At 40.2% G+C, this 144,179-nt stretch overlaps 1 protein-coding gene across 1 annotated transcript; it reads left to right on the top strand.

Annotated features, from left to right (window-relative positions):
• The first annotated feature begins 29,576 nt into the window (after positions 1 to 29,576).
• On the top strand, positions 29,577 to 86,248 carry ADAMTS5 (ADAM metallopeptidase with thrombospondin type 1 motif 5). Its single transcript, XM_027543191.1, has 8 exons — positions 29,577 to 31,275; positions 43,784 to 43,916; positions 56,308 to 56,475; positions 66,302 to 66,585; positions 68,407 to 68,590; positions 69,165 to 69,340; positions 71,489 to 71,664; positions 79,210 to 86,248. The coding sequence occupies exons 1-8, from the start codon at positions 30,160 to 30,162 to the stop codon at positions 79,775 to 79,777; spliced, it is 2,805 nt and encodes a 934-aa protein (XP_027398992.1). The 5' UTR covers positions 29,577 to 30,159; the 3' UTR covers positions 79,778 to 86,248.
• Positions 86,249 to 144,179: the final 57,931 nt, after the last annotated feature.

Consider the following 144,179-nt stretch of genomic DNA (forward strand, 5'->3'; position numbering starts at 1 on the left):
CTTGCTTGGAGAATCCCGTGGACAGAAGATCCTGGTGGGCTATGGTCCATAGAGTCACAAAGAGTTGGGCACAACTGAAGCAATATCATGCATGCCTGTACCCAGACTTAGCTTTTGGGGAAAAATACAATTATTCTATTATATCAAACTTTAGCATATTTAGTCTACTTTTTGCTAGTTTAAAGGATAAGTAAAGGCAAACATGTTTACTTCAACTGGAAATGCCACAACTTTGGAATCCAAAAATCTTTTGTTTATTTTTAGCCAAGCTTACAATTTACTATAAAATTTAAGCTAAATAAAAACTCATTTTAGATACATTTTTAATTTAGAAATGATTTTTGTGGTTCTTTAAGTACGCTAAATAGGCTCCATGTATTTACATTCACTCCTATACCTTCACAAGAATATACTGAAATAAAATGACTAACTAATGTATTCTCCTGCTTTTATAGGTCTCCTGTTTTCATCTCTCCTCAAACCTACAACATTTTTCTTCTTTTCTTCACTCTCAGTCAACAATCTTGCTTCCTACTTTGAGTATTTTCACAAACTACTGAGTTCATTTAAAAATTTTCTTTAACTCTATTGTGTAGGTAGGAGAAATGGATAGGAGCACTAAAGGGAAAGTCATTCAGTCGTGTCCGACTCTTTGTGACTCCATGGACTATAAGGAAGAGATCAGATTTTAGCTACTGCAAGAAGATATTTGATGACGATTCAAACCACAATGGAAAAGAAAATGAAAAAGAACATATGCATACATACATACAAACATATATTGGAGAAGGAAAGGGCTGCTGCTGCTGCTGCCAAGTCGCTTCAGTTGTGTCCAACTCTGTGTGACCCCATAGACGTCTGGCAACCCACTCCAATATCCTCGCCTGGAGAATTCCATAGACAGAGGAGCCTGGGGGCTACAGTCCGTGGGATTGCCAAGAGTCAGACATGACTGAGCAACTAGCTCTGTGTGTTATGAGCTTCCCAGGTGGTGATAGTGGTAAAGAACCCACCTACCAATGCAAGAGACACAAGAGACACAGGTTCAATCCCTGGGTCAAGAAGATCCCCTGGAGGAGGAAATGACAACCCATTCCAGTATTCTTATCTAGAAAATATCATGGACAGAGGAGCCTGGAGGACCACAGTCCAAGGGGCCACAAAGAGTTAGACACAACCGAGCAACTAACATATACATATGTATGTGTATATGTATACATACATATATATATACACGCATATATACAACTAAATCACTCTGTGGTACACCTGAAACTAGCAAAACATTGTAAATCAACTATACGTCAATAAAAACAATTAAGAAAGAAAATTTATTAACATACCACCTAGAAATACAGAAGGAAATACCTAAAGAAACAGCTAAATATTTTGTAACAGTTGCTTCTGGGGAGTAGGACTATTTGATCTAAAGGCTTGAGAATACTAATTTTTAACTCTAAGGTTTTTAGCATTTAAAAAATCGATATGACCAAATACAATTTGATAGAATTGTAAAATTAAAGGCTGGAATAAAATACACAAAATTATAAATTCTTTGCTATTAAGATGTTCTAAGTGATAATTTTATCATTTTTCTCAACAATTTTAAATGTTACATAATTTATATAGATTACCAATAAATCATCATGAAGAATAATTTTTCATATTTTTACTCTATTTTAGAAAACATTGTACGTGTTCTTCAAAAGAAATAACTTGGTAGTATGGAGAAGGGAGGGGCTTTCCAGGTGAGCTAGTGGTCAAAAACCTGCCAGTAAAGCAGGAGGCATAAGAGATGCAGGGTTGATCCCCCGGCCCAGGAAGATCCCCTGGAGGAAGGCATGACAATTCACTTCCAGTATTCTTGCCTAGAGAATTCCATAGACAGAGAAGCCTAGCTGGCTATAGTTCATGGGGTCTCAAAGAGATAGACACAAATGATGTGAACTTAGCATGCATGCGGCCATGGAGAAGGGAAAGTACATTAATACATTTCCATGTTTGTACATCTTAAATCTTACTACCGTATACAGGACAAGAGATGACACTCTACTGGGTCCATCAACACATGAAGAGAGGGGGAAAAGTGTTTTCCAAGACTAAAGGAGCTGCTAGTTTTATCAGTAAATTTAAAACCCCAAGGAAAGTATGTCTCAAAGAGGATTGTCAGTACTGAAAAGTAGGTGGGCTAGGGAAATGAAAGGCCCAGTTTCTTATCTGCAGATTTAATTATCCAATCTTAGACTACGAAAATTCACCAGGTTTGTTTTCTCTGAGGCTCTTTTGTTAGACAGCAAGCAGACCTCAGCAGACAGTCCATTTACACCTCTGAATAATTAACCATCAGAATCCCAACAAGAGTTGTCCTTGATTGAGACAACTTCAAGGTACAAGTAAATGGCTAGATTTCTGAATCTCTGATCTTAGGTTAACTTTATACTAACTATACTCAGGAATCAAAAATGAAAATGAAATTTCTCTTTCAAAGACTTGTCTTCTACTCTATTCTTTCCTAGACCAATATAAGACAGTCCTTAAATTTACAGCTCATTACTTGGGCTGTTAATTAAATGATGCCAGTTGACTTAGAAAAATATCAATAACTTCAGATATGCAGATGACACCACCCTTATGGCAGAAAGCAAAGAAGAACTAAAGAGCCTCTTGATGAAAGTGAAACGGAGAGTGAAAAAGTTGGCTAAAAACTCAACATTCAAAAAACTAAGATCATGGCATCTGGTCCCACCATTTGATGGCAAATAGATGGGAAAACAACGGAAACAGTGACAGACTTTATTTTGGGGGGCTCCGAAATCACTGCACATGGTGACTACAGTCATGAAAGTAAGACTCTTGCTCCTTGAAAAAAGTTATAACCAACTTATGACAGCATATTAAAAGGCCAACAAAGATCCGTATAGTCAAAGCTATGGTTTTTCTAGTAGTCATGTATGGATGTGAGGGTTGGACTGTAAAGAAAGCTGAGCACCGAAGATGCTTTTGAACTGCAGTGTTGGAGAAGACTCTTGAGAGTCCCTTGGAGAGCAAGGAGATCCAACCAGTCCATCCTAAAGGAAATCAGTCCTGAATATTCATTGGAAGGACTGATGCTGAAGCTGAAACCCCAATACTTTAAGAGCTGACTTATTTGAAAAGACCCTGATGCTGGGAAAGATTGAAGGCGGGAGGAGAAGGGGATGACAGAGGATGAGATGGTTGGATGGCATCACCAACTCAATGGATATGAGTTTGAGTAAACTCCAGGAGTTAGTGATGGACAGGGAGGCCTGGCATGTTGCAGTCCATGCATTCATGAAGAGTCAGACACGACTGAGTGACTGAACTGAACTGAACCAGTTGACTTTGGTTTTCTCTCAGATAAAATATTAAAACGGGGATGTTTCCTAATCAACAATCTAATTTTCTTAAAAAGTGGCCATTTCTATTTAAAAAAATAATTACTTGTCACTAACTCATAAAGGCATACAGTTCATAGTATAAAATTTTAACAGTGTATAGAGTCAGTATATGTGAAAAATATGGTTAACTAGACACATAAGAATACTTGGTCTTTACTGAAATTATAATTGGTAGAAATATTTTAAGGATAAAAGTGAAAAATTAAGGCCTCCTAAGGAGGGAAAATATATGTATGTGCTGTGCTTCATTGCTCAGATAGCATATTAAAAAGCAGAGACATTACTTTGCCAAAAAAAGTCCGTCTAGTCAAGGCTATGGTTTTTCCAGTGGTGATGTATGGATGTAAGAGTTGGACTGTGAAGAAAGCTGAGCACCAAAGAATTGATGCTTTTGAACTGTGGTGTTGGAGAAGACTCTTGAGAGTCCCTTGGACTGCAAGGAGATCCAACCAGTCCATTCTAAAGGAGATCAGTCCTGGGTATTCATTGGAAGGGCTAATGCTAAAGCTGAAACTCCAATACTTTGGCCACCTCATGCAAAGAGTTGACTCATTGGAAAAGACTCTGATGTTGGGAGGAATTGGGGGTAGGAGGAGAAGGGGACGACAGAGGTTGAGATGGCTGGATGGCATCACCGACTCAATGGACGTGAGTTTGAGTATACTCCGGGAGTTGGTGATGGACAGGGAGGCCTGGTGTGCTGCAATTCATCGGGTCACAAAGAGTCAGACACGACTGAGTGACTGAACTGAACTGAACTGAACTGTGCTTCATTGCTCAGTCATGTCCGGCTCTTTGCGACCCCATGGACTATAGCCCACCAGGCTCTTCTGTCCATGGGGATTCTCCAGGCAAGAATACTGGAGTGGGTTGTTATGCCATCCTCCAGAGGATCTTCCCAACCCTGGGATTGAACCCAGGTCTCCCTCATTTCAGGTTGATTCTTTACCATCTGAGCTATCAGGGAAGCCCAAAATATATGTATAATAAGGAATAAGGAAATAAGGCTTAAGAGTCAGGAAACTTGGATTAGTTCTGGCTCTGCCATGGACCAGCTCTGGCTTTGTCCAAGTTACACATTGATTTAAAATCTTAATATATCTCTAAGCAACATACAATTTGTAGCTTCTTTGTCATAGATTTCTTAAAGGGTTAATACACTCATCCATCCAAGTGACTACTACAGTGACTGTCACTTCGTAAGTGCTCAGTAAATATTTGATTATTGGTACCAATTGGGGAAAGGAAAAAAGGAAAGGAAGGAATTGGAGAAGTGGAAGCAGTGGCAGATTTCTCTTCTTGGTCTTCAAAATCACTGCAGATGTGACTGCAGCCATGAAATAGGAATACACTTATTTCTTGGAAAGAAGGCTATGACAAACCTAGACAGCGTGTTAAAAAGCAAAGACATCACTTTGCCAATAAAGTCCATATAGTCAAAGCTATGGTTTTTTCCAGTAGTCATATAGGTATGTGAGTATTAGACTGTAAATAAGGCTGAACACTGAAGAATTGATGCTTTCAAATTGTGGTACCAGAGAAGACTCTTGAGAGTCTCTTGGACAGCAAGATCAAACCAGTCAATCCTAAAGGAAACCAACTCTGCATACTCACTGATGCTGAAACTGAAGCTACAATACTTTGGCCACCGATTCAATGGACATGAAATTGGGCAAACTCCAGGGGATGATTTGCCATCTCCCAGAGTTTGGGAAGCCTGGCATGCTGCAGTCCATGGAGTCACAAAGAGTCAGACACAACTTAGAGACTGAACAGCAACAACTAAGTTAACAAATGGAAGAACATGTACACGAAGGTAGAGAACAAAGTATTATGAACTTGATCCTACATTATTGTTATTAATTATTGACAGAGAGTTTTTGAGATCAAGAGCCAAAATGAACCCAGGCAGATGGTCCTGCAGAGGCTCTCAGAAAGCCATCTGAGGTCGACAACCCAGGCCACAGGGTCTTACGTATTGATGCAGGTCAGAAAGCAGACACTGCCAGTGATGTAGCTCTGTGTAGCCTTCTGCCAGGGCTCTGGGTGCTGAGCATGTGACTCATTATACGTCAAATTGCTGTAAGTGACAAACCACCTGTCGTTAAAACTAGTGCCTCACTGAATGTTTCAGAGCAAGAGAAAACTTGAGAAAAGATTGATTTCTTTGATGCAGAAGAGCCCTCAGCTCTGACCTGCAGTTCTTTCTAGGAATTCTCTCTTGCCACATCTCTACAGTCAAAGTTTCTCTTCTAAGTTTCCTCTTTGAAAGAAACTGAACTCTGGACCTGGGGCTGTCTATGGTGACTCTATACCCAGGCTCATCCTTCTTTATAACATTGTGGGTTACTCTAAAAAATCAAAAAGGGAGTTATTTCCCTTTAGCTTCATATATAAACCATACTAAAAAGTCCTATCTTACCAATTTAGTCTAAGCTCTGTTCCATGGACAGGCACTCTAATTCAATTTCCTCAACCAAAACACTATCACCATTCACAAAATCTGTTTATTTTCACTATCCCTTCAGCTTGGCCAAGGTAATTTTTTCTTTTTAATATTAAAGTTAAATCCAGTTTGGATATTGCCACACATTGCTTGGCCATTTTCTGACTCTTCCCTCTTCACTGTTAAAGCTTTACAAGCTCACTAGTTCCATCTGTACCTCCAAATGGGCCAGGATCACTTTCACCTTCCCTCTCTAATTTTTATTCTATAGTTATATTTATGTTTCACTGAAAAGCTTTTCTCTGCTTTTTATTACACCCCTTCCTTTCTTCTTCTTTCTATGCTCTTAGCAATATCAGTACCTCCCCTTTTCTCAGTATATTTTCCTCATGACCACACAGGTTATAGATTTTTGGAAGAAAGATTATAGAGATAAAAGATAAAATGTCATTTTCATCACATCCCACCAAGGATACTTACTATCAGTGTTACTTATCACTGGCATTGTTGACCCAGATCACTTGGTATGGCAGAGTTTGCAGAATTTCTCCACTGTAAAGATATATTTCCCCATATCCATCCTCCATTCATCGGATGCTGGTCAACTAAGTCGTAACGCATACTCAAGGGATGGAAAACTAAGTTCTATCAACTTAAGGGGCACTGTATTCATATATTGTGTAGGAAATTTGTCTCTTTTCTTTTTATTTATTCAATAGCATATTTGTATCAGGAATCTCTGGTGGATTAGCAGTAAAGAATCAAGTTGGGCTGATGGGCTACAATCCATTGGGTCACAAGAGTTGGAAATGACAGCAAATAAAATTCCACCACCACATTTGTATCAATATTAACTCATGTATATTAATTATACACTTTGGGCTATAATCAAATAATACTTAATTTTTTTTTTTTTTTTTTTTGCTGAAATTGCCCCGTGTTTAGCCGCTGAGAGCACTTTCAGCTTAGCTCCTGTATTAAAGCTCATAGTAATTTCCCCATTTTTATTATTTATTTCCCCATTTTATTAATTATTTTTATTATTTAAGAAAAATGTACAAAATGTATTATTTTTGTATTTATGTCAAAAATTCAATATATTAATCAATGCATGCTAAGTCCCTTCAGTCGTGTCTGACTCTTTGTGACCCTGGGACTATAGCCTGCCAGGCTCCTCTGTCCATGGGATTCTTCAGGCAAGAATACTGGAGTGGATTGCTATCTCCTCCAGATATTAATCAATATATTATATCAATTTTGTGTTTAGCATTTTGCCTTGTATTCTATGCCTTCTTTCTGTGCTGACCTTTCTTCCTGCTAGTTTTTCTATTTTAACATTGCTACATAAGGGCTTATTGGTTAATGGAAAAATTTCATAGTCTTGGGGAAAAAAAAATTATCTCTATTTTGCTCCCATTCTTGGAAAATATGGCTGGGTATAAAATTCTAGGCTTACAATGTTTTCCCTTTAGTCTTTTTAAGATCTTAATCCACTGTTTTCTGTTACCTACTTTTTGCTGACCAAAAGTTTGGTAAATATTTATTTGAGTTTCCCTTCACTTTAGGGTTTCTCTTGTGGCTCAGTGGTAAAGAATCTGCCTGCCAATGCAGGAGATGAGGGTTCAATCCCTGGGTCAGGAAGATCCCCTAGAGAAGAAAATGGCAACCCACTCCAGTATTCTAACCTGGCAAATCCCCTGGACAGAGGAGGCTGGAGGACTATAGTCCATGGGGCTGCAAGAGAGTGGGACAGGACTTAGCGACTTAGTGGCCCCTCTGGTAACCATTAATATATAATCCTTTGTGTTAGGAAGATTCAGTATAATAAGTCAAGCAAATTATTTTTATTAATTCATTTTGATACTTGGAATAAAATTTAAACCTAATGAATTCTGGAAACATCAAATATTTTCTCTTCATATGCTTCTTCTCTACTATTCTCTCTGTTCCCTGAGCTTGTTGGATCCTTCCTGATTAATACATCTTTTACATGTTCTTTTACTCTTATACCATGCTACTGTGGTCTGCTGCTGCTAAGTCGCTTCAGTCGTGTCCGACTCTGATTTCCCTTAAATTCATATGCTGATGTTTTAATACCCAGTGTGATGGTATTAGGGGGTGAGGTTTTTGGAAATGGGTTAGGTCATTAGGGTGGAATCCTAATGAACAGGTTTGTGTTCTTATAAAAGAAGCCATAGAACTCCCTAGACACTTCCACACGACAGTGCAACAAGAAGCCTGTGGCCCATTTGACCACAGACTGAATAGTGAAAAGAAAGAAAAAAAATCAGGGTATGGTGTTGCACAGAGTCGGACACGACTGAAGCGACTTAGCCGCAGCAGCAGCAGCAGCATTATTAAAATCTAACATTTAGAAATATATTTAACAAGCTTCTATCTATAGCCTAATAAGGAAAGGGATTTTCTTTCATCTTTATTTTTAACATATTACACATTATACAGTATAGCGCAGTGGTTAGAACCGCAAGATTTGGAATAAAATAAATTCTGTTCAAAAAACAACTCTGCCACTTTACTAGCTGTATGTGACCTTTGCTGCTGCTGCTAAGTCCCTTCAGTCATGTCCAACTCTGTGGGACCCCAGAGACGGCAGCCCACCAGGCTCCCCCGTCCCTGGGATTCTCCAGGCGAGAACACTGGAGTAGGTTGCCATTTCCTTCTCCAATGCATGAAAGTGAAAAGTGAAAGTGAAGTCTCTCAGTCGTGTCCTACTCCTAGGACCCCATGGACTGCAGCCCGCCAGGCTCCTCCATCCATGGGATTTTCCAGGCAAGAGTATTGGAGTGGGGTGCCTGACCTTTAGAATGTTATTTAATGTGACTCAGTCTTTCTTTTCATTTGATCATGACAGCATGTTGATCTTAAACATCCAGCCTCCAGAACTGTGAAAAATAAATGTTTGTTGTTTATAAGCCACTCAGTTTATGGTATTGTTTCCTATATAGCCACCTTAACAGACTAAGATAGATGCACTCTGATGAATTCTTTAATACTGTCTTCCAAATTACTATCTTCAACTGCATGAAGAGCTTACAGATGTATTGTGTGTGTGACTATGTATGTGTGTGTGTATATGTGTGTGTATACATATATATACATAATGATATTTTAAAATCTTAAAAAACCTTTCTGGTTAGGCAGAGATTATACCTCACAGGGTTAGCCAACTCTTTTTTTTTTTTTTTTCCTCCATTTTACACAGGAGTTTTTATTGGGAACAAAATAAAACATGTAGGCAAACACCAAAAGATTACTGCTAGTCGTAAAATGAAAACAGACATCTCAAATTAATAATGATTTCTCTGATATGCATCTTAACTATGTAAGACCAGTATCCTGTTTTTCTCCACCCTGAATTCCCCTCAGAATGCATCATTGCTGGCTGCAGTGGCTGATGCCAACTCTTAGAGGTAGAAGGAGATGCAGGGATTCAGCTAGGGAACATACCTTTGATATGCAAACCAACCAATGCAAAGTTGCACCATCTCTATACAGTGATGCTAGTACCACAGGGTACTAGGGATAGAAGTTCCTCTACTTGGCCTTTTTACTCACTTCAGTTCAGTTCAGTTCAGTCACTCAGTCCTGTTCAACTCTTGCAACCCCATGGACTGCAGCACACCAGGCTTCCCTGTTTATCACCAACACTCAGAGCTTGTGCAAACTCATGTCCATTGAGTCAGTGATGCCATCCAGTCATTTCATCCTCTGTCATCCCCTTTTCCTCCTGCCTTAAATTTTGGCCAGAATCAGGGTTTTTTCCAAAGAGTCAGATAATTCTTCACATCAGGTGACCAAAGTATTGGAGCTTCAGCTTCAGCATCAGTCCTTCCAGTGAATATTCAAGACCGATTTCCTTTAGAATTGACTGGTTTGATCTCTCTGCTGTCTGAGGGACTCTCAAGAGTCTTCTCTAACACCATACTTCAAAGGCCTCAATTATTCGGCCCTCAGTTTTCTTTATAGTCCAACTCTTACATCCACACATGACTACTGGAAAAACCATAGCTTTGACTAGATGGACCTTTGTTGATAAAGTAATGTCTCTGCTTCTTAATATGCTGTCTAGGTTGGTCATAACTTTTCTTCCAAGGAGCAAGTGTCTTTTTAATTTCATTGCTACAGTCTCCATCTGCAGTGATTTTGGAGCCCCCAGAAATAAAGTCTATCACTGTTTCCATTGTTTCCCCATCTATTTGCCATAAAGTGAGGGGACCAGATGCCATGATCTTCATTTTTTGAATGTTGAATTTTAAGCCAACTTTTTCACTCTCCTCTTTCACTTTCATTAAGAGGCTCTTTAGTTCTTCTTCACTTTCTTCCATAAGGGTGGTGTCATCTGCATATCTGTGGTTGTTCATATTTCTCCCAGCAATATTAATTCCAGTTTGTGCTTCACCCAGCCTGGCATTTCTCATGATATACTCTGCATATACATTAAATAAGTGGAGTGATAATATACAGCCTGGGCATACTCCTTTCCCAATTTGGAACCAGTCCATTGTTCTATGGACTGGTTTCAAATTGGGAAAGGAGTATGAACAGTTAGAAACAATTCTAACTGTTGCTTCTTGACCTGCATACAGATTTCTCAGGAGGCAGGTAAAGTGATCTGGTATTCCCATCTCTTTAAGAATTTTCTATAGTTTGTCATGATCCACACAGTCAAAGGCTTTGGCATAGTCAATAAAGCAGAAGTAGATGTTTTTCTGGAACTTTCTTGGCTTTTTTATGATCCAAGAAATGATGACAATTTGGTCTCTGGTTCCTCTGCCTTTTCTACATCCAGCTTGAACAGTATGAAAAGACCTTCTTACTACAGATGACAATTTCCTTCTGCTTTAATCATACCAGGGCCAAATATCAGACAAGTGAAGCCACGGAAGTTATGCAAACTAGATAAGGTGCTATGCTCAGTCATTTCAGACATGTCTAACACTTTGCAGCCCCATGGACTGTAGCCCACTAGGCTCTTATGTCCATGGGATTTTCCAGGAAAGAATACTAGAGTGGGTTGTCATGTTCTTTCTTCAGGGAATCTTCTGAACCCAGAGATTGAACTGCGGTCTCCTGTGGTTTCTTTACCACTGAGCCACCTGGGAAGCCCATGGAAACTAGCAGAGACAATGGTGCCCATTGACACAGCACTGTCTTTCCCCCTTCCCATGAAAATCCCACAATGGGTCATAGCTTAGGCACTTCCCAGCTCCTGCTTCTGCTTCCCGACTAAAGCCTGGTGTTTCTCCAGTGGCCTTATGATACAAGTTGTGCTTGTCATTTCTAAGAAATAATGAGTAATTTAAACTTTTTTTTGTTTTCAATGACATTGCCTTTCTGTGTTGTCTCCAGTCATATGTGTAAATGAAGACCTGGGCCTAGAACAATAAAATTAATTTAAATATTTTCATATTTTAAAGCTACATTTTTATTTTCAATATTTATAATTTCTAAAAAATATAATTTCTTTAAAAATCTTGCCTATATTAGCATAAAATAGGTTTGTTATTATAAATGAATCAATAAATATCTATTTTTTTCAATTCTATTTTATATTATGGTAACTATGAAATATAATAACATACTGAAAACCCCGTACAAACCAAAGTTTGGGGAATCCTCAATCATTTTTAAAGGGACTCTAAAACATTTGAGATTCACTGCTTTCTAGAGAATGGAAGCTTTTTCCTTGTCTCAAGAGAAACATGAAGGGAAAAAAGTATAGACATAGTATTCTACTCTCTAGATATGCCAAGAAAATACTGAGAACCCACCCATTTTAAAATTCCATCTTAACACAGGTACTTGTGGACATTTTTGAAAGAAAAAATAAGATTTGGCCATGCTTCATACTGTTTTTAATGGGTTGTCAGTAAACATTAAGGCAGTTCTTATTCGAGTCCCTTAATGTTGGGAAATGACAGAACAGGAAAACAAGTGAGTCGTAATCCCAAAATATGCCACACTGCCACAAAAGTAGATGAGTCAGTTTGCCCTTCGCCTCCTTAAATCCTTGTGTTTTCTTACCCATCTCACGGATGAATGAATCTTTGGGAAGAAATTTTCTTTATTGAACATGTTATTTCTCCACTATGAGCTTCTCCACTTCAAGAGAACATTTCTGGGGCAATGAGTCAAGGAAACGTATTTGTTGATTTCACATTTGTCAAAAAATAAAATGCTTTGGGAAGCTTCAAACCAACATTCACTCAGTCCAATTGCTACTGTCTTGCCTTCACCATCTGTAGCTCTGTTTGCACGCTTGACTTCTTCTTCAGCTTTATTTTAATGGAGATCCTCAAATTGTGTGCTTTTTGTATATAACACATGTTGCCATCTTGCAACTTTTTCCACATGTTTATCTCACTGGTGAGTAAACTCTGCAATGCATGAGACACATGGAGTCACTGTCCCATCTATTTCCTTTTCTTATACCTCTGAACAGCCCAAGTGAAACTGTTTACACAGTAATCTGAGCCTTTACTGAATTCCCTTTTCAAATCTATCCATTTATTTTCTAACTTAGAGAACAGCTGCTTTACTCTTATTTGTATTCACTTCTACCACCAATAAAAATAGTGACCTCCTTTGAAGAAATGTCCATTTAAACAAAACAGGAAGTTTTAATCTCAGTTTTCTGGGATTTTTTTGGCCTATAACACTTGGCTCAGAAATTAATTTTCTCACATCCTGGAGGATAGAAGTCCAAAGTTAGTGTCAGCTGGGTCACATGCTCTGTGAAGGCGCTAGGGCAGAAACCTTTCTTGTATCTTCCTGACTCCTGGTAGGTGCCCGCAAACCTGGGCATTCTTCGGCTTATAGCTGCTGAATCAGTTCAATCTTTGCTCCATCTTCTCATAACCATCTTCCCTCTGTTTGTCTATTCTGTATCTGTGTCTTATAAGGACACCGGTTTTTGAATTTGGGACCCACCCTAATCCCCTATGACCTCATCATAACTAATTACATCTGCAACAATCCTCATTCCAAATAAGGTCACATTCTGTGGTTTAGGGTGGCTTCTTTTAAAGAAACAAATACTTGGGGTTTTCATTTTTTGCTTAATCTCTTTACCTTTTTATTGTGTGTCAAATACTTTACAAAACAAAACAAACTAACAAAACCCAGAACCAAAAGTGTCAAGCAAGTGCCTAGGCTGACCACATTCCAAACTATGAATTTCTGTGTACTATGTATCTAAGTTCTTCCAGGAACCACTGAGAAACTAAAAATGTGAATATGATGTCCACTAATCCTAAGGCTCCCATATATTATATCATGTGATGAGAAAGATAACGGTCAATAAGTCTTCCCTCAACTATCAACAACCCACACTGTATTGTTACCATCTCTACTCTCAACATTGGAGTCTAGAAGGCAAATGTTACTATTAAACAGAGTTACAGATGGTCAGGATTACTTTCATAAGCTGTAATCATTTCCATTTTCCTTAAACTCAGATCAACATCGAAAAAAAAAAGGAACAGGAATTAAATAGTTTGTGCTTTATCTCTCACTTAAACCCTGTGGGATTAAAGGAGATGAACTTAATTGAAATAAATTAAAGCCAATGTTTGTTAAGAGTTTATGAGGTCTGATGCTGTATGCACTGGAGGTGTGTGGAGATGGGTGTGACTGTGCTCATACTCTGGGATGGCACTCTAGAATGTGGCAGAAGGAATAGAAAAAGAAGCACATAAATGACTTCAACATTATCAGGGAGTATACACACAAGAAGACACGAACAGAAAAAGTAAAATGCTTTTTTAAAATTCCTTTTTACAACTTTAATCAGACATCAAAGGTAATTACCATGAGAAGAAGCATCTCTCTAGGCCCTTTTGGGGTTTCCACTTTGCATTGGGCTATTCTCCAAATTTATCACCTGGAATGCTTTAAATATTTTATTCTTCACAGCCTTAGTGATGTTCTTTCAAAACCTTCTATAACGACAAAGTTAGAGAGACTCTGAACCAACATACAAATGGACATGAAAGAGTTAAGGTAAAATCCACAACTGCTGTACTGGGATGAGAATCATTATAATTATATGTATGTGCTCAGTCGTGTTCGACTCTTTGTTGCCCCATGGACGGCAGCCCGCCAGGCTCCTCTGCCCATGGAATTTTCCAGGCAAGAATAATGGGGTGGGTTGCCATTTCTTTCTCCAGGGGATCTTCGAGACCCAGGGATTGAACTCTCATCTTTTCGTGTCTTCTGCATTGGTGGGCAGATTTTTCACCGCTATCGTCACCTGGGAAGTCCAATTACAACTACAATATAATAATACAATAATAATTATAATAATTATTACTGTTATTATTTATTTGCTGTTTACCAGGCACTTCATATATATTTAAACCCTTAAACTTTCTAAGAACCCAGGAAGATATGTGTTACTATTGTCACTTTTTTTGCAAATGAAGGAATAGGTGCAACAAAGGGTCTAAATGATTTCTAAGTTACAAGGATCACAGACAGTTCCTGGCCTGAGATAGAAATATGGGCTTTTGTCACGTTGCTGCTGTTTGGAGGGACTGGCTGAACCGGAGAGCCAGTTGGCACAGAGTAGACTTTCTGCCACTCCTGTGCCTCACAATTTGGTAGAAGAATTTTCTTATGATGTTCAACTCTGGAGGTTTTCTCTCATTACCAAGACCTAATCATGGAGAAAAAAGTTAGATGGCTAATGATCTGGGCAAATGTCCCAAGTGGGAATCCAGAGGGCAGAGCTCTTTCTGGAACCCACCAATTTCTGTGGGCAGGTCAATGGGGTGTTCTGAGCTTCCAGGTTTGGTATCAAATGCCAACACCTATGGGAAAGGAGTAGTAATGGGATCAGTTTTACACAAAGCATCAATTGGGTTTCCCTGAAAAGATGTGGTTTTATTGTTAGAGAAAGAATGGCTAAGAAAGATGACACCAATATCAAAAAAACACATGCACAAATACTTAAAAAAAAATAACATAGATGTTTTGTATAGTTAGCATAAACCTACTCATGTCTCCCATTTGCCAACTACCAAGATTGAAACTGCAGTTATGAGGTGATAAAGATGGGCATGCTTCCTGTCTTCATGGTACATGCATTCTAGTGGAGAAGACATACATAAAGAAATAGGGAGGGGACTTCTCTGGTTGAACAGTGGTTAAGAGTCCCCCTGCCACTGCAGGGGACACCAGTTTGATCGCTGGTCCAGACAGAGTCCACATGCAACAGAACAACTAAAGCCCATGCACCAGAACTACTGAGCCCACATTCTAGGGCTGGCCAGCCACAACTACTGAAGCCTGAGCACCCGAGAGTCTGTGCTCCAGGAAACAGAAGACGCCACTGCAATGAGAAGCCCGGGCACCACAACTAGAGAAAAGCCCTCACACAGCAGCGAAGACCCAGTGCAACCAAAAGGAAATAAATAAACTGTAAAAAGGAAGGAAGGGAGAAAGAGGGAGGGAAAAGGCGGAAGAAGGAAGAGAAAAAGGCCAAGAGTAATTCTGAGACATGGAGTTATCTTCAGCTTGCATAAAGTTGACTTGTGTAGGAGGAACCCAACCATTAGACTCGTCAATGATCCAAGGCAAAAACAAAACAAGGGTCATGATAAAGAGGGAGGGGGAGGGAAACGAAGACAAAAATGCCTCATAGGCTCAAGACACTGTTTTGCATTTTTAGGGAATAAATGGTTTGGCTCAAAGCTAGCAGAGAATCAGTCCGGATAGTTTCCCTTTTAATCCTCTGAATACCAGTATTTTAAGAAACTATACTCAGATTTTCTGAAAATTCTGTAGAGTTTAGCTATGGAATATACGTGAAAGACTTTCTTTTTAAATTTAATTTTAAATTGAAGGACAATTGCTTTACAGAATGTTGTTGTTTTTTTGTCAAACATCAACATGAATCAGCCACAGGTATACATATGTCCCTTCCCTCCGAAAACTCCCTCCCATTTCCCTCCCCATCCCACCCCTCTAGGCTGATTCAGAGCCCTGGTTTGAGTTCCCTGAGTCATAAAGCAAATTCCCATTGGCTATCTATTTTACATACCATATTAGAGAAACCCAAGTAAGACGGTAGGTGTTGCAAGAGGGCATCAGAGAGCAGACACACTGAAACCATACTCACAGAAAACTAATCAATCTAATCATACAGACCACAGCCTTGTTTAACTCAATGAAACTAAGCCATGCCCGTGGGGCCACCCAAGATGGGCGGGTCATGGTGAAGAGGTCTGACTGATTGTTGTCCATTGGAGAAGGGAATGGCAAACTACTTCAGTATTCTTGCCTTGAGAACCCCATGAGCAGTATGAAAAGGCAAAATAAGAGGAACTCCCCAGGTCAGTAGGTGCCCAATATGCTACTGGAGATCAGCAGAGAAATAACTCCAGAAAGAATGAAGGGATGGAGCCAAAGCAAAAACAATACCCAGTTGTGGATGTGACTGGTGATAGAAGCAAGGTCCGATGCTGTAAAGAGCAATATTGCATAGGAATCTGGAATGTCAGGTCCATAAATCAAGGCAAATTGGAAGTGGTCAAACAGGAGATCACAAGAGTGAACGTCGACATTCTAGGAGTCAGCGAACTAAAATGGACTGGAATGGGTGAATTTAACTCAGATGACCATTATATCTACTACTGTGGGCAGGAATCCCTCAGAAGAAATGGAGTAGCCATCATGGTCAACAAAAGAGTCTGAAATGCAGTACTTGGATGCAATCTCAAAAACGACAGAATAATCTCTGTTCATTTCCAAGGCAAACCACTCAATATCACAGTAATCCAAGTCTATGCCCCAACCAACAATGCTGAAGAAGCTGAAGTTGAACAGTTCTATGAAGACCTACAAGACCTTTTAGAACTAACACCCCAAAAAAATGCCCTTTTCATTATAGGGGACTGGAATGCAAAAGTAGGAAGTCAAGAAACACCTAGAATAACAGGCAAATTTGGCCTTGGAATATGGAATGAACCAGGGCAAAGGCTAATAGAGTTTTGCCAAGAGAACATACTGGTCATAGCAAACACCCTCTTCCAACAACACAAGATAAGACTCTACACATGGACATCACCAGATGGTCAACACCAAAATCAGATTGATTATATTCTTTGCAGCCAAAGATGGAGAAGCTCTATACAGTCAGCAAAAACAAGACCAGGAGCTGACTGTGGCTCAGAATATGAACGTCTTATTGCCAAATTCAGACTGAAATTGAAGAAAGTAGGGAAAACCACTACACCATTCAGATATGACCTAAATCAAATCCCTTATGATTATACATTGGAAGTGAGAAATAGATTTAAGGGACAAGATCTGATAGATAGAGTGCCTGATGAACTGTGGACTGAGGTTCGTGACATTGTACAGGAGACAGGGATCAAGACCATCCCCATGGAAAAGAAATGCAAAAAAGCAAAATGGCTGTCTGGGGAGGCCTTACAAATAGCTGTGAAAAGAAGAGAAGCAAAAAGCAAAGGAGAAAAGGAAAGATATAAGCATCTGAATGCAGAGTTCCAAAGAATAGCAAGGAGAGATAAGAAAGCTTTCCTCAGCAATCATTGCAAAGAAATAGAGGAAAACAACAGAATGGGAAAGACTAGAGATCTCTTCAAGTAAATTAGAGATACCAAGGGAATATTTCATGCAAAGATGGGCTTGATAAAGGACAGAAATGGTATGGATCTAACAGAAGCAGAAGATATTAAGAAGAGGTGGCAAGAATACACAGAAGAACTGTACAAAAAAGATCTTCATGACCACGATAATCATGATGGTGTGATCACTCACCTAGAGCCAGACATCCTGGAATGTGAAGTCAAGTGGGCCTTAGAAAGCATCACTACGAACAAAGCTAGTGGAGGTGATGGAATTCCAGTTGAGCTCTTTCAAATCCTGAAAGATGATGCTGTGAAAGTGCTGCACTCAATATGCCAGCAAATTTGGAAAACTCAGCAGTGGCCACAGGACTGGAAAAGATCAGTTTTCATTCCAATCCCAAAGAAAGGCAAGGCCAAAGAATGCTCAAACTACCACACAATTGCGCTCATCTCACATGCTAGTAAAGTAATGCTCAAAATTCTCCAAGCCAGGCTTCAGCAATATGTGAACCATGAACTTCCAGATGTTCAAGCTGGTTTTAGAAAAGGCAGAGGAACAAGAGATCAAATTGCCAACATCTGCTGGATCATGGAAAAAGCAAGAGAGTTCCAGAAAAAACATCTATTTCTGCTTTATTGACTATGCCAAAGCCTTTGACTGTGTGGATCACAATAAACTGGAAAATTCTGAAAGAGATGGGAATACCAGACCACCTAACCTGCCTCTTGAGAAACCTGTATGCAGGTCAGGAAGCAACAGTTAGAACTGGACATGGAACAACAGATTGGTTCCAAATAGGAAAAGGAGTATGTCAAGGCTGTATATTGTCACCCTGCTTATTTAACTTATATGCAGAGTACATCATGAGAAATGCTGGGCTGGAAGAAGCACAAGCTGGAATCAAGATTGCCAGGAGAAATATCAATAACCTCAGATATGCAGATGACACCACCCTTATGGAAAAAAGTGAAGAGGAACTAAAAAGCCTCTTGATGAAAGTGAAAGAGGATTGTGAAAAAGTTGGCTTAAAGCTCAACATTTAGAAAACGAAGATCATGGCATCTGATCCCATCACTTCATGGGAAATAGATGGGGAAACAGTGTCAGACTTTATTTTTTTGGGCTCCAAAATCACTGCAGATGGTGACTGCAGCCATGAAATTAAAAGACGCTTACTCCTTGGAAGGAAAGTTATGACCAACCTAGATAGCATATTAAAAAGCAGAGACATTACTTTGCCAACAAAGATCCATCTAGTCAAGGTTATGGTTTTTCCAGTGGTCATGTATGGATGTGAGAGTTGGACTATGAAGAAATCTGAGCACCGAAGAATTGATGCTTTTGAACTGTGGTGTTGGAGAAGACTCTTCAGAGTCCCTTGGACTGCTAGAAGATCCAACCAGTCCATTCTAAAAGAGATCAGTCCTGGCTGTTCTTTGGAAGGAATGATGCTAAAGCTGAAACTCCAGTACTTTGGCCACCTCATGTGAAGAGCTGACTCATTGGAAAAGACTCTGATGCTGGGAGGGATTGGGGGCATGAGGATAAGGGGATGACAGAGGATGAGATGGCTGGATGGCATCACAGACTCTTATGGACGTGCGTTTGAGTGAACTCCGGGAGTTGGTGATGGACCCGCAGGCCTGGCGTGCTGCAATTCACGGGGTTGCAGAGTCAGACATGACTGAACGACTGAACTGAACTGAACTGATTGTGAGTTTCCCTGTTACTCTCTCCATGTATCTCACCCTCTTCTTCCCTCTCCCCCGTGTCCATAAGCCTGTTCTCTTATGTCTGTTTCTCCATTGCTGCCCTGCAAATAAATGCATTGGTACCATCATTCTACATTCCATATATATGTGTTGCTGCTGCTACTAAGTCACTTCAGTCGTGTCTGACTCTGTGCGACCCCATAGAGGGCAGCCCACCAGGCTCCCCCGTCCCTGGGATTCTCCAGACAAGAACACTGGAGTGGGTTGCCATTTCCTTCTCCAATGCATGAAAGTGAAAAGTGAAAGTGAAGTCGCTCAGTCGTGTCCGACCCTAGCAACCCCATGGACTGCAGCCCACCAGGCTCCTCTGTCCATGGGATTTTCCAGGCAAAAGTACTGGAATGGGGTGCCATTGCCTGTGTTAGTATATGATATTCATCTTTCTCTTTCTGACTTATGTCACTGTGTATTATAGACTCTAGGTTCATCCACCTCATTAGAACTGACTCAAATACATTCTTTTTTATGACTAATATTTCATTGTGTATGTGTACCACAATTTCTTTACCCGTTTATCTGTCCATGGTCATCTAGGTTGCTCCCATGTACTAGCTATTGTAAATAGTGCTGCAATGAACAATGGGGTTTATACGTCTTTTTCAATTTTTGTTTCCACAGGGTGTATGCCTAAGACTAGGATTGCTGGGTCACGTGGCAGTTTTATTCCTAGTTTTTTAAGGAATCTCCATACCATCTTCCATAGTGGCTGTGTCAATTTACATTCCCACCAACAGTGCAAGAGCATTCCCTTTTCTCCACACCCTCTCCAGCATTCTTTTTTTGTAGACTTTTTGATAATGGCCAGTCTGACCCATGTGAGAAGCTTTCTTTATGTCGTACTTTACAGCTTGTTGCTATGAAGGCCTCTACCTTATTCACGGTCTCTCTGCCTCATTTTTCTCAACCCACTTTTCTAAAAGATATATCAAGCAAAGAGTGAGTAGAATGTTAGTGGCTCAGTAACGTCTGACTCTGCAATCCCATGGACTGTAGCCCACCTGGCTCTGTGTCCATGGCAAATAGATGGATAAAATAATGACCTATATGATTACTGCTTTGGCAGAAATAAGTGAGGATCTGAGATGCAGAAAAATAGGTTAGAGAGATTATATATAGCTCATTGTAAATATGTGTTTAGCAATTCACAACCACCTACTGGTAATTAGTTCTAAAGTCATGAGTCAAAAGAACTGTTTCAGGTATAACTCGAGTCACCTAAAACGCTTGGGCCCAAACTGGGGTGGACCATCAAGACTCTGATAATGTTTGTTTGTGAGCAAATATGGTGAGGACTCTGTTTAGAGGATGATTTGAACATAGGTTTAAGTTTCCTGAAGGACAGCATCACTGCCTCAGTCTTAATCATCCAGTTCTGTTTTCAAGAAAATGTGATGACCCACATGCCTGAAGTTCAGGGGGAATCGTACTTCATCACTAACCTAAACTGAAAAGAGAGTAGATGGATTGGAAGAGAATCCCAAAAAGAAAAAAAAAAAAAAAATAGATGAGCAAAGGGAAGACTCTGACTTTGGGGACAAATACAGGAAAATGTGGGTAAAGAGTGGGTCCCTCAACTGAAACTCAATCAAATTTCACTTCCTCTTCTCATCCTGCTGTCTCAAGCACATCTGCTCTTATTTTCAAAGATGAGCGATTGAACCTTATTGGGACCCTGGGGCATGTCAGTAATGGTGAAAGGGGAATTTCCAACATGTCCAGGATGGGCCAACTGGAAGGAAAAAAGAGGGAGAGTTGATGGTGATTTTCATGTAAAGGCTTCCTTCCTGGAACTTATTGATAGACTAAAATCTTTATTCAGTCAGACAGGCAGCGAATAATGGTGACATTGTTACTTCCTGTTAACTCCATGATTCAGGGCTTGGGAAGAGGAGTATAGGAAGACTGACACATGCAAAATTAGAGAAAATAAGTAAACACTGCAAGCTTTTCACTTGCACTCCCATCCTCATGTAGGGTCATATCCAGGATAACTGCTCCACCCATCTGCTAGTACCTGCCTAGGAACGGTATGTGTTGGACAGGTTTGTGTTAGTCCACGGACAGTCATGAAAAAAATGATACCATGTATCTCTTCTTAAACAATCTAAGCAACTTTCAGTGATCCCAATAGCCTGGGTGTAAGGTACGCTTACTGATTAGATAGCTACTGTGTTCATTTCCTTACTAGCCAGGGGTGAATGAGGCAGGAAAAAATAGCTTTGCTGGACTAACCTCTGCTTCTTACCTGACTGACCAGAATAAGGCAAATAAGCTTAATCAGGCCTGACTTGTTTCTAGGGAGATCACGAAACCGGAGAGCTTGAACAAGGTGTTGTTACCATGTAAGCTTAAAAAAAATAAAAACTAATTGTAGGCTTATGGAAAACAATTCCTAGCTACTACAATTACAATGGCAACTACTACTCATTAAGTAATTTGAAATTTCTGCTTATATTTGTCATCATGAAGGAAAAAGTTAAAACCTCAAATGTTTCAAATTACTCTAGGCTGGAAATTCCTGATTTTCCATGTGTTTCCAGTAATGTTTGACTTTGAGATGATTTCCAGAAAATAAAGAAAAGAAAAAAAAAAGAACTTGAGTAATTCATAAAAGCAAGTAATATGCACATAATTGTGTGAGAAAAGCTAAAACAACATTTCACAGCTGGTCAGTATAAAACTGACTTGTCGGTTTTATTTTACAGATAGCACCTGTATGTCTTAAATAATACACATGTACATTATTCACGTGAAGACTTTCATACTGTATAAAATTTCTGTGTGTGAGAAAGATGAAAATCTAGCTTTCCCCAACATTTTTTTTATCAAATTAAGTAACACTGATTCTGAAGCATATGCTATCCATCACAGCAGATAGACTGTTCTGTAATCTGTCCTAGGCAGAGACAAAAGAAAATGATTTTGACTTTTATCAGGAATGTGGCATATTTCCCTAAAAAAAAAAAAAAAAAATCTGCAATGCAGGTCTCAAGAAGGTTTGTTTTCTCTGCAAGGGGAAAGGAGGAGTTGACATAATACCTCCTCCCATTTTCTCAGGACTTGCTATACTCTCATCACGGCAGTACAGCCCACATGCAAAACTGAGTTCGAGCAGAGGGTGCACAAGCTGATGTGTGTTGTGTGTCTCATTTGTGCAGTTTCGTGCATGTGCACTGGCGTGTCATTGGGGATTGTGGGAGGAAAATGGACAGGGAGGTAAAGAGCTAGGAAAAAAGAGAAGATAGTTTAAGTAATAGTTTCCCCTTTAAAAAAATTAGGGTTAATATCAAAGCTAGCATAATATATACACTCCCTTCCCTATTTCTAAATAGGTTTTCACCTTGTTTCATGTTAAGAATATTTAATGAAATCTACCATCAATAAACTTCAAGAGTACAATGTAGTATTGTTAACTATGTGCTCAGTTGCATCTGACTCTTTGTGACCACATGGACTATAGTCCACCAATCTCTTCTGTCCATGGGATTTCCCAGGGGAGAATACTGGAGTGCATTGCCATTTCCTAATCCAGGGGATCTTCCCAACCCAGGGATGGAACCCATGTCAGATTCTTTACCACTGAGTCACCTGGGAAGCCCCTATTGTTAACTATAAGCACAACGTTTTACAGCAGATCTCTAGATTTTAGTATTCTCTGAAACTTTACACTCTTAAAGAGGAACTCTCCATTTCCCCGTCCTGCCAGACCCTAGCATCATCATTCTTCTCTCCAATTTTAGAAATTTGACTCTTGTGTGTGCACGACACAGTTGAACCTGAAGGACACTGTCTGTGTGTGTTAGTCACTCAGTCATGTCCAACTCTTTGTAACCACGTGGACTGTAACGCAACAAGTTCCTCTGTCCATGGAATTTCCCAGGCAAGAATACTGGAGTGGGTTATCATTGCCTTCTCCAGGGGATCTTCCCAACCCAGAGATTGAACCCGGGTCTCCTGCATTTGCAGGCAGATTCTTTCCCACCTGAGCCACTAGGGAAGCTCTAAAGGACATGAGGTAAAAATGAAGTCACAGTCATAGAACAGACACTGCATGATAGCACTTATATAGACATCTAAAATAATCTTTGCTTTTGAGGCAACGGTGAGGGGCACTTGCAGGGAAGGGTGACCTAGAATCTTTAAAATGTGCATACACCTCAAGAGCAGTGGAGGTGGTCTACTCGCTGCATCTAGCATCCGGCCACTCGGGGACATGACACTTGGGGACCTCAAAATACAGCAAGACCTATAAGGTAGGGGCCATAATAGGGGAAAAACTATTACAGAGTTGAGGGACTGAGATTCTCCAACTTGGGAGGTAAGGAGCAGGTGTTTGGCTGGAGGGGAATATTTTATTGTCCGTTATTTCCTCACTCTTAGCATTAAAATCATAGATGGGGGAAGGGGAGGAAATAACACTTTAGCGAATGGAAATCTGAGAAAATATTACTTACAGGAACATACACATCCTTTGCAGGAAAGCTGTGCTGGAAATACACAGCTGAGAGCACCTGCAGAAGCTGGTCTCTTGCTTCTTTTTCCCCCTCTCTGGTTGCATTTTCCAGTTTGCACTCCAAGTATTCCTTGGTACATTTGGCTATTTCTCTGAATGGTTAGCATCTCTGAATATTAATCATGGCTTACTCATCTTTATATGTCTCCAGAGAACCTCCAGTGGGTGCTTGGCAGGTATTTGTTACACTGGGTGGATTTTAAGAGACGTGGATTGAGCATCAAATTACGAGGGAAGGGATTTTAGCTTCAGGATAGCTGGCCACTAGTGAACTTTTGGCTTACCGGCAGCTCATTTTGGTCTTGACTTTTATAAAATCTCTAGTTTCCAACTGATAACCTTCTGGAGTCGAACATTTGTTTTCCTTTGGGGAAATGTGAAATTACACATCAGGGGTGTTCATGTACTCTATAGAAATGCAGTAGACACCTCCCATTAAATATGCACAAATAAAACTGTTAGAATAATGAAAGAATAAAGAAACAATTAATCCCCCTAAATGTGATGCCTCATATATTTTCTCTTTCTACTTTAAAAAATGAAAATGAAAACCCAGACTACTTCCATCCAGTGCAAATTATTTCCTTGGAGGGACAGACATTAATTTTTCTGGAACATTTCTGGAATTTTCATCCTAATCCACAAGAGTAACATTTAGAAGTGTTATGAGAGGAACTTCCTAAAGTGCCCAAGTTACTTTCACAGAAAAAAAAAATATATCCAAGTAGAAGTTTTCTGAATGTGTAAGAATTTACTCATTGTATTTATAAGCTGAATTAGTTTCTGCCCTTGTAAATATGTGGTTATATTTATATTTATTGCTTGATATTTATGTTTGGAGCTTTATCTGTTTCCATTCTGTTATTCAACATATCTCTAAACATTTAAAGCATCTATCAAACCAGTCAATCCTAAAGGAAATCAACCCTGAATATTCACTGGAAGGACTGTTGCTGAAGGTGAAGCTGCAATACTGTGACCACCTGATATGAAGAGTCGATTGACTGGAAAAGACACTGATGCTGAGAAGGACTGAAAGCAAAAAAAGAAAGGGTTGACTGATGACGAGATGGTTGGATTGCATCACTGACTCAATGGACGTGAGTTTGAGCAAATGCTGAGAGATAGTGAAGGACAGGGAAGCCTGGCGTGCTACAGTCCAGGGGGTTGCAAAGAATCAGACATGACTTAGCAGCTGAACAACAACCTGAGTACAAATATCATTATGTAATTAAAACTGAAGGCCTAAAATTCAGAGACATGATTCATGGGAGAAATGCAGAGCTTTGGAAAGAGGAGAAAAACGTTCACTAAGAAGAAAATTCATTTGGAATTTCCTTAAATGCGAAATAAGAAATCTGTGAATGCAAATCATTATAGTTAATTGAAGTACACCACTGTCATCTAACATGCCTCTCTATCAAAATGATCCTTTGAGATTAACCATGATGAAAAGGTTAAAATTATTGAATCCAAATTGTTTTAGAGATGGTATTTAGTGACATATATTGAACTGTTTTTTACTGAAATTGGTAATAGCAACAGTAATAATAACAAATATTATCTAAAGGCACAAGACAATGACCATTGAAGAGAGAATGGCCAGCACAAACTTGAAGACTATTGGAGGAAGAGGAAAACTGCAAGAAAACTAGGTTGTCCCCTTTATTTCCTGATCTTGAAAGTCTGTAGGTCCTCAAACTATTCAACTGGTAGTATTGGTCTTAGACTGAGAGCCTGAGGGATTGTGGAATTAAAAAGCAATGGCCCAATATAAATTTCCACTAACAGTGTAGGAGGGTTCCCCTTTCTCCACACCCTCTCCAGCATTTAATGTTTGTACACTTCTGATGGTGGCCATTCTGAGTGGAGTGACAGAGGGTGGGGGAGTGGTGAAGGAGCTTCTCTTTTGGTTCAGATGGGAAAGAATCTGCTTGTAATGCAGGAGACCAGAGTTCAGTCCCGAGGTTGGGAAGATCCTCTGGAGAAGGAAATAGCAAGCCAGTCCAGTATTCTTGCCTGGAGAATTCCATGGACAGAGGAGCCTGGTGGGCTACAGTGTATGGGATGGCAAAGAGTTGGACATGACTGAGTGACTAATACTTATTTACTTATTCTGACTGGTGTGAGGTGATATCTCATTGTTGTTTTGATTTGAATTTCACAGCTATTGTGGAGAACAGTATGGAGAGTCCCTAAGAATCTAAAAATAGAGCTATTATATGATCAAGTAATCCCATTGCTGGGCATATATCCACAGAAAAGCAAGATTCTAAAGGACATATGCACCCCAATGTTCCTCATAGCACTATTTAAAACAGTGAAGACATGGAAGAAACCTAATGGTCCATCAACAGATGAATGGATAAAAAGAATGAAATAATGCCATTTGAGGCCACATGGATGAACCCGGAGGTTATCATACTTAACGAAGTAAGTCAGAGAGATAAAGACAAATATCATAGATATCGCTTTCATGCTGCTGCTGCTAAGTCGCTTCAGTCGTGTCTGACTGTGTGACTCCATAGACGGCAGCCCACCAGGCTCCCCTGTCCCTGGGATTCTCCAGGCAAGAACACTGGAGTGGGTTGCCATTTCCTTTTCCAGTGCATGAAAGTGGAAAGTGAAAGTGAAGTCGCTCAGTCATGTCCGGCTCTTAGCAACGCCATGGACTGCAGCCCACCAGGCTCCTCTGTCCATGGGATTTTCCAGGCAAGAGTACTGGAGTGGGGTGCCATTGCCTTCTCCAATCACTTCTATGAAGAACCTTTAAAAAAAAGTCACAAGAACTTATTTACTAGATTCAGACTTAGAGAATGAATTTATGGTTAGTAGGGGATAACAGCTGGAGGAGGGTTAGCCTGGGAGATTGACATGTATACATTGCTACATTTAAAATAGATAACCAACAAAGATACTCTGTAATAACCTAAATAGGAAAATAATTTGAACAAGAATAAATACATGTGTAAGTATAACTGAATCACTTTGCTGTACACCTGAAACTAACACATTTTTAATCAACTATGTATGTGTCTATGTGCGTATGTGTGTGCTCAGTCACATCCTACTCTTTTTGACCCATAGATTGTAGCTTGCCAGGCTTCTCTCTCCATGAAATTTTCTAGGCAAGAATTCTGAGGTGGGTTGTCATTTCCTTCTCCAAGGGATCTTCCCAACCTACATCTCTTTCATCTCCTGTATTAACAGGCAGATTCTTTAGTGCTCACCAGCTGGGATTCAACTATACTCCAATATAAAATTTTAAAAATAAAAATTTAAAGGCAATGACCTTCAGCAATAGTAACTTCTTCCCAGATGTTGTGGTATTTCAGAATCCACTAGGGGTTATAGAGTGGTCCAGAAATCCCAAGGATCATTATAATCATTACAATGATAAGTGAGAGCTAACTCAGGTGTTTCACCCCTCCTCTCCTACGACTCCAGAGGGTGCTCCAGGCGCAAGGCAGTGGGCATCACTGCTGGGCAATTCTGGCATTCTCAGCTTCATTGCTCCTCCGAGGACCTGAATCCAATTCAGGACCCTCCTGATTCCCTGAAAAAGTGATTAAATCTCTTGGCAAGGATACAAGAAACCATCAGCAGCTTGGCCTACACAGAGGTGCCCCTGCTATCCTTGGCATGCATCCCCTGTGAATTTAAGGTAGAAAGTAGATTCATTTTTCACTGATGTATTCATTAATTCGCCTAGGAATAATGGGGAAGGAAGATGCTCTTGTCCCTACAGTAGACCTTTTAATCATTATCAGTAGTGGTTAAAATATTTTTCCAGCAGTCATGTATGGATGTGAGAGTTGGACTGTAAAGAAAGCTGAATGCCGAAGAATAGATAACTTTTGAACTATGGTGTTGGAGAAGACTCTTAAGAGTCCCTTGAACTGCAAGGAGACCCAACCAGTCCAACCTAAAGGAGATCAGTACTGAATGTTCATTGCAACGACTGATGTTGAAGCTGAAACTCCAGTACTTTGGCCACCTGATGTGAAGAACTAACTCATTTGGAAAGACTCTGATGCTGGGAAAGATTGAAGGCAGGAGGAGAAGGGAATGACAGAGGATGAGATGGTTAGATGGCATCACCAACTCAATGGACGTGAGTTTGAGTAAACTCCAGGAGCTGGTGATGACCAGGGAGGCCTGGCGTGCTGCAGTCCATGGGGTGGCAAAGAGTCAGATACGACTGAGTGACTGAACTGAACTGAACTGAGTGGTTAGAAAGTCGTTGGATTTTCCTTTTTTTCTTTTCTTTCTTTTTTCTTTTTTTCTGCTAGATTTTATAATTTGAGGAAAGAAAGAGGAGGGACAAATAAAGTTGCAGTCACAATGCTGCTCACATACTAACACCAATTGGCACCCTTCCTTCCAAAAAACAGTCTTCTTTTTCACCTACAAGGAATTTCTGAGAATGATAGTATGTTAGGACCAAGGATGGTGAGTGGTTGTTTTAAGAGAAATAAATATAAATATGGGTATTTATGGGCTTCCCTGGTGGTTCAGCTGGTAAAGAATCCACCTGCAAGGTGGGAGACCTGGGTTCGATCCCTGGGTTGGAAAGATCCCCTGGAGAAGGGGAAGGCTACCCATTCCAGTATTCTGGCCTGGAGAACTGCATGGAAGAAGTCCCTGGGGTCGCAAAGAGTCGGACACAATTGAGCAACTTTCACTTCACTTCACTCATGGGTATTTATCGTGTAAGTATTATTTTAGCTGAAGGAAGAAGTGAAGTGTGGGGACATTATTTTTTTAATCTTATGGTGGGGGGGGGGGGGTGTGGAATGAGTTAACGCTTTCAACCTGGCAAAGCAAAGAAGTTCCAGTCATCTGGGATTGAGTGACAGATTGCGGGCGCGGATGAAACGCGCGCTGGAGAAAGCGGGGAGCGCGCGGCTCGCACACAAAGGCGAGGAGTTCCCAGGCCTCCCGCGGCCCTGCCCGGGGACACCTCAGCGGCGCGCCAGCTGCCCGGCCCCTCTGCTGGAGGCTGGGAGAAGTTAGTCACCCGAAACCCTAGCCTAGCGGGCATCCGAAAGCGACAGCGAAGAGTCTGGGGAATGTGGAGGGAGGAGATTGGTACCGGGAGCGCAGGGCGAGGGGGTGCACGGGAAGCCGAAAGCCCTTGGCTGGTGGATGCGCTGCTGCAAGGTCTGCGAGGCCGGCGCGCACCGGCCTGCAAAGAGAGAGGGGAAAAAACTTGCGGCAGGAACTTCCTACCGAGGGAAAGAAAAGCAGGCGAGAAGGAGGCAGGGAGAGACTTGAAACGTCTCAGTAACTTGAAAAGCACACCAAAAACACCCCTTCTGGAGATGAGGTAAGCCGAGGTTAGCCAACCCCATTGGTTGTGAAATATCAGACAAACCCCGAGCCGCTGTGGCTTTAAATGCGGCCAAGGAAATCTGTTTTGCTTCCTCAAATACTTTTTTCTCCCCCTTCGCCCTTGCTCTCTCCCTCCTCCCTCCTTCCACCTCGCCGGGTCCCTTCCTCCTCCGCGGTCGCCCTTTCCTCGATCAACCCCCCCACCCCATCCCAGGCCCGCCCTCCCCCATCTGATTAGGCGCGGACCAGGAAGGGTGGGAGTGTTGGGGGAAGCTCTCCCTTTAAGAGGCAGCTTGCAGTGACGAATTGTTGAAATTGCCATTGCAGGATGGCATGCCGCTATAAATTCATTGTTCCACCTCCTCGCATCTTCACAGCGCTCGCGCTGCTCTCGGCGCTCGCAGCGGCAGACTGGGGATGACGGCGGGCAGGAAGACACCGCATCCGAAGGGACCCAGACGCGCCGCTTCGCTGGCTTGCCCCAGGCCGCCCCTGGCATTTTTGTTTTAATTTTTCTGCCTTTTTTCCCTCTTCTTCTTCCCTTCTGACCTGTTCCAGTAGAGTCAAGGAGACCCCCCAAATAAGAAAAGAAGCCGGCTCCGGAGCTGGGAACCCCGCGGCCGGCGGGTCGGGAGCAGCAAGGAGCCTGGAGGAAAGCATGCACCAGTCTCCCGCCTGGTGCGCGGCACCTTCCTGACTTTTCTTGGTGCCCCGATCCTGGCCGTGTTTGGGTTTTCCCCCCTTTTCTAGTACTTGCTGAATATCCGCAACCCGGCTTTTTTTTTTTTTTTTTCTTTTTTCCTTTTCTTTCTTTCCTCTTCTTTCCGGAGCCCGAATCCAAACATTTTCCAAAGCAACAAAGAAAAGTTCGCACGCTGGCATCGCGGCCGGGACAGGCTGGCGCTGCTACCGGGTTCCCCCTCCCTCCGACACTAGACTCAACCTTGCAAGCAAGTGTATGTGTATCCCCACCTCCCGCCCCGGTAACTTCCAGAGCTAATAACAAATAACCCACCAAGTGCCCCCCGGCGCGCAGCCCCTCCCCGCGGGCAGCGCACTATGCTGCTCGGGTGGGCGGCCCTGATGCTGTGCGCGCTCCGCCTGCCCCCGGTGGCCGCCGGCCCCACCGCGGCACCTGCCCAGGATAAAGCCGGGCAGCCTCGGGCTGCTGCTGTGGCTGCGGCCGCCCAGCCCCGCGGGCGGCGGGGGGAGGAGGCGCAGGAGCCGGCCGAGCCTCCGGGCCACCCGCACCCCCTGGCGCCGCAGCGCGGGAGCCGCGGGCTCGTGCAGAACATCGACCAGCTCTACTCCGGCGGCGGCAAGGTGGGCTACCTCGTCTACGCGGGAGGTCGGCGGTTCCTCTTGGACTTGGAAAGGGACGATTCGGTGGGCGCCGCTGGCTTGGTGCCCGCAGGAGGCGGGCCGAACGCGACCCGGCGCCACCGGGGCCACTGCTTCTATCGGGGCACGGTGGACGGCAGCCCGCGCTCGCTGGCAGTCTTTGACCTCTGCGGCGGCCTCGACGGCTTTTTCGCGGTCAAGCGCGCGCGCTACACCCTGCAGCCGCTGCTGCGCGGTCCCTGGGCAGAGGCGGAGGGCGATGCGCGAGTCTACGGGGACGAGTCCGCGCGAATCCTGCACGTCTATACCCGCGAGGGTTTCAGCTTTGAGGCTCTGCCTCCTCGCACCAGCTGCGAGACCCACGCGTCCCCGCCAGGCGCCCGCGAGCGCCCCCCGGCGCCCAGCCGCCCGGACGGACGCTGGGCTCTGGCCCCGCAGCAGCTCCCGGGCCAGTCGGCTCCCTCGTCCGACGGGAGTCAGGGACCACGGACGTGGTGGCGGCGGCGGCGCCGCTCAATCTCCCGGGCCCGCCAGGTGGAGCTGCTCCTAGTGGCCGACGCATCCATGGCGCGGATGTACGGCCGGGGCCTCCAGCATTACCTACTGACCCTGGCCTCCATCGCCAACAAGCTGTACAGCCACGCCAGCATCGAGAACCACATCCGCCTGGTCGTGGTGAAGGTGGTGGTGCTGGGCGATAAGGACAAGAGCCTGGAGGTGAGCAAGAACGCGGCCACCACGCTCAAGAACTTCTGCAAGTGGCAGCACCAGCACAACCAGCTAGGGGATGATCACGAGGAGCACTATGACGCGGCCATCCTGTTTACTCGGGAGGTAGGTCCCGCCTGGGTGAGTGGTTCAAGCCCTGCAGTAAGGAGGTAGGTCAAAGGGATGGCCTTGTTGACAGCCTTCTTTCTCCCACGAACCGCCTGGCCCCATGGGTTTACTGATCTGCTCCTTGCAGGAAACCCATGACAGCCTCCCACTGTGCTCGTGTTTTCAGAGTATAGAGTCAGCAGCAAATCAAACCTTAAATGACCAAGTCGGGCTTAGACATCAATCCATCAGGTTGGATGTCTCCAGTCTGAGATCTGATACCATAGAGGTGCAAATAGGATAAAATGGGCTGGGCTAGCATTCTTGGGGAAATGTGCACGGTTCCGTGGGGAGAAGGGGAAAGCTGAGTCTGTTTTTGGAATCAGGGGTCATCTACTTTCCAATGAACCCAAAGGTAGAACCTTGGCTAACCTGATGTAGAGGGCTGTGATGGGTGATTCACGGTAGTCACCCTTATCTACCATCTTCCTCTGTAAATGCCCAACCTTCTTCCTTGAACCTCTTTCGGGACATAAGTCAAAAGAAGACTTTCTAAAGGAAGGATTCATTTTCTCATCTGGCTTTCTAATGGCGTTCTTACATATCCACCTTGGTGGAAACTTGGTTCCTTGGATGGAAGAGATGCGGGAGGGCCAGCAGGATATAGAAACCAGTCTTGTGAGGTTCCTTAGCAACGCCTTTGCCTGGTTCTTCAGTGCACAGCAAGCACTGCTAGGTTGTCCACAGCTGCCTGTCAAGGGTCACATCCAACTCGCATGTTTGGGTTTTGGATGAATGTTTCTGAAGTCCCAGAGCGGAAAGATCTGGGCAGAGAGTCAAGACATGAAGGAATGTTTTTCCAGGATTTCCCTCTTTTAAGGACGGAGGTAATGGGAGGGGAAAAAATGATCTTTATAGACTCAGAGGTTCTGGGAGTAACCCAGTACCTATGTAGACCACCACCAAAGTATGACATTCGGATACAGAGTCTGAGATGGTTTTGTGCTGGTTTTGCTGGGAGCTCTGAGCCTCGGTTTTCACAGCTGTCCTCTGATTGGCAGTTTTGAGTCATGCTCTCAGATGTCTGGTAAGAATGGACCTTGATAGCACATTCTTTAAGTGCTTGAGATCCATCCAGGATAGAGGAGGGATTAGAAACTTTGGAATATTATGCAAATTCATGGTACAAAAGGGAACGAACAGAAATAGGACAGGAAATTCAATGACGGCTTGCAGGAGGTTTCAGAATCACACAGCTCCACCACCTAATTCTCCTATTTTTACTAAGGCACTCCTGGTATGAAGGAAAAGTGTTGATAAATTTGGAGTGAAGAAACACTTGTGGTTCATGGGGTGGACATAAATGCAAACCACATGTAAATAAAGACGCTGGAGGGCAGCAGTTAGGGAGATGCCGACAGTACAGGGTGCTTTGCAAGATGGAAAATCTTTCTCTTCATTAAATGATCTCCTGGACACCATCCTTTAATTTTTCTGCACAACATTAATCTTTAAAACGGAAGAGCATTCACTTTTGTGGCCTTCCATATGAAGTGAAGTTCTCCTGTAAAACTATCCCTTTCTTATTTGGTTTCCAGGTCTTTTTTTTTTTTTGGTAAGCAACTTTCCGTGTCTGGATTTCTTGCTTTGCTACATCACTAGAGGCTGCCAAGAAGGAGGCTTCAGAGAGTTTATGGAAGGAAGTTCTCCAAAGACAGAAGAAAAAATACTTTTGTAGGCATACTACTCCAAAGTGTTCCCTTTGAACATTGTCATGGTGCACTCTCATTTTTAATACAAATGCAGATTCCATAATTTTTTAAGTAAACATAAATAGAAGACCCCATGACTCTCTAGTTCCCGCCCTATAATTTTCCTAATTGCGTCTTAGAATAAAAAGGAAAAAAGTAAAACTAGTCAGTGAATCTAAATGATTTGCCTGTTGCCTTTTCTGGATTTCATTTGAGTAGTTAACAATTCCTATTTTCCAAGCTTTGGAATATATCAGTACCTTTTATTAGATAAGGAAGGAATAAATTAACATCTATCTTCATTTTAATAAGTACTATAAGGACATTCATTTTTCAAGCTAGTCTACACATGAAAATATTTTACATGGGCCCTCCCTGGCCTCCTTGCCAAGCAGAAGCAGTAAAGTAAATCTCATTTAGCTGGTGGCTGGCTCTCTGGTATATACATCTAACTTGATGAGAACCAAATATTTGAAAAGCATATTATCATGATTATATGCATCTAATTTAAAAAGCACAATTAATTAGGGGCTGAGAAGAATATAGCAAGATTCTCACATAGCATTCACTGGGGAGTACTTTAAAATAGAATGTCAGTCTCTGGTTAATACTTCAGAGTATGGAAACCAAGGGGAACTAAAGGAGAAATGATCTGAGATCTTCAGTTTCATGGAAATCAGATATCTGGGATCTAAAGAAAAACTTTCATGGCTGTTTTTTTTCAATGAGAAATACCCGGAGTTGGCATCAGAATCCCACTTTTACAACTCTGTTTTGAATGTAAGAAGTACGTTGCTTAGCAGCCAGACGCCAAGCCATGAAATCCATGTTTTGATGGGCTCTGAGCACTGTTCAAATTCTGTGTCCAGATGTCTTCTCCTAAATTGCTTGTTTTTCAGGCATGAAGCAAATGTGTGAGGATATGTTTTCCACCCCTGTTGACTAGCCGAGGCCACCTTGATTGCTGTGTGTAGGAGTCAGCAGAATACTGCTGGTAATTCATTTATCAAACTAACAGACTTCACTGTTAGCGCCGTTCCCCAGCACTTGGTGCTGTCCTAACTAGAGAAACTTAGCACCAGTCACTTTTTTTTGCAAGAGGAGCAGTTTTCATCCCGGAGTGGCACTTACACTGGAATTCACACCACTTCTTCCATCAAACAGTAGAAATCCGAGCACCCTAGGATTTATTTTTGCCTTCCAGAATCCTTTTCTGGTTCTTAGCTTCCTCTTTTTTTTTTTTTTCTTTTTAAGATAGTTTCTTTAAAGACAAACTCCTAAACCCACTTTGGGGGCCATGCAATTTTTTTTAGAGGTAAAACACCTGCCTGCTTGAGAACACAGTGGGAAATTGTTTGTTTAATATTTTCTGCCCTCTGCACCACATCAGTGAAAGCTTGACTTTTTCATGGATTGGAAGGGTTGGATCGAAACTGAACCAGCTATCAAACTATACAATAGAAGCAGTTCATTCATTTTCATGAATCATCAGTGTGCCAGTTAACAGGTAATTATCAGTTAACACCTTGCTCCTATAATTGGTCTTATTTTTAAAGTATTTTTTATATTGGTGTTAGTTTCAGGTATACAGCAAAGTGATTCAATTATGCAAATCCATGTATCTATTCTTTTTCAAATTCTTTTCCCATTCAGTCTATTACAGAGTGTTGAACAGAGTTCCCTGTGCTACACAGTGGGTCCTTGTTGGTTATCTGTTTCAAACATAGCAGTATGTACATGTCAATCCCAAATTGCCAATCTACGTTCTGCCTTATAATGCTGTAAGGCATTATAAGGGGAACTCTTACATTGTAACAGGGACTCCACTCAGAATTACTAGCTAGCTATCATGATAGGGCGCCCTAGAAGAAGATTGGGAGCTTGGAAGAGGGAAAAGGATGAGCTCTTTATTATTTGCTTGTAGGCTAGATTAACTGATTCTATCACACATTTGAGTTCAAATCCCATTTAAACTCACAAGGAAAGCCTTCTCAAAGAATCATAGCCAATAGGTCAATTCTAAGTGGTAAAAAGCTAAATAACTCAGAATTGGGAAGACAGGGGGAAGTTTCAGCCGTTCAAGTTGACATTTAAATAATAAGTTATGAATTTAAAATTGCTGAGAGTAGGTCTTAAAAGTTCTACATCACGAGGGTAAAACTTTGTGATGGATGTTAAGTAGACTTACTATGGCGATCAGTTTGCAATATATGTGTCTATTGAATCATTAGTTTGCACACCTGAAACTAACATAATGTTGTAAATAAATTACGTCTAAATTAAGTAGTCATGAAGAATATTCCACAAAATCAAAAGCCATTAGATCAGAGACAATAAACCATGACACAGAGGATATATTTCACTGTCGTCTCTCTTATATTCAGCTCATGCATCTGAGCACCTCCTTTTTGTGAGACACTCATTTAGGGAGTTGAAGGGAGTAAGAAAATATCTCATCCCTGCCCACTCCGGCTTGTCACCAGGGGAGAGGAAGCAGATATATGCATGTTGTTGTCGTTTAGTCACTATGTCCAACTCTTTGTGACCCCATGGACTTCAGCATGCCAGGCTCCCCTGTCCTCCACCATCTCCCATCATCCACCATTTGAGTTTGCTCAAATTCATATCCACTGAATCAGTGATGGTGTCTAACCCTCTCATTCTCTGCTGCCCTCTTTTCCTCCTGCCTTCTATCGTTCCCAACATCAGGGTCTTTTCCAATGAGTCGGCTCTTCGCATTAGGTGGCCAAAGTATTGGAGCTTCAGCTTCAGCATCAGTGCTTCCAATGAATATTCAGGACTGATTTCCTTTAGGATGGACTGGTTGGATCTCCTTGCAGTCCAGGGAACTCTTAAGAGTCTTCTCCAGTACCATAATTCAAAAGCATCAATTCTTCCAGTGCTCAGCCTTCTTCATGGTCCAAATCCCACTTCTGTACATGACTACTGGAAAAACCACTGCTATGACTATACGGACCTTTGTCCACTTACATATGTATATGTGTTGTGCCTGCAAGCTAAGTTGTTTGAGTTGATGCAGTGGATTATAGCCTGTCCATGGGATTCTCCAAGCAAGAGTGTTGGAGTGAGTTACCTCACCCTCCTCCAGGGGATCTTTTCAATCCAGGGATCAAATCCACCTCTCCTACACTGGCAAGCTGGTTGTACTAGTACAAGTACCACTAGTTACTCCCTGGGAGGCTCACATATATGCATATATTACTCTAATATTAGGAAAGCTCTGATAATTGCTGCAACTGAGCTATAAACAAAAGCTGAGAAAGGAAAAAGAAGGGAACAATCAATTCTGCCTCTGGATCTTTATACAGGCTTTATTGTAAATGGAGAATTGAATTGGTCCTCAAAGGATGGATAGATTTTATTTGGATTCAACCAGCTTTTGTTGAGCATTTCATAAGATGCTATTCATAGTCATAAATCATTTAAGAGTTAATTCTTTCAACAATGTGCATGCATCTGATCCTATTATCATTTGACAGATAAGGACATGCATACAAAGAGAAACAGAGATAAACTTCTCCCAGTAACAGCTGACAAATGGCTGAGAGGGAAGCTGTCCTATTAAGTGGTCTCTAAGATAAAAATATTACAATGAATTTATGAAAACATTCAATATATTTCTAATAGGCAAAGAGGGATTCAGAGGTTTGAAAAGTGGCCCTTTTCCTAAGAATCCTAATGTAGGAAACAGAAAAGAAGTAGATGATTGTTCTACAGTGTGATGATGTTTTAAGATATGTGGTCATTAAGTGTCATGGGAGTACATTAGAAGGTAGCCTAACCCATCTGAGTTCAGTTTGGAAGAAAGAGGAGAATTAACCAGATCCATAAGGAGGATATAGGCATTGTAGAAACACCAAATTAATTCTTGGAGTTGCCCAGAGGCAGCATGGCAATCCTGGGAAATAGAATAAGCTTTAGGTATGAAAGGACAGGGGCTTCCCAGGTGGCGCTAGTGGTAAAGACCCTGCCAATTCAAGAGACACAGGAGACACAAGAGACTCAGGTTTGATCCCTGAGTCAGGAAGATGCCTTGGAGGAGGGAGTGGCAACCCACTCCAGTATTCTTGCCTGAAAAATCCCATGGACAGAGGAGCTTGGCTGGCTACAGTCCATAGGATCACAGAGAGTTGGACACGACTGAAGCTACTTAGCACCCAGCACATCAGGATGCTGAAAGGTAACTTACGTAGCATATAGGTAGAGATCTCACAATGGAACCCCACTCCAATACTCTTGCCTGGAAAATCCTATGGACGGAGGAGCCTGGAAGGCTGCAGTCCATGGGGTCGTGAAGAATCGGACACGACTGAGCGACTTCACTTTCACTTTTCACTTTCATGCATTGGAGAAGGAAATGGCAACCCACTCCAGTGTTCTTGCCTGGAGAATCCCAGGGACAGGGGAGCCTGGTGGGCTGCCATCTATGGAGTCACACAGAGTCGGACACGACTGAAGTGACTTAGCAGCAGTAGCAGTAGAGATCTCACAGGAGACAAAGGACCCTTTAAAAGCCTTAAGTGATAGACAGGAAGGAACAATGAAATGAGCGAGAAAGAGAGGACAGCTACCTGAGACATCTGTGACTCACAGTGCCCGATCTGATGTGGCCAGGAGAGGCAGGCAAGTTAATGAGGTCACCAGGTGTCTTATCCATCACTTTCAGCTTCTTTTCTGGAATATCTTTCTCAGTGCATTTCGTATGTATTGTACTGAGCCTGTAGGTTATTGAATTTCACCAGACATACCATAGAGATAAAGATTATGCTTCCCAGGTGGCTCAGTGGTAAAGGATCCACCTGCCAATAAAGGGACTGCAGGAGACATGAGTTGATCCCTGAGTTGGAAAGATCCCCTGGAGGAGGAAATAGTAACCCACTCCAGTATTCTTGCCAGGAAAATTCCAGAACACAGTAGCCTGGTGGGCTATAGTCCATGAGGTCACAAAGAGTCAGACATGACCAAGAGACTAACACTTTCACTTTTTTTTTAACATTGTCAAACATCTTTTCATCCCTTGAGATCCAGTGACCTCCTTTGAGACACCTTTGTTGATTTCCCCAAGGAGCGTGTGTCATCCTCTTCTGAAATCCCTCAATAGCCTGTTCAGTCTGCCTCCCTCTGGACGTGTCTAAATCATGTCATGTCACATTGAGATCAGATCTTGTTTTATTTATTCACTACACTGGCAGCACTTAGTACAGTGTCTGGCAGGTTGTGACCACACAGTAATTGTTTTAGGAGTAAGTGTACCCAGGGCCCTTGGTCCCTAATCCAGCAGGGCTCTCTGTGTTTTGTGTTACCTAGCTGTATCCAGAAGCACAGATGGAGATTGCATAACATGGGACATCGTCTTTTTCGGCTAAACAGACCCAAATAATGTAGTCTCTGCTGAGGCCCACATAAGACCCTCTGTTATTGGGGGGATGCCATTTAGATAGCCAGAGAGGGAAATGACACCTCAAGAATCAGATCCAGGGGAACTTCCCCGGCAGTCTAGTGGTTAAGACCTCACCTTCCAAGGCAGGGGGTGTCCGTTTGATCCCTGGCCAGGGAACTAAGATCCCACATTCACAGAGGCCAAAATACCAAAACATGAAACAGAAGCAGTATTATAACAAATTCAATAAAGACTTTAAAAATGCTCCACACCAAAAAATCTTAATAGGATCCCACAGGAAAAATATGAATTATGATGAATAAGTGTATATCTGAGTTATACTGATGGCCATAATATGTACCACACCCCTTTCTCCTATCAATAATTCTTCTTCATTAAGAACTGGGCAGACAGATAGGCAGACACGCAAGGCTACGTAAACCCTCTTCTCTGCCCTTCCCTTGAGCGCCAGGCTTGTCCTCATGTATGTGCTCAGTGGCTCAGTCGTGTCCAACTCTTTCAACCCCATGGACTACAGCTGGTCAGGCTCCTCTGTCTATGGCATTCTACAGGCAAGAATACTAGAGTGGGTTGCCATTCCCTCCTCCAGAGGATCTTCCTGACCCAGGTATCAAACCCTCATTTCCTGCACTGGCAGGCGGATTCTTTACCACTGAGCTCCCAGGGAAGCCCAAGCTTGTCCTTTTGAGTGGTAATATCTGTATAAATATTTAATAGAAAGTACTGTTACAAACACTGGGAGAAGCAAGGCTGAGCATCACTTTGCCACAACTGTCGAGCACCTCAACAGCAGCGACCAGCCGATCAACAATAGGTAGGGGTCTAGCTGAAAAGCCATGAGAAACCCAGATAGCGCATTACAAAGCAGAGACATAACTCTGCCGATCTTTCCAGTAGTCATGTATGGATGTGAGAGTTGGACTATAAAGAAAGCTGAGTGCTGAAGAATTGATGCTTTTGAACTGTGATGTTGGAGAAGGCTCTTGAAAGTCCCTTGGACAGCAAGGAGATCCAACCAGTCCATCCTAAAGGAAATCAGTCCTGAATATTCATCGGAAGGACTGATGCTGACACTGAAACTTCAATACTTTGGCCACTTTATGTGAAGAACTGACTCATTTGGAAAGACCTTGATGCTGGGAAAGATTGAGGGCAGGAGGAGAAGAGGGTGAGAGGATGAGATGGTTGGATGGCATCACTGACTCGATAGACATGAGTTTTCATAAACTCTGGGAGTTGGTGATGGACAGGGAGGTCTGGTGTGCTGCAGTTCATGGGGTCGCAAAGAGTCGGACAGGACAGAGCGACTGAACTGAACTGAACTGAAGTGTTAGTTAACTCAGATTCCCCCTTACAAAGCACTCTGCCTTCATTCTGGCTGCTGTTCTGCAGATGTGATCAAATCTGCTCTTATCAGCCTCCATGTTTCCTTCCTTCCCCCAGTGCGTTTGTGCTGCCTGAGAGACCAGTCTCCCCTACATCTCTTTCTGTTACTTCCAGTTTGCACATTCATGTCTACTTAGTTCCTTTTCTCCACCCAGTACCAATCACTTTAATTTTCCAAGTTGTATTAGCTTCCAGGCACCTGCATTTCAAGGTAGCATGCTTTGCTGGCTCCCTACTCCCCGCTCCATCTGCAAGAATAGGTCTGGTACACTGTGAGTCCTTCTAAACTCCATGATGAATCACAGATACTGCCATATTCATGACATTGTAAATGGCCACCCCTAGTCACCATGTCAATGACCTCTTTGTCAAGCTTTCCCTGGTCTTGCTGACCATTTCAGCTCTATTTTAGATACAGTGTCCCAGTCCTGTCCTCCAGCCAGGAACACCCCAAAGCCCACTGGTTAAATCTCTGCGTGCTCTCGAAACCCTTACATTGTATTCAATTTTCCATTGCATCATTGTCTATACATATCAATATCATGAAATCAATCCTGCTTAAAAAGAACCATCTTTAACATAACAGATATAAATTAACCTTCAGATTTATACTGACTAAGCAGAAGAATCCTTGTCAGCACTCTTAATTCATTTGACTCTTACGTGGATACCTTTTGTGGTTTTCATTCCTTTAGTACTCCAGTACTTTTGCCTAGAAAATCCCATGGATGGAGGAACCTGGTAGGCTGCAGTTCATGGGGTCGATAGAGTCGGACACGACTGAGCGACTTCACTTTCACTTTTCACTTTCATGCATTGGAGAAGGAAATGGCAACCCACTTCAGTGTTCTTGCCTGGAGAATCCCAGGGAAGGGAAGCCTGGTTGGCTGCCGTCTATGGGGTCGCACAGAGTCGGACACGACTGAAGCGACGCAGCAGCAGCAGCAGTATCTCCTACCTCCAGTTTTGGAAGATAGATGAATGGATGGACAGACAGGTAGATACGTAGATATGCTATTGTCTCACTAGGATGCTTAATCCTGCTCTGAATTAAAAAAAAACAAAAACACCTATAAACTTCAAATAAGCTTTGCACCTGTAAATGTTGTTATAAATCATCATCAGAAAATAGAGATGAGTTTGATGTGTTAATAATTTGATGCACAAGTTCAGTTTTAGTGGATTAGAGTGAACGTTGGATCACAGAGAAGCACAGGCATTCATTGTCAGTCTTGAGGAAGACACCATTACTGGGCTGCCATGATTTGAAACTGCATAAGTAAAATGGAAAGGTTGCCAGTTCACATAATTACAGTTACAGAAATAAAGACTGTGGCTATGCAGTCAAGGGGTTTAATCAATGTGATTTAAAAAAAAAAAAAAACTGCTTTTGTTCATAATTTTGTCACATGTACAAATTTCCATGGCAAAGGGCCAAATGCATTTAATGCAATTCAAGGATGACAAGGAGGGTTGATGGGCTCTAATGAGCAATTGATTATCAGTAAACAGAGAGAGATGAAGAATCCACATTAAACTCTGTGTAGAACAAGAGGTCATTTCCATTAGCTGTGACTCTTCATCCAAGCTTATTAATGAAGTAAAGCGTAAGAAGGGGAAACATTTCTTAGATTTTGTCATTTGAAGATAATAACCCCAAACTGTGAAGGTAAACATAAATCCTTGTTTAAAAAAAAAAAATTTGCATGTGCAGAAATAACCTACAGTGTCCAGCAATTCACTTAAACCATGACCCCGGTCTTTGGTCTTAAAGCTACTAAAATGACTGGAGGGAAAAAATGGATTAAAACATGCATTCAACTATACAATTATCTCAAAGACCGATTGTTATGCAAACGTGTGTTCTAATTTCAATTTTAAAAACTACTAATTTGTTCTCAACAGTAGTAATTTGACATCCCACAAGATGGCATATGAGGATACCCAGGAGACTTTGGGAGGCTATTGTTGGTTTGGTGACTCGATTCACCAAAGGTACTTGGCTGAGATTTCCACTGTCTGAAGTTGTAATGACATGGCGGCCACAGTACAGTTCATCACAGCTGGGATCTCATATGGAACACAGTAAGGATCTGAAAAAGTAGGGAGATTGTAGCGTATATCTTTTAAATATTATTCACCTTGGCTGGACTTCCATGCAGCAACATAGAGCAGAGTTAGAAGAGTATGTAGACATTGACTAGGTGGCATTGATTATATAGTAGTAACATCTCGTGTTGGCTTCCTGGAGTCTATTGCAGTCTTGTTAGCATACAGCATATTAAACATGTGTGACAATGTTCAGTAAGGCAAAAGTCCACATAAGATAAACATCTTTTCTCTTCATCCTGGTAGGATAAAAATATTAGCTTATGTCATCAAAATATAAATGAACAAAAAATAAAGGCGTGTGAGGTCGACATTGCATCTGAGAACTCACCTTCAATTAAGCAAATGTTTGTTGAGTTCCTGTTGAAAGTCAGACATTGTGGTAGTTGGAGACACAAAGATAATAACTGCAATAGAAAGAACAATTTTAATTAGTAAACAGTCATCTTTCATAGTAATCAATATTTTATAAAACTCTTCTGCCGTTATTCACTTACAGTTTCTTTGATAGAAATATACACACTCTCAATTCATTTTCATTGAAAACAGGAGTCAAATACAAGAAAAGCTAATGTCCATTAATATTCAAATAACATTTAGTGGAAAGTTTATAGTTACAAATCTATATCATAAATTTTGGCTTCTATTTTCTCTTTATGCTTCATAATTTAAATTTGTCTTGTTGCTGTCTCTTTCATCTAATTTGATCATCTTAACCATGAGTAACAAGCTTCCCTTTTGGCTCAGCTGGTAAAGAATCCTGCAATGTGGGAGATCTGGCTTGGAAAGACCCTCTGGAGAAGGGAAGGGCTACCCACTCCAGTATTCTGGCCTAGAGACAGTTCATGGGGTCGCAAGGAGTCGGACACGACTGAGCCAGTTTTCACAACCATTAGTGAGGTGTGATCATGTTGTCCTTTGAGAAACTCTTATAAGCTATACAACTTCTCACCAGACAAATGCATACACTCATTTATATAAATACAATATATTACAGGGGCTTCCCAGGTGGCACTAGTGGTAAAATTCTGCCTGCCAATTCAGGAGACTCAGAAGACTTGGGTTCGATCCCTGGGTTGGGAAGATCCCCTGGAGGAGGAAATGGTAACCCACTCCAGTTTCTTGTCTGGAAAATTCCATGGACAGAGGAGCCTGGTGGGCTACAGTCCATGGGGCCACAAAGAGTCAGGCATGACTGAGTGACTGAGCACCCACAATATGTTACCTATATTTTCTGAGGATTGATCAAATTGAGAAACACTACATTAAACACTTTGGGAAAGATTGTATACATTTCTGAAGAAACAATCTATGACATTACCACTGGATTTGGAAATTGAGATGATCTTTTGAGGAATTACCCTCATACATTAAAACTTAGTTTCCTATCCAAATGACTGAGAAGTTTATATTCTGCCATGAATATGTGGCAGAATTGCAGTTTTGCCCCTGTGATGGAAAATAAATTATTACGTTTGACTTCTGATACATTTAACATGAATTTAGGTCAGAATATTAAGACTTTCTTAAGCATGACCCTATGTGAAAATGAGATACGTGCCTACATTTACATGATACAGCTTTGTTAAGACTGTGGCTACTTTTGTACGGGACAAGCCACAATCCTGGACATCTTTTAAAATGTAATTGAGTCCCATCATCCTTCTGTGCTTCTGGGGCCTGGAGAAGCTCAGCAGAGACAATGCCGTCAGTCTGTCTTTGGACCATTTCCAGAGCTGAGCAGGTGATACCATCAACAAATCCCAGTGTTGACATTTGGAGTGAGCAAGTGGTTCTACAAGGTGGCTCCTTCTGGATGTAAATTGACTCTAATGATTTCTTTCTTTCTCCTGGGCAGGATTTATGTGGGCATCATTCCTGCGACACCCTGGGAATGGCAGACGTTGGGACCATATGCTCTCCTGAGCGCAGCTGTGCGGTGATTGAAGACGATGGCCTCCATGCAGCCTTCACCGTGGCTCACGAAATTGGTATGCAGCGTCTTTTCTCTTTCCTGGCCAAATCAAACACTTGTAACAGCTGCAACAGGAACCAGCATACTTGTCAATTAATTCCAGATTTCTCCTGGTTCAGATAACCCTTGGGGATTATATTTGTTTATATTTGCACTTTTAGGGTTAACTCCTAAGAGGGATGGAAACCAAAGTTAGGCACACGTGGTAGAGACTTCCTTTCTGTTGGTACCATTTAAAAGTTTCAGAGAAAGTTACTACTGCCATTGTAAAGTATCCACCCAGGACCTGATGAGATAAAATCTGTCACAGTTGACAATGGAATGCAGAGATGTTTGTCTTAGAAATCACTCTGTGGACTCATCCAGGGCAAATCAATTTACACAGAAATTCATCAGGTTTTATTCCACTGTCAGTGATACATCGACTCCTGGCAAAGGTAATCAATAGCTTAAGGTCACCATTCCAGTCTTGTTTTTAAGAAGCGAAGAAAATGAAACAAAATCTGTCACCAGGGTTGATGTAAAGTGTTCCTTACCTGGTGACATTAAGAAACTCATTTCAACCCTGAAACTGGAAATTTTAGACTAAATATGACAAATATCCCAGCAATTAGGAATATGTGTTTTGTAATCACTGACCGAGGCTACTAGACATATGAGAAGTTAATTTACTATTTAGGATTAGGTTTTAGAATTAGATACATCTGGGCTCAGTTCTTGCTAGAGTACTTTCTGCCTGTGTCCTGTTCGTCTGATGATTTAAACTCTCTGAGCTTCAGTTTTCATATCTGAAATATAGAAATAATAGTGCCTACTTCATTGAATTATTTCAGGGGCCAAGTTGAGTAAATTATAGATACCAGCTGTTATTTATATTCATATCACTTCTGTTTTGCTTTTTAATTAACTAATTTACTTATTAAATGTATCACCTTTTAGCATTCTTTTTGGGGGCAAAGTATGGTGCAAATTTTTGTGCCTTTTGCTGTATTTTATTAAACAGATGTAGTTTTCTTAAACTAACACAGTAATTTTAAAATAGAAATTAAAACTTTTCTTCCACGTTAGTAGGCAAAGAACATTTCACAATGTGTTGATTTTTGGCCGCTATGTTTTCTTTGGGGACTTAACTTCACATCAAAAGTACAATTGCAGAAGTCCGTATATTAAAGCAGTAAAATAGAAATCAGTAGTTAAATTCCAATTAATATGTATTAATCATGATCTTAATTTTCTTAACTGACACTCTTCTTACCACCTAAGCAAAAAAAAAAAAAGCACAAACATAACATCTTAATGTAAATAACTGTCCAAGAGCACCACTGATCACAATCCAATTTAACACTTTGTTAATTGAGCCTCTTTAGCTTTGAGATGGACTGCCAGCTCCGTATCCATGTTCTCTGTTTTATCTCAGGCAAGAGATTCAGACAATGAGTCCCCGTTTTTTCCCTAGAAGGTAGACCAATAATGAATGAGACGGCCCTCTGGTGACTGCACCAGAAGACCTCATATGGCTGCAAAGATTTTTAAAACACAGCTGCCATTTAAACTTCAGGGCTGGGATTATGCCTTCACCTATCTCTTACTCTTGCCTATTAAACTGATTGATAAAAATACAGCCTAGCACTGGTCTTTCATCAATATTTGTTACTTATATCTATATATGCACAAGTGAGTAAGTGGGAGAAACACAAGAGCCACGCAAGGCAATATTCTGATTTTTCAGCAAAGCTAAGAAGAATAAATTCAAATACTCAAAAGCATTGTAACTACCCAGAGATGATTTTCAAAGTACACCAGTATTTAATCACCATTATTCAGAATGGGAGAAGTTCCATAAGGAAAGTTCTAAGCCCTGGTAGGCAGAGGCTGGTTAAGGAATGATGAGGGATAAGCAACAAAGTGGAACTGTGGCATCAACCACCATAAGCTCATGAGCCCTAATATTGACTTTCTAAAAAAGAGAGTTCAGATTCCATGAAGGACGGGCTTTCTTCCTTCAATCCTCTTGTTGTTGTTCAGTTGCTAAGTTGTGTCCAACTCTTTGGACCCCATGAACTGCAGCACACCAGGCTTCCCTGTCCTTCAGTATCTCCCAGAGTTTGCACAAACTCATGGCCATTGAGTCAGTGTTGCCATCCAGGCATCTCATCCTCTGTCGCCCCCTTCTCCTCTTGCCTTCAATCTTTCCCAGCATCGGGATCTTTTCCAGTGAGTCAGGTCTTTGCATCAGGTGGCCAAGTATTGGAATTTCAGCTTCAGCATCAGTCCTTCCAATGAATATTCAGGGTAGATTTCCTTTCAGATTGACTGGTTAGATCTCCTTGCTGTCCTAGGGCCTCTCAAGAGTCTTCTCCAACACCACAGTTTGAAAGCATCAATTCTTTGGCGCTCAGCCTTCTTTGTGGTCCAACTAGTTATCTATTTTCACACACTGACAGCATCTTGGAGGTTTCTTTGTAAGGGAACCACAGTGGCAGTAAATGCAGCTTCTTTGAGGTTTCATGGACCCTCAAATCAACCGAATTGGAATGAAGAACCTTCTAGCACCACCTTTCTCAGCCCTCCTGAATTCCTAGGGAATTACAAGGGATTACGCAGGCAGATACAGTAAAGAGGTAGGAAGCCAGATGCTAATGAGAACAGGTGTTTTATTAAAACTATTTATGTACAATAAGAAGTTTTCTTTTCTTAAGTAGACATGGTTCTACAAGAGAATAATGTGGGAGAAATGTGGGTTTCTCTGCAAAAAAATCAAACCTAAATCTTTGCTGTCTGACTACACTCCATGTTCCTTTTAATTTCTTGATTGGATCATTTGTATGTACTTTAGAATTCTGTGTAATTTATTCTCCAATAAAACAGTGCCTATTTCATTTCTCTTTATGTGTCACATATGGCCTAATCTGAGAAATGTAAGTTCTGGATATAGGGGAATATGGGTTTAATTTCCCTTTCATAAAGGAATCTGGCTTTCATTCATTTTGTTTTCTAATTGCTTTATTATTCTTTAATTTCACTTTTCACCTAAATATTGCAAACACGTGTTATAAAGTATGAGCCTTAAAAATTGTAGCAAAGATAACCTTACAAAATATTTCCTAATCATCTGTATACGATTACAGAGCTTTGCCTCTGCAGCCAGTGTGCTCTTGGGTCATGGAGTTCCCTGTTCTGTTTCCAGGGCTTTATTTTTAGATTGTTGCTTGTAGCCATCAGCCTGAGTTTATTATGCTCTGGATTCTAATTCTACTCTGTTCTTCTATGTAATTTCCTCCCTTTTTATTAGACATTTACTACTTTCCAGATCTGGAGGTTATATCCAGGCTATATGGTGATATGGTGACAGGTTATACGGTGATAAAGTGCTGCTGTGAAACCTCAGTTTTGCCAGAGTGTTTTGAATTCACTTGAGTCTATTCCAAAATGAGCAATTTGCTTCATGTGTATGGTAAATACGTTTCTGTGCTCAAAACATAAGATGTGGAGAAAATTTCCAGGATATTCCCATGATTTTTCTACTTTATTTCATCTATCAGCAATGAAAGGTATAATTAAGAAATCAGTTCAGTTCAGTCGCTCAGTCGTGTCCAACTCTTTGTGACCCCATAGACTGCAGCACACCAGGCCTCCCTGTCCATCATCAACTCCCGGAGCTTGCTCAAATGAATGTCCATCAAGTCGGTGATGCCATCCAACCATCTCATCTTCTGTCATCCCCTTCTCCTCCTGCTTTCAATCTTGCCCAGCGTCAGGGTCTTTTCCAATGAATCAGTTAGTTCTTCACATCAGGTGGCCAAAGTATTGGAGCTTTAGCTTCAGCATCAGTCCTTCCAGTGAATAATCAGGACCGATTTCCTTTAGAATTGACTGGCTTGATCTCCTTGCAGTCCAAGGGACTCTCAAGAATCTTCTCCAGCACCAAAGTTTAAAAGCATAAATTCGTCGGCACTCAGCTTTCTTTATGGTCCAACTCTTACATCCATACATGACCACTGGAAAAACCATAGCTTTGACTAGATGGACCTTTGTTGGCAAAGTAATGTCTCTGCTTTTTAATATGCTCTCTAGGTTGGTCATAGTTTTTCTTCCAAGGAGCAAGTGTCATTTAATTTCATGACTTCAGTCACCATCTGCAGTGATTTTGGAGCCCAAGAAAATAAAGTCTGTCACAGTTTCCACTGTTTTCCCATCTATTTGCCATGAAGTGATGGGACTGGATGCCACTATCTTCGTTTTTTGAATGTTGAGTTTTAAGCCAGCTTTTTCACTTTCCTCTTTCACTTTCATCAAGAGGTTTTTTTAGTTCCTCTTTACTTTCTGCCATAAGGGTGGTGTCATCTGCATATCTGAGGTTATTGATGTTTCTCCCAGAAATCTTGATTCCAGCTTGTGCTTCATCCAGCCTGGCATTTCGCATGATGTACTCTGCATGTAAGTTCACCTTTATTAACTGGTTTAGCTTCTCATGGCATGCTCTAGTCACTACTTCCTCTTTCTATACAATAAGCGTTTAAAACACACAGTCTTGAGAGTTGAATATAAAATTTTTTGTTCTTTTTTAATAATTTATTCACTTGGGTCTTGGTTTATTTGTGCAGGATCTTTCATCGGGGTCCACAGGCTGTGAAGTGTGCAGGCTCAGTAGCTCTACAGACATGTGGGATCATAGTTCCCAGACCAGGAATCCAACCTGCATCCCTTGCATTGTAAGGTGGATTCTTTAACCACTGGGTCATCAGGAAAGTCCCCCAAAGTTTTTTTTTGTTCTTTTACTCACTTTTACTTGCTCTTTCACTCGGTCCATTGAAACATGTCCCTACATTGAGAATTATCATGTAAGACAGAGGCAAGCCTTAAGTCTTTATCTTGTACCTTTTCTGTCCATGATGTTAAAGTCATAATGAAGTGACTTAAATGAACAGTTCTGAGAAGTGATGCTTCTTGTGCCATGTGTGAATGGGAATACTTCTCTTTTCCTGCTTTCCTGTTCCTTCTTAACAGAAAGCTAGATTTTGGAGACGCAGTCCACGGGTGTCAATACAGCTTTCTGGAAAATAGATTTTGATGCGTCTAGACACTGCCCAGGCAGTAAAGAATTGCCTTACTGCCTGCCTTCTTGCTATCTTATGGACAGGTCAACATCAGGTAAAGTGTTAGGATCTTTGAGAAAGTTTTTTAAACTATCAAGAGCGTGGTTCCTATCCCTGGACTATGGGTGGAGGTAAGAATGTGACTATAGCTGTTTTACAATCCAAATGTGAGCTGTAGCAAGTTTCAAGCGAATGTAAGTTTACATTTAGAGTTTATGTTTTTAACTTGTCAAACTTTTATTATGGGCTTGTAATAATGATTTCACCTGCTGCACACATAGTTCTCCAACATAATAATTTTATTGATGTTGGGCCAGCCTCTAATGTGCTAGGGGAGCCATCTGATTTTATTTAGACTCATGATATCCGTAGTTTGCAAACAGGCTGAAGCTCTGCCTTAGAGTGGTTAATTATAAAATGTGCTAAGTGAATCTCTCCATCATGAAAGACTCCAAAAATGCTTCCTAAGCTAAAATCAGGCCGCTCAAAGAGTCAGGGCCAGATAGTCAGCTGGAAACTTAGGAAGTGGTGGAGACACAACAGTATGGCTGCCTGTGTTTTGCTGCGGTTGGAGGGAGTGCTCTGGTTCTGCTGATCTGCGTGGGACTCTGCCCCCGCCATCGATTAGATTAAACGAGGCCATGTTTTGAAAGGCTGCAGAGGCCTTGGAAACACCATAGACCAAAGCCAAGTACACAGAATCAGATGTCAGGACTGGCTGTGAGATGTGAGGTGAAAGGAAGCCAGGATTAAATTTGGTATTTACCCTCAAAACCCATAGCTGTAATCAACATGAACTGAGCTTTTTTTTTCTGTCCGGTTTGGAGCAGTGCCATACAGTGTCTTTCTTGGCCCCCAGATGAAAGGTGGAAATAGGTCTTTGCTCCGTGTCCAGAGGCAGCATTGAAAGATGTAGTTTTAGTATCAGTTGGTTTGTTTTTAAATCAAACCCCAATTCGTATTTCTCTAGGGAAAGCCTATGGGTTGTCTGCCATGGGTATGGAAAGCCAACAAGTTGAAGGTGACAGAAAATAAATATATCACACACAACATGTAATTTTTTTTTCCTTCTTAGGATTAGAAAATGTCCCCTTGTCTCCCAAATTGAGTGTCTGATTATCAGACACTAGTAATCAAGTGTCTACTAATCAGACACAAGTAATCTAGCATCTGGTAATCGGAATTTATCAAAAACTATGTAAAATTAAACTACTCGTAAGTTAAAATTATAACAACCCAAGATATCAGTGAGAACAATAAAGTTCAGTAACAATCACTGGGCCTTTATATTTCTCAGGCACATTTTCCAAGCACTTTGCAACTTTTATATCCTTTAAGCCTCACCAAATCCCATGAAGTGAGTACTATTAATGAGTCACCCAAGAAAGGAGGATGCTGACACACAGAGAAGTCTCTAAACTGATCTAAGGTCAACAACTAGGTATACTGCTTGGGGAAAAGTTAAATCCAATTTATCTGGCTCCAGAGCCCAAAATTTGGACACTATGCTAGAATGGCTTGTTAGGGTCCCTTTTCAAAGATAGTCTTGAATTTGAATCAAAAGGATATTGACACAGCTATTTATAAGGTGAAAAAAATTTATTTTCTTCCTTCTAAATTACATCACTGATATAACAGTTAGCATTTGTGTTTAGGGCTTCCCTAGTGGCTTAGATGGTAAAGAATCTGCCTGCCAATGCAGGAGACCCAGGTTCAATCCCTGGGTCAGGAAGACCCCCTGGAGAAGGGAATGGCTACCCACTCCAGTATTCTTGCCTGGAGAATTCCATGGACAGAGGACCTTGGCAGGCTACAATCCATGGGGTCACAAAGAGTCAGACAGGACTGGGTAACTAACACAAATGTTTTTAAATGGGAGTTTAAGAGTTGTATCACTTCTCTTAAGGATTTGCATTTGAATAGATATGTAGGATCCAATTACTGGGGATCCTGGTTTCCTTCACCAAGGATTCTACGTCCTGATCCCCTGTGTGTTTTTGACTCCCTTTTCAACCCCTGGCAAGACCTTCCTGAACCTTAATAATCCCAGCTGGAAAATTAGGTAAAAATAAAAACATGACCTCATTAAGAAACAGATGCTTCATGAGCTGGGCTTTCTTAAGAAAACACATGACAGAGCTCTTTGTGACATTTTTTTAGGATGTGATGCTGCGGCCCCTTGCCTATTGGCCAGTTTGGGGTCAGGACACAAGAGCTTGAAGTTCTGTTTAATTTACAGACCAAAGTTTAGAAAAATAACCCAATTTCCTTCCTGAGGTTAATATTATAAATCAGCCCTAGTTGTACAGTAATACCTGAGTTGAATAAGAAACTAAACCAACATTTTCCTGTAATGTGTCTTCACCAGGGTGTCCATTATTTCAGATTTTCTGACACCAAATTCATGTGTGAATTTAAGGAGGCAAGATGCTTTTTAAAATCTACATTGTGAATATCCAAGATGAAATTGATTTAATGAAATTCTGCCTATTCACCAATTTTAAAAAATGATTCTTGTCCAAAAAAATTACCAGGTGACTAATAGTTTGCTGTTTCTGAACTAACACTTAGACTCTTAGCCTACAGACTTTGAGCTTTGACATAATTTACCCGAAACTCATTTCCTCCGCATAATTCAAATAAACTCTTTCCTGAGGTTATTTTGTGTGATGGGCACTCATTAGCAGGACTGTCATGTTTACGACATGGTTTAATATCTATTAAGAATAGATGGGTATTTTCTACAGAAGCCCTTATAATCTACACCTGGATTTTTACTAATTTCAAACATCAAGATACAGTTGTAAGGGCTGCATCACTTGGGACATAATGAATTGGACCCCCACATCACTGTAAATTTCACTCTGACTTCTGTAATACTTTTTAAAGAAATTTAGTGTATGAATGCCGTTAACAAACTCACCCACTGCCTAACAGTGTTTGGTCTGTAACTGTGTTGGGATTTTACGTGAGAAGTGGCTCCCAATTACATCACTCAAGAATTAAAGGTTCACCAAGAAAGATAGCATTGTAAATAAGGTTGCTTAACTTAGTTAAGGCAAACAAACCGCTCTTCAACCTTTTGCACGTCTACTGATTACAAATGGTTCCATATATAACTGCTAATGCTTCCTTGAAGCAAGACTTTGGAACCTCTCCTTTAAACCCAGATCTTGAATTGTGGTCGTTAATCCATATCAGCCTTGCCCCCTCACTAGGATTTTTCACATCCTGTTTTAGTAAGGGAGCTTGGTAGAACTTCCTCAAATCTCTTCCCTTACCTTTCAAAACTGCCTTGAATCTTAAATTCACTTTTTTCCCATACTTGGCCTAGAGAAAGAAATGTCTCTGTCTTTCCAAGGGAAATAATTGCCTTTCTCTATGACTTTCTGGATCCTATCTCCCTGACTCTTTCTCGATCTTGCGCTAAGTCACTTCAGTCGTGGCCAACTCTGTGAGACTCTATGGACTGTAGCCTGCCAGGCTCCTCCATCCATGGATTTTCCCAAGCAAGATTACTGGAGTGGGTTGCCGTTTCCTATTCCAGGGGATCTTCCTGATGCAGGCATTGAAAGTGTGTCTCCCATCTCCTGCATTGGCAGGCAGGTTTTTTACCACGAGCACCGCCTGGGAAGCCCACCCTTCAGCTAACTCTGGTTTGCATTGCTCAAAAACCCATCATAAAAAAGCCTTTTGATGAAAACAGTACATTATTTTAGGAGATGTCAACATTTTCTCTGACACTGTTTTATCCTCTGGAACACATGTGTTTAAATCTCAGCTTCATTAATCCTGCTCAAGGCTGCTTGTGGGAGAAGCGATTAATCTCTAATCCATGCCTGTCATTTTGCACATCTCACTGGATGATTTAGGAACAGATTCTCACTGGAAAAGGCCATCAGTGACATCATGATAAATTCTGGTCAAGCCCTTCACAACATCCATTTAAAATGTGTTGTTGTCAGTTGCTACAGAACATTCGAAATTTCCTAGGTTCCAGGCTTTTCTCTGTTAATAAGCATGTGGTCCCTAATGTGAGTGTCCCTTGAAAATAACTTATGCTTTTATCTGTATCTTGCCATTCTAAGGCTCAAAGATACGGGATGATTTCAGGCTGACGTAAGGTGTCCTAGCTTAATGATGAGAGGAATCACATTTGAGAATGCCGTTTCTTTGGCTGTCCACAGCCTTTAGTATGCCCGTCACGTCTCTCCTGAAGAGTGTCCGGACATCCCGCACATTGTTCTTCCATTTCAATCCCTCTCCAGCTTCTGAAGGGAAGTCACATGGGTCTCTCACTGTGCCCTGGATCCAGCTCCTGTGGCACTGGCTGCCTGTTCCTCTGGTGCTGAAACGGTCTTCACATTGCCCATGATTCTCCTTGTCCTGGGGAGAGCATTCCTCTCCCAGCCAGCTGACAGGCTTTCTTCATGGAGAACAGAGCATTCATCCTCACTCCAAGGAGTCTGTCTCTCTCAGTTGACCCGCAAGCAGTCCTTTCTGACTGACTCTGGGAGATCTTATAAAATTCATTTTTCCTTTCAGCTCTTGCCAAAGTGGACCTCCAATTTGTTCATGCCCAGAGTGGCTGTCTTTTCTAATAACCATATACCTATATTTTCAGCAACAAGTTATCACATGGATAAATTAGAAATTCAGAGGCCAAAGAGTCTGCCAAAAGATTCATTTAAAAAGACCAGAGCATCTTTATCTTAAAATAAATTGCTTTGCTTTCATAATTGATATTTAACACACAGGCATCGCCATTATGTATAAAAGAAAAAAATAGAGGTAGTTTCCTTGACCCCCTCAAAGTGAATTTGATGTTTACCATGTGGCTTGTATTTAAATGAAATATCTAAAATTTAGCATCCAGATGAAGTGAGTATCTCTTGAGGCAATAATACACATGCATATGAATAGTGCTTTTATCTAGATACATTGGGAGGAAAAGACTATTATTCTATTGAAAGTGCTAGTCACTTAGTCGTGTCTGACTCTCTGTAACCTAATGGACTGTAGCCCACCAGGCTCGTCTGTTCATGGAACTTGCAGGCAAAAATACAGGAGTGGGTAGCCATTCCCTTCTCCAGGGGATCTTCCCAACCCAGGGATCCAATCCGGGTCTCCTGCACTGCAGGCAAATTCTTTACTGTCTAAGCCACCATTTCTCCATTAAATAAATATAAATGTCTTAGGAAACAGAGTGCAAAAATCACATTTTTTGATGTATAAAACCTAGATTCATAATACAGAGGTTCCCTTGGGCCACTTTCTCTACTATGCCAGGGTGGGAAAAACTCAAGTGTGAAACCTCCACATTAATCCCACTATCCCACTGATAAACTTTCTACATTCTCAACAAGTATTTGATGTACTAAGTAACTTTTAGCAGTTTTGAATAGGATGTGAATGAAAGGTACTATTTTTCTGTGGGTGCGGTGAAACTCAACATACCACCCAAAACTTGGACGAGCTCCTGCCAATCTTCTTTTGCATATTATTTGGAAGGTATTTTATGAACTACACTGTGAGTTTATGCTGCTGACCAAATAGAACGTGAGTGGTGGTAAGAGGGTTTCCCACAGAGAACTGACTAGCTGAGTAAATGCTATTGAAGTAAATAACTGTATAAATAGCATCAAAATGCGAAGCTTAGAAGGTCACTGAGCCCTGGCCACTTAATTTCAACCACAACAGCAACCAGCTGCTCAGTGGACAATTTTGTTATGAGGTGTTAGTGATTTAACAAGTTGGCCCCAAGTAGTTGGAATTTGGCGTGAAAAATTTCATCTCTGTTGGGTTTTACTGCTGCACACTGGACTTTTTCTTGGCAGAATGGTCAAAGTTCCTGCCTTTGGTATTCAGGAACTCAAGGAGAATGCAGTAATCGCTTTTCTATGGTATTTTCCACTTTTTTTCTTTTTGGTGGTTTGTGTAGGGTTTTAAAAGCTTTGCAAAAAACACTACACTACTAGGATGTCTTGTTTACTGTTTAGAATCTCTCCAATCTGAATTTTACCACTGAAGTATATGCACCACCATGTGCAAACTAGATAGCTAGTGGGAAGTTGTTGTATAACTACAGGGAGCTCGGCTGGTGCTCTGTGATGACCTAGAGGAGTGTATAAATAGGAGGGTGGGAGGGAGGCTCAAGAGGGAGTGGATATATGTGTACTTATAGCTGATTCACATTGCTGTATGGCGGAAACCAACAAATTGTAAAGCAACCAACTATTGTAAAGCAATTATCCCCCAATTAAAAAACTAAAAACTAAAAAAAAAAACCAACCCCAGTATTTTAAATGTATTGTAGAATGTATTATACCTTTAGACTATGTGAAAAATTAATCCTATGTAATAAAAAAATTTTAGTCAGATTGTAAAAATGGGCTTATGTACTCTGTGGAATAATAGCACGGTAGAACGGGAGCACCAGTGTGGGGTCACAGACAGTATGTTTGGTAGACTTAAGCACAAACACCACCTGAGTGGTTCTGGACAATCACTTCCCTTCTTAGTATTTGTTTTCCCTCCAACGGCTAACACTTGGTGAGAGTCATATTGGTGCTTTAGGTATTTCTTAAATGCAAATGGGTATATCCTCAATATATACCATTTACTCGCAGAACTAGTGAACATTCACAACTTACTGAATAACGGAAAGAAATGAAAGAGTGACGCAAGCTAACATTTGCATGAAACCAGGAAGTTGCTAAGTTCACTTCTTTCTTTTCTCTTCTAGTCATCTCTTATATGGCTACCTATTTACGTGGCCAAGAAAATGGAAGTCCCTGACCTTCAAATACCAGTATTAAGTGTTTGTAACTTGCAGAACATAGAGTTAAATATAGATTTTCCAGCAGTGGCTGGTGGGGAGTAGGGGGGTGGGGAATGCTTTCTGATCTCATGGGGCTTATAGTTGAGCACAGAAGATGGAAAATTAACAAGCATTCAAAATAATATGTTGTGAGGACTATGACATAATCCCACAGTTGCCTTGCAAATTCTAGATTCTAAATAAGGTCTGTTTCTACATATTCTTGAGCATGTGTGATCCAGATGGATTATGGGAACATCTCGTCTCGTGTAATTTTTCAGTTTTCCCCAGAATGTTCACCAAAAGTGACCGCTCTGATGACATCCAGCTTTAATTTCCCTAGGGGGCGTCCAGTCTCTGTGTGAAAAAGCAGTTAAAATGAACTCATGTACAACTGGGAAGAGAAGAGTCAAGTGCTAGTTTAATTGCCACAGAAAAGTAGATGTGCAAAAATCGCTCATTATTTGCACTTCATCTATCCTGTCTTTCAGGACATCTGCTTGGCCTCTCCCATGACGATTCCAAGTTCTGTGAAGAAAATTTCGGCTCCACGGAAGATAAGCGCTTAATGTCTTCCATCCTCACCAGCATTGACGCATCCAAACCCTGGTCCAAATGCACCTCAGCCACCATCACAGAATTTCTGGATGATGGTCACGGTAGGTACAGCTCCACAGGCTCAGAGACAACACCTCATTGTATCCTCCTGGTGTTCACCTTGTCCTCTAAGACAATGGTTGCTGAGACAGTGTCAGAAAAAGAAACAAGGGGGTCTGTCTACTGGTATGGAATGCCAACATCCTTGGTGGCATTATAGCTATGGTATTTTTTGCTTTTGAATTGCCAAGTTCAAAGAGAAGCAGTGTGGGAGACCACACAGAAGGCCTCGCTAGTGCCCTGAAAGCCTGGCTTTTATTCCCTTTTTCACCACACCAGCCTCCTGTGAGAATGTTGGCATATATCTCATTTCCCTGTTATTAATAGGACTCTCAGAATTATTTGTTACATGCTTATTATAAAGATATGGTTAGAATATAAGTAACAATTCTGTCAGATTCTCTTTATGGCAGCATAAAACCAAGAAAGGAAGCTCCATAGATCTACATTCACTACAAGACTTGGCTTCACCCTGGCAGCCTGTTTTCATGAACGTGGGGTAAAAGCTGCAGAAACAGAAATAGAAAATCAATCTGAACCATGAGAAAACTGTTTAAGAACTTCAAAAGAAAATCTTTGGCTTTATCCTCTAATTGGAGTTCAAGAGCACAGCATACTTTATTAAGGTCTATTAAATCTAGGATTAGTGCTGTAAATTATATCAAAATACCAAGGAAGCCACAGTTTTTAGAAATAATAAATTCTGACCCTGAAGTAATCTTTGAAACAAGCTATTGCTAATTTCCTAGCAGCCCTGTTACTTTAAAATACTGGAAACACAGGCAAATAGATGAGATAAATTTGGAAGAGATTTTCAGAGACCACAGAGTTCAAGTTTCTTATATCACATGTGTGCGTGCTCGGTCACTTCAGTCCGTTCCTACTCTTTGACACCATGGACTTTTTTGCGACCCTTTGGACTGTCACCCACCAGGGTTCTCTGTCCATGGGATTCTCCAGGCAAGAATATTGGAGTAGGTTGCTACTTCCTTCTCCAGGGGATCTTCACAACCCAGGGACTGAACCCACCTCTCCTGCATCTCCTGAGTTGCAGGCAGATTCTTTACCCTCTGTGCCACCTGAATGGACACATTCCCATTCCCTTTTCTTTCCTCTTAAAATTTGTTTCTTTCTAAAACTAATGGTTGAAGTAAATGGGACAGAAATTCTTGATCATGATAATGTTCACAAATTTATCTCAGGATATGGTTCAAAGCTGGATAAAGAGAATCTGGGGTAACTGTTTTTCCCTAGTTCCACAGCAGTTATAGTCTGATATTTTTGTAATTTCTTAGTGAATTTGCCATCTTGAGCTTTGGCTACATAATTACAAGACAATTAGTAAATTCAGTTATTTTCAGACAAAAGGAAATTCTACTATATAGCCTTTTGTTGTCTTATAGCCAAAATGTTCACAAACTCATTTTTGCTCTGTCAATGGTGAATTGATAATGCTTTAGCTACTTTCGACTATTTAAATTTCCTGTTCCTGAAAACAATACCTACCTAGCTTGCTTTAAAATTTCCCTTAACACAAAATAACTGTTCTTTGTTAGTTGAAAAGATGGCCTAATATCTCAAAGATTTAGAAACAGTTTCAAGAATCGATGTATTAGGTTTATCCTAGACTAATAATAAAGTGGTAATTTTCTTTTTAGTTAGCTCAGTTTAAAATGCTGAGTAAATGCAGAGTCCTGAGATAGATGCTTACCTAATTATTTGCCTACCTACATTGATCAAGTCCATATCTAATAACATTTCTTCTTAGGTGAAATCTTAGTTTCCACTCTTAATGTTACTTTTACTGTTTTGTTTTGTTTTTTCAGCTTTTGTGAATATGGAATAACATTAATATTTTATTTTAGCATCCCACATTACACATTCCAAAAGGTTGAGCTAAACTTTGAATCACTAAATGAACAGATTTAGTTGCTAAGGCAGCAAATACTTATGGCTAAAATGGGACCAACATTTTTTTTTCCTGTATAAGTATTAGGTCAGCTAATTACAATGCTGTGCAAAATCTTGTTCCTTATTGCCATATTTCTGGAATGATTCATTTATTTCATGTTTGTGGAATTCATGATTTTACTTTCCATGCAGTAAAGATGCTTCCAGTATTGTTTTCACCTTCTAAATCTCATTTCTGTATTTAAAAGAGTCTACACTCAGATTTAAAAAATTTTTACAACAAATTTTATACATCTTTCTGCATGTGCTCCAAAGGATCTCCTGGTAGATAACCACCAAACCGTACTTTTACTAGAAATAGATCTCATTCATTTGCACTGAGAAAATCTTATCTAACTTTCCTATCTATATGTTAAGTAAATAAATAAATTTCATTACCAATATTTGTTGGACAGGAAATTCTCATAATAGTCATTAATTCATTCATTTCATCAAAACCTAGACTCTCTCACCTTTGAATGTTGAGTAAGCAGTTTTGTATTTTAGCTAACGCTTCAACCCATCTCCGCCCCCCAAAAGAAAACTGATTTTGTGATGAGGGTCAAAGAAAGGCACCGTAGCTGTGACACAGTGGCAAGATTAATTATATTCATTTCAAACCTAACCTAAGCATGCTCAGTCATGTCCGACTCTGCAACTTCGTGGACTGTAGCCCACCAGGTTCCTCTGTCCATGGGATTATCCCAGCAACAATACTGAAATGGATAGCAATTCCCTTCTCCAGGGGATCTTCCCAATCCAGGGGTCAAACCCGAGTCTCCTGTGTCACATGCGGATTCTTTACCGCTGAACCACCAGGGAAGCATTCATTGAAAAACAGATACAGAATCGAAGCTGCAGTACTCTATGTAGCACTGTCATTTAAGCGTCACTTTAAATACCTTAATAACTTTTAGAGTGCAACCAAAAACTGACTTAGGTCAATTCAACTGAGAATGTGGTGATAGGAATTAGTCAGCAGGATTTTGAGATGGTGGCGGTTCTGACATTTCAACTTCAGAGCTTAGGAGAGAATCAAGGGGACCATTCAAGCCCAAGGCAATGGAAAGACAAACAAAAGCAAACAAACGCACGTCTTTGTTAGAAGATTAAGCTGATGTCACGAAACCATATCATCAAACCTTCCTTTTCCATCTACTACTTGCATGCAGAGCCCATTCGTTCACATGCAGTAGGAATGAAAGGGTTCTGTTTTTCTGTTTTGATTTTCTAGGCCACTAACAATTTAGGGCTTCCCTCATAGCTCAGTCGGTAAAGAATCTGCCTGTAATGCAGGAGGCCCGGATTCGATTCCTGGGTTGGGAAGATCTCCTGGAGGAAGAAATGGCAACCCAGTTCAGTATTCTTGCCTGGAAAATCCCATGGACAGAGGAGCCTGGTGGGCTACAGTCAATGGGGTCACAAAGAGTCGAACACAACTAAGCAACTGAGCATGCATGCATGCACAGTACCTAGAAAATTCATTTATATAATTGCTTACCTGTCTCCTTCCCACCTCCAGCAATGCTGGAGAAATGAGTTCTTAGAGTACAATTTAATTTGTATCATTTGTTTTTAAAATTATTAGCCATAAGTAACTAGACATGTGTAGCACTCTACCACTGCCAAATTTAAATTTATTAATATTGAGTGCTTTCTGATTTAGTTCCAACAAGAAATGCACAGCAATTAGGTTATGACTGACAATTCAGTTTGCACACTGTAAAGTAACTGGGCCTGCAAATTTGTGATTCAGAAAGGAAGAAGTCATGTCTTATGGGAGACCCACAACCCCAGCCTGGCCAAGATACTTGTAACTTTCTGTAGTGTTTATACAGCCTAGCTCTAGGCAAATTGGCTTAGGAGTATGATCCTCAAAAATAAAGGTAAGCACTGGCAGAGAAATTGCTTAGCAAAAGCAAGTTATTAAATTTCCTTTCTCAAATGCTTAATAATCTTGAAGCCAAAAATAATAGCCGTGTCCTCTGGATCCCTGAGTCCCCAGTGCCAGGTGATGAGAAAGGGCCACTGCCAAAGCAGATACAACTCAAGCACACCCAAGATACAGGCTGCTAAGGAAAAGCTATAGACATCTTTTAAAAATTCATATTTAAAGAACTAATTTGCAGCCACTTACTGAACACACAACTTTGGAGGAAAACTGGTATTAAAAGCCATTCTCTTAATCCTTTGGAAGTATAGACAATAGAGGTCGTAATACGATGTTAACATTTGGTTTTTAAGGTCTTACGAAATTCAAAGCCCACTATGGTAGCCTCTTGATTTTTCACAGTAAATATGTTCTTTAACAGAGTTTGCAAGTAAGACATGAATTTTAAGTCCACAGTGACCTGTTTAAAAAGCTAATCTTCATCCTCAAATACAGGGAATTTTTAATCGAAATTTCCTTGGCATAACATCTGCTAAACAGTGTACTAATGCTTCTCACACTTTCACAAGCAGATCTCGTGAATTACTTTGAATTACTTTGGCACAGTAATGACTGTGCCTTTGTCATCGCCCGTTAGTTTAAGGGCCTCCCTAGTGATTTCCCTTTAGCTCAGACGGTAAAGAATCTGCCTGCGATGCAGGAGACTGGGATTCGATCCCTGGGCCAGGAAGGTCTGCTGGAGAAGGGAATGGCAATCCACTCCAATATTCTTGCCTGGAGAATCCCATGGACAGAGGAGTCTAGAGAGCTATAGGCTGAGCAACTAACTACTGAGTCACTGACTCAGTGGTAAAGAATCCTCCTGCCAATGCAAGAGATGTAGGTTTGATCCCTGGGTCAGGAAGATTCCCTGGAGAAGGAAATGACACCCCACTCCAGTACTCTTGCCTGAGAAATCCTGTAGACAGAGGAGCCTGGCAGGCTACAGTTCACAGGGTCACAAATGGGTCGGAAATGACTTAGGGACTAAACAACAAGCAACAAGTTAGTTTATCCATCATTGAACCCATGATGCATCAGTGTCTCTTTTAATGTTAGACATTCAAATAAAGACCTCAAAGAAGAGTTGCAAGACCACAGAGGGATGATGATAAAGAAATGAGTTTGTAGTGTTATGAGAGTTCTTTGAATGAGTTTCATTAAGAATATTAATTTATTTCTCCTAGGCCAAGAATATTTGGGCCATTGTGTGTGTGTGTGTGTGTGTGTGTGTGTGTGTATGTGTGTACGCTCTACTTGGTTTGCAGGATCTTGGTTCACTGACCAGGGATGCAATCCAGGCCCCTGGCAGTGGAAGCATGAAATCCTAACCACTGGGCCGCCAGGGAATTCTCTATTTGGGTCAATTCTTAATTTCATCATGTGTATTAAAAAGGAAGAGAAAACAGAAATAACTACAGTGTTAGAAATAGGGGGGGAGCGGGGAGAAAAAGAACAACCTACCTTCATCTGATAATTTTCATTAATCATTAATATGAAAGATAGACAGTGGCACCAGTCAGATACAAAAAAGAAAAATTTTTCTGCTCCATTTCTTGGAGACTTGGCATACTTTCCATCACCCAAAAGTGTACTTTATGGCCATGGGATATGACCACATTATTCCTTTTATTTGTTCATCACAAATCACTGAGTCTTACTTTTTAAACTTTTCACCTTACTGAAAGCATTTAATTTAACATGGATAGTGAAAACAAATTTGCAGTATGCACACATTTTCATTGTCTTTACACAGAATGTTAAGACAAAAGGAAAGAAGGAAGGAAAAGAGATGGGGAAAGAAAAGGGAAAAAGAACTTGGCAATTTTATGGAGCAAAATAAATAGACAAAATGTTGGCAGTGAAGTCCAGATAGGATTTCAGGCTAAGATAAATTTTAAAATATGTAAAGAGATGGTTGAGAATAAAAGTAATAGAGATTAAGAAAAGTCAGCAATAGACTGAACACTTTTAGAGGTCAATATAAATGGTATTAAAAGAGTGATCAATTTCCTTGCTAACCCCTCCCCAAATTGTACACATTTTTTAGATGAAAGATGTATATCCAATCCACTGTTACTCAGATCTTAAATATTTCATATCGTGAGACTCAGGATCAAACTGTATTTTGATTTTTTTATTCTTGTTCCCTGGCACCAGTCTGCCATTTGGTAGTGCTGTCTATATCTATTTTATCGCCAAACGACACGTCAACATATAGATGAAATCGATTGACTGTAGATTTCAGTGTTATCAGCAACTAATGCAGCAACAAATCCTGATGTTGAGAACATTCAAGTCATAAGTAAAGGCAAATCTGAATAAAGCTTTTTTTTTTTTTTTTTAAGCAAGAACAGCTCGTCTCCAACTGACCTCTAACGGAAAACCACAGAACTAAATATGTTTTTTCTTTTTAATAGTCAAGCAAATATGTTATGGTTCAGTGGGTAAAGAATCCACCTGCAGTGCAGGAGACACAGGAGACACGGGTTCGATCCCTGGGTCAGCAAGATCCCCTGGAGAAGGAATTGGCAACCCACTCCAGTATTCTTGCCTGAAAAATCCCACAGACAGAGGAGCCTGGCAAGCTACAGCTCAAAGGGTGGCAAGCAGTCAGACACGACTGAGCACGAGACATACATGAGCTTAAATAAAGAGGGCCCACCTCCTGAAGCCTCCTTTGTTGTAAGTCAATTTCCAATTACCTTGTCCATTTCTTTTCACAAGTCATCTGCCGGGGAGGTTGAAAGGGTGTCAGTGACATATCCGTGGGGAGGTGATGAGTTGTTTTGACTTGAGGAAAAGCAATGTCCACCCATGCCACAGGCACCCACGCATATTAAATACTTTCCAGCTGATGTTTAGTTACAGTGTTACAGTCTGTGATTTTCAGTGGGAAAAAAAAGATTCGTCAAACAGTACTTTTGAAGATCTGGAAAGCATTCTTGATGCTTCAGAAATCTGTTGACAGTCTTCTACCATCATCAACCCACTAAGCATTCTCTGCTTTACACAAGGCTCTTTTTTATGCAGCAAGGAAGATAATGCTCTTCCTGGAGTCCAAAGGGCCTCATCTCACTTTATCTTCTAAACAAAGCTTAGTGAGGTTTTACTACCATTCCTTCCTATTGACTTGCTGTTGATGTTTTTCTTTTAACTTGATGTTTTCCTCCCAAAGTTCTATTTGGCTGGATAGTACATTTTAATGCTTTTTCTGGCCTACCTTAAGAAGCTTTACCTCCTCAAAAGTTCTGGCTTAGAAGTTAAATAGGAACTTTGCTCTTTATTCATTTTCATATAATGCCTCCATCACAGATTGACAAATTTCAAGGTATTCGCTTTGAAGAAACTTGAGCGTAGTTGTAAAAACATTTGCAGTGTACTTAAAATGTGCTGAATGTTCCATTTCTCAGTGGAAAATAGGATTTAAACATGGTTTTCTTTTGTTGGATAAAAAGAATAACTCGAAATAAATCTGAAATGTTGTTAAATATGTTGGGCATAGTACCAGTATGATTGTTTTATGTTTTTCTGGTCACTCCTTAATAGCTCTGTGAGCTAATTTTGCCCCTCCAGTGTCACAGTGAGAAAAGCAACATTTCATAGATCTTGAAAATAAATTAGGGACAGTGAACTAATTTGGCCAAGAACACTCAGCCATTTAGTGTTTTGCCAGAATTAAACTTTAGACCGGGTGTTTCTACCATTAGGCCTGGCGTTACCGTTTAAAGGATTCATACACATGCCTGCCCTTTAGCAATAAAATAAGCAGCCTGTCCACATGGTAAGCAGAGTCAGGTTTGTATATGATGAGAAGAGCAGGGTCTGAGCATAAAGCCCTGATAGCTATGAGACCTTAGGTAACTGATCCTTAGGTCTTCAGGTTCCTTGGTTTCCTTATCTGCAAAATAAAGAAAATAATGCTCGAGTTGACCAAAAATTCTGTCCCAGTTTTTCCATAACATCTATAGGAAAAAAAACAAATGAACTTCTTGGCCAACACAACAGAATCTGCTACGTAGAATTCTCCTAAAGATTGAATAAACTGATACATTTAAAGAACTGAAAAGAGTGTCGTGCTAAGTCGCTTCATTCCTGTCTGACTCTTTGTGACCCTGTAGACTGTAGCTCACCAGGCTCCTCTGTGCATGGAATTCTACAGGCAAGAATACTGGAGTGGGTTGCCGTTCCCATCTGTAGGGGATCTTCCCAACCCAGGGACCAAAACTGGGTCTGCTGCATTGCAGGTGAATTCTTTAAACTTTTGAGCCACCAGGGAAGCCCAAAACGAGTGTCAGTGTGTAACAAATATTCATCATTGTTAGTGTGTAAATAATCAGTGTGTCGGAGAAAGCAATGGCACCCCACCCCAGTACTCTTGCCTGGAAAATCCCATGGATGGAGGAGCCTGGTAGGCTGCAGGCCATGGGGTCGCTGAGGGTTGGACACAACTGAGTGACTTCACTTTCACTTTTCACTTTCATACATTGGAGAAGGAAATGGCAACCCACTCCAGTGTTGTTGCCTGGAGAATCCCAGGGACGGGGGAGCCTGGTGGGCTGCTGTCTATGAGACAGAGTTGGACACGCCTGAAGTGATGTAGCAGTAGCAATCAGTGTGTAAATCCTAAAATCAAGTAAACAGAAAAATACTGAAACTGATAGACAATATGTAAGCTCCTATACAAACTGAGGAAATTAACGGAGTTAACTCACTCAGAAGGAATTTCTTAGGGAAGCTTTCTGGGAAAGGAGAGGTGTATTTTAGCTTCTGAGTTTGCACTGTCTTTGTGTCAGCTTCTACTGACTCCCCACTCCCTTTCTGATCCCCCTCACCACTGTGTACTCAGACACCCTCCAAAGACCCAACAAATACCAATTGTACTCAACAACCGACACAAAGGGGAGAAAAGGAGGTGAAGAGAGACAAAATGGGCTCAGTCCCAAGTTATCAGAGATATTTTCCTTTCTTTTCCCACTGCTCTAATGCATGGTGCCTAAAAGCTCTTCATTAAAATTTTTCAGTCTAAGAGAAAGACTTGACTTACTTTGCTTCCTTCAGTTTATCAGGAGCCCTTGAGGGGTGGATCTGGGTCATTTTTCTGTATTCCCAAATATCTGGTGTGTTTGGTAGAACACGGTACCTGCTAAGCAGATGCTTATTGAGTGCAGCAATGACCAAGTGCAGCAATGACCATTGTTCTTTATTTATGGAATTAATGGAAAGGTGACATGGATGAGTGCATGAAAAAGAGGCAAGAATTGGGGTTGGTAGTGGACAAAGGGGCATAGAAAGGGCGCAAGGACAAACTCTGTTTCTCAAAGTTGTAAACGCAACTTTTTTGTTGTTGTTCTCGTTGTTGTAACACCCAGGTGGCACCAGTGGAAAAGAAGCCACCTGCCAGTGCAGGAGATATAAGAGACACGGTTGGATCCCTGGGTCGGGAAGCTCCCCTGGAGGAGGACATGGCAACCCACTCCAGTATTCTTGCCTGGAGAATCCCATGGACAGAGGAGCTTGGCGGGCTACCGTCCATGGGGTCGCAAAGAGTGAGACATGATTGAAGTGACTTAGCACACAGCATACACATTGTTATTATACCCACTTTCTGATTTCTGCTAGGTCCATCCCAGTTTCTTTTAGTCCCTCAGCACGATGGTTATTTTCACAGCTAATTATTGCAAAATTTTATTTAATCAAACAAAATTCACTGCCGTCATTATGATACCATCATTATGGATACCCCAGGGCACATCATCCATCAGAAATCCTGGTGAGTGTTGGCAAGTTCATGGAGGTGCCCAGCCTTGTCCAGAGAGTCCCCTCACCGGGGATCTGTGGATGCAATGTGTCTCCACACCAGCTGGAGTCTTGCCTCTTTAGATCCATCATTTTCAAAGTTGGAAACAGAAATGCAGAACAGTGGCCAATCTGGGTTGTTCTTGTAGGTAACTGTTTGCTGGACCTACCACGAAAACAGATTCCCGGGCCCGAGGAGCTCCCAGGCCAGACCTACGATGCCAGCCAGCAGTGCAACCTGACCTTCGGGCCAGAGTACTCGGTGTGTCCCGGCATGGACGTGTGTGCCCGCCTCTGGTGTGCCGTGGTGCGCCAGGGCCAGATGGTGTGTCTGACCAAGAAGCTGCCGGCCGTGGAAGGAACACCATGTGGGAAAGGGAGGATCTGCCTGCAGGGCAAGTGTGTGGACAAAACCAAGAAAAAATATTATTCGGTAAGTGCTTTTCTTGTCACGCAAGGCCTGGAGCCTCAAGGGCTGAAGTACATTCCTGTGACATGTGGAGGGGACTGTCCCCAGAAGGCTCTGTTTCCTAGTTAAAATATTTTTCCTTGAGGGATCTATTTACCGCTTCCTCTTTTACCTGGAGGAGTCATCCTCAGCTGTTAATTACTGGAGAAAATGCCAGTCTCGGGTTATACCAGTAATAAATAAGTAGAGAGCCCAGATTCTGTCTCATTGAGACCACAAGTAGGGCCCCCAAGTCACCACTTGGGAGTTTGCTTTCAAACTGCTCTTCAAGTTATCAGAATACATTTGTTTAAATTCAGGAAGGGAATCACAGTAGAGCTGACAGATGATCCTCAGGAATACTTGGTCAGCTCCAAAATGTTCCTGGTCCCCCTCATGGTGTGCCTGCTACATGCATAGTTGCTCAGTCCTGTCCGACTCTTTGCAAACCCACGGACTACAACCCGCTAGGCTCCTCTGTCTGTGGGATTCTCCAGGCAAGAATACTGGAGTGGGTTGCCATCTCATTCCTCAGGCGATCTTCCCAACCCAGGGATCAAACCTGGGCCTCCCACCTTGCAGACGGATCCTTTAACCATCTGAGGCAACGGCAAGTCATCCAACTTCAGTAACTAAAGTAGCCACATCTGCTGTAGGAAGGCACCCGACCTCCCTCCCTGTATAACCAGTCCAGCTTCACGTCAGCTCCCACCACCTTCATTGTCAAGCAAAGCATTGGTTCCTTCTCACTTGCAACATTTTCAGAGTCCCTGGAAGACCTTTGCCATCGGCTCATTGCTTGTTCCTTTCAAGGCTTACCACCCAAGCTACTAGTCTCAGATACCCTGACACAGACACCCTGAACCATGCAGCCAGAGGAGGTTGTTCAGGAATGTCCTTGACAAAGGAGTTTCTAATATCTTCCTTTTGGCGTCTCTTGGCTTCCTGCTGCAGCGTTTCCAGAGGAATCAACCTGGGATGTCATAACAGGGCTCTTCATTCCCTGTGGTGTTGGTCCATGTGATTGGGTGCTGTTAGTATCTGTCTCTTTTCCTTTCTCCTGGGTGTTATGAAGCCAAGCTCAGGTCAGATACGTTTACATGTGACAGATGGGCTGTGTGATATCTGCAAAGGGACTGCAGAACTTGAGTGCTCAAGAGGGAGAAAAGATGGAAGCATAATCAGCCTGGGATCATGCAGCTTCTTTAGCATCACACAGTTCTTTAAAGATGCAAAGTCAGAGTGGACACAAGGTGAACCATGATTCAGTGGTAATTGACAGATACACACAGTTATCAGAAGGTCCTTGCAGCGTGCCCAGTACTTCAGGTGAATATTCAAACCCTCTGGGCTTCTCAGGTGGCTCAGGGGTGAAGAATGCACCTGCCAGTGCAGGAGATGCAGAAGACACAGGTTTGATCCCTGAGTCAGGAAGATGCCCTGCAGGAGGAAACGGCAACCCACCCCAGTATTCTTGCCTGAATAATCCCATGGACAGAGGAGCCCATGGCGGGCTACAGTCCATGGGGTCAAAAAGAGTTGAACAAGAATGAGTGACCAAGTACACACCTGTTCAGATCCTCTAGTGCTGGGGGCGCAGGGGGCAGAAAAGGTGGATTGTTTAGAATTGGAATCGCATTGCAACTTCAGAGTGTTCAACATCTGTGACCGTGTTAAACTCAGAGGTGATCATGTTTTATCTGCAATGACATTTCCACCGAGTCATTGCATGCAAGTGATTTCTGAATGTACATTTTGAAAATTGTCCACTCTTCTGAGTAAAATATCTCCTGTTTTCTATTTTAGACATCAAGCCACGGCAACTGGGGGTCCTGGGGGTCCTGGGGCCAGTGTTCTCGCTCGTGTGGGGGCGGAGTGCAGTTTGCCTACCGCCACTGCAATAACCCAGCGCCCAGGAACAACGGCCGCTATTGCACAGGGAAGAGGGCTATCTACCGCTCCTGCAGCGTCACGCCCTGCCCAGCTAACGGTACGCAGCTCCCAAGTGTCAGCAGCCACCATATGTCAAGCGTAATGTGTATTCTGGGGCTTCTTTGGTGGCTCAGTGGTAAAGAGTCTGCCTGCCTATCCAGGAAACATGGGTTCAATTCCTGGGTCAGAAAGATCCCCTGGAGAAGGGAATGGCTCCAGTATTCTTGCCTGGGAAATCCTCTGACAGAGGAGCCTGGTGGGCTACAGTTCATGGGGTTGCAAAAGAGTCAGGCAGGACTTAGCAACTAGACAACAACAATTTTATTCTAGCCGTCATCAATAGGAGAGGCTGAAGAAATATTCTGTTAATCTTGTACCACACTGTTCCACCAGTGTGCAAATCAGTAACAAATACATGAGTGGTTTTTAAATTATTATCATAAACAGTTGAGTATTCTGGGAGTAGGAAAAAGTAATTGCTATTTTCAACTCTGTGGATAAAAATCCTTCAACACTGGTGTGTCAAGAGACTGTAGAAAAAAAACCAGCATCTTCTCCTTAAAAGTATTTACATGAATAAGAATGTATCTGAGTTTCAGAACAGAGTAATAATGTGCTTTTTTTATTTTTAGGTAAATCTTTTCGTCATGAGCAGTGTGAGGCCAAAAATGGATATCAGTCTGATGCAAAAGGAGTCAAAACGTTTGTGGAATGGGTTCCCAAATATGCTGGTGTCCTGCCCGGAGACGTGTGCAAACTGACCTGCAGAGCTAAGGGCACTGGCTACTACGTGGTGTTCTCTCCAAAGGTAACTGCTCAGACTGTCCAGAAACAGTGGGCGTCCTTGGTGGGAAGTACTTGGTAGGATGGAGGCTGCACATACCAAATGTAAACAGTCATTATTTGAGGGGTGGCTAGATATTGGAAGGTTTTATTTTCACCTCTGTAATTTCTGTATTTTCAAACTTGCTACAGTGAATCAAAAGGATTTTGTAAACAGAACAAGTAAATGTTTTAAAAGCTATTTTTTGAAAAAGCGTAACTGTCAAGAAGATGAGTTGTGACCTTAACTTCAAAATAGCATTCCCTAGGTACATTTGTAATTTGTCGTGTCTGACTCTTTGAAACCCCATGGACTGTAGCCCATCAGGCTCCTCTGTCCATGGGATTCCCAAGTATACTAGAGTGGGTTGCCATGTCCTCCTCCAGAGGATCTTCCCGACCCAGGGTTCAAACCTGCATCTCCTGCACTGGCAGGCAGGTTCTCTACCACTGAGGCACCTGGGAAGCAAAGATAAATATAAAGGATACTTAAAGTTTGTATTCCCTCCTAGATGGAACGACTACTTCTCAAAAGAATACTTTTTCATATTTTTAGCACAAATTATATTTGTAAAGGGGACTATAAAACAAGAAAGTTGTCTATTTTTTCTATGTTTTATTGAAGAATTCCATTGGTGATTCATGAAGCAGGATGTCAACATCATTATCCCTGACTGAGACTTTAAAATGTCCTGCATTTTTAATATGAATCAATGTCCCTCTAGATATACACATCATAATATATACATCCTTTATTTTCCACAGAAGAGCATTTTCTAAATTACTGAAGTTTCACTTCTCACAATCAACATTATGCTATGGCTTAAAATACGGTTTATCTAATTTGTAAATAGATGTGATATTTAAAACCACCTCTGTAACAGATATTCAGATATTTATGACATATTATTGAAAAATAAGTTAATGTCCCAGTTATGTACATTTTAAAACATTTCATCTTTTATTGCAAAATAAAACATTTTCTTTTAAAAATATTATATAAAAAATAAAAGCAAAAACCATTATCTGGAAATATAATCATTCAGAGAGTTGTTAACCTGTTGAAGAATATCCCACCCCAATTAACACACATCCACGTGTTCATATACTCACAGACATATATGACAAGAGTTTTGTTTATACACAAATACAAAATATGTACATTTATTTGTATGACTATGTGTGTTACATACACAAACCACTAAGAGGTCATATATATACTATTTTATAACTACCTTTTTCAATATACACTAATTCTTTTTTTCAAAAATATGCAGTCTCTTCCAGTAAGTACTTTTCTCAGACTTCCCCAGACTCCTTTTTTTACACATTTGTTTCTATTTGGGGCTTCCCTGGTGGCTCAGTGTGAAGAATCTACCTGCAGTGCAGGAGACACAGGAGACTCGGGTTCGATCCCTGGAGGAGGGCATGGCAACCAACTCCAGTATTCTTGCCAGGACCATACCATGGACAGAGGAGCCTGCTGGGCCATGGACTGTGGGTTTGCAAAGAGCTGGACACGACTGAAGCAACTGAGCATACATGCACACATCTCTATTTCAGCATCTCACCATTTCACACAATAGGGAATGCTTTCCAACATGACAAGGCTGTGCGTGTCTGGCGTAGATTTTCAATTTTATGACAGTAATAACAAGTATGCAACCAGAAAGGATGCCCACATTCTTGAGCCTGCTCAAATCCTGCTCTCCCTCTCTCCACACAAGTGACAAACAGTCCCACATACTGGGTGAAATATTCTGCAATAGAAAGACAAGACTATACCATGGGGACTTATCACAGACACAGAAATGGAGATGAGGACTTTGGATCTCCTAACACATTCAGATTAAGCTCAAGAGAGAAAGAAGAAAGAAAGGGCATAACCCTGATTTATCCCAGTTCATCTTCCTGCCAATATGTCAAAGATTTTCTACTCAATACTCCTGGAAACCATGGCTTTTTTTGGGGGGGTGGGGGTGGTGTTTGTTTTTCTTCTTTGGGTTGTTTAGTTTCTGATATAAAATCTATTCCAACCAAACTTAAAAGTCCCAAATTAAAACTTGATTTAATCAAAGAAACCACATATGCAGACCCAGTATTTCCCATCGCTAAGGTGTTTCTCATTATTCAGGTGACCGATGGGACAGAGTGCAGGCCATACAGCAATTCCGTGTGTGTCCGGGGGAAGTGTGTGCGGACAGGCTGTGACGGCATCATTGGCTCGAAGCTGCAGTATGACAAATGTGGCGTCTGTGGAGGAGACAACTCCAGTTGCACAAAGGTGGTCGGAACCTTCAATAAAAAAAGGTAATGTGAGAGAACCACCTTTAACTGACCTGAACAAGACTTTCAGTTCAGTCACTCAGTTGTGTCCAACTCTTTGCGATCCCATGGACTGCAACACACTAGGCCTCTCTGTCCATCACCAACTCCCGGAGTTTACTCAAACTCATGTCCATTGAGTCGGTGATGCCATCCAACCATCTCATCCTCTGTCGTCCCCTTCTCCTCCTGCCTTCAATCTTTCCCAGCATCAGGATCTTTTCAAATGAGTCAGTTCTTCGCATCATGTGACTTTAGACTCTTACAAAATTGATAAAGGAGGACTCATTACATCCTAAGCTATCTGTGGGCATGTTACCCACCAGGGTTCTTGGCCTCCTCTAAGCAATAGAAATTGACTAGAGGGCATACAAGAAATTCAAGAAAAGCTTTACTGGGGCCCATACAAAGGGAAGCAAAACAACAAGCAACAGGTCCCCTTGCTTGCTCACTCCCCTGAGGAGAGAGAGCTCATTCTTTATATGGGATGAGTAGGAATGTGTCCATGGGTTGGCCAGAGGGGGACCTAGGTATTTTGCCCACCCTTCTGGTGGAATGACTCAGAGGGTAAAGAATCCGTCTGCAATTCGGGAGACCACAGGTTCTATCCCTGGGTCGGGAAGATGCCCTGGAGAAGGGAGAATGGTTACCCACTCCAGTATTCTTGCCTGGAGAATTCCATGGACAGAGGAGGCTGGTGGGCTACAGTCCATAGAGTTGCAAAGAGTCGGACGCAACTGAGCAACTAACACTTTCACTTTCTGGTGGTGTAGAGTGAAGGGGGGCAGGCACAGTACCCTGTTTTTTGCTCCATGCTCTTCAAAAGTGGCGGTTGGGTTTTTTAATCTCTTCGTATTTTGGGGGCCCAGAATTTGCCCCAGCTACACACAGTCGATCACACATGCAGTAATTTTTAGTCCCATACAGTTTCCTTGAGTTTTGTTGCTGGAGGAGAGGTGTGTCCAGGTGCAAGCATTGCAGCACTGCAGCAAAGCGTCCCAGATCCCAGGCCTGTCTCAGAGGAGGTTTAGCCAGCCTCCCCTTATTAATGCTTTATGAATATGAGAAAGGAAGGCAAGGATGTGAAATGAGCCCTGGCTGCCAACTGGAAACTTGTGGCACCTCTCAAAGCAGATGGAATCACAATGGCCATGGCCCCAGGTTTTTTAGAGTGCGAAAAAGGCAAAGACAAAAATCTGTGACATTCCACTTGAGCCATACCTTGCAGATCTGTTATTCCTGAAACGCAATTTAGGAAGAGATGACTGGTTTCCATCTTAACTACTTTTTTTTTAAACAAATAAATTCTCTTTGGGCTATATTTTTCCTGAGAAAACATTTCTCAAACCAAAATGTAAGTGATCTGCAGTGGTGTAGAGGGCAAGCCTGTTTTTGAGTGCACTACCCTGGTTTCTATCTACTCTATGAAGCATAATATCTGTTTCCTGCTCCCTCTCATGGTCCTTGATTACACTCTTGCTTTAAAAATGTAAGTTTAAAAAGTAACCAGTTTCTGGCATGAAATATTATACGCTCGGCTAGGATGACTGAGTCAGCTAAAGAGTCTGCAGGAATGCAGAATTGTTTTTCCTCTTCCCCAGACTACCCTTATGCTATGTGGTATTGGTTTGATGGGGCTTCCAGGTGCCACAGTCGTAAAGAACCTGCCTACCAATGCAGGAGATGCCAGAGACACGGGTTTGATCCCCGGGTCAGGAAGATCCCCTGGAGCAGGAAATGGCAACACACTCCAATATTCTTGCCTGAAAAATGCCATGGACAGAGGAGGGTTACAGTTCCATGGTGAGCTACAATCCATGAAGTCACAAAGAATCAGACACGACTGAGTGTGCACACACACTCACACACATACATCAATCAGGTGCATCTGTATTCCTGATGTATGTGCTGTGTTGTCTGTAACTGGAGAGGAATATACAAGCCAAGTCAACAAGAAGCATTTCTTAAAACAAATCGCATGCCATGGTAATGTAAAAAAAACTAAATGTGATTTTTGATATGATAAAAAATGTATGGCTGGAGAATTTATTCTGTATTAAAATATTCATTCCTAATCTTGTTGCTAGTGATATTATAATTATTCATCTAATGGTGTTGGACCATCTAGGTCAAAAAGCCTGCAAGTCCAATTATATTCTGCATTTCAGTATATTTCAAAGCTGCCGGCACCTTAGAAAAGATCCCATCTAATGTTTTGCTTTATAAATGAGGGATCTGGGACTCTGAAACTTCAGATTTACGCAGTTTTCCATGACTGGGGAATGCCAAAGTAAAGGCTATAGTTTAGGTCATAAAAATAGGATGCACAGGCTATTTGTTAAAAAAAAAAAAAAAAGAGAGAGAGAGAGAGAGAGAGAAAGAAGGAAGGGAAAAAATTCAGAACCAAAAAAAGAAAGAAAATTATTTTTTAAAAAATAGCTTACGTACTATATGCTATGTATTCTTCCCACATCAACTTATAAGACTCTTATAATGCTAGATTTAGCTTTTAGGTTTTTTATGTATTTACAGCAAATAAACACGTATTTGCTGTCACACAAAAAGATGAAGGTATTCATGATAGCAACAAGCAGGATGCACCATAAATCCTTGCAAACTGATTTGACCAAGATTAGAGTTTGTGATGCAAATGATCTGTTTGAGTATCCTGAATAAATTACCTTGACATAGTTGACTGAGAAAAAGGAACATTGATATTGGAGCTGGATTGCATATATTCCAGTTCCAGTTCCAGTTCCAATTCCAATGTTCCTGGAATATTTGCAATCCAGCTCTGACTTAGTAATTCCCTAGCCATGTGGTCTTGAGGAATCACTCAACTTTTTTCCTACTAACATCCTTGAAAGTAGAATGCAAATAATAGTAATTATCTTGCAAATAAATGTTTTCATGAGGATCAAATGAGATTATGCATATTAAAATATTTCACCAAGTTCAAAATTCTTCAGGAACATGATCCTAATTTTAATTCACTCCTCTCTCAGTTTCTTCATGTCACTAAAGGGCAAGTCAGTCCTTCTACTGCCTAGGTCTAAAACTTTGAGCCGTCTTTCACACCTCATGTTCTGTCACACCCCACATCCGTTCATCTGCAAATCCGCTCAGTCCTACTTCCCAGGTGTGTCCCAGAACCTGGTTGCCCCTCACCACCAGGAGGGCAAGCACCACCATCCGGTGGTCATCCTCTTTGGCTGTATCAATCCCGCAGTCTTCCCAAGGGTGGCTTCCCAGCCCATGGGTCTTCATGGTCTCTTCTTACCTGAGTCAGATGGTGGCATTCTTGGGCTCAACTCTTCAGTGGCTGCCAGCTCACTTAGAGTCAGTGTACAAGGCTGTTTTGTAACCTGGGTGATGCCAAAAGCTTTGGTCCCTGCCCTGCTCTGAGTCTCTTCTTCCTTGGCCTCTTCTCTTGTTCTGCTCTAACATCCTGGACTTCCCAACTTCCCAACGCTCTTCAAACAAGGCAAGCAGGAGCACGGGTGCTATTTCCTCTGCCTGGAACAGTTTTTGACAATGAATATAATCAATGTTTCCTCTAAAATTCCTTTAAATGTCTGCTAAATATAACCCCCATTGCTCCCAGGCAGTGACTTCCTTAAATTAATTGGAGGGTCTCTCCCCTTCCTCCTTGTTCCGCTGTCTTCTTACTCTCCTCTCTTCTCCACAGCTCTTATCAACAGATATAGTCACATAATTTTATTTGGGGGTCTAACTCCCCCACTCCTGCTAGAATGTCACTTCCATGACAGCATGTGTAATATGTAAGAATGCATGTATTCCGTCATGGCAGGTGCTGTTCTTAGTACTATGGAGAAAGCCCTGGACACAAGAAGATTCCTTTTGTAAATAGGTTCATCTGTACCATTTTTCTAGATTCCACATATATGTGTTAATATAGTATTTGTTTTTCTCTTTCTGACTCCATTCTGTATTAGACTCACTAGGTCCATCCACGTCTCTGCAAATGGCACAATTTTGTCCCTTTATATGGCTGAGTAATATTTGTTTATATATATGTACCACATCTTCTTGATCCATTCCTCTGGACATTTACGTTGCTTCCATGTCCAAAATGGGAAAGAAATCCAAAAAAAAGGGATATTTGCATAAAGAAAAAAGAAGATTCCTTGCCCTGCCATCCACACTTCATACTTCATACTTACATGAAAACAGCTGCGTTCATTCATGGTGACCAAGGAAACTGGTTAATGCCCAGAGTTCAAATGATACCAAGCAGGGTGAAAGAAAACAAATAAGGAATAAAAGGAAATCCTATTTTACTGAAGCATCAAGAAATCAGCGCACAAATCTTCATACTGCCCAGTGCCTTGAGCTGCTCAGTCTGGAGACCTGCATGGGCTGAGTTCCCAGTGATTCTCATGAGTATGAGTCAGACTCCAAGAACAAGGATTAAAAAAAAAATCTGTGCTGCCTGATTCTCTCAACCGACATTCTTTACTTTCTTGACACTCTGTTTGGTATCACTTAAACTCTGAACATTACCAGAACATATTTTCATTTAACTGTTAGTAAGTTCAGCTGATTGAGCTAAGGGTTCCATGCACAGACACCTGGTGAAAGGAGCAGAAATTGGGAGTCAAATCTCCTAGCGCTGCCACTGGTTAACTCTAGTGAACTTGGGCAAATTACTTTAATATATCTTCCCCGATAGGCTTTTTTTTTTCCAAACATGTACTTGAGTTTTGTTTAGATTTGCAGTGTAATTCATTTACACATTGAATTTTTCTGCTTTCTCTTTTTTTTAATTTATTTGTTTTTAATTGAAGGATACTTGCTTTGTAGTATTATGTTGGTTTCTGCCAAATATCAACATGAATCAGCCATGAGTAGAAATATGTCCCCTCTCTCTTGAACCTCCCTCACCATCCCACCCATCTAGGTTGTTACAGAGCCCAAGTTGGAGTTCCCTGAGTCATGTAGCAAATTCCCATTGACTATCTATTTTACACATGGTAATGTATGATTCTGTTGTTGTTGTTTGGTCACTAAGTCATGTCCAACTCTTTGCGGCCCCATGGACTGTAGCACACCAAGCTCCCCTTTCCTTCATTATCTCCCGGAGTTTGCTCAGATTCATGCCCAATGAGTTGGTGATTCTAACCATCTCATCCTCTGCCACCCCCTTCTCCTTTCGCCTTCAATCTTTCTCAGCATCAGAGTCTTTTCCAATGAGTCGGCTCTTCTCATCAGGCAACCAAAGTATTGAAGCTTCAGCTTCACCATCAGTCCTTCCAGTGAGTATTCAGGGTTGATTTCCTTTCAGATTGACTGGTTAGATTTCCTTTCAGTCCAAGGGATTCAAGAGTCTTCTTCAGCACTACAGTTCGAAAGCATCAGTTCTTTGGCGCTCAGCCTTCTTTACGGTCCAGCTCTCATCCATACATGACTACTGGAAAAGCCATAGCTTTGACTAGATGGACCTTTGACGGCAAAGTGATGTCTCTGCTTTTTAATATGTTGTCTAGGTTTGTCATAGCTTTTCTTCCAAGGAGCGGGCATCTTTTCATTTCATGGCTGCAGTCACTGTCGACAGTGATTTGGGGCCCCCCAAAGTAAATTCTGTCACTGCTTCCACTTTTTCCCCTTCTATTTTCCATGAAATTATGAGACCAGATGCCATGATCTTCATTTTTTTAATGTTGAGTTTTAAGCCAGCTTTTTCACTCTCCTCTTTCACCCTCATCAAGGTGAAAGGCTTTTTAGGTAAGATGGAATATTTTTCTCCTGGCTTTGTTTGAAGCCATTGTAGAAACATCTCCTTTCTTACTATTAGACACTTAAAAAAAAAGATCCTGTGACAGAATTTAATCCAAAATGTACTACATAAATAAAGTTAATAAATCAAATTGAATAGGTAAGCCATATAGTCAACATTGCATCTTCTCTCTTCAAGACAGTAAGACGTTCTGCCACCTGCCTGGCCATCACTGTAGATCAGATGCCCAGTACAAAGGGGCCTTCCCTGGGAATAAGCCTTCTCTCCAACTCAGAGGAAATGCTTGAGTGGGAAACACACTTGGATTTTCCATATATGGATCAGTTGCCCCATATCCTCTAAACTTGAGTAAGAATTTGAAAGTAAATAAGTAAATTTCACACACATTAGTCAAACTGCACAAGCAAAGTATTTGTTTATATTTAAATAGCTAGGAAGCTAAAACATATGGAGACATTAATTACTTAGACAAAGATTTTGGCAAAAGATGCCTCCTCTGCACTGGTGTAATGCCTTGGTGCTCAGTTAACTTTCATCCTAACCTTTTCTGCAAACTTATGGATATCAGAGCTACTTATACCTTTGCCCACTTTCCTGAGCAGAAGATGGATCATTAGAAATCTATCTCATTTGTTGCTCATTATAAAAGCCTCAGTCAGTCCACCATAAAGTTTTGCAGACCCTAATAATTCTGGGAAACTTGCTAAGGCATTAATGTTTCTTTTTTTTTTTCCCCCTTTTGATACCACTAAGCTGTGGTTACCCAGTTACAGAATTTTATGTTGTATTTTCTGTCCTGCCCCAGCAAATCCAGAGTGTAAGGTAGAAACAGAATCAGAGCCTCTATGCTGTCTCTGGTCTAACAAATAATTAAGCCCATGGTTTCTCAACTAGTATGCGCATTGGAATGGTGGGAGAAACTCCAAAAGTACTGCTGCCTCTGACCCATCCTGAAAGATGAGGATTTAACTGCCCTGGATTCAGATTTGCAGGCTTTGAACTTTTTCAAAGATCCCCATGTGATCTTAATGTGCATACAAGCTTGAGGAACGTTAATTGAAAGATTTCTGTGAGATTAATTGAGGGTAGATTTTTGTTGGTTTCAGTTTATGTGTATCCCATTTTGTGCCAAAAAGAACATAGAGTAGCTTTGTAAATTTTGAACATAATAAAAATGTATACAGGACATCCCTTCGTGGTTCAGTGGTTAAGACTGTGCTGTCACTGCAGGGGGCATAGGTTCAATCCCTGATCAGGGAACTACAATCCCTCATGACTCCTGGTGTGGCCAAAAATAATAAGAGAAAATTAAAAAATCCTGTTGTTTAAAGAAATGTATACCATATGATAGTCTAACTATAATTTTATCTTGTTATAAGAAAACCAACATTTGAAAACAATTTTAAGCTTTAATAAATTGAAAATTTTAAATTTTAATACATTAAAACTGCACTAAGATAAGGTAATGTATGAGTGTTAATCATTCAGTTAGTGTCCGACTCTTTGTGACCCTATGGACTGTAACCCACCAGGCTCCTCTGTCCATGGAATTCTCCAGGCAAGAATATTGGAGTGTGTATCCATTCCCTTCTCTCCATTCCCTTTGATACCCACCCAGGGATGAAACCCGGGTCTTCCACACTTTTAGAGAAATTCTATTTGTGCATCTATTTGTTAAGCGTCTTACTTATTTTTTTTTTTCCTTCCTCCTCCCTCCCCCACCCCGCCCCCCATTCCTTCTCTCTCCCCTGCCGGACATCCTTGCTTTCCAGTAAGGGTTACACTGACGTCGTGAGGATCCCCGAAGGGGCGACTCACATAAAAGTCCGCCAGTTCAAGGCCAAGGACCAGACCAGATTCACTGCCTACTTAGCCCTGAAGAAGAAAAACGGTGAGTACTTGATCAATGGCAAGTACATGATCTCCACTTCAGAAACCATCATCGACATCAACGGGACCGTCATGAACTACAGCGGTTGGAGCCACAGGGACGACTTCTTGCACGGGATGGGCTACTCAGCCACCAAGGAAATTCTCATCGTGCAGATTCTTGCCACAGACCCCACGAAAGCCCTTGATGTCCGCTACAGCTTCTTCGTTCCCAAGAAGTCGGCTCCAAAAGCAAACTCTGTCACCAGCCAGGGCAGCAATAAAGTGGGCTCGCCCACCCCGCAGCTGCAGTGGGTGACGGGCCCCTGGCTTGCCTGTTCGCGAACCTGTGACACGGGCTGGCACACCAGGACGGTGCAGTGCCAGGACGGGAATCGGAAGCTGGCGAAGGGATGTCTCCTCTCCCAGAGGCCTTCCGCGTTTAAGCAGTGTTTTCAGAAGAAGTGTTAGCCCTGTGGTTATGACCGTCTCCAGGGACGGCTGAAAGGATGGCTCGCGGATGCAGGCGTGGTGAACACAGGGTCCACCTAAAGCGCAGAAAGTCACACCCTGCCGTGTCATCGTCAACGAGGAGTCCGATTATGGGCAGAATCTGCCCTCAGCGACCAAAATGAAGGTGTGCACTGCTTCGTGGGACAGTGGTGACCTTGAAACGTGGCAACACTTGCGAGTTATTGAACATCCCCTGGGCCGAGGAGATTGCAGAAACACGGATGAATGTAGAATCAGGGGACATTCGAAGATGGCCGAGCAGGCTCTCCCTCTTCACCTACCTCTTATAGAATGTCTTCAAAGGCATCATAATCATTTTCATGCATATTATTTACACAGCAGCTTATTTTTATTGTTTGTAAATACATTCTTCCTTGGTATGTCACTTTATATCACTTGGTTCTATCAAAATATATATATATATATTTCTATTAAAAAAAAGTATTTGACCAAAGTAGGTCTGCAGCTATTTCCACTCTTTCCAGTTTCCAGAAAGAGCTGTGGATGTTTTACTGGAAATTAAGAACTTGCTGCTGCTTTAAAAAGAGTTAGTTATATGTTCAGACTACGGGAGATATAATTTTTGTCAAAAAACATTTTGACAGCAAGCATCTTCTGAGAAATTCTGAAAAGAAAAAAGGGTCTCAATGTACCTAGTCATTTAAATATATGCAGGGGTCCATTTATTTAAATCACTAACTGCCTGTATTTTTTCAGGCAGCCAGACAAATTAATGTATCATGAGGAGGTAGAAGTGTTTGTGTGTGTATCAGTATTCAAAGGTCTGAAAATTAATTTCCTCCTGTTAGAATTTAAAAGTAAAAACAAACAAAAAAATACCTGCTTCACCATATTTTCAAGTTATATTTTCACAACTGCTTTCTCTCTCTCTGGCTTCTGTCTGATATCTCACAATGTGTCGTAGCCATACAGAACACACAGCAAAGTCTTCAACACATTCAACACTGGTATACCTCTTACCAGCAAGCCTTTATAGTGTGTTTTGTTTTTGCTCATTTGTTTGCTTTGTTCAAGGGTTCTGAACCTATGATGTTTTGGACTTGTTGACTTGGTAGTCAGACGCATGTAGAAGTGGTTATTGTTAATGTGGCTAGTGCAAAAAAAAAAAAAGTGAATATTAACAAGACTGTTTCCACACCATGGGCAATAATTCTTTGCATTTTTTTTTTAATCCAAGTATACTGATACTGTTAAGAGTGTTCCCAGTTAGAAAGCATTTGGTAGTACCAGTGAGTGATGAAATGTGATGACCTTTGCAAAGTTTGCTCTTATTTCCATAGCCTGTTTAGGTAGATTGTGAGTTGGAATAGTTAGACATGGAAAATTTTTCCAGTCACCTGCATAGAAACTTTATAGGCAATAAACCACATCCCTCTATGACATGGTTCAGAAAAACTAAAATATTTCATTTTATTTGATTTTTCTTTGTGAAATAGCACAAACAATTTGCTTTTATGAAATTTTCTAATAATCCTACCAAATGTGCCCTATTATTAGAGATTTGCTTATAAGGATATTAGGGAACTACTATTTGAGTTTCCTTAAGCTCATGAGAATTTATTTTTGTCATAACATATTTTTAATATAAAAGAATTATGTAATTGATCTTGATATAGCACATTCATTTCAGTAAACCAAGGGAATGGATGTCTCTGTGTTTCAAGTATTTTCTCAAGAAATCAAAAGTGTTAATCATCCTTTGGGTTTTTGTAGGCTGACTTTGCTTTAGACATGGTCCTTTTTCTTAATCAAGTATCAGTTAGAGAATGGAGGCCTGTACAAGACTGCTAACCTCCATTTGATGAAGGTACCAGATACGAGGCACTGAGAGCAAAGCTGTTCCCATCAGTAGAAAAAAGAAAAATAACACTGATCATTTGACTATGCTGAGAGAATTAACAGACCAGCTTTACTTTTTCCAATATTCAAAATAACTTGAATCAAGTAATTCAGCTATGGCAATTTTTTAATCTTTTGTGGTTGTATTGGCAGTAACATTAAAAAATAATTGAAGAGCAAACGTGATTGTCTCCTATTCTGCTTCTCCATACTGTATTCATAGATTTGTAAAATATGATTTATCAATGATTCCAATTTTCCCCAAATACCGAAGTTTTACACTTCTCATAGGAGCAATCCTAGAGAGTTTAAAATAAATAAACCACTATTCCATGCTTCTATCTAAGGGGCTTTTTTTTTTCTTTTTTTTGTATGGGTATCAGTAGATTGACTAAGGAATGTATGTCTAAACTCCTGAGAAAATATATAGACTGGAAACTGAAATTTAAAGAAATGGAGTGTTCGGTAGACACAGAGAATGATGAGCAAAGGGAAAATCCTCACTATATGCAAAGTACTTTAGTTCAGTTTCAAGTTGTGTTATGCCTTTTCTCTTTCCATAGTTGCGTCTTGAATTAAGAGTGTAAAATTCAGGATGCTGGAAGCCACTTCCTAAAAAGAAAAGAGTTTAAAAGAGTTTGTTTGAAAATGCTCAGGTTAGTAAGAATCTAATCACACTCACAAAACTAAACACTCCAGATTGTTTCAGTAGATAAAAGGGATCCCTGAACAATACAACATTTATTTCTTCTGGAACAGAAAATGTCAAATGAAGCCCTACCTTGTTGTTTAGAGGCTTAAGGACATTGTTTTAATTTATTCAACCAATTCAATTTCCTCTGCCTTCCTGTGGAAACAGTTTTAGCACATTAAGAATGAAGGGATTAATCACAGACAAAAAAAAAATGCAGCACTGATAAAAAAAAGTAATTTATTGTTTTTGCAACTGGTATGTGAATTTGTGTGATAAAATTATTTATTCTTATTTAACAAAAATATGTGCAAATTCTTCTATATTTAAGATGTTTTGCTGTTGACCTACTTTTTAATTTATGCTTCATGTTTGTGTATAAAGTACACTTTGTGAGTTTACATAATATATGGCACTGGTTGCTTTTGTATTTTTTTTTTTTACTGAAAGCTTTCTGTGTGAAACAGGTGTATATGTGTATATTCCTCATGTATTCTTATTCTGATACTGTCCCTTTCCTTTCTAAGGACATTTTAAATTTAATCTTCCGTGGCTAGTAGTGTTCATCACTTGTAGTTATGTTAACAGGTCTTTGGGTTCCTAATCTTCCCAAACCTCAGCTAAGAAACACATTTATTCAAGGAACTAAGGTCTAAGTTTAAAACTAGAGTATATAGGTAGCCTGGAAGCTTCCAGTAGAAGCTAAGACAATTCAGAATCAGGTCCATACACTTTCACTGACAAACTTGGCAAGGAGTTGTTGATATATCACAACCTCCAAATGATATCAATGATAATGAAGCAAAATAATGTCTTCTGCTGCTTTAGAAACCCCTCTTAACATTAGTATCATTTCCTCTCAGCATCTTTAGGAATTTATAAATGAGAGTAAACAAATCGAATTTAAACGATTTAGATGTTTGTAGTCATAGCTGTTTCTGCATAACTTTCTGTAGTCACAACTGTTTCTGGATCTCCATTGATATGATATGATGTTTTACTATTACAAGTTAATCTTTTGGAGGGATAATAGGATTTGGGACAAGCAGGGACACCTTTGATCACACCAGCTTGCCCCAGACTATAATTTCACAATCTGGTCATAGTAAGGCAAAGCACCTTTGAACACGCAGTTGACCAGATCAGTCTTTGGTTCTGATGTTTCTCCCCTTGGCTCCTTTTTTAACAAAGTCATTTTAATGGTTTAGGAGAGACAGCAGCCAGATCCAAAGAAGTTCAGGACTTGTGCTATAACTTAGAGTTTACTGTGAAATAAGACTGAACTTAACAACCGCTGGATTTTGCTAATAGTTTGTGGCTGAGTATGAAATCTTATCTGCATGATCAGTGACTGTTATTAATCTATTAATAGTCAAACTTGAAGTCATAGAAACACCTTATATATATTTTTTAACATTTCAAAGTTACAAAGAAACCTCTGAGTTACTATTTTATTCTACATGAATGACCTTGAGAACACAAATGGCCATTCAAGTGCAGGGTCAAGGTGATCTATCATATAGACACACAGAAAAGGAACTTGTATGTTTTCTCTATTATTTTTCTAATTTGACAACAACCTGTAGTTTTAGGTTGTCAAACAGGTAGACCAACTAAGTGGGTAGATCAACTAGCCCACTGAAAAATACAGTCTTTCTAATAGCTCCCTGTTAGAATGAACTACAGGGCTTCCTTTGTAGCTCAGCTGGTAAAGAATCTGCCTGCAATGCCAGAGATCTGGGGTTTGATCCCAAGGATAGGAAGATCCCCTGGAGAAGGGAAATACCCAGTCCAGTATTCTGGACTGGAGAATTCCATAGACTGAATAGTCCATGGAATTGCAAAGAGTCAGACATGACAGTGAGTTTCACTTTCACTTTCACTAGCATGAACTACAGAAATGACTTTTCAAGTTACAGCTCTTAAAACACATCAGTCTATACTGCATACTGAATGTTCTATTCAATTAATATATGAGAACATATTGAAACACCAACCCATACATCAGTGATTCAGAAAATGAAAATATACATAGTGTTCAGATCAGGAAAGTATTCCATCTGGCTATCCTGTTGCCATGATATCATAGTTGTCAATGCAGATTTTGTAGAAAAGATAAAGGAATGTGCTGTTAGAAAATGTTGGTTTTAAAATGGAATAGGACTGAAATATATATATATATATATTCATTAACTTACACTCTCTTAATGTTCTCACACTAAAAGTAAGTTTGCTGTCTGTGGTCCATATCTCACATCTCCACCAACTGGCCCATGTGCACTGCCAGAGGTCAAGTGAAAAAAATAAATAATGGCCCATCATCCTATTGCGGGTTCAATCCTTGGGTTGGGAAGATCCCCTGGAGTAGGAAAATGGCAACCCACTCCAGTATTCTTGCCTGGAAAATCCCATGGGCAAAGCAGCCTGGTGGGCTACAGTCCAGGGGTTGCCAGAGAGTCGGGCATGACTGAGCACACACGCACACATCTTCCTATAAGGCACTGCCACAGCAGAATGATCCAAGTCTAACACTGTGAGGACAACTGTGATTTACAAATAAAACAGGGATTTTTTTTTTTTTTACTTTTCCTTTGGCACATCCAGTGAACAATTGTAATCTTTATCAAGGTGCTAGCATTTTCAGTGACCCAACTGCCAAATGCAGTATTACTGAGTTACTATTTTATTCTACATGATTTCTTGGTTTGCAAGAAAGAGCTCTTTAAGTCTTTTTGTCAAGGCTGGGCGCAACTTGATAATCAAAGTTTGGGAAATTGTACCTAATGGTCATTCAGATTGGCAGGGTTTAGTGACAGAAGCTCCATGTATATTGAGGATATTTAAGGTGACATCCAAACTTGAAAAGCATCAGGTTGCTGTAGCCCAGTTTTAGATGAGTCACATTCCATCATGTACTAAGGCATCTGCATTCCTTTCAAACAAACTTGTTTCAAGTTTCTTATACACAAAGGACCTTTTGTGTATATTTGGCTGGATTTCAAGTTTTGCAGTATTTTATGTCTGTACACTTGGCTACTCTATCTCCATCTTTTCTGTAACAATTCACAACATATTAGAAACATTTCACCCCACGCTGAGTATATCTAAGATAGAGTATCATACTGTGTGACTTTGTGAAACTAGACTTTGGATTAAGAAATGTATATTGTCTCTGGATGGTATTTTTGCATTGCACACTCCAGCATAACATAAATGTAGGAGTTGACAAATACTGCTTACATTTTAATAAGATCATTCATCAGAGGAAATCATGCATGTGCTTTGTAAATAGACTGTGGATAACTAAACAGATTGCAGGAATATGTTGGATTTGATTTGGGCAGTGGCCACAGATATTTGACTTCTATATTAGTGTCTGTGAGTCAAGTCAGGTAATAAACCAAAATAGGTATAGAACTGATATTTTTAAGTCTTGAAAGATGCTTTCAAGGCAGAGTAAAATATTGAAGATTTACATGCTGTATACAAGCAGTAAAATGTAAGCTGCTTTTTACTCTCAGTTCTCCAGAAGTGATGGCATTTTTTCAGTGAATACAATGCTGTTGGAAAATTTAAAAAAAAAAGATCTTGGAAAACGAAGACGGGTCTTGTTTAAAATGTCTCTTCAGCTTTGGCATATTTCAAACCTGAAACAACTATTGAAAGCATTACTGTGTTTTGTAGCCTACATTCCACAACAGCTCTATTATTCAGGTAAACCACTTGAAATAAGATGTTTGGGACCTTTACTGTAATATTTTTCATTAAGGAACAATATCCTATTTTGTAAAGCATTTCCTTATGTGTGACTTTAAACTGTAAAATTAAACATTGGTTTTGTGGTTTCAGTGGGCATAATAAATGTAAATTGTAAAATAGGTTAAAGTATGTACGGCATATAATATGTTTTAGAGGTAGAAACTACTGTCTGTTCTCATAACAGCAATACGACCAAGCTAGGTCTTAATGAAGCCCCAGGTTCTCTATAATCTCTACCATCTCTCATCCACTTTGGCACAGGCCTTTAATACTTTGTCTGTCTTAAACTATAATGAACTTTTGCTTCAAGTTCTTCTTACCAGACCATCAGCCCCTACATCTGTCTAGTATCAAACTTCTGATGTTAAATTGGAACCACAAGCAACATAACCTACCTACTTTATCCTTACTTTTATAAAGATAAATGTATTCTAGCTATAAAACTAAAAAGCCAAAAAAATAATGCATGCACGGAAATTTAAAAGGCATTAACATTCACTAGCAAAAGGCTATTTATTTGGTATCAAATTTATAGCATTAAGATTCTGAAGGACATAAATTCCTTCTAAAACTGAAATCATTACTAGTTAGTATACATTGCAAACCCTGAATTTCTCTTTCTTATCAAACAGTACTTCAGAATTGTACTTTAAATTTTCTTCTTGGTAGGATGTATAATGTTGAAAGAAATAATTAAAAACACTTAAACATTTAAAAGTCTAGTATATTATAATTTAAGATTATTGAACACCTCTTAGTGTCAGGCTCAATAGTAAATACCTCACAAACTGTCTCCCAGGTTTTCCACTCCATGACCCTTAGCACATTGGTCTTAAGATCCCAACACTGCAGATGGCCCTCAAATCATAATAATTGTCAGTGGTCATCTAGCTGCCGACAAGGACCAAGCACTAGTATAATAACCTTAGATAATTGTCATCAATTATTGGCTTCTTAAAGTACTAGGAGTCTGAGGGAGAGGTTGCAGGGTGCATGGAAGAATGCGTGAAATTGGGGGGATTAGGGGGAGAATTTAAATGACCTAATGTGTGGGCCTTTGAGTAAAAACAAGAGCGATCCTAAAACTCCAATTAAAATGGCATGGAAACTGTGGAGAATTGGGCAAACGGTGAGAAAAAAGACAAGAGCTTAGAGTGTACAAAGAACTGTTGTTTAAGGAGAGAGAATTTGATTTAGAAAACCAGTAAATGGCTGGAAGGGGAAAAAGCACCTTGGTATTTAATCGTACAAACTCCTTCACGTTAATATTGAGCTAGTTCAGGCAAAGTAGAAAGTATAAAAGTGGTCCGGAGGTTAGGTTTTAGATTAGGAGTAAAATGAACAAAGAAGATGGTTCAAAACGGAACTATAGGCATGTGAAAAGTCCAAACCATCTTTAATTCCTAGATTCTCTGGGGTCTTTCTTGATATATTGGGCTGGCCAAAAAGTTCTTTCAGGTTTTTTTTGCAAGTTGTTATGAACTTTATGGCCAACTGACAACATATCTTGAGAGCACAGTCTTTTGTTTGTTTCTTCACTGCCATTTCCTCAGCTACCCTGAAAGTACCTGGCAAAAATAAATACTCAATAAGTACTTGCCAAATGAAGGAAAGAGGGAAGGAATGGATAGCAACCAAGTAGATAATCGTCACTAAAGGGATTCAGAAAATGGTCAAAGATATCTTAGCAAGTAAGGAAAAACAGCTAATGAAAATATTTTAAACAGGGAGCTCTGACATTTTAGACAAAAGATCAAGGATGTAGGGAAACCAAAGCGGATGTATGGTAGCTCCTTAGTTCCAAGACAGATCTTTAGTTCCTAGAATGACATGTTGTAAAAGAATTCTAAAGATGTCCCTCCATAATTCCCATCCCTTGATCATTCAATCAAATGCTGCTGTAAAGGCATTTTGCAGATGGAATTAATGCTACTACCCTCTCTAACTCAAGAAAGGAAGGTTCAGTTCAGTTCAGTTCAGTCGCTCAGTCGTGTCCACCTCTTTGAGACCCCATGAACTGCAGCATGCCAGGCCTCCCTCTCCACCACCAACTCCCAGAGTTCACTCAGACTCACGTCCATTGAGTCAGTGATGCCATCCAGCCATCTCATCCTCTGTCATCCCCTTCTCCTCCTGCCCCCAATCCCTCCCAGCATCAGAGTCTTTTCCAATGAGTCAACTCTTCGCACGAGGTGGCCAAAGTACTGGAGTTTCAGCTTTAGCATCATTCCTTCCAAAGAACACCCAGGACTGATCTTCAGAATGGACTGGTTGGATCTCCTTGCAGTCCAATGGACTCTCAAGAGTCTTCTCCAACACCACAGTTCAAAAGCATCAATTCTTCGGCTCTCAGCTGAAGAAGTGAAGAAGTTCACAGTCCAACTATCACATCCATACATGCATGACCACAGGAAAAACCATAGCCTTGACTAGACAAACCTTTGTTGGCAAAGTAATGTCTGTGCTTTTGAAGATGCTATCTAGGTTGGTTATCTTGGGCTAACCAGGAGTGGGGTGGAGGGTTCAATAATCATATGAACTCTTAAAGGCAGGAAAGAAAGGCAGAAGGGCAAGTCAGAGAAATTCCAAGAATGAGAAGGATTCCACGCATGACTGCTGACTCTGAAGATGGAGAGAGGGAGTCAGAAGCCAAGGAACATAGAAAGAGTCTAGAAGCTAAGAACAACCCCCCAGTTGACAGCCAGGAAGAAAACAGGGACCTCAGCTCTATACCTACAAGACACTGGATTCTGGCAACAGCATGAAGTTCAGAATCAGAGTCATCCTCAGAGCCTCCAGAAAGGAAGGCAACTCTGTTGACACCTTTATTTCAACCTGGTTATACCCAAACCAAAGACCCAACTGAGCCAAGCTAAGCCTGATGTTTTTCAGTTGGTAAGTTATGTCTGGCTCTTTGGGATCCCATGCACTACAGCACACCAGGTTTCCTTGTCCTTCACTATATCCCTGAGTTTGCTCAAGCTCATGTCCATTGAGTTGGTGATGCCATCCAACCCTCTCATTCTCTGTCATTACCTTCTCGACCTGCCCTCAATCCTTCTCAGCATCAGGGTCTTTTCAATGAGTCAGCTCTTGGCATCAGGTGGCTAAAGGATTGGAGCTTCAGCTCCAGCATCCGTCCTTCAAATGAACATTCAGGGTTGAATCAAGCTGAAACTCCAATACTTTGGCCACCTGATTCAAAGAGCTGACTCATTTGAAAAGACCCTGATGCTGAGAAAGATTGAGGGCAGGAGGAGAAGGGGACAACAGTTGATGAGCATTACTTTACTAGCGTGTGAGATGAGTTCAATTGTGCAGTAGTTTGAGCATTCTTTGGCATTGCCTTTCTTTGGGATTGGAATGAAAACTGACCTTTTCCAGTCCTGTGGCCACTGCTGAGTTTTCCAAATTTGCTGGCATATTGAGTGCAGCACTTTCACAGCATCATCTTTTAGGATTTGAAATAGCTCATCTGGAATTCCATCACCTGCACTAGCTTTGTTTATAGTGATGCTTTCTAAGGCCCATTTGACTTCACATTCCAGGATGTCTGGCTCTAGGTGGGATGGTTGGATGGCATCATTGAACCAATGGACATGGGTTTGGGTGGAATCCGGAAGTTGGTGATGGACAGGGAGGCCTGGCATGCTGCTGTTCATGGGTTTGCAAAGAGTCGGACATGACTGAGCGACTGAACTGAACTGGTTTAGACCATTAAGCCAAATGAACAATGATCAAGGTTAGGAACTAGTTCTTGGGGTTATAGTATAAGAAGGGGAAACACAGAAAAACACAGACTCTGACTTGCTTAAACAGGCACAAAGGCTTGAGATCAGACCCTTATCTAAGCTCACTTTGACATGGAGTCACTTGGGCTGCTGGAAAAGTGGTCCATATATATACCTTGACTCAAATACAGGATGAGCTAAAAACTTGAGGGGAAGTGAGAATCTGCAGCTACAGATTAGAACAAGCAAAAACAGATTGAAAATAGGGGCAGAAGGGATAGGAGTTCATGAAATAGAGAAATCTATTGCCTGGAACTTTGTTCTCCAACATGCAGCTAAGAAATCTTTTGTTGGCAATAAATCAGTGAATAAAAGTTTTGATCAAATAAGTCAAAGTTTTAATAAGGATGTTCTGAGTATAAATTGTTATTAACGAACCATCCCCACATTTTGTGGTTTAAGACTACAGCGTATTGAGCCTCATGACACTGTGAGTCAGGCCTCAGTTAAGTGATGTGCCTGCCTCACATATGAACTGGAGTTATTCGATGAGATTCATCTGTAGCTGGACGGGACTGGAGAGTCCAAGACAGGTTCACTCACAAGTTTGGCATCTTGCAAGGACAACGAGAAGGTCGGGTTCAGCTGGAGCCTTCCTTTTTATATATCTCAGGGCTTGCCCTGAGGAAAGATCTTTTCAGCAGGTTGTGGTCAGTCTTCTTACAAGGTGGCTCAGAAGGCCAAGAGTAGGTGTTTCTAGAGAACCAAGTGGAACCTACATGGTTTCTGGAGGCCAAGACTCTGAAGTCCCAGAACACTCTTTTTTAGCACAACTAATTAAAAATTTCACAATACAGGAATCAACAACATTCATAGATCCTTCCTTGATTCTTCTAAAGTTGAAAGATTATACGATACTCTATTCTTTGTAGTTATCAACCTTTTAAAGTTAACTTTTCTTTGCAACCATGTCATTTCCACACAAATAAATGGAGGCTTTCATTTCAGAAAAAAGCAATGTTTAGAATTACAAAGACATAATAGTTAACAATTAAGTGGAAATCATTACCCTTTATATTCGTGTGAGTACAAAATCAGTGGGCTACAGACAAGAAGTCACACAGTCTTGTAATTAACTTGGTATACCAGCCCAGACTCTAGGGAATCTTTCTGGTTGGGTGGGAAATATGAATTGATTTTTATTGTTTTGCTCTGTTTCAGTTTTGTTATTGTAGTTTTCCCACTATACATGATTTTCCCTGAAAAAACATTTCAATGTGTCTGAAAAGTTGTTGAAGGTCTGTGGACCAGGAATGTCTGACTTAAGCAGGTCTCAAACTTAATATTGCAAAGGAATTTTAGGGTATCAGCTGTACATGAGGAATTAAGCAAATAATAAATAAATATTTATTTTCTAAAATATATTAAGCCACATGTACACAATAAAATTGTTCAATCATCTGCAGGTCATTTCATAAGCTAGTAAAGCAACCCCATGGATCATAGCCCCCAGGCCCCTCAGTCCATGAAACTCTCCAGGCAGGAATACTGGAGTGAATAAGCTATTCGCTTTTCCAGGGAATCTTCCCATATCAGGGAGTGATCCCAGGTCTCCTGTATGGCAGACAAATTCTTTACCATCTGAGCCACTAGGGAAGCCACTCTAATTAGGAGGATGAAGACTTAGGAAATGGGCTGTTTAGGGAATGTGAATAGTACCTTAATTTGTCTCTATTTAGTACAGACAACCTCAAGTTCCTTTACAGTGATAGTCCTCACTCCTAATTTTATTAGTTCCTATGTCATTGGTTCTACAGGAAGTTCGTGTGTGTTAATCACTCAGTTGTGTCTGACTCTTTGCGATCCCCTGGACGGTAGCCCACCAAGTTCCTCTGTCCATGGACATTTCCAGGCAAGAATACTGGAGTGCGTTGCCACGCCACTCTCCAAAGGATCTTCCCAACCCGGGGATCGAACTGGAGTCTCCCGCATTGCAGGGGCATTCTTTACCTTCTGAGCCACCAGGGAAGTCAGAGACTATGGTTGAATTAATATAAATCTATCAACACAGACTTTTAAAGGCATCTACTTCTGAAAATGGGCAGGGATTTGTAGAAAGGACAACCTATCTGTTGTATTTTTCTCTTAGTGAAATAATAAAATTGTTTCAGTACTTGTGGAGTATTTCTGGAGCCCACTATTTTTGTTTTTATAATCCAGTAGAGTCCTGAACCTTCTTTGGATTTTGACATTGGCAAGACACCAGTATATGAGCTCAGAGACAGAGTTTGACATGAAATCCAGAAGTGTCATAGAAGATGCTATTTTCTTTCTTCTCTTTCTCTTTTTCTTTCTGTTTTTTCTTCTTTTGGTACTACTCAGGGTCATAGGAAGACAGAGATCTCTCCAAAATAGGCCCTTACTGGTTGTTTTCATTTTCCTGAAAATAATTCTCTCAGAGAAATTTTCTTTTAATTTCTCATCTTTTAAAAAAATCTATATTCTATAAGAAGTTTAAACTTCTTAAGCCAAAGATCACTTTAAGAACCTGATTAAAACTGTGGTTTGCTTCATAAGTAGACGCGCACACATATATTATACACAATTACTAGAGAATTCACGGAACTTCGAAGCTAAACAAGAAATTATAATGCAACAGAAAGAAAAATAAATATATTTTAAATGGAAATATTCTAATAAACAAGTTTTGCAAGTGAAAAGTTTTAGATTAGAATATATTTGGTATACATTGGTAAGTTTAAAAAAAATTTACTGTTCACTTAAAGAATATAGCCTGAAATGATGTTAATAATATCATTGCAATAATAAATAGTTATAATTCCTCAAGGAGGTGCATATAGGTGACAAAAAAATTATATTGCAGTGTGACAGTTTCTCTGATAGTTAAATACAGAGTCAGTCATGTGATACAGCTGCCAAAGAAGCAATTAGACTCTTGAAGTGTATTGATACAGTTGCATGCTGTGATTGTGTTCCTATTCTCCATGCTGCAGACACTGTTAATGTTAACATATTTCACCTTCCTCCTTGCTCTATATTAATAATAGTAGGGCAGAAGAGACTGTCATTGCAAAGCTGAACCAGTGCCAACAGTCAACTATCTTTGGAATACTTGTTCTACGAAAAAAAAATTTTTTAAGGTTTAAATCCTTGTTGAATTTTCTCTTTGTTAAGGCAAAAGCACTTCTCATTGACTCAAGTTCCCATTTCAATTCTGGGAACCATAATTTAAAAATAATATAAACAGACTGAAGTTCCTTTGGGGAAAGAAAGAAGTTGGAAAACTGAATAACTTACAACAATGTCCTATTTTGTATGGTGTTTAAAAGAGTTGGAATGGGACTTTAGAATAATATATATAGTATATGTATTCATATAGTTGATGGGTTATCAAGGGGAAGAAAAATTATAATTGTTTTGCATAACAAGAAAGGGTAAAATTAAAACCAATGAATTGGTCAAAGTAAAGACCAATGTAGGCGAAAGAGTCTACCATTCTCACATTGCAACTTTTGTTCCAAAGTCAAGTGCTCTAAAAGTACTATAACTGGTTTATTTTTACCACTCCCCTCCCCCAATGAAGTTTTCCAAAACCATCAGTGTACTTTTGGAGATATGTGATATATACACACACACACACACACACACACACACACACACACACACACATGATGCTGACCCTGAAACCTGAAGTCCAATACTTTGGCCACCTAATGCAAAGAGCTGACTCATTGGAAAAGACCCTGATGCTGGGGAAGATTGAAGACAAAAGTAGAAGGGGGCAGTAGAAAATGAGATGGTTAGATAGCATCACCAATTCAATGGACATGAATTTGAGCTAACTCCGGGAGATAGTGGAAGACAGCGGAGCCTGGCCTGCTGCAGTCCACAGGGTCACAAAGAGTCAAACTTGACTTAGCAACTGAATAACAGCAACAACAATACGTACATACATAGATATGGGTATAATATATATATATATTACCTGTAAGCATGTTTAATAAGGGAAGATCCCCTGGAGGAGGAAATGGCAACTCACTCCAGTACTCTTGCCAGGAGAATTCTGTGGACAGAGGGGCCTGGTGGGCTATAGTCCAGGGGGTCTCAAAGAGTCAGACACGACTGGTCATCTGTGCACACGTTTCATAAATATTTGTCTAATTATTTCCTTTTATCTTATAGTCTGCTGTATACTTCAGGAATTCAGTGCACAATGCTGGCCAATTATAAGAGCCTAGTTTTACTTTCCCCCGGTACAGTAGTTCTCATTCAGAGCAAATCCCCCCGTTTCCCCAGGGGGATATTTGACACTGTTTGGGAATGTTGTTGATTGCCAGAATGCAGGGGTCAAGACACTACTAGTATGTAATGGAAAGAATCGAGAGATTCTGCAATGCACAGACCAGGCATTATCTCACCCAAAACGTCAGTGTTGAGGCTAAGAGATACCACCTTAGTAGATGACTCCTGCCCTGCTCTGCCTGTGGAATACACATCTCAGGAAACTACTTTTTACCTTCTAACGAGATGGGAGTCAACAGGCCTGTGACGCTCTTCTCCTCGGTGCTGTGATAGTTGGAGCAGTAGGAGCTGGGGGCCATGCTTCATTTTGCATCATTGGCACTTGCTGTGTTTCTTCATACAAGAATCAAATAACCTCAGGTAGGTTATGAGTCCTGGGTATATGGGGGACAATTGATGGATTATGCAGGTGAGCATGACATAGACTGATGTCAGGCAATTACTATAAATCCCCGTTAGTCTGACTTCCAGCCACATGCAACCGATTGCAAAAAATGTGTGGAAACTAGCCCTGGTCCATACATTTCAGAATATTAGCATTGTGCCCAAAGCCAGGTATGCACATTTTCTGAATGAGCTAAGTGGAATATTTCCCAAATAGGCAAGTGAAAAGAATTGAGAATGAAAGTTTTGTTCCTTCAAGTGTACATTTAAACAATAGTTTATTTTAGATGCAATAGCATGTATTTTAAATAATAATTGCTATAAATGAGTATGTATTCCTTTCTAGGGAATTCTAGAAACACAAAAACTCTAGGAAATACAAAAACCAGGTGAAAGTAAAAGTGTTAGTAGCTCATTTGTGTTCAACTCTGCAACCCCGTGGACTGTAGCCCGCCAGGCTCCTCTGTCCATGGAATTCTCCAGGCAAGAATACTGGGGTGGGTAGCCATTCTCTTCTCCAAGGGCTCTTCCCAATCCAGGGATGGAATCTGGGTCTCCTGCATTGCAGGCAGACTCTCTACCGTCTGAGCCACCAGGGAAACCCTCGTACAACAGAAAATCTGAATTCAGTTTTCCACGAGTCACTAGTAATAGATATGGGTTTTTTTGTTTAAGAATAAGAGTTATATAAAGGTTTATATATGAAGTTTCATGCCAAACTATACATTCTCAAACTTGGCTCTTCAGGATAGCCTAAATGATATTCTAATTGACTACTGAGGGAGAGGAGTTTTTTTGTTTTTTGTTTTTTCTTAATCATACTAAGTGAAGTAAGTCAGACAGAGAAAGAGACAAATATCATGTGACATCACTTTTATGTGGAATCTAAAAAAATGATATGGTGAACCTATCTACAAAAAAAAACAGACTTACAGACTTCAAAAACAAATATATGGTTAAAAAAAGGGCAAGGTGGGAGGAGGGATAAACTAAGAATTTGGGATTAACATATACACTTTACTAAGTATAAAATAAGGGCTTCCCTGGTGGCTCAGTGGTAAAGAATTTGTTTCCAATGCAGGAGACCTGGGTTCCATCCCTGAGTCGGGAAGATCCTCTGGAGAAGGGAATGGCAACCCACTGCAGTATTCTTGCCTGGAGAATTCCATAGACAGAGGAGCCTGGTGGGCTACAGTCCATAGGTAATCAACAAGGACCTACAGTATAGCAGAAGGAATTCTATTATACTATATAATAACTTATATGGGAAAAGAATCTAAAAGAGAATGTGTGCTGTCGTTTCGGTCATGTCCAACTCTTTGCTTCCCCGTGGACTGTAGCCTGCCAGGGTTCTCTTTCCATAGGATTCTCAGGCAAGAATTCTGGAGTGGGTTGCCATGCCCTCCTCCAGGAGATCTTCCCACCCAGGGATTGAACCAGCACTTTCTGCTACTCCTGCATTGCAGATAGATTCTGTACCGCTGAGCCACTGGAGAAGCCAGTGGTAAAAGGATGGATGTATGTATAATGAATCCCCTTGCTGTACACTTGGAACTAACACAATATTGGAAATCAACTATGTTGCTGTTGTTGTTTAGTAGCGCAGTTGTTAAGTCATGCCCAACTCTTTCACAACTGTGTGAACAGTTACCCCCCAGGCTCCTCTGTTCATGGGATTTCCCAGTCAAGAATACTAGAGTGGGTTGTCATTTTCTTCTCCAGGGGACCTTCCCAACCCAGGAATCAAACCTATGTCTCCTGCATTGGCAGTCAGATTCTTTACCAGTGAGCCACCAAGGAAGCCTCTAATATAAAATAAACATTTTAAAAAGATTTTAGAGAGAGCGAGATTCACAAGCATTTTAGTTAAGAGCAGGTAAGATCAGGGGAGGACACAGTGAAATTCTGCTTACATTTTCATGAGGTTATTATTCATTTTTAGATATATACAGTGTAGTTGCCACTGCGCTCCCTCCTGCCAAACCAGAAGGATTCCTGAGGTTCTTGTTTATTTCTGCTGTTCCAACTCATTACCTTCCACCTCCTAAAAGACTCAACACCACAGCTTTCAAGTCAAAGCCAAAAGTGCTCCATCGTTAGAAGCGAGTGTACAATTTGAAAAATGGTTGCACTTTGATGTCTTTGTTTTTCTCACACAGAAATGACTTTCAATCGTAAGAGTCAGTCTTGGCTCAATGCAAAACCTGATACACGATGACTGGCATGTTAACACACACAACTCATCAAAATCGACAGCCATCTCTAAAAACGTGTTACCCTGCTTCTGACTCCCTGGGCAGGTGATGGAGATGAGAGAGTGAATAATCCCTTTTGTCAGTCCAAAGCTAACTTCTGGAGGCAACATGTTTTCCCGGATGCCCAACTAAATCTTCTTGGTTTGTTTACTAGGTCAGAGCTACACGCTTCCAAAGCACTGTTGCATTTAGAAATGCAGTGGGTTCTCATTTGTGGGGATGCCGTTCTTTGAAGAGTATTTACAGTTCAGTTCTTCACTGTAGAGGGCCCGACTCTGGGATCCAGCAGGAGATGGCTACTCATAGCATTCCAAATCCAACCAAGTTTCCAGCCACATGTCAAACTATCATATCTGATCAGACACACATTTCTGCCCCAAAGCCCACCATTTTTCTTATTTTCTCTGTGTACCCGAGTATCTGTACTTTTTCCATGTTGTTCCTTCAGCCCGCTTGCCTTTTGTATCATGTCTCTCAATGACATCCTTGACAGGTAAAAAGCCACATTTTTTATGAAGACTGTACAGATCTACTACACACACACACACTCCCAGTCAAAATCAATTACCATATCATCTAAATGCCTACATTATGGGTCTCTACATTATTATAATCTTCTATTTCTGCTTCCTTCCCTACCTCACTGACTTCACCAACCCATATTGAAATATAAATCTTTTGAAGGCAAAGCCCATGTCTTCAATATCCTTATATTTTCAATCACTGCCAATTTATTGTATGAATGATGGCATGAGAACATATTTGAACATTACCTTGGACAAACACTAGACATTTTCTAATACTAAGTCAATCTAAATTTTTAATGTAATGTCCTTACATAGATTGCTGATATTTTGGTCTTGTGGATTTTTTGCATTCATTTTTATTTTTTTTAATGCAAAACTAGATATTATTCTTCTTGATTATGAGTTTTTATGAAGAAGCAGCCTCCTTCTTAAATTTGGGATTGCATGAAATTCTTCACTCACCTCATCAGAGACCTGTTGCTGAGATGGAATCTCCATGACATCTAAAATAACTGCTGAAAAGTTAGCAAAATATGTTTTTAGTTGTATTTGTTGTTCTCAATGCTAATGAAATCCTGATACTGAATAAGAGTAATAATAATATAATGTATCAGTTCAGTCACTCAGTCTTGTCCGACTCTTTGCGACTCCATAAATCACAGTACGCCAGGCCTCCCTGTCCATCACCATCTCCCAAAGTTCACTCAAACTCATGTCCATCAAGTCGGTGATGCCATCCAGCCATCTCATCCTCTGCCATCCCCTTCTCCTCCTGCCCCCAATCCCTCCCAGCATCAGAGTCTTTTCCAATGAGTCAACTCTTCGCATGAGGTGGCCACAGTACTGGAGTTTCAGCTTTAGCATCATTCCTTCCAAAGAACACCCAGTATAGATTAGAGAATTAGTGGAACCTTAAATCATGTCACTCACCCTCTTCATCATATAGATAAAGCATCTGAGGGCCAGGGAATTTAGGAGAAAGTGGCCCAAGCTTACATTCCTACTTCTTTTTTGTTGGTTATACTAGGGCTTCAGGCAGTTATTGGGGGTCTGTGGATATGAACAAAGTTCAGTAGGCTTCTTTTTACATTAGACAAGGTTCAAAGTCCTTGTCTTTGGAAGCAACCTAAATGTCCATCAACAGAAGAATGGATAAAGAAATTGTAGTACATGTATACAGTGGAATATTACTCAGCTTTAAAAGGAGCGAAATTGTGGTGTTTGCAGAGACATAGACTTGACATAGAGACTTCATACAGAGTGAAGTGAGTCAGAAAGATAAAAACAAAAATCGCATATTGTCACTTATATGTAGAATCTAGAAAAGTGATACAGATGAACTTACTTGCAAAGCAGAAATAGAGACATAGAGAACAAATGTATGGAAACCAAAGGAGGAAGAAAGGTCGGATGAACTGAGAGATTGGCACTGACATATACATATGCATACACAACTATGTGTAAAACAGATAACTAACGGGAGCCCACTGCATAGCACAGGGAACTCTATTCAGTGCTTTGTGGTGACCTAAATGGGAAGGAAATCAAAAAAAGAGGAGATACGTGTGTACATTTGCTGATTCACTTTACAGTAGAAATGAATACAACATTGAAAAGCAGCTAAACTCCAATAAAAATTAACTTTAAAAATAAATAAAATAACTTTCAAAAGAAATTGCAAAATTACTTTCCAGATTACTAGCAAAAATCTACTCCCCACGAATAATATATATCTGTCCCTTTTCTGGATTTTCACCAGAACTAGATACTGGAACACTTTTAAAGTTTTGTGAAGTGGTGAACCAAAAAATAGGATGTTTTTATGTTAAAGTTCTAGACTATTAATCAAGTTGATCCTTTTTTTTTCATATATTGGCAGCTTTTGTTTCCTTTCCAATGAAATGCTATTCACAGTTTTTATTATTAGTTCAATAAGATTTTTAAAGCAATTCCTACAAAAAAAGACAAGGGTCCCTTTTATTACATGTTTTGTAAAATATTTACTTTTTCCCAGTCTGTCATGTTTGTTTTGAAACTTTGCGATATCTTGAATCCTTTTATTTTCTGCTTTCATATAGTCAAATACAGCTACTTTTACTAGACGGTTTTTGATTCTCTGTATTTCTAGTCTTTATACTTTCCAGTGGCATCAGTGGTGAAGAATCCACCTGCCAATGCAGGAGACGCAGGAAACGCAGTATAAATCCCTGGATCAGGAAGATCCCCTAAAGGGTAAATGGCTACCCACTCCAGTATTCTTGCCTGGAAAATTCCACAAACAGAGGAGCCTGGCAGGCTACAGTCCCTGGGGTCACAAAGAGTCAGACACAACTGAGCATGCAAAAGACATAATAGTCTTAATAATGAAATTTTCTCTTAACACCAAGGAATAAAAATGTTTTCTTAAAAAAAAAAATCCTTGTCCTTATTAGTAATGCTTTTTATCAGTCTGCACTCAGACAATCTTGGAAGGACAATTCATTCTAAAATTTAAAAAGACACAAAGAAGTAATCTTCAACTAGATGTAGTTTTGGTTTATCTCATGTGCTGTTTGACTCTCAGGTGGATATGCATTTCCTTGGAGGATTTTAGAATATAAACAATATTGGAAAGTAATAGCGTTTCCAAGAAGGAGAGAGAAACACAATGATTCAATGCTTTATTGAATGTTTCTCTTCTACCAGACAAGGAAACTGAGACTAAGTGAGAGGAAAGTATGTGTGGAAAGATGTCCTTGCTATGGCGGATTCATGTTGATGTATGGCAAAAACAATACAATATTGTAAAGTAATTAGCCTCCAATTAAAATAAACAAATTAAAAAAAATAAAATAAAAAAGACCAATGCCCAGGCCTAGCTCCACATCAGTCACACTAGAAGTTCTAAAATTGAGGTCCAGGTGTTGATATTTGTAGAAAATCTCCTTGGGAGATTCATCATGCATCCGGAAAAACAAAGCATTTCTGCACATCTTTGTGGTAGCAGTGTTTTTAGTCCTAATTCTGTATTTTTTTTTATAATAGACCACATGCTTTGGTTAGTTTTCTTATTAGCTACTCAGTTTTCGAGTCTATCCATACATGATTTTTGCAGTGAAGACGGCAACCAACATCCACACACACTCCCACCTCCAGCCATAAACCACTTGAATTTGAGGAGTTTGTCTCAATGAATCCAAAATCCAAGAGAAGATACAACAACACATTGCTCTTCTTGTGGCACATGGGAGGAATTTATCTAAGGGGCGCCTAGTGAGTTTGCGTCTTCATCAGCCATAACGGTAGTTGCTATGACAACATGAGAATCAGATGCAGTTCACAGCTCTTCTTCTAATCTTCGGGTGTTTCATTTGTCATCTCTGCCCACCTCTTATTTCCACTACCTCCTGGCCTTTTGTGTGCTGACATGTGTGGTCTCTGAATGAATGTCAAGAGAGAAATGGATGACAAACATATAGAAGAAATGAGAAAAGACCTGGGCTCTGCATTTAATGAGTTTGGATCTGAATACACTTACAACTTAGAAATTAATGTGCCTACTTGCTCTGCTGGCTTCTTTCTTGTCTGAGTTCAGAGACTGGAACTTAGCATATGTCACCTAAGACTGAGATTTTCAACTCCACTATGCCTGAGATGAAATTCAAGAAAATTCTGCCCTTGTTCTCCTCTTGTGTTTAATTTATAGTGCAGCTGCCACGCTGGGTATCACTATGGGCATTTTCAAGGGAAGCTAAGATAAAGGATAATATTAAGCATGGTCAGTTTAGTTCAGCCACTCAGTCGAGTCTGATGCTTTGTGACCCCATGGACTACAGCACGCCAGGACTCCCTGTCCAACACCAACGCTTGGAGTTTACTCAAACTCATGTCCATTGAGTCCATGATGCCATCCAACTCTCATACTCTGTCCTCCCCTTCTCCTCCCACCCTCAATCTTTCCCAGCATCAGGGTCTTTTCAAATGAGTCAGTTCTTCTCATCAGGTGGCCAACGTATTGGAGTTTCAGCTTCAGCATCAGTACTTCCAATGAATATTAAGGACTTATTTCGTTTAGGATGGACTGGTTTGATCTCTTTGCAGTCCAAGGGACTCTCAAGAGTCTCCTCCAACACCACATTCAAAAGCATCGATTCTTCAGCACTCAGCTTTCTTTATAGTCCGATTCTCACATCCATACATGACTACTGGAAAAACAATAGCTTTTACTAGACGGACCTTTGTTGGTAAAGTAATTAAGCATGTCTAGCATGCTAACCCTGAAATCCTATTAACTTTGATAATCACAAAAAGTAATAGGACAAAACTAGAATTCTAGTGTCTGCCCTCCATTCTGTATCATTAGCTTTAGTTTATGAGGTCTACTTAGATGTGGTTTCCCAGGGGGCACTAGAGGTGAGTGAGTGAAAGTCACTCAGTTGGGCTCGACTCTTTGCGACCCCATGGATTATACAGTCCATGGAATTCTCCAGGCCAGAATACTAGAGTGGGTAGCCTTTCCCTACTCCACGGGATCCTCCCAACCCAGGGATCGAATCCAGGTCTCCTGCATTGCAGGCAGATTCTTTACCAGCTGAGCTACCAGGGAAGCCCCAGCGGTAAAGAACCCACCTGCTAACGCAGGAGATGTAAGAGATGCGGGTTTGATCCCTGGCTTGGGAAGATCCCCTGGCGTATAAAATGAAAACCCATTCCAGTATTTTTGCCTGGAAAATCCCTTGGATAGGGGTCCATAGGGTTACAAAGAGTGGGACATGACTGAAGCTACTTAGCATGCACGCATAGCATACACAGGCACCCAGAAGCAGGCTGCTGCTGCTGCTGCTGCTAAGTCGCATCAGTCTAGAGTTTCCCATCTTGCATTCTTGCCCCCTCTCTGTCTAATGCCAGATCGCTGGATCTGAAGCAACTCTTGGATCTGAAGCATCTCTTACATCTTGCCACTGATGAAGCTTTGATGTCATTTCAACAGCACTGGATCCAAATGCTCAACCTACAGATTTCAGCAAGTTCCCAACATCCCTGAGTCTTAGTTTTCCTTTTTTGCATAATGGGAAACCTGGCACCCCTATATAATACATAGCACAGAGGAATAGCTCCATAAACGTCTGTTTTTTGTTTTTTTTTTTTCCCTAGCTTGCCTCTTCACTATATACTTAAAACTGTCTACATCTCTCAGGAACAAAATCTCCAAATAAAACTCTTAGTCCTGGCATTCCGGGGCAGGTATGAGTCTAATTTTCACACCTTTTCTCCTCCTTTGCCTTTGTTGTGCATTATAAGGCCACCTCACTCATCACTCACCTGAGATTTGCAGGTGGCTCAGTGGCTAAAGAATCTGCCTGCAATGCAGGAGATGCCAGCAAACATGGGTTCCATCCCTGGGTCAGGAAGATCCCCTGGAGGAGGGCATAGCAAGCCACTCCAGTGTTCTTTCCTGGAGAATCCCATGGGCAGAGGAGCCTGGTGGGCTACAGTCCATAGGGTTTCAAAGGGTCAGACAAGACTGAGCTACTGAGCATGCACACACAAGCACTCATCTAAAGCTATTTGGTCTTCTATCGCTTATGAATCCCATCCTCTCCGTCTGGAAGGACTCTACCCCATCCTTTTATTATTAAAGTCATGCCCTTTCTCTAAGGGCCAAGTTAATTGCCACTTCCTCCAGGAAACTGGGAGGACTTCACTCCAAAAGCATTCTTCCACATTTAGAGGCTGAAATTCATCCCTTGCCTTTTAAAATCAAAAGTCAAATAAACCAAGAACACACCAAGAACTTACTGAAATTCACAGTGGAGTCAACAAATGGAAGAAGAAAATAAATTTGGCCCCCCACAAAAGAAAATATTCTAAAATATGTTTTTAATAAAAACAAATCTGATTCTCCATTCATACATTTTTTTTCTAATTTTGATATATCAGATAAGCTAAATGTCATTTGTTTCCTTTTAGCTTAACCTTTTCTCACTCTAAAAGAAGGGCATGTGTTTACATTAATTCTCTGTGTAGACGAAATTCTTAGATCCTCGAGGGGTCTGGTATACATCCTGTTTGCAAACTAAGATTTCTTTATGAATGAAGAATAAAATGTGCATAGGCAGGCCTGAAACAGAAACCTTGCCTTGGGGCACTGCTATTACTTCCAATCTTTATAATCGGCATCTCTGAAACGTTCCACTTTACAAAGTACAAAGCCTGTTTTCATAGTTCTCTCATAAGTTGTTTTCCTAACACACTCCAATCAGTTTGATGCCAGTGAGTTTCTGCTGTGTTTATTATATTTTGTCTTCTTTCCACCCGGGCCCCCACCCTCAAATCCCACATTGTGAGCAAGCCTTTGAGCCACCAAAAGTTTATTAGCAAATTTTCCAGCAAATAGAATTTTTTTGAACTTTTTCCACCTTTGGTCGATGGGCTTACACTGAAATAAACCAGTCATGTTTGTGCTAAACTTCTAATGGAACTTCGCTTCCAGTCACATTTAATGAATGACAAACTGAATATACCAACAAAGTCAACTCGTGAGTAAAAATAGAGGGAGACAGAGACACACTGAGTAAAACAGAAAGAATTTGAGGAGGAAAAATTGGGAAAGGGAATAAATGCTTAACTTCTGTGATTCTTGTAACAAAAACTTAAAAAATACAGATTTCTGGAGGAAGTTGAGGGTGGGACAAATTGAGAAAGTAGTATGGACATATATACACTGTGTGCGTCTGTTAAATGCGACCCCATCAGTTCAGTTCAGTTCAGTTGCTCAGTCATGTCCGACTCTTTGGACCCCATGAACCGCAGCACACCAGGCCTCCCTGTCCATCACCAACTCTCAGAGTCCACCCAAATCCATGTCCATTGAGTCAGTGATGACATCCAACCATCTCATCCACTGTCGTCCCCTTCTCCTCCTGCCCTTAATCTTTTCCAACATCAGGGTCTTTTCAAATGAGTCAGCTCCTCACACCAGGTGGCCAAAATATTGGAGTTTCAGCTTCAACATCAGTCCTTCCAATGAACACCCAGGACCAATCTCCTTTAAAATGTACTGGCTGAGTCTCCTTGCAGTCCAAGGGACTCTCAAGAGTCTTCTCCAACACCACAGTTCAAAAGCATAAATTCTTCCATGCTCAGCTTTCTTTATAGTCTAACTCTCACATCCATACATGACTACTGGAAAAACCATAGCCTTGACTAGACGGAACTTTGTTGACAAAGTAATCTCTGCTTTTTAATATACTGTCTAGGTTGGTCATAACTTTCCTCCCAAGGAGTAAGCATCTTTTAATTTCATGGCTGCAATCACCATCTGCAGTGATTTTGGAGCCCAGAAAAACAAAGTCACCCACCGTTTCCACTGTTTCCCTATCTATTTGCCATAAAGTGATGGGACCAGATGCCATGATCTTAGTTTTCTGAATGTTGAGCTTTAAGCCAACTTTTTCACTCTCCTCTTTCATTTTCATCAAGAGGCTTTTTAGTTCTTCTTAATTTTCTGCCACAAGGATGGTTTCATCTGCATATCTGAGGTTATTGATATTTCTCCCGGCAATCTTGATTCCAGCTTGTGCTTCCTCCAGCCCAGTTTCTTATGATGCACTCTGCATAGAAGTTAAATAAGCAGGGTGACAATATACAGCCTTGACATACTCCTTTTCCTATTTGGAACCAGTCTGTTTTTTCATGTTTAGTTCTAACTGTTGCTTCCTGACCTGCATAAAGATTTCTCAAGAGGCAGGTCAGGTGGTCTGGTATTCCCATCTCTTTCAGAATTTTCCACAGTTTATTGTGATCCACACAGTCAAAGGCTTTGGCATAGTCAATAAAGCAGAAATAGATGTTTTTTCTGGAACTCTCTTGCTTTTTCCATGATCCAGCAGATGTTGGCAATTTGATTTCTGGTTCCTCTGCCTTTTCTAAAACCAGCTTGAACATCTGGAAGTTCACGGTTCACATATTGCTGAAGCCTGGCTTGGAGAATTTTAAGCATCACTTTACTAGTGTGTGAAATGAATGCAAGTGTGCAGTAGTTTGAGCATTCTTTGGCATTGCCTTTCTTTGGGATTAGAATGAAAACTGACCTTTTCCAGTCCTGTGGCCACTGCTGAGTTTTCCAAATTTGCTGGCATACTAAGTGCAGCACTTTCACAGCATCATCTTTCAGGATTTGAAATAGCTCAACTGGAATTCCATCACCTCCACTAGCTTTGTTCATAGTGATTCTTCCTAAGGCCCACTTGACTTCACATTCCAGGATGTCTGGCTCTAGGTCAGTGATCATACCATCATGATTATCTGGGTCGTGAAGATCTTTTTTGTACAGTTCTTCTGTGTATTCTTGCCACCTCTTCTTAATATCTTCTGCTCCTCTTAGGTCCCTACCATTTCTGTCCTATATTGAGCCCATCTTTTCATGAAATGTTCCCCTGGTATCTCTAATTTTCTTGAAGAGATCTCTAGTCTTTCCCATTCTATTGTTTTCCTCTATTTCTTTGCATTAATCACTGAGGAAGGCTTTCTTATCTCTCCTTGCTATTCTTTGGAACTCTGCATTCAAATGGGACGGACTGTAAACTGCCAGACTTTCTGTCCATGCAACTCTCTAGGCAAGAATGCTGGAGTGGGTAACCATTCCTTTTTCCAGGGGATCTTTCCAACCCAGGGATCGAACCTGGGTCTTCTGCATTGCAGGCAGATTCTTTACCATCTGAGCTACTAGGGAAGACTTCATATAAATATGTAAATATTTATATATTACACTATCAGATGTAAACTAGATAGTAAGAAGTTGTTAAATAACACAGGGAGCCCAGCCTGGTGCTCTGTGATGAAGTAGAGGTGTGGGATAGGATGAGGGGAGGGAAGCTCAGAAGAGAAGAGATACATATATAATTATGACTGATTTGTGTTGTTGTACAGCAGAAGCCAATGCAAACTTTTAAGCCAATTTTTCACCAATTAGAAAATAAATAAAATAAAATATATAATTTCCCTGAAATTGATTATAAATATGCGTATATCTGAGAGAATTAAGGATTTGAGAAGTTAAAGTCATATTTATTTCCATGTAAATCATTCCATGGAGAAGGCAATGACACCCCACTCCAGTACTCTTGCCTGAAAAATCCCATGGATGGAGGAGCCTGGTGGGTTGCCATCTATGTGGTTGGACACAGTCGGGCACGACTGAGCAACTTCACTTTCACTTTTCACTTTCATGCGTTGGAGAAGGAAATGACAACGCACTCCAGTGTTCTTGCCTGGAGAATCCCAGGGACGGGAGAGCCTGGTGGGCTGCCATCTATGGGGTTGCACAGAGTTGGACATGACTGAAGCAGCAAATCATTCCATAAAATTGGTATCTCCTAAAGACACCAAATGAAGAAGGAAATGGCAACCCACTCCAGTGTTCTTGCCTAGAGAATCCTGTGGGCAGAGGAGCCTGGTGGGCTGCTGTCCATAGGGTCGCACAGAGTCGGACACGACTGAAGTGACTTAGCAGCAGCAGCAGCAGCAGCAAAGACACCAAAACACTGACAAATCTCTCATTAATGTAAGTGGTAAAAGTCACAAAATGAACATGAGATCACAATTACCTGAATTCAAATACTAACTCGATATATCCAGGCAAATTAAGAAGTACACAAGGACAATCTTACCCAAACATCAAACAAAATGCGATGCAGGCTTCCTTTCTTCTGAAAAGTCTCCAGGCTTCCATTATATTCACATTTTTAGCTTTTGGGCCCAGATCATTTCCTTTCATTTATTACTTTTTTAATATCTCTGTACCTTTCTTATTACCTTTTCAAAAAGTACTGAAGTATTACTCTGAACTAAGATAAGTATCTGGAATCATTATTGACAGTGGGATTGTTGCAGAAATTAGCACCTTCACCTGGCAATTTATTATGTAAGTGATAATGTTTGGGTAACAAAAAGTGTATTAATATGTCTCTGGTCAATAAATGTGTTAATAGCAATAGGAAAATTAGAGGGAAGAAAAGTGACCAGACAAAAATAATGACTTCAAAGCAAAAATAGCTGGAAAATGATCACATCTCCATTCTTTAAATTAGTTTTACATCTTGCCTCAACCTATAATCATTTATTGTTAACTTCACCGATTTTTGTCCTAAAGATGTACTAGGGACCTAGGAAATAAGAAGTCAAACTAAATATTAGATTAGAGACAGTGGTTGGAATTCATGCAGTCAAATCAGAGATAAGGACCAAGCTTGTTGAAAGAATTGACACACCAGAACAGCTGGAGTTAATTTACTTACCCATAGAAGAAAACACGTCCACAGGAAGGTGATCAAAACCTGATGATGGCAAAACTAATTAGAAAATGTGTGTTCACCTGCCCTGTTGCATTTTTAGAGGAAGAGATCAAAAATTCATGTGTGTGTGTGTGTGTGCGCGCGCGTGCGAACGCGCATGTGTTAGTCACTCAGTCGTGTCTGACTCTTTGCCACCCTGTGGACTGTAGCCCACCAGGCTCCTCTGTTCATGGAATTTTCCAGGAAAGAATACTAGAGTGGATACCCAGTCCCTTCTCTAGAGGATCTTCCCAACCGAGGGATCGAATCCCTTCTCTTGCATTGCAGGTGGATTCTTTACCATCTTTACCAGAACAGTCCCCAATAATTTATGAGTAGAAGTCAAACGACCTGCCAGTGCTGTTAACAGCATCGTTTCATCTACTGATTCAAAGGGATCAAGTGCTTACATCCTCAGAACACTTCCCATTTCCATGTCACTTCAGCACGATCTACCATGGCAAGCAAGGTACTGTGCCCAACCTTGCTCTTGGTTTCCCCTCCTGCCACAAACACTGACCAAAACAAACACCACTTTGAGCTTCATGGACTCACCAAGTACACAGAACTTCAGGTCCTCACTAGGAAACCTGGTATTTCCCAGCCACAAAGTCTTGGGCTGCCTTTGTGATGTGCTGGTCTGATTTGGAGCAAGAACAGATAGAACATAAGAAGTAAGAGTGGATCATGCCAAGTGTTAGAAACACTGATTAAACCTCACTTTGAACCAGAAGGGAACTCTTTAAAGTTCAGTTTGGGAACAGAACACTATTTAAAGCTTCCGAAGTGTAACATTGAAATTCATCTTTACACATTATATGCCAGGAGACAGCTAATGCTTGGTTGTTCCTTTTGTGTTATTTACCTGCATGGCAAAATATTCACTAACAGAGAGCAAAGTTTAGCTGCAATGCAGGATATTTTTTTGCTGATGTTCTCATTTTTTCTTGCCTTGTTATTTGTGTTGAAATTTGATTCAAGAATATTATTTTAGTATATAAAAACAGGATAGAGGCATAAAAAAATCTTCCAACAGTACTAATTTATTCTTAGGAATATGAATTTCACTCTTAAAACCATAAATGAAAAGCTGAAATAAGCAAAACACAATTAGCTGTTTTGAGGCTGCTTTTGGAAATTTGTTTGCTTAAATGTTTCATTCTTCTTTTTTTCATCATCAAAATTGAGACCAGAGAGATCTAAGGATTTCCAAAATAAAAGCTTCTGTTACTAATTCCACTTAAGGTCAGTAGATATGAGGAACATGTGGATTTTGGAAATAAACCACCCCAAATTATTGTTTTGACACATTTAAATTTCAAAAGAGAGATTAAAACCTGAACAAAGGACAGTCACTTCTGCCTGTGACAGTTACAGTGACTGGACTTGCCTGCTCATTACAAACAATGATTAGAAACTGAAAATATATGCAAAACTGCTATTTTTAGGCATTGGACAACCGGCAGTCCAGGACTGTGTTACCTAAGAGAGGAGGAAAAAAATGAACTATACACTGCAACTTTCCATTTTCTAAATTTCAAAGCAGGGAAGAGGAATCCAGGCAAAGCATAGCAGTCCTGCTGAGCTGTTGGGGTAGAGATTAAAGTTCTCAGAGGCTGAGAAAGCTGGATTTGCAGGGCAGAATACAAAAGATGAGAAAGCTCCCAGAGAAATAGCTCCAGGAACAGGCATTGGCCTCCTGAGATTTTTGCTTAATACTAAGCAACACATGAGGGGTAAAACTAAGCAGTGTGTGGGGGAAATGCCTAAGAAGCTGGGCAAAAATGATAAGCTACAAGAGAATTGTAAACTGAATAAATTAAAAAAAAAAAAAAAAAAAAAACCCTCACTCAGAGATGGGAGACTATTTTGCATTGGCTACCCAAACTGAAGGTATTGAACACCTGATATATTCGATAGAGACCCCAGAAGTCTTCATGTTAGATCTACCCTGTGTTACTCTTAAAAAGCTGAAAGGTAAGTTCAAACTAATTCATAAGCAATTAAGTCTCCTGTCAAAATATACTTCAGTCTTCTCTAAATGAAGACAGAAAATTCTATACACTTATCAGAACAATATTCACAATGACTATAATCATTTAAAATTTTCTTTAAACATGAAGCAGGAAAATGAAGCTCATTGTTGAAGCCCATTGTCAGGAGAAATGCTTGTTAATAGCAATGAACTGAGAAATGGCAGAAGTAATGCAGCTAGCAGACAAATACAGTAAAACAATGTTATAAATATTCTTAAGGATTTAAATGAAAATAAGAATCTAATGAGGAGAGAAACGAAAGATTAAAAAAAGCAAATATAGTTTATAAGGCTGACAAACAATATCTGAGAGGAAAATTTAACAGGAAGGACTTAATCACAGATTAGAGAGAGGGGATAAAAGGTTTAGTAAACTTGAAGACACAATAAAAGTGGAAACTAAAGTCCTGAGGAGAAAATGTTTGAAAAATAAATAAACAGAACCTCACTTACCTGCAGAACAACTGGGATTCCATAAAAAGAAGAGAAAAGACAGATTAAAAGGGAAAAAAAAGAGAGAGAGAAAACAGGCAAAATTTCAAAATGTCTTTAAAACCACTTTATAGAGGTATGATTGACCAACCCAAAGCAATACATATTTAATGTAAAGGTCTGTATAGTCAAAGCTATGGCTTTTCCAGTAATCAAGTACCACACCAATATGAGAATTGGACTACAAAGAAGGCTGAGAGCCAAAGAATTGATGCTCTTGAACTGTGGTATTGGAGAAGACTCTCAAGAGTCCTTGGACTGCAAGATCAAATTCTATTTTGACCAGTCCATCCTAAAGGAAATCCAACCCTGAATACTCATTGGAAGGACTGATGGTGAAGCTGAAACTCCAACACTTTGGCCGACTGCTGCAATGAGCTGACTCATTAGAAAAGACCCTGATGCTGGGAAAGATTGAAGGCAGGAGGAGAAGGGGATTAAAAGAGGATGAAATGGTTGGGTGGCATCACTGACTTAGTGGAAATGAGTTTCAAGAAACTCCAGGAGGTAGTGAAGGATGGGGAAGCCTGGCATGATGCAGTCTACAGGGTCTCAGAGTCAGACACAACTGAGCAACAGAACCATAGTGGAGAACGGACCTAATGAGTTTGGAGATAAATATGTATCCATGAAATTGTCACCACAATCTATGCCTTAAATATGCCTATCACCTCCAAAATGTTCCCCCATTGTCTTTATTTATTCTTATTTTTGTGATAAGACCAGAAGTTTTAGAGTCAGAAATTTTTAGTGTCTAATAAGTTTTATATTATTAACTATAGGCAGTATGCTATCCAGCAGATTTCTAGGACTTACGTAGCTCAAACTTTGTATTCTTTGAGTAATACTTCTATAAATCCACAGAACCAGGAAATTTTAAAAAAACAGAAGAAAGGTAAAGAAAACCACAAGAAGGCATATCTTCAGTTCAGTTAGTTCAGTTCAGTTGCTCAGTCATGTCCGATTCTTTGCGACCCCATGAATTGCAGCACGCCCTGTCCATCACCATCTCCCGGAATTCACTCAAACTCATGTCCATCGAGTCGGTGATGCCATCCAGCCATCTCATCCTCTGGCGTCCCCTTCTCCTCCTGCCCCCAATCCCTCCCAGCATCAGAGTCTTTTCCAATGAGTCAACTCTTCACATGAGGTGGCCAAAGTACTGGAGTTTCAGCTTTAGCAAGTCACATATTAAAAACCAGTGAAAAAGAGAAGCATCCTGGAAAAAACCTGACTTTGGCTCAAATGGTTTTAATGGTGAATTCTATGGAACACTGAAGGAAGAAAATATAATCTTACATAAACCCAGGAATTAGAAGAGAAGGAAACAATTCCCAACTTACTTACAATTGTTTTGCTCAGATTCCCAGGGCAGAGATATTATAAGAAACCTACCAAGGTTTCTTACGTAAAGGTAGAAACATTTCTACTAATCTTTCTTAAGAAACCTACACAAAAACACCAAAGATTAGCAAACCTAAGTGAAAGTGAAAGTTGCATCGGACTCTTCACGACCCCAGGGACTGTATAGTCCATGAAATTCTCCAGGCCAGAATACTAGAGTGGGTAGCCTTTCTCTTCTCCAGGGGATCTTCCCAACCCAGGAATCAAACCCAGGTCTCCTGTACTGCAGATGGGTTCTTTACCAGCTGAGCCACAAAGGAAGCCCAAGAATACTGGAGTGGGTAGCTTATTCCTTTCTCCAGAGGATCTTCCCAAGTGGTTATTAACCAATTTTGCATTCCTGTGATAAACTGATCAGTTATTGTGTTAGCTTTTTAATTGTTGTACCAAACCTAAGCTAACACAGAATAACTGATTGGTTTATCACAGGAATGCAAGACTGCTTAATAATTCAATAGCAATCCAGGTTACTCATCATACTAAAATAAAAAGGGGAAAACAATGTATTATCTCAATAAACAGGCAGAAAAAGCATTTGACAGTATTCAACATCTACTCATCATAAATGCTCTTAAACAGAACAAAAGGAGACTGTCTTTATTTGCAGTTAATATGATAGAACACATTAAAAAAACCAGTCTATCAAAAAAACCTACCTAGAACATCCTGATAAATTTACAATAATGTAGCATCTCAGGATGAAATACTGAAGATCAATATTAAAATTTAATATAAAATTTATTCTAATTCTATATACTAGCAGCAACAATATAAAAATAAAGTATTTAAATACCATTTCCAGTAGCATAAAAACATAAAATACTCAGTTATGTATATAAATATAGGCCTGTAAGACTTCTATAGTGAAAATTATAAAACATCACTGAGAGAAATTAAGAAAAATAAATGGAGAGGTACACTATGTTCATGGATTAGAAGATAATACTAAAATATCAGTACTCCCAAATCAATGTACTGATAATTGCAATCAAAATTTCAACAAGGATTTTTAAAAAATAAAAACTCACAAACTGATTCAAAAATCTGGTTGAAATTTCAAAGATGATAGCAAAACCAAAAATACTTGAGAACAAACCTGGAGAAACTGTACTGAATTAAAGATTATTATAAAGCTTCAGTAATCAGACAGGGTAGTATTTTCAAATGTATAAACATATTGCTCAGTGAAATATAATAGAAATTTTAAAAATATATCCACACATATACAGTCATTTGATTTTCAATAAACATACTAAGGAAATACAAGGTCAAAATACAATAAATGATGGTGGAACAACTGAATATATATGTGGGGAAAAAATTCACTTCAACACATATCATAACATACAGATAATTTTCTCAAAAATGAATTCTAAATCTAAATATAAAAGCTAAAGCTGCAAAGCTTCCAAAAGAAAACACAGAAAAATAACCTTTGAGGACTTAAGGAAGACATTGATATTTTAAGATATAAACAAGTTGTTCATGCCCAAATAGTGTATGAATACTACTCAGTAATAGAAAGGAAGGAATTTGCATGACCAAACGAGAACTTTCCAAAACACTCTCCTAAGGTTCAGAAGGCACACACTTGATGAAATGCACTGGTGGCTGGGGAGGACACACAGGCACAAGGCCAAGGCTTGTCCAGTCAGAAGCATCCATCACTCTTCAGAACTGGAGCTTGTGAGACATAGAAACAGAGACACTAGGAAATCCGTTCCAAAACCAGCTGCAAAGAAAAACACCACTACAGTATACTAACGCATATATATGGGATTTAGAAAGACGGTAACAATAACCCTGTATACGAGACAGCAAAAGAGACCCAGGTGTATAGAACAGTCTTTTGGACTCTGTGGGAGAGGGAGAGGGTGGGATGATTTGGGAGAATGGCATTGAAACATGTATAATATCATATATGAAACGAGTCGCCAGTCCAGGTTCGATGCACGATACTGGATACTTGGGGCTGGTGCACTGGGACGACCCAGAGGGATGGTGTGGGCAGGGAGGAGGGAGGAGGGTTTAGGATGGGGAACACATGTATACCTGTGGCAGATTCATTTTGATATATGGCAAAACCAATACAATATTGTAAAGTTAAAAAAGAAAAGAAAAGAAAAAATAAAATCTGAATAAACTGTGAACTTTGTTTAATAGTAATTTGCCCATGTTGATTTTTGTGTTTTTTTAATTTATTTTTAATTGAAGGACAATTGCTTTACAATATTGTGTTGGTTTTGCCCATGTTGGTATTTTAGAAGTGATAAATATAGCATGTTGGGGCTTCCCTGGTGGTCTGGTGGTTAAGAATCTGCCTTCCAAAGCAGAGGACGTGGATTTGATCCCTGATTAGGGAACTGCGATGCCATATGCCAAAGGGCAACTGAGCCCACGAGGCACAACTAGAGAGCCTGTGCATTACAACCACTGAGCCTAGGTTCTCTAGACCCCACACTCCATACTAAGATAAGCCCATGAGCCGCAAGGAAGACCCAGCACAACCAAAAACAAGAAGTGACAAATATACCATGGTAACGTAAGATGTAACAGGCAAAACGGAGTGAGGGGTACACAGGAACTGTCTGTATTACCTCCTCAGTTTTTCTGTATATCTGAAACTATTCTAAAATAAAAGATTTATTTTCCAAAGTGAAAAAAAAAAAAAAAAAAACCAGCTGCACCACATCCGTTTTCCAGGGCATCAGTAGCAGTGGTGCCTCCAGTGGCATCCAGGAATTAGAGCTAGAAGTGGAGGCTATATAATCTGAGACAACAATTTGTACAGTGAAGGTAGCATCAGTGTCCTCTCTATAAAGAATCTGTGGCTTTATCAATGTCTGTGCAGTTCTGGCTAGCTTCCAGCCTCCTTTGTTCATAACAATTCCCTGAGCCTTGTTCTCCGGCTTTTTGGCAAGTTTGTGAGTTAGTTAACATCCATTCAATGTTCTTTTCTTGAAACGGTTTCTGCTGGCTGTTCATTGTTACTGAAAACTCTAATATAAATTGCATCAACCATGTGTGTAATGATGATTTGAAAAGTTATATCTCTAGGTTTGACCTTATCTACAGTCACACATTGTAAAATGTGGTAATCAAAACCATCCCCAAGGGGGAAAAAATGCAAAAAGACAAAATGGTTGTCTGAGGAGGCCTTACAAAAAGCTGAGAAAAAAAAGAGAAGCAAAAGGCAAAGGAGAAAAGGAAAAAAATACCCATCTGAATGCAGAGTTCCAAAGAATAGCAAGGAGAGATAAGAGAGCCTTCCTCAGGGATCAATGAAAAGAAATAGAGGAAAACAATAGAATGGTAAAGACTAGCAATCTCTTCAAGAAAATTAGAGATACCAAGGGCAGATTTCATGTAAAGATGGGCATAATAAAGGACAGAAGCAGTATGAAACTAACAGAAGATATTAAGAGGAGGTAGCAAGAATACACAGAACTAAACAAAAAAGATCTTTATGACCCAGATAAACACAATGGTGTGATCACTCACGTACATCCTGGAATCCGAAGTCAAGAGGGCCTTAGGAAGCATCACTATGAACAAAGCTAGTGGAGGTAATGGAATTTCAGTTGAGCTATTTCAAATCCTAAAAGATGATGCTGTGACAGTGTTGCACTCAGTATGCCAGCAAATTTAGAAAACTCAGCAGTGGCTGCAGGACTAGAAAAGATCAGTGTTCATTCCAATCCCAAAGAAAGGCAATGCCAAAGAATGCTCAAACTACTGCACAATTGCACTCATCTCACATACTAGCAAGGTAATGCTCAAAATTCTCTAACCCAGGCTTCAACAGTACTTCCATATGTTTAAGCTGGATTTAGAAAAGGCAGAGGAACCAGGGATCAAATTGTCAACATCTGTTAGATGATAGAAAAAGCAAAAGAATTCCAGAAGAGGATCTACTTCTGCTTCATTGATCATACTAAAGCCTTTGACTGTGTGGATCACAACAAACTGTGGAAAATTCTTAAAGAAATGGGAATACCAGACCACCTTTCCTGCAGCCGGAGAAACATACATGCAGGTCAAGAAGCAACAGTTAGAACCAGACATAGAATAACAGACTGGTTCCAAATTGGGAAAGGAGTATGCCAAGGCTGTATATTGTCACCCAGCTTATTTAACTTATATGCAGAGTACATCATGCAAAATACTGGGCTGGATGAAGCACCAGGAGAAATGTCATAACCTAAGATATGCAGATAACGCCATCCTTATGGCAGAAAGTAAAGAGGAACAAAAGAACCTCTTGACGAAAGTGAAAGAAGAAAGTGAAAAAGTTGGCTTAAAACTCAACTTTCAAAAAAACGAAGATCATGGTATCCATCACCTCCTGGCAAATAGATGGGGAAACAACAGAAACCGTGACAGACTTTATTTTCTTGGGCTCCAAAATCATTGCAGATGGTAACTGCAGCCATGAAATTGAAAGACGCTTGCTCCTTGGAAGAAAAGCTATGATAAACCTAGACAACATATTCAAAAGCAGAGACATTACTTTGCTGACAAATGTCCATAGAGTCAAAGCTATGGTTTTTCCAGTAGTCATATATGGGTGTGAGAGTTGGACCATAAAGAAAGTAGAGTGCTGAAGAATTGATGCTTTTGAACTGTGGTGTTGGAGAAGACTCTTGAGAGTCCCTTGGACTGCAAGGAGATCCAACCATTCGATCCTCAAGAAAATCAGTCCTGAATATTCACTGGAAGGACTGACGCTGAAGCTGATGCTCCAAAACTCTGGCCACCTGATGCCAAGAGCTGACTCATTCGAAAAGACCCTGATGCTGGGAAAGATTGAAGGCAGGAGAACAGGACGACAGAGGACAGATGGTTGGATGGAATCACTGACTCAATGGACGTGAGTCTGAGCAAGCTCCAGGAGATTGGTGAAGGTCAGGGAAGCCTGTTGTGCTGCTGTCCATGGGGTTGCAAAGGGTCGGACATGAGTGAGCAACTGAATAACAACAAAAACAGTCAGATAAGCACCCTCCCCTTGAAATTTTTCTTGAATAAAACTAAGCATCTACAAAATAGAATTCTTGACCACTTCTTCCCCCACAAAGTGGTAATCGGCCATCAAGGCTTAGTATTTTCTCTCTCCAGTACATCAGTTAGCAGGGACCAAACAACTCCATCTTTCTTTTTGCATTTTTTTCAGTTTTAATAATTTTCATTGAGGTATAGTTGATTTACAGTGTTAATTTCTGCTATATAGCAAAGTGACTCAGTTTTATATATATATACATACACATACATATACATATATATATTATTTTTTAAATAGTCTGTTCCATTATGGGTTATCGTACAGTATTGAACATAGTTCTCTGTGACATACAGTAAAATCTTTTTGCTCATCCATCCATCATTCTTACAATTTTAATAACCATCCAATTCTTTAGCTTTGTGTAATCCAATGAATCCTTTTTCGCTTGCATCCCTTCCCAGTTCCCAGAAGGTAAACGTATCAGCAAAGTTGTGCCACAGCAGGTAAGAGGTTGTCATCCCTTCACTTTCCACAAACAACAGGACCTCCGTGTCATCTGTTCACTGTGTGATCCAATTCTAGAATGACTTCCTGAGGGTCTGCTTCCTAGAACCCATTCTAGTACCTAAGATCAGTGACATTGGACTGGATTCCCCAGAAGCAAATGCAATGATGAGGCATTTTCAGAAAGCGATCTGTTGGGAGTATTTCCAGGACACAAGCGTAGGAGTAATAATATGAGGTCAGAACAGGAAGCAGCACAATGAAGGGTGTGGTAGCAACAAAAGGTCCACAGAGCGCAATTTGAATGCAATAACTCAAAGGCATTCTGTGTTCTGTGAAGTCTCATGGAAGAACTGCCCTGATGAAGGGATGGAGTGTTTATACTCACCCACATATCAGTCACTGGCTATGAGCTGTTCTCAGGGAGAGCTAAATTCTCAGGCATTTCCCCTCTCTGTGCTTGCAGACAAGGCAGGTTCCAGGAGCCCAGCAGAAGCACAGCTGTTTGTTTCGAGCCTCTCCCACTAGTCTGTGGGTCACATGAGGTCAGAAGCCAAGTCAGCCTCTGCAGCACTGTGTGGAGGACCAAGAAGGGTGCAAGATGGCAACAGCGCTTTTGCATTCAATCAGAACTATCCTGCGTCCCAAGAACTGGAGTCTGAAACCGTGAAGATGTTCCTTAAGAAGCAGTATTGTGAGGAAACTGTGGGAAGTAATTTAAATAAGGATCGACAAATGCATCTAGGATGTGATAAGGAGACAGCAGAGGTTTAAGGCCAAGTTCAGAAATCTAAAGGAGTCCATACACTAGCTGGATGGAAGCAGATTAAATTAAGAGATCTTAGAGACATTGTTCAATCAAAAATACAAGCATGTAGAGAACAAACATATGGACAACAGGGAGGGGAAAGGGAGAAGGTGGGATGAATTAGGAGACTGGGAGTGATTTATACACATTATTGATACTATGTGTAAAATAGGTAACTAATGAGAACCTACCGTATAGCACAGGGAACCCTACTCAGTGCTCTGTGGTGACCTAAATGGGAAGGAAGTCCACAAAAGAGCGATATATGCATATAGCTGATTCACTTAAACCAACTATACTTCAATATAAATTAATTATATATATTATATTAGCAATGTATTATATAAGCAAATATATATGTTATATAAGCAAATATACAAGCTTATATATATAAATATACATACAAATATACAAGCTTATATATATATATATAAGCAAAAAATTTTCTAACATCATGCTTGTAATTTTTGGCATGGGTTAGTCTGGAGAATTAAAGACAGCCAAGGAAGACAGACATAGGAGCTTCAAAAGGGTAGGATATATGTATACCTATGGCTGATTCATGTTGAAGTTTGACAGAAAACAAACAAACAAAAAATTCTGTAAAGCAGTTATCTTTCTTTTAAAAAATAACTACTTTTATTTAAAAAAAAGAAAAGAAAGACATGGGAGAACATCCAGTGACTTTGACTATTGATAATTAACTATTTGATAATAACTATTTGATAACTTGTTCTCAGAAAAAACAAGGTATTCTCCAAGGAACTGTGAAGTTACATGGCAGAATCAGAATAGAACTATAAGTCAGTTTGAAAAACATATATAATCATCACTCTATGGGACCGAAAATGAGGAGATTGTGCATCTAGGTAATTTAGATATTTTTGAGCCTCTAATGAGTACAAAGTAGAACTGGACTGTCCAGTAGAAATACAATGCAAGCTACATGTGTAATTTCAAGCATTTTGGCAGTCACATCAACAAAAAAGTATGAAGCAACAGGTAAAATTTTTATGAATAATATGCTTTATTTAAACCAATGTATTTAAAATATTTCCTTCTTAACATATCATTAATATAAAAATATTCATTTGATATTTGGTGTTCAATTTGTAAATTTAAAGGAATTGAAATTAAACTGAAAATTCCATTTTTCTGTCTCACAAACTACATTTCAGGTGCTCAATGGTCACCCGTGACCCTTGACTAATATATGGGACAATATATCAATAGTACTAGAAGCAAAGACTATGACAATGTGAGACTATATGAAAAATACTCTGAATTAAATGAATATCTATATTTAATGCTTCAGTTCAGTTCAGTTCAGTCACTCAGTCGTGTCCGACTCTTTGTAACCTCATGAATCACAGGACGCCAGGCCTCCCTGTCCATCACCAACTCCCGGAGTTCACTCAAATTCATGTCCATCGAGTCGGTGATGCCATCCAGCCATCTCATCCTCTGTTGTCCCCTTCTTCTCCTGCCCCTAATCCCTCCCAGCATCAGAATCTTTTCCAATGAGTCAACTCTTCGCATGAGGTGGCCCAAGTACTGGAGTTTCAGCTTCAGCACCAGTCTTTCCAATGAACACCCAGGACTGATCTCCTTTAGGATGGACTGGATCTAATGCTTACCACTGATATAATTTTTCATCTTCTTTCCAATGGGCACATCTTTTAAATTGTACTTGTTGAAAGCTTCTTAATGCCAGATCATCGATGAGGCTACTGCAGAAGCCAAAGCAATCACCCTTTACTATACAGCATTCTGAGTTAAGCTGCTTTTATTTAGAATGTTGGCCTCTCTGGAGGGTTCCATGACTTCAGCCTGATCTTGCCACTCATTTTCCAGATGTGCTGCCATATAGTAATGATGTTCTTACTGTGGCATGAAGAGATGAACCCATGAGAAAATTTTAGAGAGTTCTGAAATTGTTTTTAAATGTATATCAGAGTGAATACTTTCTCAGATTCCAAATAAGTCTCATTGCTCTTATCTAGCCCAAATCAAGACACAGCAACACAGAAACGTAAATTCTAAAAATAAGGCAATACTTCAAATTTTTCTTATGGTAACTTATTATGATTACTTCTCTTTTCCTTCTCTTACCCTTGGTGGGAAAAAAAAGAATTATACAAAGTCAACTTGTTGCATACTGGAATAAAGCTGTACCTGACAACCTTTTTTGTAGTTAGAAATCTATTCCTCTATTACAAGATCAAGGATACCTATTATCTATGAAAAATTATCAGGAAATATAATTGAATCAATCAAAATTATGTAGGCTTTTCTCAGGGAATTAGTTTTTATTTTGGTGGCAAGCTAAAAATGGTTTCAGGATCAGTAGCTAAACCTCTCCTGAAATAATTCCCCAATGCACAGAAAGTCACACAATTTTGTTGCCAGTTGTGGTCTGAATTAGTTTGGTTCAAGGAATTTCTCCAAATTATCACATACATTTCATTATCTTCAATTAATGACAGCCTGAAAGGAGGGTAAAGTTGACTAAGAAAATGTTAAAAGAAATCTTTGTAAAAATTTGACCAAGAAAAATTACCAAGTTTTCATCACCAACATGCCATTCTACATTCGATATCAAAGTATTGAGTTGGCCAAGAAGTTCATTTGGTTTTTTCTATAAGCTCTTATATAAATATCTTGATTGCCATTTATGGGTTAATATCTCAGCATCCACTTCACTCACACTCTCTATCGCAGATTGAGATAAAGACTCACAAGACAAACGAGGTTCTATCTTGGATTCTGTTTGATCTCCACACACCTGCTCATCTCATCTGTACTACAAAGAAGTGGACTGTGCTATACAAAGAAGCTAGCACAAAATCATTTAACACTGATGCAACTGTATTCAAAGTGAAATGGATTGAAATAGCAGCTTTATAAATATCAACTATTTTTTCTCTTAGTTTGATAGTATCAAGACATAAACAAACTCTTCTAACACTCTCCAGAACCATGGAATCAAAAGCCAACTAATAAAGTGAAATTTTGAGATTTTTCTCTATCAATTAGTGTTATAGATCTGCAGAAAGCCACTTGTTTGCAACTTGTAGCTAATTCTACATACAAATCTAGGCAGCCTTGGGAATTTGGGATTGGCATGTACACACTGCTGTGTTTGCAGCAGATAACAAACAAAGACCTACCATATGGTACAAGAAACTCTATTCAATACTCTTCAATAACCGAAATGGGAAAAGAATTTGGAAAATGATATATGTATATGTATAACTGAATCACTTTTCTGTACACCTGAAACTAACACAATACTGTCGATCAACTACACATGTGTCCATGCACGTGTGCTCAGTCATGTCTGACTCTCTGCAGCCTCATGGACTAGGCTCCTCTGTCCTGGGATTCTCTAGGCAAGAATACTGGAGTGAGTTGCCATTTCCTCCTCCAGGGGCTCTTCCCAATCCAGGGATCAAACCCGCACCTCTTGGTCTCTTGCATCTCCTGAGTTGGCAGGCAGATTCTTTACCACTGCACCACCTGGGAAGCCCATCAGTCAAACTATACTCTAATACAAAGTGTTTTTAAAAATTAATAAAAATAAATTTTTAAAAGGTAAAACAAAGAAAAAAAAATTGAAAACCAACCAACCAACCAACAAACAAAAAAACGAATCTAGTCAGTCTGGCTCATATCCTTGACCACATCCCTGAGAGCAGTAGTAACATAGATACAGTCAGCCCTCAGTATTCACAGATTCAGAGCCTCAGATAGGGAGAGATAACTGAACTATGCCATGTTATTTTTTATTATTACTTTACAATATTGTATTGGTTTTGCCATACATTGACATGAATCCGGCACGGGTGTACATGTGTTCCCAATCCTGAATCCCCCTCTCACCTCCCTCCCCATACCATCCCTCTGGGTCATCCCAGTGCACCAGCCCCAAGCATCCTGTATCATGCATCAAAACTAGACTGGTGATTCATTTCACATATGATAATGCACATGTTTCAATGCCACTCTCTGAAATCATCCCACCTTCGCCCTCTCCCACAGAGTCCAAAAGATGGTTCTATACATCTGTCTTTTTTGCTGTCTCACATACAGGCTTATCATTACCACCTTTCTAAATTCCATATATATGCATTATTATACTGTATTGGTGTTTAATCTTTCTGGCTTAATTCACTGTGTATAATAGGCTCCAGTTTCATCCACTTCATTAGAACTGATTCAAATGTATTCTTTTTAATGGCTGAGTAATATTCCATTGTGTATATGTACCACAGCTTTCTTATTGTCTGCTGATGGACATCCAGGTTGCTTCCATGTCCTGGCTATTATAAACAGTGCTGCGATGAACATTGGGGTACATGTGTCTCTTTCAATTCTGGTTTCCTTGATGTGTATGCCCAGCAGTGGGATTGCTGGGTCATATGGCAGTTCTATTTCCAATTTTTTAAGGAATCTCCACACTGTTCTCCATAGTGGCTGTACTAGTTTACATTCCCACCAACAGTGTAAGAGGGTTCCCTTTTCTCCACACCCTCTCCTGCATTTATTGCTTGTAGACTTTTGGATCGCAGCCATTCTGACTGGTGTGAAATGGTACCTCAGAGTGGTTTTGATTTGCACTTCTCTGATAATGAGTGATGTTGAGCATCTTTTCATGTGTTTGTTAGCCATCTGTATGTCTTCTTTGGAGAAATGTCTGTTTAGTTCTTTGACCCATTTTTTGATTGGGTTGTTTATTTTTCTGGAATTGAGCTGCAGGACTTGCTTGTGTATTTTTGAGATTAATTCTTTGTCAGTTGCTTCATTTGCTATTATTTTCTCCCATTCTGAAGGCTGTCTTTTCACCTTGCTTATAGTTTCCTTCTTGTGCAGAAGCTTTTATTTTTTTTAATTTTTTTAACAGGTAATTAAGAGTTTAATTATAGATCTGTTTCATTCATAATATTTACTAGATGTCAGTATTGAGATTTTGGGGGGGTTTTTTGTGTGTTTTTTTAAATTTTATTTTATTTTTAAACTTTACATAATTGTATTAGTTTTGCAGAAGCTTTTAATTTCAATTAGGTCCCATTTGTTTATTTTTGCTTTTATTTCCAATATTCTGGGTGGTGGGTCATAGAGGATCCTGCTGTGATTTATGTTAGAGACAGTTTTGCCTATGTTCTCCTCTAGGAGTTTTATAGTTTCTGGTCTTACGTTTAGATCTTTAATCCATTTTGAGTTTATTTTTGTGTATGGTGTAAGAAAGTGTTCTAGTTTCATTCTTTTACAAGTGGTTGACCAGTTTTCCCAGCACCACTTGTTAAAGAGATTGTCTTTTCTCCATTGTATATTCTTGCCTCCTTTGTCAAAGATAAGGTGTCCATAGGTGTGTGGATTTATCTCTGAGCTTTCTATTTTGTTTCATTGATCTATATTTCTTTTGTGCCAGTACCATACTGTCTTGATGACTATGGCTTTGTAGTAGAGTCTGAAGTCATGCAGGTTGATTCCTCCAGTTCCATTCTTCTTTCTCAAGATTGCTTTGGCTATTCGAGGTTTTTTGTATTTCCATACAAATTGTGAAATTATTTGTTCTAGCTCTGTGAAAAATACCTTTGGTAGCTTGATAGGGATGCAATCCCTAGAATCTATAGATTGCTTTGGGTAGTATACTCATTTTCACTATATTGATTCTTCCGATCCATGAACACGGTATATTTCTCTATCTATTAATGTCCTTTTTGATTTCTTTCACCAGTGTTTTATAGTTTTCTGTATATAGGTCTTTTGTTTTTTTAGGTACAGATGGTGATTGCAGCCATGAAATTAAAGGACACTTACTCCTTGGAAGGAAAGTTATGACCAACCTAGATAGCATATTAAAAAGCAGAGACAATACTTTGCCAACAAAGTCTGTCTAGTCAAGGCTATGGTTTTTCCAGTAGTCATGTATGGATGTGAGAGTTGGACTGTGAAGAAGGCTGAGCACAGAAGAATTGATGCTTTTGAACTGTGGTGTTGGAGAAGACTCTTGAGAGTCCCTTGGACTGCAAGGAGATCCAACCAGTTCATTCTGAAGGAGATCAGTCCTGGGATTTCTTTGGAAGGAATGATGCTAAAGCTGAAACTCCAGTACTTTGGCCACCTCATGCGATGAGTTGATTCATTGGAAAAGACTCTGATGCTGGGAGGGATTGGGGGCAGGAGAAGGGGACAAAAGAGGATGAGATGGCTGGATAGCATCACCGACTTGATGGACGTGAGTCTGAGTGAACTCCGGGAGTTGTTGATGGACAGGGAGGCCTGGCCTGCTGCAATTCATGGGGTCGCGAAGAGTCAGACATGACTGAGCAATTGAACTGAACTGAACTGAACTGATTCCTAAGTATTCTTTTCGTTGCAATGGTGAATGGAATTGTTTCCTTAATTTCTCTTTCTGCTGCTGCTGTTAAGTCGCTTCAGTCATGTCCAACTCTGTACAACCCCATAGATGGCAGCCCACCAGGCTCCCCCATGCCTGGGATTCTCCAGACAAGAACACTGGAGTGGCTTGCCGTTTCCTTCTCCAATGCATGAAAGTGAAAAGTGAAAGTGAAGTCGCTCAGTCATGTCTGACTCTTAGCAACCCCATGGACTGCAGCCCACCAGGCTCCTCCATCCATGGAATTTTCCAGGCAAGAGTACTGGAGTGGGTTTGCTTTGCCTTCTCCGAATTTCTCTTTCTGTTTTCTCATTATTAGTGTATGGGAATGCAAGGGATTTCTGTGTGTTGATTTCATATCCTGCAACTTTACTATATTCATTGATTAGCTCTTGTAATTTTCTGTTGGAGTCTTTAGGCTTTTCTATGGAGAGGATCATGTCATCTGCAAACAGTGAGAGTTTTACTTCTTTTCCAATTTGGATTTCTTTTATTTCTTTTTCTGCTCTGATTGCTGTGGCCAAAACTTCCAAAACTATGTTGAATAGTAGTGGTGAGAGTGGGCACCCTTGTCTTGTTCCTGACTTTAGGGGAAATGCTTTCAATTTTTCACCATTGAGGATAATGTTTGCTGTGGGTTTGTCATATATAGCTTTTATTATGTTGAGGTATGTTCCTTCTATTCCTACTTTCTGGAGGATTTTTATCATAAATGGATGTTGAATTTTGCCAAAGGCTTTCTCTGCATCTATTGAGATAATCATATGGTTCTTATTTTTCAATTTGTAAATGTGGTGTATTACATTGATTGATTTGTGGATATTGAAGAACCCTTGCATCCCTGGGATAAAGCCCACTTGGTCATATGTATGATCTTTTTAATGTGTTGTTGGATTCTAATTGCTAGAATTTTGTTAAGGATTTTTGCATCTAGGTTCACAAGTGATATTGGCCTGTAGTTTTCTTTTTTTGTGGCATCTTTGTCAGGTTTTGGTATTAGGGTGATGGTGGCCTCATAAAATGAGTTTGGAAGTTTGCCTCCCTTTACAATTTTCTGGAAGAGTTTGAGTAGGATAGGTGTTGCTGCTGCTGTTGGCTAAGTTGCGTCAGTCGTGTCCGACTCTTAGCGACCCCATGGACTGTAGTCTACCAAGCTCCTCCATCCATGGGATTCTCTGGGCAAGAGTACTGGAGTGGGTTGTCATTGCTTTCTCCAGGATAGGTGTTAGCTCTTCTCTAAATTTTTGGTAGAATTCAGCTGTGAAGCCGTCTGGACCTGGGCTTTTGTTTGCTGGAAGATTTCTGATTAGTTTCAATTTCTGTGCTTGTGATGGGTCTGTTAAGATTTTCTATTTCTTCCTGGTTCAGTTTTGGAAAGTTGTACTTTTCTAAGAATTTGTCCATTTCTCTCACGTTGTGCATTTTATTGCCATATAATTGCTGATAGTAGTCTCTTATGATCCTTTGTATTTCTGTGTTGTCTGTTGTGATCTCTCCATTTTCATTTCTAATTTTATTGATTTGATTTTTCTCCCTTTGTTTCTTGATGAGTCTGGCTAATGGTTTGTCAATTTTATTTATCCTCTCAGAGAACCAGCTTTTGGCTTTGTTGATTTTTGCTATGGTCTCTTTTTTTTCTTTTGCATTTATTTCTGCCCTAATTTTTAAGATTTCTTTCCTTCTACTAACCCTGGGTTCTTCATTTCTTCCTTTTCTAGTTGCTTTAGGTGTAGAGTTAGGTTATTTATTTGACTTTTTTCTTGTTTCTTGAGGTATGCCTTTATTGCTATGAACCTTCCCCTTAGCACTGCTTTACAGCGAGCGTCCCACAGGTTTTGGGTGTTGTGTTTTCATTTTCATTCATTTCTATGCAAATTTTGATTTCTTTTTTGATTTCTTCTGTGATTTGTTGGTTATTCAGCAGCGTGTTGTTCAGCCTCCATATGTTGGAATTTTTAATAGTTTTTCTCCTGTAATTGAGATCTAATCTTACTGCATTGTGGTCAGAAAAGATGCTTGGAATATTTCAATTTTTTTGAATTTACCAAGGCTATATTTATGGCCCAGGATGTGATCTATCCTGAAGAAGGTTCTGTGTGTGCTTGAGAAAAAAGGTGAAATTCATTGTTTTGGGGTGAAATGTCCTATAGATATCAATTAGGTCTAACTGATCTATTGTATCATTTAAAGTTTGTGTTTCCTTGTTAATTTTATGTTTAGTTGATCTAACCATAGGTGTGAGTGGGGTATTAAAGTCTCCCACTATTATTGTATTATTGTTAATTTCCCCTTTCATACTTGTTAGCATTTGTCTTACATATTGCAGTCCTCCTATGTTGGGTGCATATATATCTATAATCGTTTTATCTTCTTCTTGGATTGATCCTTTGATCATTATGTAGTGTCCTTCTTTGCCTCTTTTCACAGCCTTCGTTTTAAAGTCTATTTTATCTGATATGAGTATTGCTACTCCTGCTTTCTTTTGATCTCTGTTTGCACGGAATATCTTTTTCCAGCCCTTCACTTTCAGTCTGTATGTGTCCCTTGTTAGGCGGTGGGTCTCTTGTAGACAACATATATAGGGGTCTTGTTTTTGTATCCATTCAGCCAGTCTTTGTCTTTTGGTTGGGGCATTCAACCCATTTACATTTAAGGTAATTATTGATAAGTATGATTCCATTGCCATTTACTTTATTGTTTTGGGTTCGATTTTACACACCCTTTCTGTGTTTCTTATCTACAGAAGATCCTTTAGCATTTGTTGGAGAGCTGATTTGGTGATGCTTAATTCCCTCAGCTTTTGCTTGTCTGTAAAGCTTTTCATTTCTCCTTTGTATTTGAATGAGATCCTTGCTGCGTACAGTAATCTAGGCTGTAGTTTATTTTCTTTCATCACTTTAAGTATGTCCTGCTATTCCCTCCTGGCCTGAAGAGTTTCTATTGAAAGATCGACTGTTATCCTTATGAGAATCCCCTTGTGTGTTATTTTTGTTTTTCCCTTGCTGTTTTAAATATTTGTTCTTTGTATTTGATTTTATTAATTTGATTAATATGTGTCTTGGGATGTTTTGCCTTGAGTTTATCCTGTTTGGGACTCTCTGGGTTTCTTGGACTTGGGTGATTATTTCTTTTCCCATTTTAGGGAAGTTTTCAACTATTATCTCCTCAAGTATTTTCTCATCATCTTTCTTGTTGTCTTCTTCTTCTGGGACTCCTTTGATTCGAATGTTGGGGCATTTAACATTGTTCCAGAGGTTTCTGAGATTGTCCTCATTTCTTTTAATTTGTTTTTCTTTTTCCTTCTCTGTTTCATTTATTTCTACCATTCTATCTTCTACCTCACTTATCCTATCTTCTGCCTCTGTTATTCTACTGTTGGTTCCCTCCAGAGTGTTTTTGATCTCATTTATTGCATTATTCATTATATATTGACTTTTTTTATTTCTTCTAGGTCCTTATTAAACCTGTCTTGCATCTTCTCAATCCTTGTCTCCAAGCTATTTATCTGTAACTACATTTTGTTTTCAAGATTTTGGATCATTTTCACTATCATTATTCGGAATTCTTTATCAGATAGATTCCCTATCTCTTCCTCTTTTGTTTGGCTTGGTGGGCATTTATCCTGTTCCTTTACCTGCTGGGTATTTCTCTGCCTCTTCACCTTGCTTATATTGCTGTGTTTGGGGTGGCCTTTCCGTATTCTGGCAGTTTGTGGAGTTCTCTTTATTGTGGAGTTTCCTCGCTGTGGGTGGGGTTGGACAGGTGGCTTGTCAAGGTTTCCTGCTTAGGGAAGCTGGTGTCGGTGTTCTGGTGGGTGGAGCTGGATTTTTTCTCTCTGGAGTGCAATGAAGTGTCCAGTAATGAGTTATGAGTTGTCAATGGGTTTGGAGTGACTTTGGGCAGCCTGTATATTGAAGCTCAGGGCTATGTTCCTGTGATGCTGGAGAATTTGCGTGGTATGTCTTGCTCTGGAACTTGTTGCCCTTTGGGTGGTGCTTGGTTTCAGTGTAGATATGGAGGCATTTTATGAGCTCCTATCGAGTAATGTTCCCTGAAGTCAGGAGTTCTCTAGTGTTCTCAGGATTTGGACTTAAGCCTCCTGCCTCTGGTTTTGAGTCTTATTCTTACAGTAGCCTCAAGACTTCTCCATCTATACAGCACCAATGATAAAACATCTAGGTTAAAGATGAAAAGTTTCTCCACAGTGAGGGACAACCAGAGAGGTTCACAGAGTTACATGAAGAAGAGAAGATGGTGGAGGGAGATAGAGGTGACCAGGAGGAGAAGAGGGGGAACCAAAAGGGGAGAGAGCAAGCTAGCCAGTAATCACTTCCTTAAGTGCTCTCCGCAGTCTGGACTGCTCAGAGATGTTCACGGAGTTACACAGAAAAAAGAAGAGGGAGGAAGGAGACAGAGGTGGCCAGGAGGATAAAAGGGAAAATTAAAAGGAGAGAGACAGATCCAGCCAGTAATCAGTTTCCTAAGTGTTCTCCACAGTCCGGAACACACAAAGAGATTCACAGAGTTCGGTAGAGAAGAGAAGGGGGAGGGCGACCTGGTGGAGAAAAAGGAGAGCCCAAAGGGGGAGAGAGCAGTAAAGCCAGTAATCTCGCTCCCAAGTAAAAATGGGTACTGAAGATTGGGTTCTTAAAGGTACAAAATTGATAACAAATACCAAAAAGCAAAGATTAAAAATCTGGAATAGAGGTTGGATTCTCAAAAATACAATATTAAAGAAAAAAAAAGTCACAAAAATTATAAAATATATATATATGAAGTTTGCTTTAAAAAATAAGTTCTTTTTTTTTGCGAAGTAATAGTAGGTTATAAAAATGAAAATTAAAGGAGTAATAGAGGACTTAAAACTTAAAAAAAAATTTCTTTTTAATTTAAAGAATGATAATAGTAAAAATATATCTAGGACTTTCTCTGATGTTGTTGTGGACAGTGTAGGGTCAGTTCATTTTCAGATAGTTCCTTGATCCAGCTTATACTTCTCAAGATCTATAGGCCCCTTCCTATGTAGTCGGTGCTAACTACAGGGTTTTAATCTACTGTACCTGTCACTTTCAAGGTGGTTCCCTCTGTTTTAGCCTCTTCTGTCTGTTGGTCTCTTCAATGTCTAATTTCCGCCCTGACACAAGGGGGCGGTGGTGGACACTTTTTTAGGCTTAACTTGTCCAGTTGCGCTGTGGGGAGGGAGGAACCCTGCAAACAGATAACACTGGCGTGTGCTCACAGTGTCTCAGCCACACTGGGTTTGCCCCCGCTCACGGCATGTGTGCTTTCCCTGTCTACCCTGCTTAGGCTCTAGGTTGCTCTGCCAGAAACTGTCTGAGGCCAGCCCCTGGGTTCTATGCACTTCCCAGGTCTAAGCCACTCAGGTTCAGGCACTTGGGTAGTCCTCAGAGGTGCAGACTCGGTTGGACCTGCATGCTCTTCCCAGGTCTGAGCAGCTCAGATGACCAGGTGTTTGGCAAGCATAGTCACTGCAACTTATTGCCTCCCCAGTCCCTGCCGCTCTGTATTTCTGGGTGTACAACCAGCACACCTTCTCAGGTGGATGTTGACCATCCAGAATCCCAATAAGTCTTGTTTAGCAACAAAGCCTGGTTGCAGTTTGGTAGATGATGCCTCTCTGGGGCCGCAATTGCCCCCTTCCAGTTCTGGCTGCCCTCCCTGACTGTCTCCGGAGGGGGATGGGCCAGCCTGCAGCCAGCTAGCTCTGCTCAGTCCTTTGTTCTGTGAGCAGGCCTGGCGGTGTCTTAGGTTAGGGCTTTTCGCGGGGTAGTCTGCTTTGCTATCTCAAGTTAGTTCGCTCAGATTGCCCTGGGGGCATTCAGGCCCAGTCCTTACTCTACGCAATGCAGCCCGCCCCTCCCTGCCCAGCCCCCACTTGCTAGTGGCGGATGCAGGCGTCTGCGGTGCTTCTCCACTGGAGTTACTGTTGGGCACGTAATATGTGGGCTTTAATTATTTATTTAATTTCCCTCCCAGTTTTGCCCTCTGAGGTTCTAAGGCTTGCCACAGACTCGCCAGTGAGAGTGTTTCCTGGTATTTGGAAACTTCTCTCTTTTTTAAGACTCCTTTCCCGGGACGGATTTCCGTCCCTACCTCTTTTGTCTCTCTTTTTATCTTTTATATTTTTTCCTACCTCCTTTCAAAGACAATGGGCTGCTTTTCTGGGTGCCTGATGTCCTCTGCCGGCATTCAGAAGTTGTTTTGTGGAATTTACTCAGCGTTTAAATGTTCTTTTGATGAATTTGTGGGGGAGAAAATGGTCTCCCCATCCTATTCCTCCACTATCTTAGGACCGCCTCTCTGAACTATGCCATTTTAAAAGGGATCTGAACATCCATGGATTTTGGTATCCTTTGGGATCCTGGGCCAAATCTTCTACGTAAATTTGGGAAAGATTGTATTCATTTTGGGAATGAATTTAAGAGATTGTCTAGTCCAATGCACAAATAGATGTTTAATATGCTCAATTTCACCCCGACAGTGTATTAAATCTCCTAGAATTAAGGACATGGAAATATTTCAGAAGCAGAAGGAATATTTCAGGTCTTTTTCCTGTGTGACAAATTAAAATACTTTAAATTTACTCCTTAGCTCTGCTATATGATTTCCAAGTTTGAAGAATTGCTCCTTTCATTTGCGATTACATAATCCTCTTTTCTACTAAGAGAATGAAAAGAAAGAAGAAAAAGGATTACATCCACAAGAAGCAAAATAATAAAAGTAAATAAGTGAACTATAAATCATTATTTTCTAGGACATCTCTCTAGCTTGGGAAAATAAAAGAAACTGAAAATTTTTTTCAGAGAAAATTATAATATCAACTGCATAGATTGATATTAAACCAGTTACAACATGTCTAATGCAATAACCACTTTTCTCACAAAAAATGCTAGTTAGGTTTTCAAAATCATGTCTAAAGTTTCATTTTTATTTTACCCTACCAAAGAATGTCAGCTTTCTCAAGATTGAGCTCATCATGGTTTGCAGAAAAATATTGTTATACTCTTCAAAAAATTATTAGAACTGAAAGAAAACAGAAACATCATCAAAATTGTATTTAAAATATAGACCAACTTAAGACATTTACAGAGTTTTCAGAATCAATCATAATACCAGCTCCTTTAACTCATTTTCTCCTAAAGGATAGTTTAGGGAATCATCACAGTGATCTCTAAGCAAAACTTCTCTCCACATTTACCTAAACATCCTTCAGGGTGATTTAACTTTGAGTACTAGGACTGTCCGGCATAGCAAACAAAGCCATAGTTGGCATAGCTATCTCCCTAGCTCTGGAATGAGATTAGAGATGGAGGAAATATCAACATCTACCAAGGCCAGTGAAAATAACTTTAAACTCTCTTCTACCACCAAACAAACAACCACAGCCACATCTTAAAAGCCACCATCAGGATGACTGATTCGGGTTCCACAGCCTGAAGTGGCTTCTTCCATATCTTAGTCCTGTAATTAGTGGCGGGTGTTCCCTCCAGACACTCAAGAGTTAGAGATTCGGTCTGAATGTTGTTCTGAAGTGTATCCAAATAAGACTGGATTTTTCTTCTGTGTGTGTTCTTCCCTTTTCTCATATGTTTTTCTTTCTCACTCCACCCCCCCCCCCATCTATTCAAATTTCTCCTACAAAATCTATGTAATATTGCCCTCCAATTCTAGAATTGTCTCATTAGTTCAGTGTTTATGACCTACTGTTTTTAAAATATCTGTTTCTAGAAATAGAAGCTAAATAATAGACTTAATACTTTGTCAAAGAGCATAGCTAACTCGAAAAAGACCCAAGTTCCTTTTAGCCAGAAAATGAATTTCTCATGCCCATACTTCACAAAGCTTCCTTTTGTTTTAAGAATTTTTGTAAACAGAAAACAATAAAAGCTTGAATCAGGGGCTTCCTTGGTGGTCCAGTGGTTAAGAATCACTTCACAAAACAGGGCACGGAGGTTTGATCCAGGTCAGGGAACTAAGATTCTACATGCCATGGAGCAACCAAGCCTGCACACTGCAACTAGAGAGTCCATGCACCGCAGTGAAAGATCCCATGGGACTCAGCAAAGACCCCTGCATGCTGCAGCAAAGGCCCAATGCAGCCTGAATAAATTAATAATTTTTAAAAATGCTTTGAGAAATTACCCCTTCTCTTGTTGTGGGACTACAATTAGGGGCTCAACCTTCTAGCTAAGCAGTGGAGATGTTACTCAAGATTGCCAATAATTCAGAGCTCTCTGGAATGTAAATTTTGAACAGACAAAGAGACCGAAATTCGTGGTTTCTTCTGTAGTTCTTGCTCTGATTTCTGAGCCTGTTTCTCCAGACTTTATGTTAAACTGAGAACTTAATAACCCACCACAATCATCTTTGGTTCATGTTAGTCAAAGTCAGTTTCTATTGCATGCAAGCAAAAATCTCAACTGATACTCAACTGAGACCAGTCAGTCATTCTTTGAAAAATAACACCATGTGCTGGATTCATTAAATTGTAATCAATTCATGGATGGTAACATCACACTTGCATGATAAATCCTGTTGTTGGTGCTGGAAAACTGAAAGATAAAAAAGAAAGATGATGACTTACTCTTAGTGTGTTTATTCTATAGTTAAGATTAATCCAGATGCAATGATTACAATTCCCAGGCACACAACAAATGCCGAGGGAATGCATTCACTATCCAAGCAATGACTTTTCTTGTCACCCACCTAGTTTCCCAAGCCTCAGCCTGTAATTCATCTTCAACTTCTCCCCCTTCCTCACCCCACACATCTAATTAGTCACACTTCATTCACTGAGAAAATATTCACTAGCACATCATGTTGATTGTGTTTATTTTAAATCTCCTGCTTCTTCCCATCACCAAAGCCTCTCCCTTATTTCAACCCCTCACACTGCAGCAAATGACCAACTGGCCCCTCTGCCTCTGACTTGGTTCTTGTGATTCATCCTCTCCAAAGATGACAGATTATTTCCTAAAGTGCAAATCCTATCATTGTGTGCTCCACCTGAAGTTTGCCATCGTGTTTGGGAGAGTTCCAAATGTCTTAGCATGGTATTCACAGCGCTTCAAGGCACTTGAAAACTCTTCTGGAACAAAGTGAACTGTAACTAAATGAACAATTGAAAAGGCAAATCCTCTCATGGTCTGGCTCTTGCTTATCTCCCCAGATCCATCTCTCACCACCCTGTGCTACAAGCATATTGGGCTCCTTGCAGCTGCTTCCAGCACCATCATCTCATCTCCTGGCCAAGCAACCAGCTGCTCCTCTGCCTGAAATGCCCTTCCTGCTCCCTGCCCTCATTTCACCTGAGCTACTCCTACACTCCAACCCTCTTGGCTAAGTGATGCTGATCTTCTTTCGCACCAGCACAGTAGTCACTCTATGCATCCCTCCTACACAAAATGCATCACTCTATAATATCATTTTCTGTTCCTTTGTATGTTTTCCCTTCTAGAAGGCAGGTTACATTCCTTGAGTTTGAAACTCTGATTCATCTATGTTTTCACTGTACTAAGGAGAACACCAAGCACGTGAAAACATTCAATAAATGTTTTATTGACTGACTGAATACACAGAAAATATTTTCACAAATAATGCATCCAGTGTTTGCATACTCGAGCCTTTTACACAGACCTGAGTAACAGAGAAGACTTGGATGGAATATGTTTCCATACAGTCTATTTGTAAATACAAGAACCATCTTTCTACCAAGATGTTGTAGAGTTTCAAGAGTCTCTAAAGATGCCAGTTCTGTATGTCAACAACAATCAGATGAAACTTTCCAGATTTATGTAAAGTTTCTCTTGATTCAATTTGTAAAGTCTCACAGAAACACTGAAAACAGAAGATGTCCATAAACCTCTGGATTTTGCAGTGAAACACTTCATATAGTGATGCGTCAAGCACACTGGAGTGTAAGCTAGTCCAACAGAACTGATTTTATAGAAGAAGATGAAGATTGCATCAGAGAAGAAACATACATTTTGGGCAATATTCTATAAGTAAATGAATTCAGACAAATATAATGAAAGTTGTACAAGAAATGGGAGGATAATAGGCCTATTATGGCAGGTATTCTCCTAGGATGGAGTGAAATGGAATAAATGCTGCAAACACACATGGTTTCATAGGTGTTTCTAATGAAAAAAGGCATCATGCATAATATAAAGCACAAGATATGCTGGTCACAAAAGACACAATACAATCCTTTAAGAACTTGTCTTCCTTCTTCTACCATGAGCAGTCCTCAGTCATCAGCCCTTTACTCCTCGCTATATCATGACCTCATTAAGATGATTCCCCTTTCTATAATCACAGTCTTAGGGCATTAATTACCACAACTCAGCATTAATCCCAAATCTGTAGCTCCTGTTATCACTTCTAATTAAATTTTAGGTTTTTTTGTATATATACAACTGTCCTCTGTGCCATTTTCTCAAGCAAAATTTATTTGAGAGTAAATCAATCTTCAACCTAATACTAGTTCTTCGTTCCATCATCTATTTATGTAGAAATAAATGCTGATCTTGCAAAATCATGTCAACATTTTTTTTCAGTACTTTATATCTGGCCTTTCTCTCACTCTCCCATCACCAAATGCTCCAGGAAATCAAGTAGTGTAGCTATAAAATACCCATCACATACCCAATTTTTCTGATACCACCTAATTAGGTACAATATCATCTTATCAAGACATCATATCATTGTCAACATCACCTTCCTGACATATTGCCAGCTGCTTTCATCTTTCCACTTCCACTCCCCATCTTCCCCAAGGACATCATATAGATTCCTGACCCTAGACCCATCATACTTATAAGTTCATCTTGTATAGCTATAACTAGAACTCCTTGCTACATTCAAACCAGTTTTACGATATCACACCTTTTCTCAGTGTCACCTGTTCATATGTCTTCATGACTTTCTCAACTTATTCCAAAGTCTACCTTCCTTTTAAGAGCTAACATCTCACAATTATTTGTGAGATTTGTAAAGACTTGAGCAATTTCATCATTTTAAAAAAATGATTCCATTGAATCCTTTCTGCTGGAATACTTGTACCTCCAGTGAAATTTACCAACTACCTTGGATTATTCTTATATACAAAAGTTCCAGATAACTGTATTAGTCAAGATCAGCTAATTTGTACTACAGTAATAAATGATCCCTGAATCTCAGAGACTTAACAGAAGTCTGTTTCTCACTCCCATATGGCTCATCAGGTAGCTCTACTGAACAGTCTCTCAAGTACACAGCAAATAAGCGCTCTAGTGTTTGTTACCACATTATCCTTCACTGCTGTGACAGGCAAAGAGAGAAACTAGAAAACTGTACACAGGATTTTTATTGCCTCTGATTATAACTGAAAATGGGCCATAAAATATAGAGAATCAACACAGTATTTACAGAGCTTTACAGTTTCTATCACAATAAATTTGTATCAATATTCTCAGCTTAGCTGGTGTAGAAAGAGAAATTCTCAACACAAGCATTGCAATATTTCACATTGAAACTTTACTCAGTTCAGTTCAGTCGCTCAGTCGTGTCCAACTCTTTGTGACCCCATGGACTGCAGCAAGCCCGGCTTCCCTGTCCAATCACCAACTCCTGGAGCTTGCTCAAACTCACGTCCATTGAGTTGATGATGCCATCCAACCATCTCATCCTCTGTCACCCCTTTCTCCTCACGCCCTTGATCTTTCCCAACATCAGGGTCTTTTCAAATGAGTCAGTTCTTCGCATCAGGTGGCCAAAGTACTGGAGCTTCAGCTTCAGCATCAGTCCTTCCAATGAATATTCAGAACTAATTTCCTTTAGGATTGACTGGTTTGGTCTCCTTGCTGTCCAAGGGACTCTCAAGAGTCTTCTCCAACACCACAGTTCAAAAGCATCAGTTCTTCAGCACTCAGTTTTCTTTTTGGTTTAACTCTCACATCCATACATGACTACTGGAAAAACCATAGCTTTGACTACATGGACCTTTGTCAGCAAAGTAATGTCTCTGCTTTTTGATATGCTGTCTAGGTTGGTCATAGCTTTTCTTCCAATGAGCAAGTATCTTTTAATTTCATGGCTGCCATCACTCCAATGACTTTGGAATAAAAAAAATAAATAAATAAAGTATCTCCCTGTTTCCATTGTTTCCCCATCTATTTGCCATGAAGTGATGGGACCAGATGCCATGATCTTAGTTTTCTGAATGTTGAGTTTTAAGCCAGCCTTTTCACTCTCCTCTTTCATTTTCATCAAGAGGCTTTTCAGTTCTTCTTTGCTTTCTGACATAAGGGTGGTGTCATTTGAATATCTGAGGTTATTGATATTTCTCCCAGCAATCTTGATTCCAGCTTGTGTTTCATCCAGTCTGGCATTTCATATGATGTACTCTGCATAGAAGTTAAATAAGCAGGGTGACAACATACTCCTTGATGTACTCCTTTCCCAATTGGAACCAGTCCATTGTTCCATGTCTGGTTTAACTGTTGCTTCTTGACCAGCATACTGAAACATGACTACCTATAGGTAAAAGGTGAGAATTGAGACTGCCTTTCTGAGTAGATCCACTTATGTCTCCTGCTGTCAGAGACCAGATGGAAAATAGCAAGGACAGAAACACAATATTAGAATCTTAAGGTCAAGAGCCTGGGTGCATCAGAAGCTCCCTACTCAGCATGGATGAAAGGCTACCACTTACTGATGTTGAGCTAAGCTGATCAATTAAAATGACCTAGAAGGTATCTGATCTGTTATAGCCAGATTCCCTCGAGTCTCCAGAAGAAAACAGAGATGGGAACTAGCAGTTATCCTGTTTTGTTATTTTATTGCTTCAGATGTTCTCCTTAATTAGAGAGAATTCCATGAGTACAGGCATTTAACAAGATAAATGTCCCCTCTCCTCCAAGACCTTATTATCAGGGAATACTCAAGGCTATTTTATAGTTGACAAGAACCTCTTCATTAGAAAGACCATTTGTTGTTCATCAACAAAGGAATGAACAAAGATACGGTCCCGACATACAATGTAATATTACTCAGCCATAAAAAAGAGCAAAACTGAGTAATTTGTAAAGATGTGGATGGACCTAGAGACTGTGATAGAAAGTCAGGGAAAGAAAAGCAAATACATGTATTAATGTCAACTCACTGGAAAAGAGCCTGATGTTGGAAAAGATCAAGGGCATGAAGAAAAAGGGGCGAAAAAGATGAGATGGTTGGATGGCATCATTGACTCAAAAGACATGAGTTTGAGCAAACTCCGGGAGATGGTGAAGGACAGGAAAGCCTGGTGTGCTATAGTCCATGGGGTTGCAAAGAGTCAGACACAACTGAGCAACTAAACAATAGGAACATATGTGAAATCTGAAAAAAAAAAAAAAAAAAGTATAGATGATCTTATTTAAAAAGCAAAAATACAGACACAGATGTAGAGGAAAAAAAACCTTGGACACTAAGGGAGAAAGCAGATGATGGGATGAATTGGAAGCTTGGGACTGATACATATTGACATCAAATAGATACCTAGTGAGAACCTGCTGTAAAGGACAGGGAACTCTACTCAAAGCTCTGCGGTGATCTAAATGGGAAGGAAGTCCAAAAAAGAGGGGATACATGTATATGTATAGCTGACTAACTTTGCTGTTCAGTGGAAACTAACGTAACATTGTAAATCAACTCTGGTTCCATAGAAATAAGCAAAAGAAAAAGAGGCCATCTGTAGAGGGGTGGGAAGCTCTTCTTTAGTCCTGGTGTTTCCTTCTACATGGTGAGTGCTTCAGTGTTACCTACTCCCAGCTTCCCTCGCCCGCTCACTCATTCCCACACAGCTTATCTAACTAGGAACAGCCTATCTAACCGGCAAGTTTGGAAAGAAGACCCAGGCAAGCAGAGCCAGCATCTTCCTTCTTTTTTTCCCTTGAGAAATAGCTGCCCACATGTTCTGCTTTACTTCTCTGTGGGCCGGCTCTGTTCTCACAGGGAGAACCTGCCCAGTCAAGCACGGGAGACAAGTTAAGTGAGTTTGTATACATCTGGGGCTCGTTGTTAAGAAACCCGCATTCTCCCAGACACAAAGCACATTCTTTCATCTCAGTTTTACCTGTAATAAGGGTTTTTTTTTTTTTTTTTTTTGGTTCTCTACCTATTGACTCATTTATTGTATTTTTTAACTGATGAAGAATCTGAATGGGTAGGTACAATTTATGACATTCCCCAAATCACCTCAAAAGATAGCATATAGTTCTACATTATTTACTTAAATGTACTTGTCATCAACATTGATGATGGGCATTTTTGTACTGTTGTTATACTACAACTACTGCTTTCATATGCAGTGATAGTAAAACATTTTTGTCAGTTATTAGGATGTGTAACCACTGCAGTTTTGTCACAGAAAAAATTGTATATATTTTTTTCATTTTATTTATTTGGCTGCTTCGAGTCTCAGTTGTGATGCGCAGGTTCCTTGTTGCAGTGAATGAGTTTCTCTGGTTGTGACACGCAGGTTTCTCTCTAGTTGCGGTGTGCATGCAGGCTTAATTGCCCAGAGCCACTTGAGATCTTAGTTTCTCAACTAGGGATCGAATCCATGTCCCCTGCACTGGAAGGTGGATCCTTAACTACTGGGCCACCAGGGAAGTCCCTCACAGAAAATTGTATTAGCAATATGAAATAAAAGTGTCAATATACATGCATGATATGCTTAATATTCTTGTGCTAAGACTTGATTGTTTGTACAGAGGCAAAAACAACAATAAAAAAGCAAAAAAAAAAAGGAAAATCATCCTGAAGATAACATTTTCTATAACTCATAGACATGCAGTAATGTATAAACTGCGATTTGGATAAGATCTGTCCATTTGGAGTTTAGAGTAAATGCATGACTCCAAAGAAAATCAAATTAGCCTACTGATGATAAAAATAAAAAACACTAGACTTAAAAGCTGGAAAATAATGAATTAAATATATACAGCAACAATGCAAATAGATTTGAAATGTTTTATGTTGGACTGGAAATAGAAACCATTCTTTAGCACCTTTACTGCTTATTATCTATAAATTGTTAAGACAATTTATGCACTTAGAAAACAAGACTGAAGTTTATCTACCATCTCTCTCTTTTTTTCTTTTTTTCTCATTAAATTACATTTACTTGAAGGTCACATAATGACTATCTGTTTTTTAGTGCCACCTTTTGGGTGGTCTTGTTATTACATAACATCAAAATTGAAAAACTTTGGAAATTAAGTGTGTGTGTATATCCATTAATCAGTAACATATTAAGTGTACACTCTTAGTTTTTTCCCTAACTGTAGAGTGTTAGAATTGAATAGAAACTTTTATCACTTATGTTCTGTAATAAAATAGGAGTTGTAATGTTTCCTTATTACAGTTTTTGGAATCATGAGGTTCAACCCCTGTCACTCCCATTCACTATATCCTTGTCTCTCAGCACTCACATTCATATAAAGTTTGATCTAAAGTATGTCTGCTCTTTCCTTTTTAGGAAAGATGCTTATAGAAGCTAAACCATTCATTGACACAGCCAGAGATAGCAGCTTTTCTGAGGCTTCATGATTTGCAAGTATGGAACTAAAATCAAACGCAGGTCTCATACTTCTAAATTCCATCAATTACATTTACCCAATTCAAAGAAATTTTGGCTCTAACAAAAGTCCTCTGCTACTCCTATCTTGATTAAGTGGGTTGAACTCCAGGTGAGCTTAGAAGTCTGCTCTCAAAATTTCACAACAAAATAACAGAATTGCTCACTCACATCTGGTTATTTTTAAAGTTACAGTTCTGAATGTGACCAATAGCAAAGATCTCTCTGCTTTAGGTTAGAACCAGAAAACATCATCTACTGGGACCCAGCACATGCTATTACTCACACAAGTCATTCATTAGAGTCTACTTAGCATGTCATCCACCCATTCATCTAGATTTCCAAATCCTGTTCCTATAACTAATTAGATCATTGAAAAATAAGAGACTTAAAATATTAATTTAGTTGACATAAAAATATTTAACAAATTTATAACATAATTTTCAGCCTTCAGGCCAATAAAAACATCATTTCTTTAAGCATGACTTTAGAGATTTTTTGTAAAACCATAGTAGTTCACCACTGAAATTTAACCACCACATTCCTTATGCAAGCCCCTCTTTTACATTTGATCCCTAAAAACACTCTGCTACAAGTGAATTTGTATCATTTAAATTATTATGACTATAAAAACAAAATTAGCTTAAACCTCTTTGTTTCCAGGCAAATTAAACTCTGTGCCCAACTATGATAATCAGATCATCTCATGTACCAGTCACCTTTACTCTTTCTGCTCTTTGCTGTTGACTTCTGTTCCATTCTGATTTTATTCCAAATTATTCTTCTTTGTGTTATATGTTCTTTTACAAATTGTCTTAAATCTTGTTGGATATAGCTCAAGCACCAAAATGTAGGAGTTAATTCAGGAATTCCAGCAAGGAGGTTGTGGTTGCTGGACCTAGTATCAGACAGGAGCAGTGTGGAAGAGTTAGCTGTTCATGAGACTTCCAAGACTTCACAGGTCTTAGCTGAGGCCATTGATAATCATAGCCCAGGAGAGGTGCTGAAAAAAACATATGCATCAAACATGTTGAAATACTATTCACAATAGCCAAGACATGGAAACAACATAAGTGTTCATCAACAGATGAAAGGATAAAGCAGATATGGTATACATATATACAATGGAATATTACTCAGCCATAAAAAGGATGGGACACTGCCATTTATAGCAACGTGGATAAATCTAGAGACTATCATATTAACTGAAGTAAGCCGTACAGAGACAAATACTATATGATATGACTTATATGTGAAACCTAAAAGAATGATACAAGTGAACTTGTTTATAAAACAGAAACAGACTCACAGACATAGAAAACAAATGCATGGTTGCAAGGGGGAAAGGTGGGGGAGGGAGTGATAAATTAGGAGCTTGGGATTAGCATAAACTTGCCACTATGTATGGGCTTCCCTGGTGGCTCAGTGATAAAGAACCCACCTGCCAATGCAGGAGACATGACAACCCACTCCAGTATTCTCGCCTGAGAAATCCCAAGGAAAGGAGCCTGGTGAGTTACAGCCGATGGGGTCTCAAGAGTCAGACAGAACTTAGTGACTAGATAACAACAACAACAAAACAACCACTATGTATAGAATAGATAAACAACAAGGATTTCCTCTATAACACAGAAAATGACATTCAATACCTTGTAATAATCTATGATGGAAAAGAATATGGAAAAATGCATACATATATGTATATGTATAACTGAATCACTTTCCTATACACCTGAAACTAACACAATATTGTAAATCAACTATAGTTAAGTTAAAACAATGTTTAATATGCTGATATAGCTTCCCAAGTGACATAGTGGGAAAGAATCTGCTTGTCAATGAGGCAGACATGAGTTTGATCCCTGGGCCAGGAAGATCCCCTGGAGAAAGAAATGGCAACCCACTCCAGTATTCTTGCATGGGAAGTCCTGTGGCTAAAGGAGCCTGATGGGCTATAGTCCATAAGGTCACAGAATCAGACATGACTGAGCACAAATGCACACAATATGCTGATATAATAGGCAGGAATACTTGCAGTAAGATAATGACCAGAGCTAAATGTTCTTAAGAGAAAGCTTATGAAGCTTCCTGAAAAGCTGGATTAGCAGGAGTTTATCAAAGCAAAATAGTGTGTCTTATTGGAAATGGTCATGTACTTAGGATTCATTGCACTGAACTATAGACTTGGCCCATCAGAGGGGGAGAGAGTGTTTGATAGAGCCCAGTGCTTCCCTTCTGAATGGATAGCCCTTCTGAGAACACTGCTTCAGTATGAGAAAGGAGTAATTGAAGTAAAGGAATAGTACGAATTTCTGTCTGTGTGTGTTAGTCACTCTGCTGCTGCTAAGTCACTTCAGTCGTGTCCAACTCTGTGCGACCCCATAGACGGCAGCCCACCAGGCTCCGCCGTCCCTGGGATTCTCCAGGCAAGAACACTGGAGTGGGGTGCCATCTCCTTCTCCAATGCATGAAAGTGAAAAGTGAAAGTGAAGTCGCTCAGTGGTGTCCGACTCTTCACGACCTCATGGACTGAAGCCTACCAGGCTCCTCCGTCCATGGGATTTTCCAGGCAAGAGTACTGGAGTGGGGTGCCATCGCCTTCTCAGCTGTGTCCAACTCTTTGCAACTCCATGGACTTAGTTCACCAGGCTCCTCTGTCCATAGACTTCTCCAGGCAAGAATACTGGAGTGGGTTGCCATGGGCTTCTCCAGGGAATATTCCCAACTCAGGGACTGAACCCTGGTCTCCTGCATTACAGGCAGATTCTTTACCATCTGAGCCACCAGAGAAGCCCATGAATCTTTAATTAATTACATAAAGGAATACATTCCATGCAAAAGAACAGAATTACATCATGTTTATTAAGATTCTCTTGCCTTTAGGATTATTTTTACTTGAGCCACATGGTGCAATGAACACAAATTTGTTTCAAAAGTTTTGTCTTCTGGAAGTGTAGTTGTCTACTTCAGGATTGTACATTGACAAAAATTAGAGACAATCAGTGATGTACTAACATTTCACTCCGTAGGATGGGCAAGAACTCTGCTTGTGAATCAATATAAATGTCCAAAACATAGGAAAAGCTTCACAATTTTTCAGAGTTGTTTGCTTTAAGTTCAGCGTAGTATTAATCTTGAAAATAAACACACATTTAAATCACACAAATCTAACTACCCTCTATTTTTTGGTACATAAAGAAATTATTAATACCAATGCTAAGTCACTTCAGTCGTGTCCGACTCTGTGCGACCCCATAGATGGCAGCCCACCAGGCTCCCCCGTCCCTGGGATTCTCCAGGCAAGAACACTGGAGAGGTTGCCATTTCCTTCTCCAAGGAATGAAAGGGAAAAGGGAAAGTGACATGACTCTTAGTGACCCCATGGACTGCAGCCAACTAGACTCCTCCGTCCATGGGATCTTCCAGGCAAGAATACTGGAGTGAGGTGCCAATGCCTTCTCCAATTAATACCAATAGTAGAACAAAAATAGATCTGTGATAAAATTATTATTTTTCTTTCCTATTTGCAAATGCTACAAATCAATTTATTGTTTATACTTAAATAGAATCTTTATGCAGTTTTTAAACACCCTTATGCACTTGTCTTCATAGCATATCAGACAAATTTATTATGTTTGTTTGATCTTTCACAAACAGGGAAATGTAGCCTCAGAAGTTACTTGATTTTTCCCAAGTTCATTTAAATCTGACTTGCTTGTTAAACTTTAAGAAATCATGCTAAATTATATGTTGTTTTTATATTTTACATATATCTTTGTTAAAACCCTAAAAATACCAAAAGTTACCTGTACCACTCATTTGAACCCAAATAGAGGACCTAGTTGACACTTAGGGAACTTTATCCTGACTATATAACTGGGCTCACCTAAAATATTATCCATCAAAGATAGATTTATATCTTCCATATTCAATTATATACTCTGTATTACTTAAACATTTATGTTATGTGACATCTAATTACAAAGTTACATTAAATGTCAACCGTTTTCCAGGAAAAACATTTTTTAAGTCTTGATGTGGTTTAATCACTAAGTAGTGTCCAATTCTTGTGACCCCATGGACTGTAGTCCACCAGGCTCCTCTGTCCATGGGATTTTCCAGTGAAGAATACTGGAGTGGGTTGCCATTTCCTTCTCCAGGGAATCTTCCTGACCCAGGGATCAAACTCGGGTCTCCTGCCCTGCAGGCAGATTCTTTAAGTCCAGGGAATTCTCTTTAAGTCTTAGTTC

Source organism: Bos indicus x Bos taurus, chromosome 1 (genome assembly GCF_003369695.1).
Source record: "Bos indicus x Bos taurus breed Angus x Brahman F1 hybrid chromosome 1, Bos_hybrid_MaternalHap_v2.0, whole genome shotgun sequence".
In the NCBI taxonomy this organism is placed as follows: Eukaryota; Metazoa; Chordata; class Mammalia; order Artiodactyla; family Bovidae; genus Bos; species Bos indicus x Bos taurus.

What these genes read in the sequence shown, in the direction of transcription:
- ADAMTS5 (XM_027543191.1), top strand. Translation starts at nt 30,160, where the DNA reads ATGCTGCTCGGGTGGGCGGCCCTGATGCTGTGCGCGCTCCGCCTGCCC. An exon ending in CACCGTGGCTCACGAAATTG is followed by an intron (nt 43,917 to 56,307) that starts GTATGCAGCGTC and finishes CCTGTCTTTCAG; the next exon opens with GACATCTGCTTGGCCTCTCC. An exon ending in ATTTCTGGATGATGGTCACG is followed by an intron (nt 56,476 to 66,301) that starts GTAGGTACAGCT and finishes TTGTTCTTGTAG; the next exon opens with GTAACTGTTTGCTGGACCTA.